The following is a 144,179-nucleotide window of genomic DNA, read 5'->3' as shown; positions in this document are numbered from 1 at the left end:
CTTATAGGGGTCACTTTTTTAGAATCTTGACTGGTCAAAATATCCTCAAAGCTAGCTACTATTGACCCACATTATTTCAAGATGTGTATAAATATGTTAAAACTTATAACACATGTAAATAATATACTAGGAATGGCCTAAAGATGACTTTGTTTTTCTATGTGTCTTTACTTTTAGTTTCTTTTGAAAAATATAGAATTGATTATATTTGAGAGATTCATCCAAACTTCACTAGTAGTATGAAATATATGGGTAGTAGCAACCAAATATATAACTAAGTGGACAAAAGTAAAGATAGTTAAAGCTAAAAATGCCAAGCAAGCTACCAAATTCTTTTACGAGGAGTTTATCACTAGATTTGGATGTCCAAAAATCTTGATTAGTGATAGAAAAAAATATTTTGTAAATGAAGTAATAGAAGACTTGATCTCATGATTTAAAATTGATCATAGGAAGACTACTTCTTATTTCCTTCAAACCAACAAGCTTATAAAATTGATCAATAAAATTTTAATTAATATACTTAAAAAAACAGTGACAACATCTATATGAGATTGACACACAAAACTTCCTACAATCTTGTAGGCTTATAAGACAATGTTTAAGGTGACAATCCAAGCAATTCCATTTTCCTTGGTTTATGGTATAGAAGCCATTTCACTAATTGAATTTGAGATTCCTATTCTTTGTATTATCTTGATAAAAATGATTGTCAATCAAACAATCTTTAATTGATAGGCTTGAACAGTTGGAAAATCTTGATAAGGCCAAAAGACAAAGTATTCAACATACAAAGGTAATTACCTTTGACAAACAATACAAACTTAGAATCCTTAGGCCTAGCATATTAGTGCTTTTATAAGTTGTTAGAAGATTAGATTTTCTAAGCAAATTTGATGTTGTATAGTTGGAACCTTATTTGGTGAAAGAAGTCTTTCCAAACAATTCAATTTGGTTGTAAAGTCTCAATAGAGAAGATTTTATTAGAACTTTGACAAATAGATGTAAAGAATATAGAATGTGATTTTTATCAAACAAAAGGTTAAATGGATCATCTTTAAATTCACTCTTATTCAACTCCATAAGTGGTGAATCATCAAAATTAGGTGGAATTTAGGAGACTAAACTTTAAAATTTAAGATTAGCAATTAATATATTTGTTCATCTTATCTTCTTTTTTAATTTAGATTCTTCAACAAAAATTCCAAATATTCTAAATAAATAAAAATAATACTTGACTAGACTCTCAAGAGCCAAAAGATTTATATATATATATATATATATATATATATAAAATATTAGAAAGTAGTGGTTAAGTCTTGTTTAACCATCCAAGAGTTGTAGAATTGTTGGTGAAGTGAGAAATTGTTAATGAAGTGTCCCAAGTTTGAATCCAATTGGAAAAAACAAGCTATACCAATGAACTAGTGTTAGTGCAGGAAAAAACAACAATAAACATCCAAAGGATATATAAAAAGAAGAAGAAAAGAAAGAAGGAGAAGAGAAGGAGAAGAAAAAAAGAAAAAGAAACAGAACCGGAATAGAGTAAAAGATGGATGGGAGGCGAGAGGCTACTTCCGATAAGGGTTTGGGCTTCTCCGAAGCCGCTCTCTCCTCTCTAGTTTTGTTTTGTTTTTTTTTTGTTTTTTTTTTTTTTTTTTGTCTCGTCACGTCTTCACGAGCTCTGGGGCTCCGGAGAGGCTCGGTGAGCCGGGTTGTTGCTGCAGCAATTGGGTTCAAAGGTGATCGGGTTTTGTTGTTGGGCGGAGCTGCGGTGCAACATCTCATCTAAATGCCTCCGGAGCGGAGTTGATCTGGGCAACTCTAGATTCTCATCTTTTGGTTGTTTTTGTATGTACATGGAAGCTCCTGACTTTGCGATAGTGAGCGGGGATTCTTATTCTTAAATTCTCTGTTTAAGTTTAGTGGAGGCTAAGCCGCAAAGAGTTGCAGCTCACCGTCTTGGTTCTTTGTTTTCTTTGTTGTAGCGAATCAGTGGGCCGAGGAGGGATCATCAACGGTTCACATTCTCTCTTGATTCTTTTTACCTGCGACAAGTTACTCTTCTTTTTGTGACCTCATTGGTAGTGGGCAGTCATAGCGCACAGTCCTAATCCTTACAGCTTCGACGGTGCGATGGAGCGTGGCTTCAAGTGCTGGATCGTTTATTAGTGGGAGTAGTAGAAGATAGTTCATTTCACAGGAGGTGGACAACATTTGAGGATCATATCAATTTGACATTCTGATCGATATGACATCGAGGGATGTTCTAAGCGATATGGTTCATGGCCTCTTGTTTTTTATTATTGTCTTTTATTTCTACAAAGAGAAGTGTAGCTGGCGATAGTCTCTATTAGCAAGCAACCGTGCAGAGTGACGGCAACTAGTCTTTACTCTAGCTCTTCTGTCCAACCAACAGTGTGGGCTATTGTATTCTTGCGGTGCAGCGAGGTGGTCTCCCTCTTCTTAAAGGCGGCAGCATTTTTTTCATTTGTTCTATGGAGCGGGGTCTACTTGGCAAATGATGCTTCTCGTTTGGTGCCCATGACTTCCATCATTGTCATTCCCTCATCAATTTTGCGGTCTGTTTTTCATTCCTATGTCACTGAAAAATGCAACAACAATTGCGAATCTGCAAACAATGTAGTGGATTAATTGAGTGAGCTGCAAACTGAGCTTTTTTCAATGGAGTTGCACAAGGTGAAGTCCATGAGAAAGTGATGAGTTCTCAATCCCTCTTGTTAGTATTTCTGTGGAAGAAAATTACATGTGCAAGCGTACATATGCTGTGCTGATCAAAAGAACCATTGCATGTTGTTCTGTTGCCACTTTATATTAGTCGTAGTTGGACATTTTGGGTAGTAAGTGATAGAGTAGCGTAGATAGTCAAATTCAAGTTACATTTGAGGTTAGAGGTTGCTAGAGCTAGACTAGCTCGCAAGAATAGCACTAAATTGATCCAGTCTTGTTGTTACAATGCCAACTTAACGAAGTAAAAATCAGAGAAGGCATTCAATTCCAACCCCAAGGAATCAAGATTTGCACAAGTGAGCCAACTGCTGCTTGGTAGAGGACTTCTACGTTAAAGAGCATCACAACGATTAATGAGGACTTATTAGAGCTGCCATTACCTCGTCAAGAAATCCCGAACCTTGCTGTCATAGGCGTCGCCTTGCAAGTAGAGCAAAAAGGAGCAAGAAAGCACAAATCGGAATCGGAGGCCAAGAAGAGGGTTATCAAAGGCTCTCGACATTAGATTCCAACTTGTTGAATTAAATCATAAATTCACTCTTGAATTATGTGTATAATTTATAAATCACTTGGATTCAATTAGGTCAAGTGTGGATAAAGTTAGATTAAGAGTGATGAACTTTAGTAGATGAATGTTGATTAAATTTGGATGGAAACTCATTCATAGATGAAAATTTATTATTGGATGAAGTTTTTATTTTTTGATGATAATTAATATTATAAAAAATAAAATAAAATAAAATTTAATATAAAATATAAAATTATATAGAATTAAATTAATTCATAGAACAGATTGTCTTTCAAGTGTGTGTTTGTATGGAATTACTTAAGTGTCTTATATTGGTTTTGTGAATGGATTAAGTGGTTTTGTTGTTGAATTGTTTGAGTTGTAATATTTTTGTTTATAGTTGGTTGAGTGTGAATTTAATTGGCTAGATAATTTAAGTTCTTATAAAGAATTAAGAGGAAATTTCATATAATCAACTCATAGCTTAATTAATAGTGGTGAACTAGAATAAGTCACCTATTTGATGGAGTTATCTTAGCTCATGCTTAGAAGGTAAAATATTTCTTGGACACTTAATCAAATACTAATAAGAGCATATTAGAAACTTAAGATAATTGAATTGTTGTGAATTGGGATAGACTTCCAATCAAAGGAAGGATTATTTTACTTCACATCTTACTTCCATCTATTCATATTAGTTGGATAATTATTAGAATAAATATATATGTCTATGATAATAATTGCCAAAGAAGATGATGTATCAAAAAATAAGTTTATCTAGCTATAATAGGAACCGTGCACTTGAAATCTTACATAATACTTAATAAAGGTTCTATTCTTTCTTCAAATCTCTCCCCTTATTTTACAGTAGAAGTTTGTTTAGGACTAAAAAATTATAAAGTCTTTGCTTTATTAAATTTAGAAGTATCAATTTCTTTTATAAATAAAGCATTTGATAAAAAAGAATAAGAAATATTTTTAGTTAAGAAAAATAAAGCCATGCATGTAGAAATTATAAATGATTGTTTATTATCCTCTAAAGATATTATCCGTGAAATAAATTTTTTAGATGTAATAACTAAAGATCATAATAGTTTAGTAATATTTAATGTAATTAAATCTCCTTTTAATCTAATTAATTTAGAATTATTATGGCTAAAAAAATATAAACTTCAAATAGACTAGATTTCTTATAACCTTGATTTTTTCCATAGTTTAGCTTAAGATTTTACTAATTGAGTAGAAATCCATAAGTCTAATTTATCCAAACCTTTAGTAATATGTCTGAGAGCTTTTATACATATTGTAAAAGAAGAGTTAACTTTTGCTATATATGCTATATATATTTTCAATGAAAAAAAAAAAAGATTTCAAGTGGCATTCCAAGCTTGTCAATACCACAATTATCAAGAAATTTTTTAAAAAAAGAATATAGATATTTTTTGAGAATATTTTCTCTATGACTATTCTATTGATCTTTGAGAAAGAACTCAACTACTATTTGGATCAATCTATATCTTATCACATAACAAGTTGGTTGTATTTAAAAAATACATTAACAAGAATTTGGCTAAGAACTTCACATATCATTCTAAATCTCTAATAGGAGCTTCTATCTTATTTGTGAAGAAAAAATATGGATCTTTACAAATGTATGTGGACTATCAAGGACTCAATAAGATCACCATAAAAAATAAGTATCTTCTATCTTTGATTTAAAGACTTCTTAATCAATTGAATCAAATAAAGATCTATACAAAAATAAATCTATAAAGAACATATAATTTGATACATATTAAAAATAAAATAAAATAAAAAACTATATTTTAAATTACATATGGGCATTTCAAATATAAAGTTGTAACTTTTAGACTCACAAATACACCAATTGCTTTTCAATATCTAATGAATGATACTTTTTATGAATTTCTTGATAACTATATAGTTTGTTATCTAGACAACATTTTAATCTATTCTAAAAACACATAAGAGTATGAATTTTATGTTTGTCATGGTGGAAGAAAAGTAATTTAGATAAAATATGTTTTAAAAGGCATGTGGCTTGTGTAATTCGAAGCAACTCCAAAGAAGTGTGACAATCAAAGATATCTTACTTTTACAAAGAATCTAAAGCATCCTTTATACATTAAGCACATTTACATTCAATGTTATTTCATATGAGTGTAGATTAGAATGAATGTCACTGACAAGAAATATTATACGATAAAAGTAACATTTATTAATTTTCTTATAAAATCATTAATAAAAGATAGAAACAATATATTAACAAAGATATTAGATACAAAGCCTTAAATTAATAAAAAATTAAAAAGATTAAAATAAATAATAATAAAAATAAAATAAGAGGATGTTATCTTAAATAAATTGTTAGTAGTCAAAAGATTGGTTCTTGGGATGTAAAAGGACTAATCTATAAATTAGCCACAAAATAAAGGATCTAGACATAAGATCAAGAAAATAAAGGACTTAGATATAAAATTAAGAAGATAAAGAATCTACTAGAAAATATCCAAATAATAGATAAGAATATAAAATATATACTAAAAAATATTTTGTGATAAGTGAGATGTTATAAGATATTTTATATATATCTAATTATGGATTTAATAGTAAATTAATAGAAGTTATTTATTAAGATATGAACCATCACATATAAGTAAAGAATGTTGGAAGTGAAAGTCGTCATGCTCCAATTTTGTTTTGTTCAATATTGCTAATATAAAGTGTTGTGATTTTTTATTTTACTTCTTCTTTAATAATTAAAAGAATAATAAGAAAAAAAATTAAGGTTTATATAAGGTAATTATTCTTACTAGAATATTTAGTAATAACTTTCATTTATACTATCTAATTAAAGAGCTATGGTGGAATATATTATAGATCATCTAACATGTATTTAACTTATAAAATATGTATTTAATTTATAAAAAAAGTTTTGAATAATAGTACTATATTATAAACTTATATGATAAGTGACTAATATGTACAAAATGTGTCCAACTTATAAAATAAGTGGTCAACATGTACAACACATGGCCAACTTATTAGCCAAGATTTTCAATCTTCCAATTACCTATAATTACTTAAAAAGTCAAATATTTATCTGTGAAGCTTCTAAAAAGTTACTTCATGAGACATTATCAAATTTATATATTTTTAATATTTCTATTTAATTCATCTAATTTAAGTAATTATTATTTTATATTAATTTTTTAAGCAAAAAATTACTATTTTATCTTAATTTTGATGGACGTCATTGATGAAAAGCATTAATCCTCTCTATTGCATTTCTAAGATTCTTAGATGGTTCTTATATGCATTCACTAATATCATATCTATGCTAATTACAAGATATTCCAATCTATTTTGATACCACCTTGAATCTAAGGCTTCTTCTATTTTAAATTCTTAAAAATTATCTATTTTTATAAAAAGAATTGACATTTTTTTTATTTTATATATCTATTATCTTATATGGTTCAAAAAGAGATATATTAAACATAAGATGGAACTTCATAGACTCTAGTAGATGTAATCAATACATAATTGAATTTTTCTATTTATAAATATGATATAGTCATATTCTAAGGTAATTCAATTTGTTACAAAAGTAAATAGTCTTAATATTATAATAAAATAACCATACTTTGTTGCTATTATCAAATTAAGATTATTTCTTATAATAAACATTCATTTTTAACTTTTATTATTTATGAGTTTTACATAATTGTATTTCTATTATTGCATATAGTTTTGATATATAATTTGTTAGATCTTATATTATAGAATTATTAACTTTTAAAAAGTCAAAAATATAAAATTATAAATAGTAAATATAATTATTATAGAAAAATAATTTTTAAATAGAATAACATATTATATTAATATGAAAAAAAAAATCCAATAACAAAAGAATTTTTTAATGACCTTGATGGTAATTGATAGTATATTTCAAATATTACTTCAAAATTTGATTTAAATATTTTTTATATCCATCAATTTAAAGATGGAAGTCCAAAAATAAATTTATATCAACCTTTAATACTTTTAAAAAAAAATTAAGATTTAGATTTAAATTTAATTCTTTTATCTAATATAATATCTTTTAGCAATGTATAATAACTATAAATATTTTTAAAAAAAGTTTAGTAGTTTTTTTTAGCTATGATAGTTTTTATATATGCTATAAAATATATTATCTTAGTAAAAAAATCTACTACTACAAATATAAAATCTTAAAAACTGGTGATTAGAAGTTCTTTAATAAAATCCATAGAAATAAATGATTATAATTTTTTTGGTATAGATAGTAGTTAGAAAAGTCAATAAGGTCTGTGACAAGGAGTTTTTTATCTTAAAAAAATATTACATAATTATACAAAGTCTTAACTACCTTCTATATTTAAAGCCATTAAAAAAAAATTGAGAATAATTCCAAAATCTTATTATATTCAAAATATATTGTAGCTAAAAAATTGAGATGAGCTTGAAGAATATGTAATTAAACTATATCTTCTAAAACATATAATTTTTTCTTAAAACAAAGTAGATTTTTTAAAATTCTAACTTAAAAGTACCATAAATTTTAAGAAAATTATTCATAATATTACTTACAAAAGTGATATATTTAATTGAACTTAATTAAAAAATATTGAATCAATAGTCAATGATAATTTTATTATTTTAATGATAAAATTGCTCTAGCTTCAAAGAATTATTTGTTGTTGTTCAAAAGCTACATTTCTTTTTTTTTTGATATAAGCTAAGAACATTTAAAAAGGATATTTGATAAATTTAATTATATTTTTGGCTAATAAATTATATTTAATATAACTCTTCATAAATAAATGCTCCAACAAGCTTGATGAAAATTTAAAATGCATGTTGACATAAAATACTTAAGATTCTTTTTATTTATATAAATAATCACTGGACTAGAAGCATCTTCTAAATGATAGATTTATTTTTAAAATGAATCTATAATTACAAGTAGTTCTTTATTGTGGATCTTATGATTAATCTTAGCTACCAAAAACTTTCTTGAATAAAAAGCTATAGTGTGAAGCTTATTAATGGTTTAAAATCTATAGACTAAGTTTGAAATCTAAATTTCTAATCTAGCAAAGAAATGTCCCTAGCTTATCTTGAGAGTCAATCTCTTATCATACTCTGAGGATTATCTTCTATTTCCAAAAATAAATCTACCTCCAAGATTCAAAGGTTTTTAGCAGTATCCAATGCTAAAATAGGTTAAAAAGCCTTCTAAGTATTCATTGCTATCTCAAAGTCCTTGGTGTGGTCACTATCCAAGTAGTCTAGTGAAAGACATTGATAATATTGACTCCTAGTATGCACCATAAAAGAGACTACTTGGGTACTTACAACTATCTAAAGACTAAAATGACAACTTGTGCCTACAAATACTACCAAACTTTGTAATTTACCAATCATCACCTTTGGATTACCACAAGTCTAATATATTAATTAATAGAAGGATCTTATTAGCCATCAATTTGACTTTATCTTTACAATATGCCTATCCACATAAACTAATATAAATACAAAATGGAGTAACTACTAAAGACCTTTGAAAATAATATTTATTATTAGAAAAAGGTATCAAAAATAAAATCTAAAAATCTATACTAGATCCTTATCTCCAATAACACAAAAGTAGAAATCAAAAGTGAATTTAAGCAAGCAACACTTGCCTATAGTTGATGGTCACAAATTACAAAACTTGTGATAATAAAAGATAATTGCAATAAAATAAAATAAAATATAGAGAAGTGAGAAAAAATCAGAAATTTACTTAGAAAGTAATTGAGATTTAAATAATACTACTTCAATATTCCAAATGATCTCTACTTCAAAAATCAAGAATGCCAATAGATTCTTTGAGCCTCTTCTACATAAAATTGATTCAAAAATGATCAAATTTGGATTCTATATGTATTTGGAGTGAGCTTCTAAATTTAATACTTAAGAATTTTAGAAAATGTGTCTTTTTTTTCTTTTCTTTTTTTAAAGCCCTATAACCATACAATAGGTCTTTTTTTTCAAAATCTTATCACTGTGGCTTTATCACCATGTGACACAAGTTGTCTTTGTTTATTGCTATTTTGTGTAATAATACAATCATTAGGTAAAATATATATATATATATATATATATATATATATATTCTAACATAAGAGTACCTAATTAAAAAGATATAGTAAAAAAATATAAATAAAAGATAGGAAAGTAATAAAAACTTATAGTATTAATACTATTTTTCATAGAAATAGATTCTACTTATTTTGTATAGCCATAAATAAAATAAAACAAGGTAGATAAGAAAAATAAAGGATGTAGATATATATAAAAAATAATTAGGAATTTATTTCAGAAAAAATTACCTCAAAAAAATAAGAATTAATATTCAAGGATGATTGGTTATCAATTAGGGTTGAAATTAGATTCTAAGTAATAAAATCAAGCTCTTATGTTGTTTTTGAGATTCTTTGGTAAATTGAAGAGTGGAATTTGAGAGTAGACTAGATTAAGCTTCTTTGAGCATTAATTTTAAAGGATTTAAGTTTATAATGACTTTGTAAGAACTTTTTAAAATTAGGATTATTTTGGATGATTTTGATTTTTGTAAAATAAATTAGGATTGATATTTTGACCAATTTTGTAGATTTTTTAATAGATCTATAAATAAAAATATATAGATTTGTGATTATAATATTGTATTAAATTTTTTATATAAATATTATATTATATTAAATGTGTTCTATAAATTTAAGCTTAATTGAATGGTAATATTAAAGATTATTAAAATTCAAGTAGGTTGAGGTCTCAAAAATTAAAATATGAAGGTTAATGAGAGTTTCTAATATCTTCAATAATTTTCTAATTGGATTGAAAAGAAAATTAATTATATATGTAATAGACATGATTTTCAATGTTTGTGTGAATTTTGAAATCAATTCAAAGATTTAAGAAGGAGATACTAGCATTGGGAGCTTAATCTCAAGCTTGGAAAAGTAGGTTGGCTAATACTTAAATGGATTATCTTACATTTCTCTGAATTATTAATTGTGATTGATCTTATTTTTTTATGCTTATTTCAAACTGAGTTTTTGAAAAGTATACAAATTTTGAATTAATATCAAAGGTTTGATTATTAGTTGTTGAGGTTTCAATCTACTGTAGAGTTTGTTAAGAATTTATTTAGAATTTAGGATTTGTTTAGGACTTGATTAGGATTTTTTAGGATTTATTTTAGGATTTTATTAGAATTTGATTTAGAATACAATTAGGATTTAAAATTTTTTTTAAATCGGTTTAAGACTTCATTAAGATTTCATTAGGATTTCATTAGGATTTAATCTAAAATTTGGTTAGAATTTGGTTAGGATTGGTTTAGGATTTCATTAGGATTTCATTAAGATTTGTTTAAAATTTGGTTAGAATTGGTTTAAAATTTCATTAAGATTTTTTGAGAGTTATATTAGGATTTGATTAGGATTAAATTAGGATTTCTATTTTTAATATTTCTTTAAGATTTCTTTGATATTTTTTAAGGATTTTTTATTATGCATATTTTTTTAAGATTAATCTACAATTTTTTTATGTGTCTTTAATAAGTTCTTAAAGACTCTTTTAGAATTTAATTAAGATTAATTAGCATTGAAATGATTTAATTAAAGTTTATTTAGGATTCTATTAGAGTTTTTAAGGTCTTCTTATTGCAAGTTCTATTTTAGTTTCTACAACTAGGTGCTCAATGAATTTTCAAGCAAACTTCACAAAATACATCATTGCAAGTTATAAATTGCCATCACAAGCCACCATTAATTCAAAATTATTTTATTTTATTTTGTTTGTTTTTTCACACAATTTTGTATGTACAACTTCTATACCATGCCAAATGTAATACAACACACAATATATTCCTTCAATTAAGTCCTTGTGTTGCAATACACCAAACTCCTCTGCATGAATTTTGTCATATTAATCACTTGCACCACCCAATACTTAATACACCAAAAAATAATATTACAAAATAACAAACTGGTATTATATCCTAACCTTGCTTTTGTGCCTTGCATTGTGTTGTAATTCTAATTTCACAATCTGCATAGCAACTCACTTGCAATGAGCCTCATGACTTACTCAATCGCAATCTATAATCTTATATTGTAACCCTATGACTCTACAACCATATACAACCCTGTACCTTGTATTTTCAATCTTTTGCGACTAGTGTGCTTTACTTCCTTAATATTGCACTACAATATTATGCTATCTTAATATGGTAATATTCCTGATAATATTCAATATCGTAACAATATTGTGATACAATAGCAAAAGAAAAACAAACAAGAACTTCTAAAAAAAAATTGAAGGAGGGATTTTTTTTTTTTTTTTTTTTTTATCTATTCTATTCTAATTTGCAATAATACAAATTAAAAAGAAAGAAACATTCTTGTCAAGTGAATGATTAAAAATCTACACCAAACTAAATGAAGCTATTTCTTACACCAAAAAAGGAGAATTTAAGAATTCAAGTGTGAAGAATAAAAAAAACTCTAAAGCTTTACTAAAATGACTATATCACCATGGCCAAGCAAATCCTTATAATAAGTTCTCTCTCTCTCAAAATCACTTATAAGACTTGACTTGATAAGAATGTCAAGTCAAGGATTTTTTTCTACCTAAGTATTCAAACCTTAATTGATATGAACAAAGTCAATTAACAAAAAAACTATTAAAAAGACTTATATACCTTTTGATTAATTTCTTATAAAGATAAATATTATACAAAATATAAGGTGGCATGACTTATGAATTATTTTTAATTAATGACATGATCTTAAAAAAATAAAATCAAATAATAGAAAATAAATAATAGACAAAAAATAAATTAAGCTAAAAGAATAATAAAAATAGATACTTAAAAAATAAGTAAAATAATTTTATTAAATTTTTACTTGATTAATGGTATTAAAAAATCAATTTTTTTGAATATTTTATATATCTTTTTAATAGTATCAAAAATAAATTAATTAATATTAATATAATGTGTAAATTAGAATTTGTATTATAAATTAAATAAATAAATGATTAAAACTACATTAAGGATTTTTTTATATAAAATTTTATTTTTTTAATTAAAATAAAAATTATGAACAATCTAAAAATAAAATTAAGTATTAAAATAAAAATAAATAATATTACAAATGGATAAGATAGTAGAAAGAAAACATATAAATAAACTTAAATTAAAAAAGATAAACAAGATATACTTAAAACATAGATAAAAGTCAAGATACATCAAACAAATCAATTAATAAGTTCATTATATAAGATTTATCAGAAAATTATAGCAATAATTTAAAATATATATATATATATATATATATATATATATAGATATATATATACCATGAAGAATTATATTAATCAAAATATGAAAAATAAATTTTAAGAAGTAAATTTTTTAAAATAATAAAAAATCATTAGAAAAAAATTAATTTAATTTTAATAATAGTAATAAGAAAAAATAAAAAATAATAATTAAAAATAATAAAATAAATAAGCATCTATAAAAAATTTAAATAAATTTTTTATAAATAAATTTTAACAAGTAATAAAATAATAATAATAATAATAATAATAATAATAATAATAATAATAAATTAGAATATTTAATGTATTTTTTAGATTTTAATAATTTTCTTTATTATTATTATGAATAAAATTATGTCACTATATAAAATTAAATAATGTTAGAACAATAATATTACTTTGTCTATAGAAAGGTGCATAGTACAAAGAATTATTTACATATTAAAAAAGATATATCTACTTAGTGATTTTCTAAAAATATTTTTAAAAATACTACTTTGTAAAAACTTTATTTTAAAAAAAATATTTTAACTATATATATATATATATATATATATATATATATATATATATATATATATATATATTAATATAATCCTAAAATTATTTATTATTTATTTTTTAAGTTTTATATATATAATTACTTACATTTTAGATGTTAAAATTATTTTTTTCTTTTATGTTTTAGACACATTAAATAATTCTTGAAATATTAAATTTATCTTACTTATTACAATAAAGTATAAAAAAATCCAACTTTTGAATATAACATTAATAAATGCCTAATATATATGTTGTCAAGAAGTTTGTTGTTGGTCAGGGACAGCACAAAGCTTCTTGCAATAGAGATATTTATTGCTTGTATATATCTTAGTTAGTTTCTAATCTCTCCAAATCCCTCACTTGCACCTAATATGACCTATCTCATTTTGAGCTTGGATAACTCAATGTAAAATTATTAAAATGATTTGAAATCTTTTATAATAGATCACATAATTTATTTCTTCTTTATTTTCTAATTTTCTAATTTTTTAATAAATCAAACCATTTATAGCAAGAAAATTTCTTAAGTTAACTTTTAGTCACTATTCATTCCTTACAATCCTACATTTGGTTACTCTTTTGTGCATATTACCTAAATCAAATGTTATAATACCTTAAAATTATGTGATTATGTTATTAACTTTTTAATACAACTACATTCCAATTTTCATAACCATAACTCTTATAGATACGAAGTTTGGATACCTCAAAGTTGTTGTCATTGGCTTGTAAACTTAGTAGTTCTCCTTTGCTTTAGCACGTCATTTCTCCTTGACTTGATTAGAATTTGCCTTCAAACTTTGGACACAAACAGATAAACTTATTTTAAATAGTGTCCTAAAAGCTTGATGTATTAAAAGACTTCAATCCATCACAATAGACTTTAATTCAAGGTCCAAAATCTACTTTCTTTATTAAACAAAACAAAAGATACAAAAACCTCTTTTTGTGCCTTTCTTCATTCCCTTAAGTCACCTTAATACTTCAAAAACATCAACAAGATGTCTCTTAGATAACTCCTAATTCTCTCCAATATAAAAAGCCATCACATGCAACTTATTCTATCCTTATTCTAATCCTCACTATGAAATCTTTTTGGTTATCATTCTAATGGATGGTTCTTTGCAAATACAAATAAGTAAATAAACTAAAACAACACCACACTAAGATCAATCTAATTATACACTTAAAGTAAAAAAATACATATGAATGCCTACCATTTAACCATTAAACAGCCTACATCACAACAATGTTATTTCAATAGAATATTTGGCCAGTAGTAATCCAAGAAAATATTACTCTATTTCATATTGGAATATTGGAATATTTGGCCAATGAGTAATATTTTCTTGGATTTTTCTAATTAACAAGGCTTGTGTGTGTTTATTTGGAACAAAAAAAAAAAATCTCCTAACCATACCAACAACCATGGCATAAGTGGCAATTTTATTTCTTATTCAGCACACATTTTGCATGAGACCAACTCCAGATAAAAAATAATTGATTTCAAAAACTCAAAAAATTAGAGTTATATATAAAATAAATAAATAAATAAATGCAAGTAATTTGAATGTACATATTGTTATATTTTGTGTTTGTTGGTTGTGAATTCATTTTTTTTTGAGGAGGTGCACACATAGATGAGGATGCATGAATATGGTCAAATTTTTACATGTAAAAAAAGTGATCTTCATTTTTTTTTTATTCCTTCAGTAGTTTTTTTTTTTTTTTAATTTTTAATCAAACTTTGATATGATAAAATATATATATATATATATATATATATATATATGTTTTCTTGTTATCTGCATGTTATGTCATCAACAATGAATCCAAATTTTTTTCTTTCAAAAGTCAAGCTACTTCTATCTGCCATGGGACCAACAGAAACCTTTCCATCTATTTGCAGTAGACTTTCAGTCAGACTTCATGTCTATATTTTTGAACATTCTTGCATAATGGTTGTGCAAATGATCAAAACAATTAGGCTGGAAAATATATCTCAATTAAGCCATCGAAAAAAAGAAAAAAAATACTATTTGATGAACAATCACAGATTACATATTAACTTTCTTTGGTTCTATAGGTGGTAAAGATGTAGAGGATGTAATCAACAGAAGATGAACTAGATAAATAAACTAATGCCTTTCTTATTTATTTTTCCTTGTCTTCCATCCTTCTCTCCTTCCGTTTTCATTCTTGATTTTCACTTTCATGAAATTTAGAAAAGTCCAAGAAAATATTACTCATTATTACTTCAAAATAAAAATAGAAAATGTGTAAAATATGAATAATTATGAGTGGCTTAGCTAGTCTTGTGATATATAGACTTTGTATCCTAATACTGTGGACATATCAATTGCTCCTGCTAGAGAACCCCACTGCCAATTTTCTGCTAGACAATATTAAAACACTGACAGATAAAAAATAATAAAAATTAATATAGAAGAAAAGATAGGGTTATTTGGCCAGTAAACAACACCCATCATCATAGAGAAAGTGGAGAGGCTAAGAAGTGGATGTGGATCATTTGGAGAGGTCAAGGATAAGAACAATAGGCAAGTGGATAAATATAAAAATAAACAAATAAAAGTCTCCCACATGGCCAATAACTCATGTAACCCATATCATCATTCCAAATGGAAGTTGGTGACATGATGCAAATCCAAAGACTTTGTAGTTCCGGGTAGTATTTTGGGTATTCAGTATACAATAATTGTGGCAGCCATAATGGCATTCATTGAAAGTACATGATATATATTCATACTTTACACTTTATTCTACATTTTGGATCCAAGAGATATTCAACAGTTAGCTTTTTAACATCACCAAACTCAAAGTCTTGGCTCTCATCATGAATTGAATTGAATTTCATCTTATTCTCTTTAAGTAAATGTATGCATGCATTTTCTCTTTCTTTCCAGAGGGGTGACTCCTTTCTTTTCGGAAGCTCAGAAAGCAGGAAGAACATTTCTTAAAAAAATAATTTAAGTATTGTGACCATATTGCTAATTTTAGGTTAAGATTTTTGTGAAGTAAACACCTGAATTTGAAAAGTTAGTTGTACACAAGAAATTCATGTTAGAAGAAAGTTTAAGACACTTTCTTGTTTCAACTTCAATGAACTTTACAGTTGGGGTCATCATATTTGCATAGCACTTATAGAAATGATTTAGTGTCTTAAAAAGAAGTAAAATATAAATGAATAAAATTAAAAGGGTCATGTTATATTGGAAAACAATAACTTGAAATCACCAAATCAGTAATTTGATGGTACAAAAAAATATGATACAGTAGTACACATGTATGAGAAAATATAGACAAAGGATTGTATTTTAAAAGACCATGGGACAATTGAACAGCTATCCAAGAGTTCAGAACAAATGTAATGTTACAAGTCCAATTAATCCAAATTAAGGTCTCAACTTCACTTTTATTTTTAAACATCATCATTTTTAAAAAATAAATTGTAATAATATTAAAAAAAAAAATTAAAGGAGAACTTTTGCAATCATGTAGTGTATTGGCTGTAATTTGAGTCAACAACCTATTCATGATTTTACAATCGAACTACAAAACTTGACTATTTAAATTAAAAAATATATATTGTACCAACCTCAAAGAAATAAATAATTAAATAGATAAAGAATTAACCAAGTTCACAATCATGAATTTAAATATGTATATATATATACTAGCAAAAACCAATGCAGTTGGGCACATAAAAGCTGTTTACATGTCATAAACTGGAAGTCTTTCTGCAAATTATGTATGATTGCCTGCTGGATAATGACTTCTTTGATTTTGACCAATGAGAAAGTGTTAATCTTATACCTAAACTTCCTTATTATATAGATTTAAATATTACAATCATAAATATATATATATATATATATATATATAATACAATTGTAGATAAATTTTTAATTAAATTACATTAAATTCATGATAATTTTAATTTATTGTATTCTAGAATATAGTTTAAGATTTTTTATTTTTTAAAAAATTATCATAAATCTCCTTTTTATCTAATTATTTTGGATTATAGTGGATATTTTGTACACATTACAAAATTTCTTTAATTCTTTTTTAAATTAAAACTAAAATAACAGCATAAATATACATCAACACATGTTTTGTGCTTTATAAACATATGTTTTAAAAATAAGATCTTATCAATTTTTTAGTTAAACTAAACCTTATTCATTGACATGGATATGTAACATCATTTCAAACCTTCGTTTTTCTATTAACAAATCGAAAAAGAAAAAAAAAAAAAAAAATAGAATAATACTAATTACAAAATCAGTGTGTTTTAATGTATATCTATATATGACCAAAAACTAATGAAAGAAAAAAAATGATAAATCAGTTAATTCTCACTAGTAATGAAACTACATATAAATATCTTATCTAAATAAAGAAACATCATAGGATTTTGGCATATTTATTATAAACAACAAAGTTTTAGTTACCCACATAATATATTATATGCTTTCTCCTACTAAAGGACTTTGGTTAGAACATATGTATTATTTATAAAATTAAATAATATATAATGTTAATGAGTGAAAAAATATTATTTCTATTTCATAATGACTTAAGTATTATAACAGATAGTAATCAAAGGTAGTTAAAACAAAGCTACAATATGTTGAATATATTGAAACAAATAGATAATATAATCTTTTTATTCTTTATATATATAGATGTTTATTTATATAAAATAATTTATTTTAATTTTACTAATAATAATCAATAGATTCTTAATCTTCTATATATATATATATATATATATATTAATAATTATGTTTGACAAGATAACACTAAAATACCAATCCTTAAAATTTTAATAAGTATATTATTGAAAGATTCAATTTTCCTTAAAAACATAAAATCAAACTTTGTCATAAAATAATATCTATAAAAACTTGTAGTTTAATTGACTTTTATTAATAAAAGAATAAAACCAATTGACAAGTTAAAAATAAATATGCTAATATTCTAGATAACATTCCAACCAAGCATATTTTAAAATAAGATAATATTTTAGATGGTAGATATTAAATAAAAAATTAAGAAATTATAATTAAAAAAATAAAATTTCCTATTATACACATGAATCAAATAGCTAAAACACTTTATTTACACAATAAATAAATAAATAATTAAATAAATAATATCTATATTCATAGAACTATAATTAAAGCAACAAATCTATAGATGTTACAAAGATCAGGAAAAAGAAAAAAAAAAAGAAAAAAGAAAGAAAAAAAAATCTAGTCATTTCCGTCTAAAACTTCAAAATTATATGATTAAATTATATAATATTTACAACCATAACAATTATTGAATTGTAAAAATTATGATCTCTTTTTTTTATTACAGTATAAACTTAAAAAATAAAGCATAATTTTTTATTTTATTATTTTCAAAAATTTCTAACACTAAATATTTTTGAGGTCTGTTAAAATATAAAAAAAAATTCTCAGACCATTTAATCCCATCATCTGATATAAATGTTTTCCTATTTTTAAAGATATTTTAAATTAGTTGCTATAAAAAAAAAAAAAAAAAAAAAAAAAAACTTTTTTGCTCATATATGTATGTATATATATATATATATATATATATATATACAAAAAGAAGTATTATTTATTACTATTGAAAAAAATCAGTAAATAAAATTATGTGTAGATTTTTATTTAAAAAATAATTTATTTAGTACAATTATAATTAATTTTTCAAATTTCAAATTTTAAAATTTAATTCCTTAATCATATAATGTTATGATATAAAAATATTTCAATTCGCAATATTATAGTTGTTTTGTTATTGCATGTACAATTTACTACAACATTTATTTGATATATAGAATAAGCCTAATCTTGCAAAGAAAGCATTATTTTTTTCTTTGACAAGGTAGAAATCTCCTTTCAAAAAACAAAGACTGATAATTATATAAAATCAAATAAAAATTAATTAATCATGTATTAATGTATGTAAAATAATTAAACTGATTCTTTTGATTTTATTTTTTAGGTGAACTCCCCTTGTACAATGTGGACATCTCTGCTCCCCCTCTTGCCTACACACCTCTGTAAAAAACAACTAGTTTTGATTTAAAATGAAAATATTTTATTTGACATTGATAAATGGTAAAAATAATACATTATTATTTTTTATTTTTTTTCATAATATTTTGCAAGTTTGAAATAAATAAAGATTTATCTAATATAGAGTTATAGAAAAAATATAGATAATATTATACTAAATTTAGGTATTAAAGTAATAAAGATAAGAAGAATCACGATTTAATATTAAAACTAGTTTCTTTTGACAAAGAGCATGGCACAAGGGGATGTCCACATAGTAAAAGAAAGATGACCACATAATAAAAAGAAGTTGTCTACCTAGCAGTTTTCTAAAATCAATAGGAATCATTTTAAGTTTAAGCATAGTTATAGTCACAACCCACTTTAAAACCATTTATTTTTTCACATTGGAGTATTCTTAATTAATTTTAGGATAAAAAAATAAATTAATTAACTATAAATAAAATAAATAAAAAATATTATTATCTTTAGAATAGATAAACATCAAGTAAAAATAAATAAACACTATTATGTAATAAAAAAATAAAATTTAATTAGAACTTGGATACTTCACTTTAAAACTTATTAGCTAATTAGATGTCTAAAAATCAATCTAAAAATTTATAATTGATAGTATCTATTAAGTCAAAGAATATTATTTATTAGGATTTTTAGGATAATTGATAATAATTGTGGTAATTTGGTAGCAACCAAAATCCTTGTTTCAAAATCAGAAATTAGAAGGTATACTTACACTATTTCTATTCTTGTTGACTATAAGAAAATAAAAGATGTCTTACTCAATAGTAGATGATTAATGCTTATATTTTTAACATAAGTAGCATAAAGTTATCTTATTAATTCAAAATATAATTAGAAAAAACATATTCTTAATTATAATATATTTTTTACTTTCAGACAAAAACAAATAAGCCATTCTAAATATCACATCTCTTATTTTTCTTTTTCTTTTTTTCATCTTTGATCTACAATCAATCTATTGTAAAATACTTTTTAAAACTAGACTATTTCATTTCTAATTAAATTATAAATAATTATTTAAGAAAAAAATCTGTAATATTAGTATTAAAAAATTCTTTTTAACATATTTATAATTTAAAATAAAAAACTTAGTATAATTTATTAAGTATTAGTTTTTTTATACCACTCTAGGCTTTTTCCATTCAAGTCTAATAATTTTCTTTTAATCCAAAAATTATGTAGATACACTATTCTAATTAAGTTTTGTATAACATTAAATATTTTAAATCTATATAAAAATATTTTTAATAATATTATGTATTTAAATGAAGATACTTTGTATAGCCTTTATTTTCTTAGACTACTTATTATTTTGTTTAGTAAAGAAGAAAAACCATTTTATGTATAAAAAATTCAAAAAGATTTCTAAAACTATTGTAGCATAATTTCTATTATTAAAATTATACATATATATAGTATTATTATTTATTTATATTTTAAATTTATAATAAAAATCCTATAATTATAATTTACCAATACAATTAAAAACAAATCTACTTCACGACTTGAACAAATAAATATCTTTTTTAGAATTATAAAAACTCTAAAAATATGTACACTTATTAGATTAAGATGTAATGATTTAAGTTTTATAATTCTAAAAAATATATTTATTATTAGATAAATCTCTATAAAAAAAAGAATTTTTTTCTAAATAATGCAATCTGAATTTTTCATATAATGAATGATTATCTACATAAATTTATATAAATTAATGATTCTAGTATAAGTTTTAATATGTCAAAAAATATAATTCCTTGCAAAGTAGACTTTAAATTTATTTAATTAGAAAAATGATATTAAGTTGGTTTTCATAAATATATATTTTTTTCAATATTGAAAATTCTATTTTATAAAAAAATTATAATTTTACTTTTATTTTATTGATATATATTTCATTAAAAATAATCCTCTGGACATAATTAGTTCTAAATTCTAAAAAATAATTTTATTGATTTTCAATTTATATTTTATTTCACGGTTTATTTTTTATGTTTCCACCCTCTCTTTGATTAATCTTTAGGCCATTCTATCTTAAAAGAAAATCTTTTAGACAAACACAAGGCTTTTAGGTGCATTCTAAATATTCTTGAAAAACATGTGGATTTTTAAAAAAAATAGTTTTATCAACTATATTCATAAGTAATAAATTTATTCATATAATTAGCAAGATATATATTTTATACATAATAAAATATTCTTATTTTAGATTTTTTCCAATAAATTATCATGTTATTTTTATTTGATATATTCTTATGGCATTAAAAAAACAGAAAGTAAAGATATATGATATATATACTTTTAAAAAAAATAGAATGTAATTAAATAAAACAATCGATAGTCTTAATTTTTTTCAAAAGGCTTAAAAAAACTAAAGATGGCCTTAGACTTGCTTCTATAATTTCCAATTTTAAAATACTAGGTAAAAACGTATTTAATATAATAAGGCTTATGCATCTATTATCTAAATTATAGGATGCCACAATAATATTCTTTAAAGATTGAAAGATTCTAAAATAATTACATATCTTTTTACTATATCTAAGATTATCTATATATCTAATTTATATCTAAAAATATTTCTTGATTTTTTTTGAGAAAATTATTATATATTCAATATATTTCTATATATTTCTATTTATTTCATTTACTTCTAATTTATTATTTATTGAAGTAGTAAAATTATTAATTACATTATTTTCCTTTCAAAAGCAAGTTTTATAAAGAACAATCAAGTTATAATGGATAGCCTTATTTATTAGTATATTTACTTTGATAAAACTAATGTGTCCAATTTGCAAGACATATGTCTTATTTGTAGGGTAAGTTTCTAAAATGTGTGCCGCATAGCCAACTTGTTGGCCAAATTGTTAACCTACCAATTACTTATAAACACATTTATAGACTACAAATCTACTAGGAAGCTTCTTAATAATATATAAATAATTTCACCTACTTCTATTTACTTCTATTCATTTCTATTTTCTTACTCTTGTTAAAGCTTTTCTTATGCTCTATCTTGGTTTAGGTCTTCATAGTCCTTTTGTACTTGGAAATAACCATTCTAGTTTTAATTCTATATCAATATTTTAGTTCATTATTTTTTTTTTTTTAATAATATAAGTTTGTATTGTCATTTTAAAAATTTTATTGTGGTTTATGTCCTTGACTCATATTGCTTCACAAATTAATAAAGTCCAAGATATGTTTAATAATATTTATAATAAATTCTAATTTGAACTTTAAATTAAGATGATTGATAGATTCTTTGAGACATTAATAACACTCAGTACTTAAATAAAAATACTACTCACTATTTTGATAATCATGAAGAGTTTTAAAATTATCTTTCAATAACTCATTTGATATACCATTAAGTAAAGTACTTACCTCTTGTATTATCAACAAGCACCAAAACAAATTTTATCAAACTTGTATTAAGTAAAAGATAGAAGATTTTAGTATTGATAGTTATGCCATTGGCTTAAAATCAATATTCTACTAAGCAAGATCTTAGGCCAAAATTTATTGTTGGAATGTCTTAAGTTTTTTTGATTAGTTTTTTTTCTTTCGAATTTTGAATTTTAAGATGGTTTTATTTATATACAAAGATGGCTTCTTTATAATATAAAAATTATTTTATTTACAATTAAAAATATTATTTTGATAAACTTTGATTTAAAAGTAGTCTTCTACCTTGGTAGTTTAGATTATCTAGTTATCAATGAAAAATTCTTAATGCTTAGAAATTATGGTACTAGAAAAATTGGTTGTATAAAAATTGTATGAGTTAGCTTTCTGATAAGTTAAGAATTCAATTAGAGACTATTAAATAAAAAAGCTTTTATAGTTGGATGTGATTTTTAAATTTTTTAAATAAATTTATATTTAAAATATCAAATGTGTTATTATTTTATTTTATTTTATTTTTAATCATATTCTTTTTATCTTTGGAATATTTCATAAAATATAGGTTTTTTTATAAAACAATATTTATAAATTTCAATTTCTATTTGTATAAGTTATATTCTAAAATCTTAATCTAATATTCTTATTTTAAAAAATGTATAATTATATAATAAATACTAAATATAAATATTAATTTTCTTATTTTTAAAAATTCTTTAAGAAACTTAATATGGATTTATGTAAAAATATTAACATCATGACTTATGAATATACTCAATGTCTCATTTGTTATAATGCTTATTTTATTTTATTAAAATATATATAAACATTGAAGCTTCTTGAGGGCTCTTTTTATTCCAATGCTTTTGTCAAGCAAGTTCCTTTTGATCAGTAATCACTTTTCAATAAATACTTAATAACATATGATTAATAAATTTAAATTTAAATCATGATTATAATAATAAAAATAGCACAATATAAAAATATAGTACTTCCTATACTACTGGTCAAATTATAAAATATAATTTTATGATAATATCTCATAAATATTAGATTTTTTATAATTTATTTCAAAAAAAATTCTTTATTCAAGTCAAAAAAATATTTTGGAATTTATGAAAATTTATTTTATTTCTGTTTGACTTAGACAAGATTTACGTTCCAACTACTATAAAACTCCATTTATTTAGTTATTATTTAAGATGATGCAATTTTACTCAATAAACTTAGAAAAATAGGTAAGTTTTTTAGAATAGTTATTTATATTTCTAAAATAAAATACTGATAAAAATGTTTAATTTTAAACTATCATAAGAAAATAAGAAAATGTATGAAAACTAATATATTATATCAACCTAATTATATCAGCATTATTATAGAATAATATTTTTAATTAAATAAAGTCTTCGAAATTTTTTGTCAATAAAAATGTCTATTTAATATAGAATTGCAAAAACTTGAAGATATAGTAAGCTAAGTGTATATGTGTGCATGGATAAATTTAGTTAAGTTCTTTAACTAGTTTATCAAAAATAGTAGAATAAATATACTAACTATCTAACAACAACTTAAATAAGTAATTCTAATATCAACTAGGAAAACTCAAAAATTAAAAATTTAAGTTTATTTAAAGATCTATTTATGAAGATTTATTATATAAAACTTAGAAATTTATTTTATAAAAAATAAAATTCTTTACCACCATACCATATAATTAAAAAAAAATTAAAATAAGATAATGATACATTAAATATATTATCATTTGTTTTCAAAAATAAATTAGAAAATTAATTTTAAATAATTTTTATTTATTATCAAAAATATATGTATTAGTTGTCTAAAGTAATATTAAATAAAAAATCTAAATATATAATATTAAAATTAAAATCTATAATAATTTTTTATAAGAATAAAATTAAAATAAATAGAAGATCAGAAGTAATTTAATCTTGTTAAAGTTTTTTAACTTCACATCTTTAATGTTGGAACAAACTCTAACAAAAGTATATTTCAAATACTTGTATAAAATATTGAAAATATTAAATAATTCAAAAAAGTCATGCATATTAAGAGGTTAGTCTTTTATACGGTCTAAAGATAATTTTGGTGTAATTATAACTTTATATATATATATATATATATATATATATATATAGACATGTAATCTTTGCAATTAATTAACTAAATCTTTGTATCTACCAAAACCAAGAATTACAACATATTCAATAAGAATATATGTGTGTTAAAAAAAAACTAATAAATAATAAATAAATAAATAAAATATACCATGACTATAAATTAAAATATTTTTTTGTAATTCTTGTGTTTATTTTACTTATTAGTATTGAGAAAATTAAATTTTATTTTCTAGTTAATACTATATCTCCAATGGATATTGCTATACCCCACTTGACCTCCTTGTTGACAATTAGCTAATAATATGGCTCTTTTTTTTCCACATTTTTTTCTTTGCTTTAAAAAAAGGTGGTAGTTGAAAAACAGACAGTAAATATTTTATGAAAAAATAGGTCACAATATATATATATATATATGGCTCAAAAACTATTTATTTTATTTCATATATATATATATATATATATATATATTAGCTACTAAAAATATATGAAACTATTTTTTCGATTTATTCTATTCTTCAATTAAGATTGGAATTAAAGATTGGGCTATCAAATGCACCTTTTGTAAGGAAATCTCATCTTTAAAAAGAAAATTTAGTGACCAAAAATAAATAGTTAAAAATATGAAGACAATAAGTTTTTGTAATATGTTTAGAAAAAACAAATTCTAATGTTTGCATAAAATATCACTTAAAAAAATAAAAATGCATATAAAGTGTATTTGGATTACATTAAGAGAATAAAAAATAGGAATTAGATAAGAGATTTGAGAATATGAATAGTTTTTTTAAAATATTATTTTATAAAGAAAATAAAACATAAAAAATCTAAATCTAATTTATAATATTTATTTAATTTGTTACGTTTTAAATTATAACATATCAAGAAATACATATGTATGTGTGTGTGTGTGTGTATATATATATATATATATGTATGTAGAACTTTAAGATTTGAGGTTCAAGATATGAGTTCTAAAATATTAACACCTAAAGAATATATTCCACAAGTTGCATTATTCAATGAAAATTTAGATTCAAATACTATGTTATTTAATAATGACCAATGAAATTTAAAAAATAAATAGAAGAATATAGAAATATGTATTTTTAAAATTTATATATATACTTATTTTCTAAAAATAAAATATTATTAAAATTTTCAAAATAACCATTGATATTAAAAACAATTGTAAATGGATTAAGATTACAATTAGGTACTTAAGAGGTATATATATTTAGTAATAATATATCTAAAAGTGATTTAAAAGTTCTAATAATCTCATTAATCAAGAGTTAAAAATAAAATGTTATCACATAATAATATAGATGTACTTTTTATTATAATAAAAGATATTATTGTTTATAAACACTTTGTAATATACAAGTAAAAACTTCAGTTTTTTATTCTATAGATTTTTTATTAAAAATTTAGAATTAAAATTTTTATCTATCTAAAGGATCAAAGTAATGATAAATGTTAAAATTTTATTTTAAAATCATACATTATAAAGAAAAAAATATTAATAAACCAGCATAAAAAGAAAAGTTGATAATTCTAAATTAACAGTTTTATATGTTGAATTTATTTAAAGAATGTCTTCACCAATTATAAAATAATAAAAAACACATGCTATAATTGAAATAGAGGTGAATTTATAAATTTTATAAATTTAAAAAATAAAAATAAAAAATAAAAAAAACAGAAAACAAAAATCAACCAAATCTAACACAAATTTCACTATTATTTTGAAAAATGGTGAAATGGCATAAAGAGTAATGGTTTTTTAAAAAAATTAAATAGTAATTTTAATATAAACTATTTATTGTATATTTTAAAAGTACAGGAAGTAAAAATTGGTTTAAGAAAATATTCCTTAATTAACTTAAAAACAATATGAATTTATTACTTTTGATTAGATTTATAAAATAATAATATTTTATACTTAATTAGTAAATTTAATTAATAAGACATATGTTTACATCATTTTAATTTTTTCTCAAATAAAAAATGATGAAAATCAGTTTAGTAAAAAATAACCCTTAAAAAATCATTAATCAAAAAATAAGAAAAAAAAATATAAAATATAGATGTCATAAGCTATTTTTCATAATATTTTAGATATGTTGAGCTATTTGATTTGCTGGATCTAAATTTAGTTACCTTCTTAGAAAAGAATTTACTATTTTTACTACTTTATTTTAAATTTTAAAATTATAAATTTATCCTATAATCAAAATTTGCTAATTCTTAAAAAAATCAAATACAATATACAACATTTTTTTATTATTATGCTAATGATTTATAATTTTTAGTCTTAATTAAGAAAATTAAATAAAAAAATAGGCACCAAATTAAGGAGATTTATTAAAATTGGATTGCAATCGTATTAAAAATAAAATTTCTAATTTTATTCATGTAAAAGATTTCACTTATTCTATTTATATAAAACTCTAAATCCTCCTAAATAAATTACAATTACTTAATATTAATTTTAATTTAATAATATTTAAATAATTTCAATTTTTTTTTATCCAATTAAAAACTATTAGAATGTGTTACTAGTTCGGTTGCATCACTAAGTAATCATTAAATATAAGAAATAATATAAGAGTCAATATTAGAAGATGAACAAGAAGAATTTTTTTATTTTTTTAATGATCTTACATTAACATAAAATACTTAAATTCATCAGAAATAGTTAAAATTATAATTAAATCTTTTTTTTAAAAAAAATAATATTAAAATATAGTATGATTTATATAAGTAAAAATAATATAATAAAAAATTTAGCTAGTGCAAAAAATTTATATTTTTTATATAGTACTAAATTATTTTTAATTATATATTTTTAATTATCTAAATAGGTAGGGAAAAAAAAGAAGAAAAAAATTCATAATAAATTAAAGTAGTAAAATATATAAAATATCATATATTATTAAAACTATCTAATTAAATAAAATAAGTAGCTTTAAAACCATTAAAGTAGATGGCACTTTAGCTAAAAATATACAATAATATTAGATATTTTAAATTAATATACAGTTGAAATTTCTTGTAAGGTTAATGTTGATAGGTTAATATGCAAAAAAAAATAGTAAAAAAATTCTATTGTAATATAATTTATAAAAAATATTTATCCATATTTTAATATATAATTTTTTATAATTTTTAATTTTTAAATATATAAATATTTTTTAATTTATAATCAATATAAATTTTTAATAATTAAAAAATTTACAAAATTTATTGATTTAATAGTTTTGTTAGATGATTGAAGTGGCAATATATTTTTGAGTATATTTAGTATTAAAACTAATTATTAATGTATCTAAGTAAAAAAATAGTTAGATTAATTATTATATAAATTTAAACCATATTTTCATTATAAAACTATATCTTATAACTATTATACATCAAATAGATTAATAAGCTTTAAAAATAAAATCATCAAGATTGTAATTGGTCTAAATTTGACCACTATCTGTATATCTATTTACAAAACTAAAACGAGTTTATTTAAGCTAATAGAAGTTTATTACATAGAGAAGTTTTGTAATTATTTTATCACCAGAAAATATTTTAAAAGTATCTTTAATTAATTTTCAAGAACTAAAAAATAAATCAAAAAAACTAAGAATAAAAAATTCATTATAATTAATAATTTTATTATATTCTATTACTATTTTTATATATAATTAATAATAATTATAAATACCATTAAATTTATTTATAAATTTCTATTATGAAGTAATTAAAATTTTAAGTAGGAAACAATATTCAAACTTATCATGGTGTAGACATGGGAGTCTTTTTTAATTGAAACTACTTTCTATTTAATTTTTATAAGGTTTTAATTTTTAATTTAAATTAAATTCAAAAAATATCTATTTTAAATAACACATTGAAATTTTTATTGTATAATTCATTTCTTTGAAACAGGGAGATTTAGATTTTTCTTTGTAAGTTATTTGTGACGTTATTTAATATCTGAATTTTATGAGTTTTCTGTTCACATGTTTTTTACAACTATAAGAAATAATAATGATTTTTTTTTTTTTTTTTACTATTCCCCACTATTTCATGTAAAAAACTCATAAATATATTTAAGAAAAGGCTTTTAATGTAATTTTAAATTTGACTTCAGCCTAAAACAAGAACAAGTTTAAAAAAAATAATTAAATAGTTTTAAAAAACTGTGATTTAGTTCTTAATTTGTAAAAGAAAAAATGAATGGTTTAATTTATCATTAGTCTCAAATTTTCATGCAACATAGAAACATAGATTAGAAGCTATTGTTTCATTGAAAGTAATACACATTTTACATACCAAGTGTTCTGTGTGTATATATATTAGAAAATGATGTGTACATGGTACCAACAATTGATGCTCATTACATACATCTTTTTAAGCTAAAATCAAAATTAACCAAAAACTAGCTTGAAGACAAACTCTACAAAATGTTATGTCCGATACCTCCACTCTTCACACCAAGAATCACCATAATTTCAACTACCTTTTTATTCTCAAAACCAAAATATAAGCTTAATATTTTATTAAAATTTCCGCCCCTCCTCACTGCCTTTTCTTTTCTTCCAAACACTAATGATGGTGCATGGCCCACAGCCAATCATATAAGCATACAGAGTTTGCACCAATTGGTCACAAACTGAGTTCAATCCACATCCGCAACACTCCAATAACTGAAGGCCATGTGAGTGAATGAATGAATGCGAGTGTGTAGATATATGTGTGTATATCTATCTATCTATCTATCTATATATATATATATATATATATTCACATTTATGTATTATTGTAGTAGTGGACCTCCATCCCTGCAATCACAAATCAAAAGTGTTGGGAGTGAAGCTGCCGTGGAAGCAGAAGAGCAACAGAACCGCCATCAAAACCTCACAAGACTGCAGGTTGACAAGACATTTTCTTATGTATTTGTATACAATAGAGACCAACAGACTTTTGGAATTGATATTCGAGAAAAGAGAGATACTGGATCCCAGACAAAGCGTAGTCATTCAAAGTCGTTTCAAAAAGCCCCAAAAGCAGAGAGGGCATACCTGAATCCCTTAAATTGGATTCACCCAGCAAACAATAAGATATGTGCATCTAACGTGGTGCTGAAATGATAACAGGAGCTGCAGGGAGGAGCCAGTTTGAAATCTACTGGGAAATCCAAGTCAGCAGCATTTTCAACAAGCTCATTGGAAAGGTGAGAACATTCCTCATTCCTTTCTCTCTCCCTCTCTCTATTCGCTCAGTGTCTGTCCTAAATGATATCTACAGTGGCGATGGGTGAGTTCATGACATTCTTGGTTTCAGGGAGGTGGAATTTTCATAAATTGCTAATATTGGATTCAGGTTGTTGTCTTTTTTTTCCACTTTTACCCTCTTTTTCCTCTCATCATTGTGCAGCTTAACATAACTAGCCGCCGAAAGCAGACAATCGAAGCCTGTAATGAAGAGAACAATTCTTTTAAGTTTTTTTTTAATGTTTTTGTACTATTCTCTGGTGTTTATATTAACTGCAGTCTCATGTAGAGAGACAACGTCCACAGAAAGCATGATGTAACACTCAGAGATATGAAGCAAGCTGTTCTCAGCAGACGCTCTAAAGATATGGACCATCTTCCACTCTTTCCTCCACTTGTTACTTGCGTGCCTCGTGCCAATGAGAACCCACTCCGTCAAACTCCGAAGTCTACCTTGCTCTAGGATAGAGCTACTTCGAGCAAACCTCTCAAGCAGAAAAAAATCACAACGAACTTGATTTTAAGATACTAGCCACCCCAAGGTTTGACAAATTCGGTCTCAAGACTTATGGGTTGGGATTGCTACGAGATTTTCTAAAATTCAGTCACCTAACTCGATATAAAGTAGTGAGATATTGATAACACATAGTAAGGGCGTGAGGGGCTGGGTCTGGGAAAGGGGGCAGGAAGAGCATGCTCAGGGAATCAGTGACTCAACACACTGGGCTGCTGCGAGTTCCAAGTAGAAAGCTGCGACGTACTCAGAGCCTGGTTGCAGCGATGTGCAGGTAGGCAGCGCGGAGCGTAGGTACTGTTCACTTCCGTATTGATTCTAGAAGGACTATCTAGCAACAGGCGGCACGAAACGAGGAGGAGGGAGAGGACAAAAGCGAAGCTCTTTTGCAACACATTCATGACTGTGTTTCAGTAGCAACAACAACAACAGCACATGCGCGAAGTGCATTCAGACCTCGCTTTCACATCTCGAATTATTTCTGCAGCAGAATTCTCGGCTCCGTAGTTTGGTGCAGTGCTGTCACGTATCACAGTCCTACTGTTGGTACGTTGTTTGTGATAAGATAGTGAAGCGAGAGAAATGTGAGAGAGCCCGAGGGAATAAGAAAGATTTGCAACCTTCGTTGAGAACTGCAATCTCTGTGAGGTACAGTCGAAGTGAAGTGGACGAGGTAATTTAAGAAGGAATCGATCGGGAGAGTACTGAGGATTTAGAGTTGTGGGGAAGTAGGTAGCTACATGCGGACTTCAAGAGCATGTCCTTTCATGTGCAGTAGAGGTTGGGAATTGGTGGCGCAGGGAAACAATGAGCGGAAACGCTGGGAGGAGTGGTGGAGTTGCAGGGAGCGGATTGGGGTAGAGAGTATGGTCAAGAAGAAGGTGAGACTGGTGGTGCGCGCGAATGTGACAGTTGAGAAAAGTGATAAGCAGGTGAGATTGTTGACAGAAGCTGGAGGAGCGGCGGGGACGCTCGGGTGTTTAGAACTGTCCGGGAGACTGGACACCAGGTCCAATGGCAAAGTAACCAGCTTAGGGACGCAAAGAGGTCGCGTGGTGGTCATTGCGGGTCCGACCGCCGTCGGCAAGTCGCGCGTCGCTATTGCATTGGCCAAGCAGCTCCGTGGGGAAATCATCAGTGCTGACTCGATACAGGTCCGACCTGCTTTCATTGTTGCTCTACAGGTCGTCGTCGTCTTCGTCGTTGTCATCGTCGCAGACAGCTGTAGTAGAATATAGTTGCTGGTAAATAGTCTGAAAGGCCGAAGCTAGGGGATTTTTTACTCAGGGAGGGGAGGAGGGGTTTCTCCTGCTCATTTACACGGGAGGTTTCTCATTTCGTACGATGCAGGTGCTCATTTTTGTGAGCAAGCTCGTGGTGATGCAAAAACTACAGATTCATTGCATTGTGGGTATATTTCTCTAGGAGGATTGTCGCTACTTTGGCTGTTTTGCTGATCCGACTGACTCCTGGCGGCCATTTTGGTGTGGCTTCTTCACGTCGAAACCCATAGAGCAGTCTTTATTTTGTTCTGAGCAATCATAGTATATTTGCGCCGTTCTTGCACCTTGAGCCTTAAAGTTGGTCGGCTAATTTTCACGAATATCAATACCGGACTCCGCTGGATACCTCAGATATTTTTGATGCCTCTATTTGTAGTTCTAAGGCTGCGCAGTGACCTCCAGAATCCAAATTGGACTGACATCCATGAGATCACACTAAAAGTGTTCAAGTTAAACAACAACAGCCTGTCCCCTTTCTGTTCCGAATAAAAATGTGTACTCTTGGCAAATTTGATGTCTTGATCTCCCACCTAATCCTGAGGATCTTCATCTCCTAGGGGAAATTGCATGCTGAGTTAGAACAGATAGACTCCTTCCAGCGCGGTTTTCTCCAATGTAAATATTGGTTTTTCACTGGATTACAGGTTTACAAAGGTATGAACGTCGGAAGTGCCAAGACGCCACTGCTGGAGCGTGAGGTTGGTCTCCGCTCGAAATCATATTGCACTCTCTCTATCAATTTCCCTTTACTATTCTGCATCTGACGATTTTTGGATTACTTTTCTGGGCCAAAGATGATCAACTTTAGATCGAGGCAAAGAGCCTGAGACGTTCCCTATGACCGCCTAACTGTCGATAATTGTGGTTTTCGTCGGCGATGTTGTGCAGGGAGTCCCCCACCACCTGCTTGACATGATTTCTCCTATGGAAGGTTTGTGACCGAAGTTTGTCCACTGCACATTCCGCGAGGTTGCAGGTCGCAAATCAATGTTTAAACTACCCTTGACCTATGTAACTCGCAACCATTTCCAGGCTGCAGTAACAAATGTCATAGTCTGCAAACTCGAAGAATTAGTGTAAATGTGATGGCTCATCTGTATCTCTTTGCTCATAGGGACAGAATACTCAGCCAGTCGATTCCTAAAAGACGCTAGAGCTGCCACGAAGATGGTGCTCGATAGTGGACACGTCCCCATTGTAGTGGGCGGCACATGCACTTACCTGCACTGGTAAGCAGATCAGCGCACACCATCACCTCGCACCTCAACCATTTCAGGATTGCTGTTACTGATGTTCAATATTCTTTACTGATCAACCTCGCTAAATGACTCCCATCCTAACCTTGCCAGTTACCAATGAACCAGGTATATGAACGGAGAGGCTAGAGCGCCGAAACCTTCTCCAAAGTCTAATGCAGCCAACAAAGAGAGAATTGAACGCTTGGTCGACCGCCCGGGGGACTGGGAGTTTGCCGTGCACACACTTGCGCAAGCTGGTGATCCCGCCACTGCGTACAGCTTATGTCGAAACGATTGGCCCCGCCTGCGCCGAGCTCTCGAGGGAATCCTGGTAACTATCTTCTCATCACTCTCCGATCATCCACGTTGTTCCCCTGGCTCAGGAAACACAAACTGTTGGCTGGCAGTCTGATCAGTGCATGAAAGTTCAGATCTCTGGGCAGTCTGGAGGGGTCTCTACCAAGCCCCACAATTACACGCTCGACAACATGGACATTCCGGAGTGGGACTACGACTACGATTTCCAGTGCTACTTCTTGTATCAGAATCGTGCGGAACTTTACCGTTGGATCGATCTCCGCTGCGAGCAGATGATTGCAGGTTTGTTCATCCGCTGGAATCGTCACCTCTACTGACTTCGCTACAGCTCGTTACTTCATGTTTTCTGAGAATTAACTCGACCGGTTTATGGTGGATTAGTCAGGTTAGGTTCAGTGTTTGATTGGTTGATCGCAGAACCCCAGGGTTTGTTACAAGAAGCATCGTGGCTCCTCGATCTCGGACTGTTGCCTAACACTAGTTCAGCATCGCGTGGAATCGGCTACCAAGAAGTAAGCGTCACTCATCATTCTGATCCTTGTAATGAATAAATTCTTCAAATAGATTGTGTGCTTTTGAATTTCTCTGCTTTCATGAAGTGAAACCTTTGAAATATTTGCATTTGAGGCAAATTTAGATTCTAATAAGTTAGAGATCAGTGATAAACTGGAATGGGAGTTGATCATAAATTATTGCCGAAAACAATCTTTACAAGTAGTTTAGTGGATGGTTGTGATGAAACAGGCGATGGAGTTTCTGGTGGAATGTCGAGGTACTGGGGGAATTACCACTGAGGAGAAGTTCCTGGCCTTTCTTTCCGGATTTCAGCATGTTTCAAGGTGGGAATAGGCTCAGAGTAGTCATTTCAAGCTTTGATAGAACTGGCTTAACCAAGCTGATCCACTTCTACAAAGTATTCAGACATTCGCTAATACATGTGGTTTATTTTGTTTCTGCAGAAGCCTGGTGAAGAAGCAACTAAGATGGTTCCGAAGCAGTCACGACAGTGCCGTGAAGCAGTTCCACTGGATCGATGCATCCCAGCCAACGGTAAGCTTATGATCGCTTGGCACTACGGTGATTGGTTATTTAATACTCAAGGCCCGTAAAGTTTTGAAGTGGTTGCGCTGGTTTATGATGGACATTGCTTGTGTCCACATTCAGGACCAGATTTTGGAAGCTTTGAGAGCAGAGTATTTGCGAAGGCCTGGCTACCCTTCTGAATTGAAAGGAAGCAATGCTCTGATAGACGCCAGTTACAAGGAGGGCAAAACACTGAAGTACTATGATGCTAAGAACAGGTCAGCCTTTTCTCACCAACATAAGAGCCGGTTTTTGTGACCATTCAGCGCTTTGATAGCCATAAAATACTGGACCTAGGCTAAACTGGTTTGCGATGAGTACTGTGCAGGATTTTTACAAGCTCGTCAACAATCGCGCCTGTGTTGAGATGGGTGAAGAAGACACAAGGAGATCTAAGACCAATTCCACGGAGATTTGTTACAGTTTGATTACTCTCAAATAAATTTCTGGGGACCACTTAACCATATAATCGAGTTATCGTCGTCCCTCATAGTGTTCCATTTTAAGGGAAGCTCTATGTTAAAAAATTAAAATTACTTCTGCAAGCCAAAGTAACATAATGTTTCTCAGTAGACTAGTATGTGTAATGTTACGCATTTTAGATGCAGTTTAGATAAGCTACACTTTTCTTCAGTTCCCGAGATTCTTCGAAGACAATCTGTACATACCACATTCTCATTCAAACCACAAATCTGTGAATAGAACTGCTGTTGCCTCTTTCAAGCGGTTCACCCTAGTGCATTTTCAATTGACACTGGATTTCATGAACTGCAGTCTGTCACTCACCTCCAACTTGACGTTCTACTTGGTTCCTATTTCATGTATACACTCATTCTGCAGATGTCCTGCGAGTGTAGTTTTCAGAGTATGCTCTAGTTTTATGTATACATAGTTCGGAGAAAGCTTAGACATGTACAAAGGGACATATGAATGAGGAATCTACAGTGTTACAAATGTGCTATGGTAGAACGTACCAATGCACTTGGTGTTCACTAATAGTTGATTTTGTGATTTGTTAAAAGTCGATATACATTTACATACAGAAAACACTGTGCTTGTAGGAGCACTTGGATTTAAAAAGACCCAACATTGAACTCAAGAATGACGAAGGGTTCAAATAACTCAGCAAATACCTTGAGTGGCTCCTGACCACCTTGCATATCAGTTTCATTCAGGTCTGAATATTGGTTATAATCCTTTGTATTACCTACGGCTTGATTTGTAGGCATATTCTTCCAGAGACCTGACAGTCAAGAAGGTATTAACAATAATCCTGATTCCAAGCATGTATAACAACACCCAATCTTATCAGTCATAATTTACATATTTTATGAGCAACATGTACTGTAAACAATCAATGTTCATTAGCAACCCCAAACCCCAAGATGTGCACTAATAATCAACTGCAGCCACACTGCAATCAGAGATTAAACTGCATCTTGAGCATTTGAATAATTTCCAGACAAGACTTGATTTGTAGCCATGCTTTTCACAGTACGCAATAGCTAACAAAAGGATTCCTGAGAATACTCAATTCCTACTGTGGGACACAACTAAGGATTTTAAACAATCGTATAGATTTCAGTCATGGATCATTTGGTACCAACTAGAATTTTGATTCCAGTAGTTGCTGGTTCCATGATGTAATCCACTTCTAAATAGTGACTCAAATTGTGTTGAAAAACCATGTAAATTACTGCAGTCTAATTACAGTTCGGTGCAATTCCTCAACGCTGCCCAACATCATTGCAACAGCAAGAATCGCAAGCCTTGCGATCTGCATGCGGCCATGAGTTAGTCCAGCCGAACAACACAACCTGCAGCACAAGTGTGTTTTAACCCGTCTAGATGAATCACATTGCTCTGAACTCTTTAAGCGCGGAATTTACCCTTCAAAGAACACCACTGACGCAACTGAATGGGATTTACTCAAGTTCCGCCGATTTCAGCTAACGAGCCTTTTACAGACGCTTCATGATGGTTGTCGTAACAAAGTAATTAAAAAAAATCTTTACTGTGAAGGGAATGTGTGGATTTGCAACAGACTTACAACTCTAATATAATTTAAATGATTCCAAAATCATAAATTGCGGTGTGCAGTTCTATATCCACTAAGTAAATGAGACAAGACCTGGTTCAAATGGTTGCATTAGATGACTTTAGGCATTATCTCGTCCAAAATCTAAGCCATCTCTAGCCTAAACGTACTCATGCAACATACAATGAGCTAGTGCCAAAGGGACTAGCCAAATGTACATTCTACGAAGATAAAAAAGCGAAAGCATTCCCCAAGGAACACATTTCATAATTCATGTGGAGAGACCACCACTCTAAAGATGCCCACCAGTTCGACTTTCATCTCTTGCGAGCTCTATAAATAACCGCAAATATGTCTGCCGATGTATATAATCCTACTTTCGTCGGTATAACATCACCATATATACTGGATTCTGTACAAGGAAGAGGCTCTGCAAGTCCAAAACTCTCCTGAAGCGGAGAAAACGCCTCCATCCCTAGCCACCAGCTGTGAATTCAGAGGGTGCAATCAAAATCTCAAAAAGGACAACAATATGAACAGTTGTGCCGCAATCGCTTAGACTTCCATTAAAACCTCCATAGGCTACTAATTCTCAGTGCCATTCATCGTCTTCCTCGCAGCTGCTTGCAGGGATTCTCCCCACTGTCTGGCCTGCAGCGTCTTGAGGAGACAGGATCTTCAGACTCCGAACACAACCGCAGAACTCCCTGTCAGGAGGAACAAACCATATAGTAAGATGGCCATTCTACAAATCTAATCGGCCTTCACAAAAAGCAAGCTGATAAGAACTCGCGCTCAAAAAGCTTCAGAACAAACAAAAACTATATGGACTACATAAATATATGAGGAACGTACTCCCAAGGATCGTCCCCAACGAGAAGAACATCATTCTCGTGGTCCGTGTAAACAAGCTGCCAGCCCTTCGTGACATCATCCAGCTGCCCTTGAAGGTTAAACAGATTTGCCAGCACTCGCCTCAGGCCATCGTAGCTTTCGCACTTCCTTAAATCGATAGTGCGACCGACTTTTCCTTGTTGATACACCTGCGAATCAATATCTCCAGTCTCAGAAATTCCTGAAATGCTAAGCGAGAATTCGTACAAACTAAACCAGATTTGAGATATTACAACCTGCCTTCGAGAAGAAGACAAACACGAAAACAGAAATAGACGAGCTTCAAGCCTCCATCGCACCTTGATACCACTCCTCATTGGAGCAGCATGGGCCTGGGAAACTTGGGAACTTTCGGCTGCAACCTTGCTTCCAAAAGGTCCTCCAGACGTGGGCGATGTAGAATCAGTCCTAATAGAATCGACTAATCCTTCTGACACGTCACCTTGACTAGGCGGTAATGGGGCAAGAGTAGGTACTATTTTGTCAGCCAAATTAAACCCAAACAACTTGCACGGCTGCACCAATCCCGGAGTTGTATCAACTTTCTCCAATTGTGCTTTATCTCGCACTTCAAAAGCCGGTACTGCCTGTGGGGGTAACATTTCTGGTGCAGACTCACTGTGAAGCGAGTTGGTCAAAATGCTTCTCTCAAAAACGGCGCGGGATGTGGATGCAGAATAAAGCCAACTTGGATTAATCGAGGGACAAGGAGACTCCCGAACAGGGAAAGAGGCACCCGTCCGATTGCTAGGACAAATCCCACTGAAGTCTGACCAGGGCGCACTTGAATAGTCTTTGCTGGGAGCTTGCTCCGATCTCGCAGATTTAACAGAGAGCTGCAGATCCATACTCTCTGCAGCCAGAGGAGGTGCAAACGACGTGACAGATGACACTCTGGGGCTGATAAGGGGCTGATAAGGGTCACCGGGAATCCCATACGATGATATGTCTGGACGTGGGAACCAACTCTGTTGTACGATCTCTGCCTGTGGTAGACCCTTTGGCGGTGGCTCAGGCTTCACATTCCACGAGGTATTTCCGGAACATGCTACATCTCCATCCTCGTCATCTTCCATACTTGACTCATTGCGGGGGTCAAAACCCTGTAGGATCTTAGCCAATTTGTTCGACTGGTAAGAATCCAACACACTTTGACTGGTTCCTGCACACCACAAGACCAAAAGACTGTGTTTAACGTCTAATAGCATCAAATTACAAGGACATAAGTATAAACGCCACAGCCCGTCTTAGGTTGACACAGGAATATACGCAAAATATAGATGTGTGGTAAGATCAAGCATCCCAAACATGAGGACGCACACACATAAGTCCAGTTACAAAGTAGGTACCCAAGGGGGATTCTTTCACAAGAGTAGGTAGGCGGCGCTTCTGCCGTGGCCCCAGTTGAGGAGGGGGCAAAGTCGAGATCTGCACAAAGGGCTCGATCTCCCATGGTGATACCCTTTCGTGCCTTTCACTAGCTGAAATAACTTCGTCCCATTCAACTTTCATTGACCTCCATAAGGAATTAGGCCATCTAACTGGATCTGCGTCACTTACTTCAGTTATGGTACCTGCGAACCTGAGCGAGTGCAAACAACGTTGCCGCAATCAGTCCATTCAGCGTATTCGATAAAAGAAACAAACTTTAAAACAGTTGAACCAACCAGCAATAAGAGTAGGAAAGCATAAAACCTTCGCTCAGAGGATTCCTCTGATTCAAATTTCATCCTGAATCGAGATCCAACTGCAAGTTTGTTATCCATGGCCTTCAAAAACTTGTTATAAGGTATCACGAACTCCGACGGACTTGTTCTGCACACATTCAATACAACACTTACCCTTCAACAGCTGTTTGAAGAAGAAGAGGAAGAAGCAACTGCAAACAATTCGAGAATAGGCTGAACTCTGTATAACATGAATCAGTGGCTATAACAATATATGAAGAGCAATAACCAAGGATCCAAGAACACGCGCACAATCGTCTTCTACTCCACGTCATCATCACCGAACAACTAGAGTGCATGCTTCATATCATAATTCCTAATAGTCCGCCTTACCTCGGATTATAGATGACGCTGAATCGCATGCCTTCACGAGAGGCATGCGAAGCAGCTGCTAGAACTCCGAGATGCAGATTGGTGCTCGAGAAATTGGTAGAACGTGCTTGGGGTTGCTGCTTCGATGCCCTTCGTACTCCTACTCTGAGCTGACCGTTTTCTCCACTGATAAATTGTACCAGAGTTAGAGCCCAGAATAACAGCACCATTCCAGATGAACGTTACGAGAAATATTATGCACTAGAATCGGCCTGATACATGCAAGACACCATGCAAAACGACACTAACTGATCTATATTTTATCTAGTCCAATGAAGATTCCATACTCATCATCCATCCTCAAAAGGAGCGTTGGTAAAAGTTAGCGCAATGTGAGGCATTAACAAAGAGCATACCGAAGGAATATAACAGTGTCCCCGGCAACCAACTTCTTTGCGGAGACGAAGGCACTCCAGCCTGTTGTGAGCAAGTGCCTGCGAGGATGACCTGCATGAAGAAAAACCACATTGAAAAAACTTCTCCGCCATTTCTCTCAAACTGAGGTACCACTAAATTTGCTTTAAAAGGTTAGCAGTTCATAACAACCAAAAACCCTAATAAATAAGAAGCAAATAGTGTAGTCATCGACATACCTCGATAGATGTGTCGAAACTTCCACTCGTGTCCGTGCAGGTCTTTTGCTACCAACTCTTGACATGGAGGATTTGCAGTGTAGTCCTGATAACCGCAATAAAACAATCACATGTACACATTCAGCACACAAGAAATCCTCTCCAAAAGCAGCGAAATGTCAAGACTAGCATCATGGACTTCTAAATGTAAACCAAAGCTACGCACACAAAGAAATCTAACAAGAAGCAAACGCTCTTTGTAAGCGTGAGATACCAGCCATCCTCGACACGTCCCATCGACCACCACATGATTTTACATCAGCAATTCTTTGGTTGAATATCAGAGATAGCGCACTCACAAGTGAAGGCAGACAGTCTTCAGCCGATCTCCTTGGAACCGAAAATCCTCCATGTGTACTTGTGTCACTAGCTGTTAGAGTCTTGCAGAACATCTTAACGTTGTTCTGCTTCGCTACATGTGTGGCATCTTTCATCTCTTTTGTTAACGAACCCTACAAAGACACACGCGCACCGTTACAAGTTGACAAATATGGGAATAGTGAGGCTACGCAGAGATCACGCATCATAACGACGTGAAAATCGGGTTACTTTTTAGATAAACGAACCTCGTCTTGAGGGAGAAGGTCCATCTGCGCAAAGACCTCATCGGTATGGGGATCCGCCTGTTGATTACAAACGAAAACTACTTTTAGTTTCACATATATTGTTCAGAACATAAGATAAGGATCAGTATCTACAACATTTGAGTAATTTATCTATACCATGCCAATTGCGACGCACAACACCGAACACAACATGTGTCAAAGTCAGTGACATGTCACTTACTTGAAGCTCAAGTTGACCTATCTTGCAAAGCAGATGAGAAGGTAGCTTGAAATGACTAGACGCCTCACGAACATCAGCAGCGCCTGCTGAATCTGGTGTACATGCAATCACCTGACAGTACAGTATTTGGCATCGTTAATACTGGAGTAAAGCATGACCAAAATTAACCAAAATTTGCCACCGTCGAAAGCCTAAAGAAAACGGAAGTCTAACTCACATGCCTGTTCCTGAACAGGCGGCCAAGCCCTGTGGTAGCTAACAGAGGACATAAGGATCATCTCCACGATGAGAGAGGGGACTGCAGATACACACACACCTGCTCAATATGCCCCTGTGGCCAGTACATCACAAGGCTATCCACTGGAGGCACGGACGTGAGAGGCCCAGCACACGCGTGCCATAACTCATAATCTAGCTCGTCCATTTTAGACAGTCCTTGGTTCTTTATTGGGCCTCTCATCATACCACCCCCGTAACCATACATCTTTGCTTGCCGTTGTAGCCACTCCTGAAGCTTCTTACACTTGCTCGTGTCCTACGCACATCCTTCTAGAGTCAGTTTCTCTTATCTTGCTCTTAACCTGCAGAAAGGCCATCGCAAACTCGAGATATATAATCTGAAGTTCGGCACCCGTACTGACGTCTCGTAACCAAACAATTGAGGCGGCTTTGAAAACCAGTTATTTGTGAGCAAGCACAACTACAACAGTCACATAAGTTCAATTTGCCCATAGATCAAGTCAAAACCCTCCGCGTAGAAGAAAACAAATACATCTCGCATGAGTTCGAGCACTCTATCTCAGTCGCAAACTTTACGTGCAGTGGCTTTCGTAGATCGATTAGGTTGTGATGCACTGAATTGAGCTGTTTAAGGAGTAAAAAGAATTTTAAAAATCGCAACGAGTCCCATTTCCTTCAGCAAGTACGCTGATGAGAGTTAGACGATAGAGCAGCTACATCGAGGCGTGAGCGTATTCAGGCGATTTCACCTCAAACAAATCCTGTCGAGTATGAATCCGAAGATAAGCAAGACCTTCGATTGTACAAAACCGAGTAAAGCGGTAAACACCTTGCACCTGTACACTTCTACGTACTTCGAGACGTTATCGAGAGCCCAAACGACACTAACGATGACATCATCACCAGAAAACACGACACTTCGGATCCTAACGCGTCATCACCGTCAGGATAGCACAAAATCCTCTCAGGCACGAAGCTAATCGATTACAGTTCACTATCAGTACACACACACAGCAGAAAATCTGCAAGTATCGCAGCCACAAAGTCAAACAAGCTCGGCGATTGAAAATGCACATGAACTGCTACCGATGCTCGAGCCTAGCCGTTCCAGTGGTCACAGGTATTGCGATGCATTCTCTAGCGCATGTACCTGGCCTAGAACACATGCACCACCACATATGCACCAGTTCCTGGATGCAGCGCACCCTCATTCAAACCCCGGTGAACAACACAAGATACTGAAAGTAGCCTACTACTCGTCTCCGAATGCAACTTCCTCCGACAGACAAATTCCGCACCCTCCAACCTCCACAAACCCTCCCTTCGTTCTCCTCTCCGATGTAAGCACCTCATCTCCTGTGCTCTCCTCACCGATACTTCTTCCACTCCCACATCCCCTACGAAACTCGCCGCCCACCATCCACACACATTCTTCATGCCCCTCGTCACGTCATCACAACCTACTCTCATCTCTAGCTACCAGCAGCACAATATATATGACTTTAGAACTCTCTCTCTCTCTCTCTCTCTCTCTCGGAAACATCCGCTCTAGAAAAAACCGAACCCACCTGCAAGAAGAAAACCCAAACCTTGATGTCTGTCCTTTTCTATTCGCTTTCCTCCTTTCCCTTACAGTCACTCCACGACCGTGAAGAGGAGCAATGCTTTTGCTGATACACAAAAATGATTCCCGTCCCGTCTGTCTCTCTAACTTAAGCGTTACTAGACGCAGTGCTGCTTTGATGGTTGGTTGGTTGGTTGGGCGATTGCGTGCTGGTAGGTGCCTGGATTCAGGAGCACAAGTTGGAACCCGCAAAATCTGAGGCGAGGTTAGAATGGAATTGAGGCAATTAGAGGAGAAGGAGACATGGGAGGAGGAAGAGGAGGAGCAGAAGAGTGAATGACTCCACCTTCTGGGACCCCCCTCTTTGCCTGTCCCCTCCATCCATCCCCCGTCCCGTCCACTTTCGCCCTCCCTGGTCCCTGCATTGCCTGCCTGCCTGCCTGCCATCACCACCCTGCTGCTGCCTGCCGGCTACGTTTCCTTAGAACTCACTTCTCGCTTTTCCAAATAGTTCACCATCGCCTCCATACCCTAGTCCTTTTCCACCTTAAGCTATTTTTACCACGTCTCCCATGAGTCCCCCACTCTTCTTCGCCCCGCAACCTTCGCCACGGCGTTGTTTCCGTCGTTGGGGCTGCCCCCTCCTTTCGGTGGTGCTGCCCTTGCCCGACATTTTGTTTGCCCCGAAACCCTGCCCGAAACGAACAGACCGTGGACGGAAGCATACGTGGGATGAAGAAGCGGGGCATAGTGTCCGTCAAACCCAGGAACTGGGGGTATCTATCTCTCTCTCTCTCTCTCTCTCTGTGTTGAAGTTGTGGGACCTTTTCACCTAAGCCATGTTTATATTTCTGTATTAAACTTTATTCCTGTATTCTTCATGATTTTTTTTATTTTTTATTTTTTTAAGAACAGTTTTGTGGGAATAATTTCTTCGAAAGAAAATGCATGAGTACTAAAAAAAAGTAGATCATTCACCCCATCTACCCACCTTCCAATTATACTCTATAGGAAACCAAGAAATATCTGACTCTGAATTTTTAAATCCCCGTTTTGTCTTTTAAGTGCACTGTTTGAAGTCCCCTCTCTTTCTTCCCCACCACCACATTAACTTCCCTTTGTCCAACTCATACCTCCTTTTCTTCCCCTTAAGCATTCCCAGTCACAGCACTACTTCTTTTTTCTATTTCAACTCCATCACATGCTACAGTGGACCATTTAAAGGGCATAACCAGCTTTGTACAAACCTAGATTCTTGAACTGTGATATTTAATAGTTCAAAAAATAGACATTAAAAACAAACAATGCATGTATGGGGGAAGGGGGCTAAATCATAATCTATTAAGGAAATGGGTACATGGGTCCAGTTGTTTGGGATTACACTGTCTGAATCATGCAATGTAGCTAAATACAGAGAAATAGTACCCTCATGGCTCAGCTCCCCACAGTTGGCTCAAAAAGGAATGGTGCAATTTCTGTGAACCACATGTGAAATTGGTGGGTTCTGATCTTTTTTGCATCTTAAACAAATTTTGTGGAAAATGTGTTCAATTGTTCTTGGGGAAAGTCCAGGGTTCAGGGTCTACAGAATGGGCATATTTTGTATGACATGTAGTTCTGTGCACTATTGAGAATAACCCACACCACCCATTACGTATTTACAAGTAAATACTGCGATTGTCTTTCCAAATTGGGATAATATCTGACATTACTGTTAACTTAGCTGGGACTTGTGTGTAAAATTATTCTTTTTGTGCAATATAATATAGCAAAATAACTTTGCTTGAGATATTAGCTATCCCAAGTATATTTTTTTGGATAGCAATTAAACTTATTATGATTATGATGGAGTAATAATAAAAATTATAAAATAGTTGACGTGATCCTACAAAGATTTGATGCCATTTTCATCATTTTCTAATCTGTATTCAAATCTTATTCAACTCTCATTGTAAGTTTTGTGAACAGAAAGTAATGACAAAAACATGTGTACATGTAGTAATGCTATTAGTAACAACAATAAATCATTCAAAAATGGAAAGAAATAAAAAGAAAAATAAGAAAAATGAAGTCCAAGATTATATAATTTTGTATTCAAATTCAAGTACAAAGATCATAAAAGATATTTATGTTGCTCAATGCACAAATTAGTATCATGTCATGCTAAATTAGGAAAACTTATGTGAAATTATTATATTGATTTGATGACACTTTTATTAGTATTGTTTGTTAAAGTAGTTTTTTTTTAAGAATTTTTTTAATTCCGATTTTCAATTTTCAAATTCACATGACAAGGAGAATTATGTCATTTATTTATGTATGTGTGCATGTATACAATCAGATTATGTTTTATGGAAAAGAAAGAAAATAGAGATGTCGAAATTATTCATTGTGGGATTTGAGAAGATTAATCAGGACATTTTGACTCTCATTTTTCACAAATATTGTTGCACCACAAATTTTACAACCCCCCCCCCCTCCTGGCCCATGAGCTGCATAAGACCTTCAAATGAAAAACATATGTCATGTAGTTGCATTTAAATGTTGATAATACTTTATTAATCATGTGAAAAAAATATTCAAAATGAGGAAAACATGTAAAAATAATTTTTTAAATATAGTTACTGAAAACATAACAATAGATTTCATTAAAACCTATGTTAAGTTCATTTCAATCTACCATTTTCTTTTGTTTGCAAGAAATTGTTCTCTATGCTGGTATCCAAAGGAAAGGTTTGTTTTCTAACACATCATATTAGATCAACAAAACCACCAGTCCATCTATCTATTAATTTACTTACAATGATTATTGAAGTTTTAAATGGAACAAAGATGATTAAATGTGTGCCAAACCAAGCGATGAGTAAGTGTGTGTGTGTGTGAGAGAGAGAGTGTGTGTGTCACTATTTAATTTGAAGTCTTCCAACCTGACTATGCTTCACAAGGTAAAAGTCCATCCATATCTGTTTCCTATATTCTAACAAGGTCTTTCTGCATGCAAAAAATAAAAATAGACAGATGCACAAACAAAATTCCGAATGCAGTGGCTCTAGCAATGGACCGTTACTGATCCAATATTCCTAAGCTTGATTTTGGATTTTGAGCACCGAAATACGTGAGTGAGGTTTTTTTTACAGTTTGAAGAGTCAATGAGAGAGTTGCCAATCATCCCCTTGGCTTTTGCTCCCCTGACGCATCTCACAAGGGATTCGAACCCCCGTGGGCCCCGTGACTTTAGTACTAATAATAAACATGGGGACGTAGGAGACAGGATATAGACGGAAGGCTCTAATGAACCCACGATAGCCACCACGTCAGCCTCCACATCAGCCGAGCCATGGGATCTCTCCCCAGCTCCACCCGGCCCCACCCCACCCCCCATATTTTGGTGGGTCCCAAACGAGCCAGACTCCGAGGGAGCCGGCCCTTTCCCATTTGCCTCCTAATAATCCTTAATCTTGCTCCCTAATCACCCACTCCCCCCCCCCTTTTCTGAGTTCCCCAAGTCTCCTCCGAAGGGACAATTAAAGACATTCTTCAAACCCATATCAAGGTTTTTAATCAGGGTTAATCCATGTGCCCCCAAAAGTTCCATAGTCTTTCTGGTAGTAACAACTGCAAAGGCAATGAATGGCAACTGCCCAGGTTTTGTGGATGTTTCCATCTCTTGATGTGAGGACGAGTGGCAAGTTTGTACAAGAGGTTTGAGCTGGGGAATGAACTTGGGGTGGAAGTGTTTCTGGAAACAGGTATTGTATGTTGCCTTGGAGGCTGGGCATTGTAGGTATTTTTTATATTATATATATATATATATATATATTTATTTTATTTTATTTTTTATCTCATTGGGTTTTAGGATGGGAAGCTTAGCCAACCAGCACATGTCCATGTCACTGATTGGGGCCACAGCATGTTGGTGTGTGAGCCTGCTTTCATTGCTTGATAGTGGCCCATTTATGATGAATGGGAGCAAGTGATTTCAATTTCTCTGGAAGTGAGGAGATTGTGACAGTTGTCCTATTTACTTTTTTTTATCATCTTTCCTCCTCTTTTTTTGGGAGAGGGGGGTCAGTTTGAAACATAACTTACTTTTCATTTGCTTTCTATGACTTTGTCTGAATTCTGGTTGACATTCATTAAACTTATCTTGAACAGAATTTGTGTTTGATAACACATGAAAATTTAATGGTATCCCATTTGGTGAAGTCTTCAAAGGAAGGCTCACAAGCTACTCAAGGTGCAGGTGTGTGTGGCTTCTTCTACATCTTGGGGAATGAGTGGATGAGGAAACAATGTATGTATTTGTTTCTGGATATACTTTGTCAAAGCTCAATACTAAAAAAGTTTCAATGAATTTGTGCAGCAATGAACAACACATGTGAGTACATTGGACTAAGTAACACTTGTGTAACGAATTTGCCACTGATGTTCACATGTTTTCCATTTGCAATATTCACTCTGCAATAGAAAAAGAAATTGATGGTAATCCTCATTCAAACTCAAGGAAAGCAATGTTTTAGATACACAAACTCTCTTTTTTATTTTATTTTTTGCAGGAAAAAAAAACAAACAAACAAACAAACAAACAAACAAAAATGTAATCCCAAAATCACCAAGAGGTGCCAAGTTCTTGGTAGGTCTTTTTGCTAATGGGATCCTGAGCTGCGTGTGCCCGGGCCCTAAAGTTCATCTTCATGAAAAGAGTTGCTAATCACATTGCAAAAAATGGAACATCCATGGGTGCTCGCTGAACAACTCAATCTCCCTTCACCTTGAACCCACAAAATACTTATCAGTTTCTGTGCAGCAGGCTTCCTTGAACATGCATCAGATATCTTCATTAGCAATTCATTCACAGCCGGAAAATCAACAGATTGTGGATTTGAATCACATGAACAACGGTGATTAAAATCAGGTGGGCTGTGACGAGATTAAAAAAATTGTACCCAGAATTCGAAAACCGTCATCCTCCGCTAGATCAGTTGTTGTTGTGGGGACTGCAAAGAGGAAAATTTTGTGAACAGGGGGTTCCTGGGATTTGGATATGGGAGACGCAGTAGCTGACAAGATGCCTGCCTGGACCTCGTGTGAAACTGGATTTATGTACCGCGGGGCCAGATTTTAAGAGCATGATTCCGGGCAGATCCAGAAGAAGCCTTGGGCGGAGGAGGAGATATATCAATATTAGGGCATGCGATCGGAACAATAGGGTTAAGGTCTGGCGAATGGGGACCTGTGTGCACAGTGATTAGATGCGCCCAAAAAAGGGGAAACTAGAACAACATCAATTATTATTATTATTATTATTAAATAAAGATGGGACAGTCAGCCGCCTCAAGATATAAATGGTTGCCGATCGGGCAGGCACTTTCTTGTCCATGACCCGTTGCGGATGTTTATTCACGTCGACTATACTTAACACACTTTTCTTTTTTCTTTTTTCTTTTTCTTTTTATCCTTCTTTCTTTCTTTGCCAGAAAATTTGATGCTTTCATACTAGTAATATGAATACTTCTTAATTCATGTGGCTTCTTTTTATCATTTCCGGCCTGCTCCAGGAAGTATATGGATTGGGTACTTCACACAACTAAAAAAGGAAAATACAAAAACAGCAAACAAATTTAACCTATAAACCTCAGAGGCGTTAATAAAAAGTATGAAAAAATTAAATCTTGCTCAGTAGAACATGCTTTGATGGAAATTTTCAACTTTAATGTTGTACATTTTGTTTTAGTTGTGTTAATAATAGCAGTATTTTCTTATTGTACAAATTCTCTTATGAATAGTTTGAAATAATGTTATTAACACCATTGTATCTTGTAGTTTTCCTTCACACCACATAGATACATCCATATGCTATCGGGATTTTACTACCACAAGTCAAACTGCCAAACTTCAGGAGATACTATTTGGTGCAATTAGCAATCATTCTTTAAGGTCATTGAGGACTCAGAGGGATCAGTATTCAACTTTGCAATGCATTGTTTACAAAAATAATTTTTAAAATGATTGTATTTGCTGCTACCATACCAGGGTCCATTCAATAAGTCCTTTATTCTCTGCATGAGCAATTTGCAATTTCATGAAATACAAGTGGGTCTCCAAAGGCAGAAAATTATAAAAATTCTTGATTTGTTGATTTTGTTTGTATGGAAGTTGTATTATGCACTTTGTGTGTAACCCAAGATTAGCCCTCCACAGACCTGCTCAGTAAGAGTCTCATAAGTTTTTCCCCAATGGGACATAACACCTGAATGGGGCTTATGAAACCAAAAGAATGTGAGAATCACTGTCCTAAAGTGACTAGAACCTGAGAAAATAAACAAAGGGGCTGACTATGCGCACACCCCTCTTCTGCTGGGTGCACACCTTTAATCAGATGACATTTTTTAACTGTTATTGACTACAATTTTGACTTAATAAAGGGGTCAATGGCTCAAGTTCAAAACTTGATGGCTCTTTCCATGTGCTATTATTGGAACAGCATCCATGTGCTTCTATGGGCCATCCTTGTGAGTGAATGATTGTCAAATCTTGGACAGATGTTACTTGTTCTTGTGATAATGTAACAAGTTTCTCTTGCAACACTCACTGCTGATATGGTAGAAGACGCTCATAATGTTCTTCAACTTGCTGTAAATCTTATCCAAGCAAGCCAAGTTCTTCATCAATGGTGACAATTGCCAATTTTTCAGGCCACCAGTGCAAAAAAAAAAAAAAAAAGAAGAAGAAGAAGAAGAAGGTCCATGGTCACCTTCACAATGGGTGATGCAAGAACATCACAAATCATATGTGCACAATGCAGGCCAAGCATGCAATAAAATACACTTTTGCATGGAATTATAGTGCCTAAGAAGTGACAAGCCTTCTCAACCTTCATCTCCACCTTGTTAAGAGCATAGTGTAAAATTTTGCATTACATTACCACCCAAATTGCACTAAAACAATGGATCATTATGTGAGCTTGGTCATATACAACCTAACAGTGGATGATGCCTTCTTGTTGTTGAATTGCAAGCATCAACTTCTTTTGAATGTCTCTTAGGTCATTAGATAATAAGTTAATCTATACTTTTCTTCTAATTGAAAAGTCACTAGATTGCCCAAGTAGTACATGTGTTTTATCATTGCTAAGATAAAGTGCTTCTTATGGGCAATCCACATTCTATCAATGTATTTGCGAATGTTTGCAAGATACTTGACAAGTAACTCATTCTATGATGCATTGAATGTTGCCTCATTAGTAGTGGCAATTGTTTTGTTCCTATTGCACATATATTCTTCCTAGTTTGCCATTGAGTGGATTTTTTTTATAAATTTGCTAACGAAATTTTGTTGATGTACAAGCATAGAGAAGACTTGATATGTTTGGCAGTTAAGTATGGATGACTACTATTAGCGCAAATTCCTTGTCTATTACTACAACTTGTAATTGATGCTCTACAATGAATGTTTCCTTGAATTTGATCAAAGCCTAAGTATAATCATTATCTATCTTGGTTGTTATGAAGTAAAAACAAGTTATAAATATTTGGTTTTTTGAAATCATATTAATGAAGTGCAATAGTGGCTTTTTGAATTGATTTGTTTTGAAAGTCAAATCCATGAGGATCACATACAAATTTTTTCATGCTAATGCCATTGTTAAAGGCAGATCAAAGAAAAGATGTGTGAATTGTCTTTTGACATCATGTTGATAGGCATCCATACATTTTGGATACACAAGTCATCCAACAACATCTTGAAGAGTGTCTATGTCATAAATATACATATTTATTTATATAAGAAGCATTAGGTAGAAAATAAATATAGATAAATTTGTTATTATCTTATGGCAAAGCTTTTTAGAAGCTATATAGATGTGTATTTGATTTTATACATGTTTATAATTCATTGATAGATTAAAAACTTGGCCAACAAATTAGCCATGTATTGCACGTGTGGATAACTTATAGTACAAGTTAACAATGTAGCACGTATGTGAGAGACTTATCTTTCAAGTTAAAACATATGACTTGAAAATTAAATTTGTATTAGAGGTTCTATAGGATGTCACCACATAACTCTTAATTGGATAGTATATATAGAAAAAAGAATGAAGCTATTTTCATTCTTATTATTGCCTTTCTAATATTTAGTCTTGTTTCAAGGCTTTTTAGTCTTCTTGTCTTTGGCAATAGCCATCCTAGTATAATATTATACCATCTTTGAGTGATTCTCCAATTCTTTCAAGTGACATAAGAGTGTATAGATCTTTTAGTCCTTTAAGTTTTATGTCCTTGACACTTTGATAAGAATAATAACTTGTCTATATTTGTATTAGAAATGAGTAGATTATGCCTCTTCTATTATTTTATTTTGAAGGTTGTTGACTATCTACCTTTAAAACTCACTTTTAATTTTTTAATACTAATTTTTTTCTTTAAAGAGAGTAAACTATCATTTTTTTTGTAAAAACTTTCATTTTGTATTAGCAGTTATAGATTACCTTCCTCTAATTTGACTTTTAGATTTATTTGAGTTATATATGGTAGGAAAAATTAGAATTGCTATTCTTGATGGAAATAAGAATAAATTTGTAACTATTGCAAATTTTCATGAACTTATCAATATTATAAAGGTGAAAATCTCAACTATCTCTAACGTCAATATTTGAGGTAGTATTTTGATACCTAAGGAAGATATCAACAACAAAGTTCAAAGTCTATACTAAGAAATTGTTGAATTGAAAGAAAAAAGTAAATTAATTTCATACCTAAATCCAAAAAATCTTGCTATTCTAAGTATAAGACAGGGAAGGATATATATGCCCAAGAAGTTCAATGGAATGAGATCAATATTTCAAAGATTTCTAAAACAAGTAAAATTCTATTTAAGATTGTATCCTTCTTAATATCTTGATGGATTTACTCAAGTTAGATTTATAATTGTCCTTCTCTCTAAGAAAGATATTTCTTGGTTTCCACCTTTGATGGAAAAAGATTTATAACTTTTCTATAATTTGAATTCATTTTTAGAAGTGTTTATGATCACATTTGAAAAAAGTCATTAAAAAAGGATGGTAGAGATGAAACTTATATCTTTACAATAATGATCACAATTAATTATTATATACTATATAATTCCAAAATCTTATTTGTGATGTAGATTAGAATGATAAAGTCCTTATCAATCAATTTTTGATACAAGTTAAAAGATGATATCAAAAGATTTATTGATGACAATATCAAGAACATGCTCATTAAAGAAATTTATTGCTCAAGCCATTGCCTGCAATAATCAACCTTTTATAAGATGTTAAGAATAAATATTTGATTGCAAAGGTATAAATCAAGCCATAGCAATAGTTTCTAAATTTACAGAAGCTTATTCATAAGATCAAAATCTATGCAAATTGATATGATACATTTCAAGCTTCTTATTGAGCAAAAATAAATTTGACATCGTTGATAAAATTTATATTTATATTGTAGTAAAGCTAAGTACATCGCTCAACATTTTTTAAAGAAGCAATACAACCACAAAATAAAGAGCATAGTTACCAAAGAGAATAATGTGTCAGAAAACAAGTTTCTTCAAGTATAATAGAGAGTGTGTGGTTATAACCTTGTGTATCACCTAGTAAAGGTCCTATTTTCTTTTCAGATTCTTCATCTTCTTTTATAATAAAAATTCATTTATGACCAAAAAATCACAAAGTCTTTACCTTACTAGATTTAAGAGCCTTAACTTGTTTTAAAGATGAAGCCTTTGTTAAAAAATAAGAAAATATTTTAATCAAGAAAAATAAATTCATATATATAGAAGTCATGGATAGTTGTTTGTTGTTCCTTAGAAATGTTATCTATGAAATAATTCTTTTAGATGTAGCAACTAAAGATTATAATAGCTTAGTAATATTCAATGTCATTGAATTTCCATTCAATTTAATTATTTTATAATAATTATGGTTAAAAAAGTATAACCCTCAAATAGACTAGACATCTTATAACTTTAATTTTTTTCTATAGTTTAGTCTAGGATCCTATTAGTATGATAAAAACCCATAAGTCCAATAAAACCAAATTCTTATTGGTAGGTATAAGAGCTTTCATGCATGCAATAAAAAAGGGCCAACTTTTGCTATATACACCATACCTATTTTTGATGGAAAAAAGACTTCAAATGCCATTTCAATCTAATATTAAGTTTATCAAAATATTTTTAAGAAGAAAAATACAAATATTCTTCTAAAACATTATTTTTATGATTATTACACTGATCTTCAAGACTAAGTTCAACTACCAATTGAACCAATCTATAGTTTATTACAAAATAAGTTGGCTACATTCAAAGAGTACATTGATAAGAACTTGGCTATAACCTTCATATGCCATTCTAAATCTTCAATAGGAGCTTTTATCTTAATTGTGAAGAAAGAAGATAGATCTTTGCAAATGTATGTGGATTATTGAGGACTCAAAAAAATTACCATTAAGAATAGAAATTCTTTACCTTTGATTTCAAGACTTTTTGATCAACTCAATCAAATAAAGATTTATACAAAAATAGATCCATGAAGAATATACAATTTGATATGCATGAAAAAAGAGATGAATAAAAGACTATATTTTGAATTAGTATGGGCATTTCAAATATAATATCATAACTTTTAGACTCATGAATGTACCAATTGCATTTTAACATCTAATAAATGATATCTTTTGTGAAGTTCTTGATGATTTTATTGTTTTTTTTATCTAGATGATATTTTAATCTACTCTAAGAATATAGAATGGAATGAATTTTCAAACTTCATCAACATATGATGATTGCTCCTCATAGAAATCGTCTTTAGAAGGGAAGAATAATGTTACAGACATACATATTTTTCTAGTCAAGAAGTATTAGCTAAAAGATAAATGTATGTAGATTTAATATTATCTTATGGTAAAACTTCTTAGAAGCTTTATAAATACATATTTGACTTTATATATGTTTATAGTTGATTTATAGGTTAGAAACTTGGCCAAAAAATTAGCCCTATGTTGCATGTATGAATAGTTTGTGGTACAAGTTAATAATATGGTGTGTATATATGAAACTTGCTTTGGAAGTTAAGACATGTGTCTTGCAAATTGGACAATGTTAGAGGTCATATATGACATCATCATGTGACTCTTAATTGGATAGTATATATGAAAGGAAGAGTGAAGCCATTGTCACTCTTATCACCACTTTTTTAATCCTTAGTCTTGTTTAAAGACTTTCTACTTTCTTATCTTTAATAATAGTTTTTTTAGTTTAATATTATACCATCTTTGAGTGATTCTCTAGTCTTTTTGAGTGAAACAAGAGTGTTTAAATCTTTTAGTTTTTTTGAGATTCATATCCTTGATAATCTATCTTTTAAGTTATATGTTTCAAAGATGAACTTTTTTTTATTGTACATGTCTTTCAAAACAAGCCAAGAATTGACATGCCTATGTTTCAAGGTTGTGAGAAACTTATTAGTGAAGAATGCTATGATGTTTCAATGATTGTTGCCATAACCACAAGTCAAACTTTTTTGTAGTCACAAGTCTTGCTCTTCTTTGTACACAATCTCAACACTTTAGATTCCTCCAAAAGAGCAAATATTTACACCTGCTTTTCTAAGCGATGTATATGCACAATTTTTTTGCAGAGGCAACATCATGTTACAAGAATGAAGGAAGATATGAGAAAAAAGTGTATCCAACTAAAGGGTTGAAGGGGGAGGGAGGTGTGGGCATGGTTGGCCCCTCAACAAATTGCTCATACTATGAGTGTTTGAATGGTAGAAGCGATACCACGTTTAATAACTTTTAAAGTTGGCACAGAGAGAATAATGATATAGACTTAAGAGTCCTTTCCAAAGTTCTAATGTGAAAGATGGAAGTCATTCCTCATATTTGTTGTCTTGTATCTTATTTTTGATAAAAAGAGGGAAGAAAAAAGTGACTGCCAAGAGGGGAAAGGTGCAAGGCTTTGGAAGAATATTGAGGGAAATGGGTGCAAAGGCATGGTTCTACTTTCTTCCTCTTTTGGGGTATACTTTTGGAAATGCAACACCACCAAGTTAGAAGCACAAATAAAAAAAGGAAACACAAACCAAAGTCCCCCATTTGACCCATCTTTGCACTACAAAACTCTCACACTTTCTTCATTGGTTTTGCTCACCACCTCATGGGTTTGATTGACATCCCCTCCTATTGCAAACGCATGAAGGAGGTGGCTAAACAAGTGTGTCTGGCCCACACTGCAGACCTAAAGTTGGGCAAAATGGACAACATGGGAGAAGTCGCATGATCCCCCCATCTCCTCCCTGTCTTAATACCAGTTGCCCTTTAGCCCTTGATAAGCTGAATCTCATATCAACCAATACTTGGAAAAGTACCTCCCCAACTCTTTCATCCAGCTGTGCTTTATGACATGTCATTGAATTGAATTGTTTTGTTTTTTGCAGAGGTATAACCTGGTAGAATATTCTGTTTGTGGGGTTCAGTGGGATACTTGGTCATCAAGGGTGAGATCATGGACAAGCCCAGCCCAGCCGTCTTACACCCCCCTAAGTAAGGTAATACTTAAGACTAAGGGCAGAGGGAGCGAGATAAAGGAGCTGCGGCTCCTTTTTTCCTTTAGTGTGATGTGTTGGCAATAGTGGGAGCTGGTGACAGAGTGTCTGTCAGCTGTGGTGTCCAGGGGGATGAGAGAGAACGTCACCAAACCAGCAACAGCAACAACAGCATCAGCAGCAGCAGCAACACATTTGACATTCTTCCTCCTCCTTAATTGTGAGGCAGTAACCTCCTTTGGATGGGAAAAAAGCACAAAAGAATGTAAAGGAAAATGTAGGAAACAGATGGATGATTTGCAAAGGATTGCAGTACAATGGTAATGATTGAAATCCTTTAGTCTTTTCTCACAGTTTGGGTCCAAGTGGGACTGTTTTCCATTTCCCCTCAAATCTAGGATACTAGTCCCTGGGTTTCTATTTTTGTTGTGGAGTTTAATTAGAATTGGGTTGCAGGGAGGTAGGGAGAAAAAACATAAAACGAGCGTAAAGACGAAGAAGAATTACAAGATAGGATGCTGGGTGTGGTGCTATTTATGGATGTAGCCAGGAAATATTTCTTTAATTCTTTTACTTTTTTGGGTGTGCTTTTTGAAGGGCAAAAACACACTAATTTGCAACATTCTCTCTATTGTCACCAATCGTTTTCAAACAAGATTGAAAGAAAGAAGAGAAAATCAGCATACTTTTCAAGTTCAGGCACAAGTTTAATAGCAAAAGAAGAAAGTTAAATAAAATAAGGGGTTGAATAATGGCCAAGCACATGTTGCTTGGCATCTAGGAGCCAACCATGAGTTGTACCATGCAATAGGTCTGCAAAGGAGCACCACATGTTTTTAATGGATGAAAAACTGTTATGGCTTGCACTACTTTTTTTTTCTTTTTTTTCTTTTTTTTTCTGTTGGAATAGTCCCTACAACCACTGCCCATAATTTCTGAAAAATTGACACAATTTTAGGACAAGCATGGCCTCTCACAGACACTGGGTTGGCAATGCATATTGTTTCCTTGGAGTGGCTGCCAAGCTGTAGAAGTGCTTTGGAGAACACATCCTCAAATCATGTGAAATTCTATTTAAAATGCAATTTGAGCTTTGAAAATTTGTCCAAAGATTAAATTAGGCTTTGAATAAACAATGGAACTTACAGCTAAAATATTTGGTAGAGGTATGGCAAGTTTTCGAGGCCTGAGCTCTGCCATTGTACTCGTAGACAACTGAGGCCTGTTTTTGTGCAGTATGTTGATGACCCATCCCTGCTTAATAAACCATATATAATTACTACTAACAACTCTTATTTTAGATAGTCAATTTCTTTGTTGAGTATCGACCTCTTCTTTTTGCACAAACACCCATAAAGACTCACATACTCCAAACCATAAGTATATTTGCAATGAATGTTTCAAAGGTTGGAAAAGGAGTGCTCTGCAAATCCCCCCCCCCCCCAAATCCAAAGGTATCTTGCATGGTTGAGAACTTTATGCTTCTCACATTAGGTATATTTGAACAATTCCTTCAAGGACATTCTTATTCAGTGGTTGGGTTATTGTGCTTTGAAGCACGTGTTGTCCAGACTTCACCAGGCATGAAAAAAGGAGGAAAGGAAAAAAAGAAGACAACTCCAAATACAAATGGTTAGAATATTCAATTGGTGAAGAGAGTGATGGTCATTTCTAGGGTTGGATGGAAATGGTGCCATTCACAAGGTATCCAAGCTTGAGGTTCTGTTGGTCTGGTACTAAGCTTACAACTTTGACTTTAAACCAAAAGTGCAGTTCCTGGAATAAGTAGTTCTTTATTTACTACTGAACATGCAATTTCCCCATGATCCTAAAGTGGAAAAACCCAACTTTTCCAAAACCTAAATGGAAAATAATGAGGTCATGGGCTTTGTGACTTTTTTTACCAAATACCACATGGAGCACTGTTACCTGCTAGAATACCCACATTTAGATATTATTTTATGGAGTGTTCTAAATCATCGGAGTATTTTGTTGTGCAGAAAGGTGATGTGGGAAACAGATCCTTTCTATATCTTCAGTTACAGGAAATGTGGCACTTATGTCAGAGCATGTATCACAAAGTGACTTAAAAAATGGGCTGTACCCTTGGATAAATCCACAATACTTGTGAAATGTGTGTGCATGTCATGTTATTGTCAGCATTGATAAAGGGGAATTTGGATAGTGAATCAAAAACTCCAAATTTGGTTGCCAGAGGTGTGCTGAGTGTGTACTGCTTACTCTGTGCTATATAACCAAGTACTATGTTTGTTAGTCAAAACTGTAAAGAAGTATTTTTTGAAATCAGTCTTTACTTTGTTTCTAGACAGATCTTTAACCAATACAAAACTTGGATCAATGTGATAATAATTTTGGAGTTGAATGATTCTTAGGATTTGAGATTGATGCCACCAATGAGTTACTGTATGTATCATTGTCTACAAACAATCTAATGTTTAGTTGCAGATATTAAGAGACATAGGTAGATTAAACCAATGTAAATTGAAAGTGTACAATGTGTTGATCCTACTAGACTGTTGTGAATATATTGGTTCAATTAGGTTAAAATTATTATTATTTTAATCTTTTTGTTTTGTAATGTATATGCAATCATGCATTTTGAATTTATTTTGTATCTAGTGCTCATATATGTTGTATTTAAATTTCCAGTACTTCAACCATTCCAAGCTTTTAAAACACCACCCATTCTGCAGGGTAGAACACCATCTCCAAATCAATTTTATTCATACCATGCAAGATCTGCCCTGTTAGTACACAAAACAATGTAACTTGGACTGCAAAAGTCCTTGTTAGGATTTGAAGCTCTTCAGGGCACAAAACACTCATCCATCCCTAAACCCAGAGTTTTAAATATATGTAGAAACAACATACAACAATGCCAAATAGATTTGATGCATTTATGGCACATTTAACATGCTGAGTGGCAGGGGGTTTGGGGGCTACCCTTGCTCCCCAATGGAGATCAGGCTCCCTTGATTAATACACATAGACGTAAGTATAATCAGATGGATGAATTAACGAATGAACGAATGAATTAATAATTTGTAGACCTGATCATGAGGCGAAAACTTGTACCAGGTTGCTTGTGGGAGCAAGCTTTTAAGGGAGGGGTTGGTTGTCAGCAGAGGGATTGGGCTGGCGAGGTCCCAAGTATCCTGTCAGGTAGGGCAGGCGGTGAGGGAGCGACAGAGGGAGTAGGGCCAGTCGTAGTTGTAGAGGTAGTGGGAGTAGGGCAGTGGGGCTAGCAGGCAGGCAGGCAGGTAGGGTGAGAAGGTAGGTAGGCAGGTAACTAAGTCAATGAGTCAGTGAGTCAGAGGGGAGTGGAGTGGGGGGATGCTTTGACATTCTAGAAAGAAGAAGAAAGTTGGGGAGGAGGATATCATGCTGCAAATGGGGGAGTGTCCCCCATGAGGCGAGCAAGTCTGGGACAGGGGGACAGCTGCTCCAATACAGGAGCCCCCCGTTCCTTCCCTTCCTTCCTTCCTTACCCCACCCCACTCCCCTTTCTTATGGTGCCAGAGATACTGCGCCAGGGCCAAGAAATTGTGCCAGAGTTTAGGGGGAAGAGCAGGAAAAGGAGGAGGAAGGGAGGGAGGGGGCATCATTGGCAGTAGTACTTACTTACTTACACCATAACAACAGCAGTGCCCCCCTCCCAACATTCCTTCCCATAGTGTCCCTTCCTTTGCTGAAGGATAGAAGGAACGAATAGAGCCTCTCTGACTGACTGCCTACCTGCCTGGCTTACTGACTTCCAATCTTCCACTCCCTTGTTGTTGCGTTTGAGCTTAGCACGGGCATCGCCCGCAGCAGCAGCAGCAATGAGTTTCTACCAGCTTAATAATAGTAATTAATAGAGAATGTCACAAATGATGAACCCCCGTGATTTAAATGCATATATATACACATATATATATATATATATGCATTTAAATCAAAATAAAAAACATTAGGAAATAATTTTGTATTGAAGTCCATTTTGTCATTGTTTAAATGTCTGTGTGTTGAGTTGAACTCTCTGTGCTTATGATAGTTACAAACACATGTGTATAATATATTTTTATATATATATATATAGAGAGGGGGGGGGGGTGTTGCTAAGGTCACCACAATTTGCTACCCACTTGACATGTTTTTAATTTTTAATTTTTAATTTTTTTAATGAAATGGTTTGAAAATATTGAACAAAAGTGGCATGTGGTGGATGGGGGTTGCGGTGGCAATAGCAAAAACTACAGTGGCATTAGCAACACCATATATATATATATATATATATATATATAAAGCCTTAAAATTTTGAAATACGTAGATTTGCAATTTGACATAATCATGAATGGATACATATTAAATTGTTGGAATAGTTTGTAAGAGTATTAGAGTTTATAAAAAACATCTAAAAGATATATATATATATTTTTTCATAATGAGTTAGTATAGAAAAACGAAAAATACACATTCTTTATTCTTCTTTGAATTGAAGTGGTTGCAAGAAGATTTTTCTCATAAAAATCTGTGGATTATTTTTTCCTTAACAAATGTAACACTAACTTAATGCAAAAAGTAGCATTTTCATGGTAATGTTTTAATAGTATATACTTCAATTTGGAATATTTATTGGAAAAAAGAAATTGTCAAGGCTAAAATGGATGGCTTGTATGTGATACTAAATCTTTTTGAGATTTGTGTCAAAATTTACACAAACAAAACTTACATACTTCTTTTACCTTGATCATAAAATAGTTTGAATGTGCTATAAAGCTTAATTATAGAGAATGGATTCCACGTTTTTTTTCAAGATATATTTTAATATTTCATTTAATGGACTGAAAAGACAAGGTCTGACTCACCCATGAGGTCAAAGGAATAGCAAGTTATTCATCATTTCCAAGTTAACCCCACTCTGGAGCCACACAAAAGTCAACTCTACTTCATCTTAACCCTCATTTGGACTTAGAGGATTATTGGCTCTTGACTCCCACTGTAAAGCAACTGAAGTTACCACTCAAGTTGTACATGTAACCAATTTTTAACAAAAAAAACATAGTCCACCACTGGTGCTCATTGAAATTTAGTGTACTACTGCAACTACTACCAATGGACATAAACAGAAACAGTCTAACACCCAACTCTTCAATGGCTCCAAGCACAGCACAAGCAATAATAAAATAAAGAATAAAATAAAAATCCACTGCTAGAAACAAATATCCACATTACATGGCCAAAGAATCCGTTGACAAGTTGCAAAGGAAAAGGATATGTATTAATGCCCCTCTCACTATACGTCTGTCAGAGACAGAGCAAGCACCCTGCAATTGATTATACATCCATCCATCTTTTCTTTAGTACATACACACACACACACATATATATATATATATATATATATACATACAGACACATACACACATTCTCAGTTGCATCTAAAAGTGGACAAGATCAATCATGTGGGCGGAAAAAGGATGGTGGGTGGAGAAGGAAGAGTGTTTCTCTTTCCTTCTCTTTCTCTTTCCTTCTCTTTTCTTTATTCTCCTGGTTCCATGATGTGGATTCCACCACACCCCTTCTCCTCCACTTCCCTGACCCCCCCCCCCCCTTGGACCCAGCAGGCCAGGCCTGGACCACACAAGACTAGGACTGTGCCAAATAAGACAAAGCACTTGGAGACAGAACCATTGTCTTCTGTGTGTATATTGGGGGGGGGACCCTATCTTTCCATTTCCTTTGTGCCTTTCCTTTCTTGGGACGGGAGGATGATGATGCACTACTCACTCTCTCTCACGCTCACTCTTTGCTTAGAATTGAACTGGATTTGAATGCTCTTAGTTCCAGGTCATGATTGTTGTTGTATCTTTGCCCCACACAAATGTCATTCTTCATGAAGGGGTTGTTTTTATTCATCATCTCATTGTGTATTTTCTATTCTATTTTATTTTACACAATATGAATCTTTTATTGTCTTTGAGTTTCTAGAGATTCTGGAGGTAAGAAATTGCAGTACAGCAAATCATTGATACATTGTGACCTTCCCATACCTGCTGCTTGGTGTTCACTACTATTAATATTATTTTGAGATAATATCTTCTCCATCAATTTTTTGTAGTAAGGTGAGCAGCATGCAGCATTTTTTTCTCTTGTTGTGACTAATCATTCCAAACATTTGTCCAAAAAATTCAGTGAAATAGATTCTCATGTTAATTTTTCCATGAGAAATAAGAATCAAAAGGGACTATATTCCCAAAGCTCTATTATTGTGATTACTATTAGTTTCTAAATTATTTCAATATATATATATATATACCCACACACATATTTCTTTCACCTATTTTTATTGTTTTAGTATAAGGCCAGGTCCAGACGCTGTTAACAAACCAGGGGTTGGGTTGACTCTCATTTGTCCAGAAAGTTGTATCAAAAAAAAGTTTTAAACAGACAGCTGATGAATGTGATTACTTCATTTTGTCCATTGTTTTAAACATTATTTTTGTTGTTCAATCTCTTGTAAAGAGGATATCTGGTGTGTGATATAATTTGTTCAATGAAACTGTGCTTTACTCAAAGTTTTCATTGTCTAGTCTACAGAATTTAAGATGGGTGGAAGCAACTATGGCTGTTGAATGGAATTAACACAAAGTTATAACAAAATAGAAAGAACAAAAAATTAAAAAATAATAATAAATAATAATAAAGAAAGAGGGGGGGATGAAGTGAAGTGGTGTATGAATTTGAGAACTGGATGGTGGATTCATCTTGTATTTGACATGTAGAATTTGATATCTTCTCACTAAAAGCACCAAAGTAAATATTTCACCAATTCTCTCTTCCTATTTTTTCAAGATTTAAAATGCACGTAGTTTCATTGGATATGATTCTGCAAAGTATAACAATAGCTACTTTGATCAAAACCTACAGCTACAAGAATTAGAACCAATGCTTTTTTTGAAAACAAACCTGGATGTTGCAAATTGGAGCATATTTTCAATCCCAACTTTTCACTGGAAGAATATGGATCACAAATGGGGAAAGCAACTGCAGACTCTTGGGAAAGTCATCTAGAGAAATGAGGGATGGAATAGAATAGAATAGAATAAATCAGATACAATCACAAAGGCTGATTATTATTATTATTATTATTATAACTTATGAAGATTCAAAAAGACTGTATTGAAACTCTCTGCACAGTGTCTGTTCCCTACAACATCATAGGCATAGTCAAAGCCTTGGTTTGTTTTGTTATGTTTTGTTTGTTTTGTGGAGGCAGAGAGAGTTAGTTGGGTAGGGGTGGGGACCCATATAGTATTTTTATTATTTTTATTATTGATGTTGTTAATTCTTCCCCTTCTTCCTTCGCTTTTTGAGGAGTTTCTATGCAAACCATGCCATAGACCCATAATACTCATTCCCCTTCATTTGATTGTTGACTTTGGCATGAAATTTTGTTGGGATGTAAAAGCATGCATCTAGTTTTCTTTTCTTTTTTCTTTTTCTTTTTCAAATCCATCATTTGAAATGATAGCATGTGTTAAGTTTGTAAGGAAACAAATGAACAAAACTTCTGTCAAAGTTTCTTGAGTATATGTTTTTGTGATCCAAGGTGCCTACAAAATGTTGTTGACTATGGGCAGATCAGCAAATATTATTGCATACATGTGTGTGTGTGTGTGTGTGTGTATGTTCATAAGCATGATTTGATAGTAAAAGTATATAATATGACAAAATTCTGTCAATTGAACAACAAATACAGTACACTCAAAATTATTTATTGTGGCGAAAGTAGTTAAAAAAAACTTTCAAGGGGTTGTGATGGAAATAGCAAAAATTGTGGTGGCATTAATACATATATAGACAATCACACAATTAACCACAAAGACAACTTATATTCAACGGATCCTTGGCTAAAATATGTATGATGTAGTTTATATGAATGATAAAAAGGTATTAATAAATTGTTTACTTTCTTTACTCTACTAGGTAAACAAACAATCTTATACTTAATTCTTTTTCATTGATGTTCCTATGTGAGTTGGATTATCTTAAAATAAAAATGAGAAAGACTAGAGAAAGCGTGTTTAAAAGAACAATAGGGCCTTATGCAATGGAACTTACTTGAATAATACAAATGTGTGCATACATTCTGAAGTGACAAAAAAATACACATTAATAATTCCAGATCATTGACCTTTCCTATCATGCCATCACTACTCAAAGTTTTATTATAAATCATGCTCTGTTCAAAACTATTTTCGAAAGAGCACAGTGTGAATTTATGTGGAAATGTCTAATTTGATGGCCTCAGACCAAACACGTTTGAAATACCAAATATTCATAAATTCATAACACAAAATAAATTCATAATAGACACTCACACTAGTCTTTTCCATTCATAGCATTTATCCAAATTTCATGCAAATATTTTAGGACACCACTAGTTGCATCAACCCATACAACACTACCATCATTATAAAAACTGTTCACCACAAATCTCAACATCACTGAAACAGAACAAAATACTAGTACCCCCATTGAACTAAAAATAAAAATAAAAATAAAAAACCAGTACACTGTTCATGTTAGATTTATTTTTTTTATTTTTTTATTTTTGGAAATTTTTGGCCCCTGAAGTCTTATATTTATATTCGCGCATTCGAGAATGGTGTGAACAAAATGACTGTCGAAGATACACGATTCACAACATTACCAAGTTAACAATAATAGTAAGAATAATAATCATACGGCCACAACTCACAGCGACGAATATGGGCAGACGAAGGAAGGAAGACAGCCAAAGGTGGAGATGGCTAGTTATGGTATTTACATCCAACGGCCAGGATGAGAAGCCGCATTCGGGAGCAGGGAGCCAATGGGAGGCGTGGTCCACGTAGGACTTTAGTTTTTAGTTTTTAATTTTAACTAGGGAGGGTGGGGGGATGGATAAGCTGGGATTCGAATGTCGAAAAGTGGGGCTTCTTAAATAACTAAGCTGGCTCAAGGCCCACGTGTAAGTCCCCAGCTTCTGTTGCATTATTGGGAGTTTTACACGCCTTTCGCACACGTGTGAATGCGAACCACAATTTCACGGGCAGCACCTCAAAAAAACGAAGAAGAAAGTATGTATTTCAAAACGGACACCGGGAGGTTTTGGGACACAGGCTTACGCAACGCCATGCAAGGGAGGGCACCAGGAATCCAGGTGCGGGCAACCATTCGGGTGGTGCTTTATTTATTAATCTGACGCAACAGGGATCCGATACTTCGTCGCCTCGCTAACGCTTCTACTTGGCCATCAGCGTCTCTTTTTCGTGACTGCAGCCGCAGTCGTGCTCTCATAAAAAAATAAAAAAAATAAAAAATAAAAAATAAAAAAATATATATAGCACGAATCCATTTTTCTCTTCGCCCTCCACGAGAATTAGGGTTTGCGGTCGGATCTGGTTTGTCAGATCTGGTACGGCTATTTTAGTCATTGCGGATGAATATATGAACATGTATATATATATATATATAGCTCCTAGTCTTGCATCCCAGAAGAATGAAGCATCCTCATTTATATAGCTCTTGAGGATGCTTCATTCTTTTGGGTGGAAGATTGTGGTCGAGCGAGTAGATTACGCAGTGCTAGTTGTGTTTGTGTGGGTTTTGCTCCCTTTTGAAGCACGAGACCGATACACAAGCTTTGGAAAGCAATGTGTTGGTTATGTATATTGGATCTAAACATCGTTGTGAATCCCAACTGGGTGGCAAGTCTGTCTCCATGAAACAACAGCCCAGTGGGGTTCAATACAAAGAGGATGTTTTTAAACATTGGATGGAAAACATCAAACCCAGTGGGTGTTAGTTAATTAATTATAATGAGTGTTTTGAGTGAGTGCCCACGGTTTGTTTGACTTCCTCTATGTCCACAACTTGAGAGGGCTAATTTAGACCTGTGATTGAGGCTCAGGGTTGTTGGATTTGAATGGCACAACAACAGCAGCAACAACAACAACAATAACAACCATCAGTTGGATCAAATCCTAATTTTGTTTGTGTGGGGAGGGAAAAATTCGACCTAAATTGCAGAATCAAAAGGCATCAAAATGCAGGGATTGTGGAAATGGGGGAGGACGGTGACGGTGACTGACTTTGAATGGGTTTCGTTTTGTTTCGTTTCGTTGGATGAGGATCCTGGTCTGAAGGTGCGAGACAAAGCTTGCTTGCTTCCCAAAGAGGTAGCCAACACTGTGTAACATTGTATTAGTGTTCACACACATACGTGATCAATTTAGCATAACATAGTTGAGATATATTCATTTCCCACCATACATATGCAAATGGACAAAGTAAGAAACAAAATACAAACATGGCATAAAAGAGGTCCATAGTATAGTATAGTTTTTTATTTTTATTTTTATTTTGCTTATCAATTTGTGTAAGCCAAAAAATGTACTCTTACTCATGTTACATTTTTCTGTTACTCCCAATTAAAAAATAAAATAAAAATAAATACAAATTTGCAGTACATGCCTGTGGATAATCCAAAGTCTTTATGTTTGATTTCCAATGGCATAAAAAAAATCATATGTGTTCAAGATATTCAGCAAAAGACATCAGACTTTGTTATGCTTCTTTTATATAATATGATTAATGCAATCTTAGGAACTCAATATTCTGAGTGCATTTGTATTTATTTTGTATGACACTTACCTGAAGTTGCATTTCACATATCTTCAAATTTATTTATCACAGTACTGAATTTGTGTTACTTAAAGAAAAATATAAAATTATAAACACTGATGAGTTTTTCAAACATTCATGACAAAGTAGATACTGTTGTACAATGTATATTCTTATTTATTTATTTGTTTTTTTTGTGTGGATGCAATGTACATCATATGCTCAAGCATTGAAAAAGAATAATTTATTTATTTGATAATTTATCATCATCACAATGAAAAAAGAATCTTTCACTAATTTAAAAGCGAAATTGGTACATACATTGTAATTTTTATTTATTTATTTTATTTATTTTCAAATGTATCTATTGTGCTATTTATTTATCTCACAAACCTGACAACCTAAAACTTAAGAAACATCTATAATTTGAAAACCATCAACTTGAAAAATGCTACAAATTTCACATCCGAATTGGATTGATTTGGTGATACTTCTGCTGTACACAAACACAATAACAATAACAATGGGGTCTATGAAACATTTTCTGTCTTTGAACTTCATCCCAACAGATCCATAAATCATATTTGATGTACAAAACACAAAAAAAGTCATCAAATTTGGATGTAGTGTTTTTTATTTTGATCTTTGAATAGTATGTCAGAAAATTACTGATTAAAATAACTAATGTTTTTTTTTTTTCATTTCTAATAAAAAATATGAAAGTTGTCATAATTTGCATTAAAACCCTAAACAATTTTCTCCACAAGATCAATGAGGTATCAGATCGATTTACAAATTAAACATTGAATTTGTTCTGGTGGAGGATTAAATAGCACCATCAACATCATATCAAATTGATGATACAATGGACATCTTTTTAAAAGAAGAAGCTAATCCAACTGCTTCCATACATAATACAAAACGACACGGATGGTTGAAAAATGCATCAATAAATATTATGTCAGAAAACAATCCATCTAGTAGAATACCATCAAATCCCTCATCAAACCATGTTGATGTTAATAATGCCACTAGCTTTTTCCCAAATAATTTCAATTTAGATCCTTGTTTGAGCAGTGACAAAGATTATATTTGTCAAAAGTTTTTTTGCAACAATGTAAGCCAGACTCCTTCAATGATAAACTGTAACAATTGCACAGATTGCTTTGAATTGGTATCAACAAACATGAAACAACTTTCAAACTCTAAACATTTGGAAGAAACAGCTGCAAACAACGCTTCCAACCCTAGAATATTGCAACTAGATTTGAATATAAGAAAATTTCATAAAAACATGAATCAGAATTACAAAGAAATTGTGGTTGACTTTGATGTTGTGAGCAAACAAAGAGAAGGAACTTGCAGTAATTTAGAACCCAATTCTCAATTTGAAATGACCCAACTTCAAAATTTCACCACTACCACCAAATACAATACATGTGATGAAAATGAGAATTCCTTTAGGGATTATTCTAAGTGTTCAATACAATCTTTGGCCAATGGAATTGATAATAAGATTCAAGAAAACTTGGATCATTACCAAGCTCAAGATGTAGGTTTTAACAAACCTCAAGATTTTTGTCTTGATGAACCTCAAGATTGTTTTTCGGAAGGTTCTTTTCATACAATAACGCCGACAAGTAGATTCTACACTAACATGCCATTTGAAAATAAAGATGGCATGGTATCAACCTCAAGGGATTTGGGATTATCCTTTGAAAATAATAATGGGTGTGAAGTTGACCATTTAATGCAAAATGTTGAAAATGTTGGTGTTCCAATTCAACAAAATCAAGTTGGTTTGTATTATGATGATGATAATAATAACAAATTTTTCAAAGGTCAACATGATGAAATGGATGAAAATATTTCTAACTGGGAAAAAGCAAATATGGAAAGTAGTTGTAACCTGGGGTTTTGTGAAAATCACTTAGAAAGTGTACACAACATGCAACAAGAAATGCACAGCAACATGGCTTCTTTACAACAAGTTGAAGAAGAGCATTTGTGCAACAACTTAGAATATATTGTTCCCAATCATACTCCTTTAATCTTAAATGGTGATGCCTACTTAGACTCTTTGGAAGTTCAAGTCCAAAGGTTTGAACATGAGCATCCACTTGAACACAATTCAACAAAAATTATGAGTTCTAGCAATTTTTTTGAATACCCTTACAACAAGAATGAAAAGCATGGTATTAAAAAATTGGGTGACTTTAATGAAAATAAAAAGATTCTCCTCAGAGAAAAGCTGATAGAAACAGGGGTATGTGTAAAAAAGACAGATTCAGCAACATTTGATGATTTGAAAAACGAAAAGCATGAAATTCAAAATGCCCAAAATTTTTGTGTCTTGAATGAAAATCATATTCTAAGTCCTACAAAAATATTAATAGAAAAAAATTCAAGTGTTAATGAAGCTTCTCAAACATCTGATGATTTGGGGAAATCATTATGTGCCAATGCTAGAAGATCAAAGATAAAAGTTGACAGTGATGTCAATAGGGTATTGAAAAAAAAACTAGCAAATACAACAAGGTCTACAATCACATCTGATGAAAATATGAAACCAATCTTAGAACTAGACAATACTAAAACATCAATGAGAGCATGCTCTTCCTTAGAGAGAAATAAAACATTAAATGTAACTCCCTTTGATGTTGAAAACAATAGAAAAATAGTTATTAGGGAAGAAGAGAAGAAAGTTCAACTTGAACTTAAGAAGAAACTTGTAAATGAACTTGAGAATGAACTTGAAAACGGGCTCAAGGAAGGGTTCAATTGTCACATGGAAAGCATGGAAAAAAAATTATTTGAACTATTTACCAAAGCACAAAATGAAACAAAACGTTTAGTAGTCCGAGTGAAAGCAGAAAGATGGAGAGGTGATATACCGCATGTTTCACCTCAAAATGCCAAAGCATTAAAGAAAAGAGTTGAGGACTATGAAAGAGTATGCAAAGCAAAAAACTCAAAACATTTTGGGGGTTTGAGTATGACTGTGTATGGAAATCCTCGGCAACCAACAGCTTGCTCAACATGCAAATTTTGTAATTTGAAATATGCAGAAAATTTAGAAACTGCAAAATGCAACAACTTCAAATCTACAGTTGCTTCAGACGAAGAGATTACTAGGTTGATTGAAAAGAACAGATTGGAATCAGACAAACTTGCTCAGAGGATTTGTTACACATTACATGTTGGTTCAGCATAATGTGTTGAAATATGTATCAATATTTATGCTGCACTTGAAATTGATTGAGATAATAATACATGGGAATCATTTGTGTTTTTCTGCATTTCATGTAAATTTGATTGTGTTGGGATAATTGTATAGTGTAATACAATTATTTTTGTAGGTCTAGTTTGTTAGTTATTGCTTAGGATAATTGTATAGTGTAATACAATCATTTTTGTAGGTCTAGTTTGTTAGTTATTGCTTAGGATAATTGTATTACACTATGATTTTTTAAAATATAGATATAAAATAGAATTGTGATGATACGTTTTATTCTTGTATCATTTCTTTTACATAATCATAAATATAAAAAAAACTATTTCATTATGAAACCATAATTAGATTTTGAAATCCAACCTCACATGTTTTGGATTATCATTTATCAATAAGATGAATAGGTAAAGGAAATAGATAGCATTAAATTTACATGGATTGCACTGTAGTTCACATTTCCAAAATTCGAATTGAATTCTGCTTTTGTTGCACACTAAACCAACACTACCAATAGCAACAAAACAAAGCTTAGTCAAGATAGTGATACACAATGGGTGTTATGAGAAGTATTGGTAAGGCAACCAACCATAGATACCTAGATTTCCAGTAGTACTCCAAGTTCTAGCTGTGATAATACCCCCTTTTGTTGATGTGTGAAAAACCATTCGATACTTGTCAGGCAATCAGATCACCGGCCAAACTGCGTTTCAGGGCAAGCCGAAAGTACACCAATATCAAGGCTACACAGAATTTGGGTCGACACTAAACTCAACAAACGATCAGTTCATCGTAATCTGCTTGCCATCTTCTGCTCCACGCGCTACACATACAGCGAAATGAGCAAGCTCACGTTAGCTTTGAATCCCTCGTCACAAAAAAATTCTTATAATGGTTTAAACAAAGCTAGGGAGTGCATTAAACGTATGATATGAATCTCAAACTGGAAAAAAGTCCAAACTGTTTGATTTTTATCACTGCAAGATTCTGATATCGACAGTAATGTTTCTTATGTTGGGTGCAAAATTTAGCAGAGATCAACTTGGGGTGAATGAGGAGCTAACCTCTAATAAAGCGATGTAGTAAAAGTCTTCCATATGCTGCATCAGAGCACTCCCATCACGAATGGCGCGCAGCATTGCAATCTCTGTTTGCAGGAGTCTCTCAAGCATCTTCCTCTCTCCTTTCATCTGCATGATCAAGTTGTCAATAATGACCGACAAAGCTGCGGAACCGATACTTGAAAGGAAAACTAGCAACTTGCAATCCTGCGCCTGAAAGATCAAGTTCCAGTACACAGCAAATTTATTGCCAAGGATTGTGTTAACTCACTACGTTCTCAAATACAAAGTCGGGAGTAACTTCGCCAATGACATCTCCATGGTACCCGTCTTCTAGGAGGTCACGTTCAAGCTGAGCACATGAACGTTAAGAGTAAGTCACCTCTGAAAACCTGCAGGTTTGCTACAAAATACCACTCGTAGTTTCAAGAACATTCGTGCTTACATGGATAACGGGTGAATCACATCGCACCATTTTGCAATACAAAACTTTTTATTCATGCAGTAGACAAATTCGAAAATGAAAGAGAGAGATTGGCATGATGAAAGAAGTGTACGACTTTCAAATGGCATGGCAAGGCAAGGTTGAAGTGGGTGAAATAAGACTTACAATCGCATCAGTCAGGGCTCCGGCTGAGAGATAGATAGGTTGGGCGACGTGGCAGTAGCCCATGAGTCTGGGTACAGTCGGTATAATGTCACGATGATTTACTATTCGCCAACTATCCTTCACTACCTGACGTCCCACAAGTTTTGTTGCTCAGTAGTTGTCAAACCATGAGACAGCAATAGATGCTCACAAAACGGAACTTCGAACTGAAATATGAAAGCAAATACAGAAGACCCCAAATTTGCTTTGCATGAGGGCCGAAATTCGGTTTAGTTACCTTGTTGTATACATCTGCAAATCGCTTGTTCCCAACCCGTGGCGACCCAAAATTGTACATTGTGATCTGTACATGCCCTTTTCTGAAATATTTCCGTTGTTAGAACAAGAACTAAAAATAATCCGTGAGAAGCTAGTTAGCTACAGGATTCCAGCTTTTAAAGGAATCGAGAGGAATCGAGAAATACGAGTTTTCAGAGCTGTAAAAGAACAATAAATAGATCGCAATGATGCACACGTGGAAACTGAGATGAGAAACATCAAGAAGGTTGAAGAGTATTTTTAAAAAAGCTACAGCAGGCTTTTAGAACTACTGGAAATTTTAGAGAGCGCCGGTGAAAAAGTGACGATCAGCTCTTACTTGGCTAGCTTTGACGAAGAGAGCTCAAGAGCAAACAGAGTGGCCAATGCACCACCGAGACTATGACCTGTTGAATAGACTTGCCAGGGTTGACCGGGATTGGTATCGATATCCCTGTCAAAAAAGTTGCGAAGTAAAGCATCGTGGGTAAGGAGCATCATTTCTGATTTATAAAAAGTCAGACGGTTCAATGAAATTCTAGACCACACATAAGACAAGCTCTTAATCTGCGTTAATATGCGAGACTTCTACTGTCCGCAGAAATCAGATCAGAAAATTTTATGCAACAACCTGACACCTAGTGAGGCTTGCAACAGAGTCATTAATCGCCGTCTCACAGAATCATAGGCATTCAAGAAACCGCCATGAACCTGTACGAAAATGTAGAAACAATTAGATTGGGAATTCATCGACATCAATCAAGAAACTTGGTTTAGGTACTCATTCGAAAAAAGGGAACCAAGTCTTTCATGAACGTACCATGACTTCCTCCTTAAAGTCGCCACCTATGCGCTCTGGATTGAACCTGGTAAGAGAAAAAAAGCCAGAAATACCAAACACTTGAGGGCACAGCAACCTGGAACAAGCATATATTCCTAGAAATTGTACAAACTAATCACAATGTGAAAACATAGAAGCTAATTCTCTGTTCACAAGTTCTTCCATGTTCAAACTCGGAGAAGATTCACAAGTCGGAGAAACTGGATTAAGTGGAAAGGTGTGCAACATGGTATTTTTCATACGCTACAGGGATGACGTTTATATCAGTAGATAAGTCCTTCCATTTGGTCTGCACCAATGCCAATTATCATGCAAGTCGGTATCAGTTCAAGGATATTTGCAAACCCGCTATCTAGTTCTAGAAATGCAAAGAAGTACTGGAGGACTTGATATTGTTAACACATGTAAGATCATCGAATAATTGATGCAAAGAGAGAAACAGAATCAATTTGCAGCTGAGGTTAGTTGTAAACCCATAGAATTCCATATGAATCCAACGATATCACGCAGGATGCCTTGGATGTACCTGCTCTGTTCCACGGAATGCAACAACCAATCTTCGGCGTTTTACATCACGCCAAATGGCCACCTGGTCAACAAATGACTATTCAGCACAACGATACATCAACATTGAATGAATAGCGAGGAGCAGAGAGATATACATAAACTTCCACAATGTCCACGTTTACAAATATCAACGACCACAACGAAGGCATCGATATGTCTACGTTATCTCAGGACAGAGCATCATGAATAGCAAGACTCGAAGAAGAAAAGATCAATATTAGGTTAAAGAGGTGTGAACAATACACATAACTAGCATCTTGCTTTCTTGTGTATAAACATGGTCTTACAAATCTTCTCATACTCACCTCAGTATCTGTCCTTCGATTCTCTAGAAAGCACATCTTCTCAAACTCTGATTTGACAAAACTTTGGCCACCTAAAGACGTAGCCAACATTGCCCATGCTTCCACTGCACTTTCAGCAGTCTGAAACATTTCGCGCTTAGCCTTGGTCTCCACATCATCTTCGCATTCCCCTTCAAGTGCTTTAGCTTCGTCATTACTGACAGCACCTTGTGTTTGAACTGGTGCCTGACCAGATGCTACAAGAGTACCATTCTTGTCCTCCTGATTCTGACCTCCAGGAAACGACTGGGCCACCATAGCCCACAATCCTAGAAAGTTCTCCGTGCTCTGAAGCAGAGTTTTCGAGGCTTTCTCCAACTGCTCAAACATTGGTTGCATTTCCTGTAGGAAATGCGCACGAAGAATATCAGAGGCTAGAATCAACCTATATTACAACTTCAGCAAAATTTGTTCACAGCAGCAGTGGCAGCTGCAAGCAAATATAGACGACTTACCTGCGAGTCATTTTGAGTTGGTGACTCCGCAAGTTGTTCATTAGGAATAGCCAACCCACTATCTACATAATTTGCTTCTGCCTTGCTCTGAAACTCGGAACCAAGCTTGCGGATGGTCTCCCCTTCAGCCTGCAAGGTATTCTTATCTAAGGGAGCAAGACTTCCAACATCCACTCCAATTGAGGCTAATGTTTTTCCTACAGCCTGCACAACGGCTCTTACATAATCACCGTCATCATCATGTTCATGGTCCAAGTTTTCCTTGTTGACCTCCTGCTCAGGTTTTCCAAAACCGAACCAGTCGAATGGTTGGGAAGTTTGTGCAGTGTTTGGGTCAGTTATCTTCAACGAAGAGTCCACTGTACTCTCATTACCTTGAATGTTATTATTCTTCGCCTCTGAAGCGAGTGTCTTCTGTAATTGAATTTCAGGAGTAACATCTTTCTCGTTTTCGAGTAAGAATGGTAGCGACCCTAGGGTGGACCTCACAAAATCACTCGCCTTGATACCATCCCCTCCAAATATTTTTTTGTACGCGTCTTCCACATCTCTGATGTGAAGAAGGTCAGTCAAACTAGGCAGACTCCACCAGCTCCTCTCTGCATCCATTTCAGCGAAGCTCTTGTATTGAACCTGAAATTATGGCGGCATATATAAATAATGAAACCTTTTTGCAAAAATGAATTATGGTTATAGTTATGTGCTGGTCCAAATAGGATTCTACCGAGTAAAGAAACATAAATCCAAGAGAAGGAAACAACAAATAAAGAACCCTACACTTCACCTTGAGTTGCAAAATGACCAGGATCCCAGTACTTTCTACTAGGTTTCTTTTAATGAGATCTCTCAACAATTAGTAAATCAAATACAAATCTAGCCCTTCGTAATGGATCAACCTCTTCATGTGTATACTACCAAAATCTACGATAGATTCCAATCACTTCAGGAAATTACCTCGAGCTGAATAGCACCACCTCCACCCATACCCCCTAGATTAAGTTCCACTTCGTGCTTCTTACCTGCACCACTCATGATAATAATCCACCAGTGGATTGATGTTTGAATTTCGAATTATTTAAAAAATGCTACTTCTAGGCTCACAAAAAGCCTTCAAAAGCGAAAATTGAGTGCTTGAACTCCTAACGACCTACCATCCGACAAATCCTTAAGACTCAATCCGGTGTTTCCCATTCTACGATGAGCGGTGATTACATTGGCATCCCACGCTGCAACCTGCGAACAAAGAACACACGTTTGGAACAACGACACCAGACTGTTCGCATCGGGGTTTGGCATGTAACGACAGTTCAACGACGTACAGAAGACAGCATAGCTATTTCACAATGTGTAAGATATAAAACTGAAATTAGAAATTTTGAGTGTCCTTGTTACTTATGCTATCTTTGTATCAGTCCCTTCCTGAACTTTCTTCGAAAGAAAACAAACCAGCACATACAAACCTGCAAAATCTGCGAAGTCGGATCCTGGACGTTGAGCTTTAATTCCTCATTCCAAATAGGATCTTTCGTGCTGGTAGGCAAATAAAATTAGTCAGCTAGTACATGAAAGTAGTGGATTCAATGACAATATATGCATAACTGTCACTCATGCTGAACGATACATAGCTAGCAAGCTCCATAGTTTTCTTTTTCCAACAGACATATAAAGATCTGACAAACCATTTTCCACTTTCCAACTGTTCTGAACCCTCAAGAAGTTTTTGATCAAGACAGATATAAGTCGGGTAAATCGGTGCGATTCAGGTTAATACTATCTCAACTTCAAAGAAGCAAGCAGGCCGAAAACAATGGGAAAGCTGGTCTTAAGCTTCTTACGCCCAGATGACTTTACTTTGTGCTTCACAGCCTCCAATTTGTAATACAACATAAGGATCACTGGTTCCCTGTTTTCAACACACAATTCGCTGCAGGCTTAGCTTGATGAGATATGCTAACAAAGCCACTTCAAACGCACGCAGAAGAAAAGAGCCCAGTCTCTGCTCTAGTACTTACCCAAAAATCAAGCCCGGGAAAATGCATACCCTTCTTCAAATTTACGAATACTTGCCCGTCGTAAACCTCACGTAGGAAATGCCTGCGAGCAAATTACAAGTAATTGCTACTGGTTTAGTTTGTTTAGACATCAGGACTACGCTAAGCTAAGACTCTGTTGGTGGACTGCCAAACGTTACAATACTACATGCAGTACCAATTCCATCAATCTGAACCTTAAAATTTCTTAGTAGAGTTAAATCCACAACCCTAAATAGATTTAAACAGATGAATCGAGTATTAATAAGGAAGGCGTGGTAGAGTTCTGTTTCGTACTGAGCTAAGAAGGTTGTCTCGCAGTCACCTGCATCCTTTTCTTGCACACCCACATTCTCCTGCAAGATATACTACGGTTAATCACGTCTAGTACGAAGCGCATCATTTTGGATGTCAAGGTCCAGCAAATAAACTGTGACCACTACTAAGATTGCAACAATGGCCCATTCGATTGTCTAATCGCCCTATTCTACAAAAGCTTGGAAGAAAATGATGTAATTGAAGCTAGTGCAGCCAATCGGGCACTAGATATAATTAAAAAAAAAACAAGATAAGGGTGAGGCGGATCAACGCACCGCAGGGGTATTATAAGCCTCGAATGCGAACCCGGCGAGGACGACAGCGAGGTCAAGATTGAAGGGAGGACGGTCTTCATTCTCGAGATTGGTTGCATTACCTTCGTTTCGGCTTCTGTTGTCTTGTTCGAAATGGGCAATCGCAAACGCACTTCGCTCCGGTGCCTTAAATCTCCAAATATCCCCTTGGCTACAACCAAATCTTTCCCATCCGCAGTCTGAGCAGGATAAGGGAATACGAACAATAGAGCGTCTATGACAACATCTTCTACTCCCTTGGCTCTTACACACTCCTTGCACACGTCTAATTGCAGGGTACCTCAAAATCCTACCAGATATTCTGCACCCAACAGGAGTGAAGCGTCGAGCAAGGCCTAAATCAAAAGATGGAAGACGCCCACACTGGAGTTGATCACACCCTGACGCACGCTTAGAAAGAAAACGCGGCCTAAATGGCTGCAACAGCATATCCATGGCGCAGTAATGAGGAAATCATGAAACTACCACGACGACGCTGCATCTAGAATTCCATGAAGACGCATTCGGAAGAGGTAACACACAATTTCCAGAACCCGATTGGTGGGGACGACTCCGCATCCAACACATCCTAACGAATTTAACGCTATACTCGTGAGCACCTACTTTTCAAAAGCGGCGTGAGATCCCCTGGAGTTCACGCCCTCGCCACACTGTCTTCCAGAATCATCCAGTAAAAGGTGGCCGTGAAGGCCTTCCTAACGTTATCAAACACGCCATTATCCACGTTGGAACATTCCCGCAACATTTGAGCGTACACGACGTTGTCGATGAAGAATACAATCAATTCTAATTGGTTGTTCAACTTTGAGATGCCCAAATTGACGAAATCGTTTCTCATGGCGAGACAAGCAACAAGTGTGTGCTCTCATAGTCGATGTGAAGTAAATTATACTGAAGTGATAGTTTCCTAGAACTTTGAAACGTGGCATTTCAAAACAAAGTACTAATGCTGCATAAGTGGTCCTAACATCAGATGGAGCTTAAAGGAGCACAAAGGAGCAGTTGAGAAGCAATGTTGCTTAGGGATTGTTCAAGTGATGGTACAAATCAATGGCCGCACGCGGCACTGTTCCTACTGGCCAGTCACTGTCGGAAAGCCGACGTTGCATCTCAAAGAACCAGAGCTTTTCTTAAAGACGGCTATTCTCTCAGTGGGATGGGCACTAACATGGAGACAAGCGCACCAATACTTAACTGGTGGTCGCTAAATTCGACACCCCTCTTTCAGGGCTTTTACGAACAAGATGAAATGAACAGGATAACTACACTAGCAAAAGAAAAAAAATTGAATGATTCTACGTAAAGACCACACCTCGGAGATTCTTCTTCAGAGCATGTCACGAAAGGAGTGGGATGGTGGTGGTGATAATGAGGTGATACTGTCAGTGATGTTCAACTATCCTGGTTCTGGGAAGAAGAGTCAACTGAAGCTTCCACCGGGATTAGTTCCTGGTCTTCGGCAGCACACTCTGGCATCTCTTGAAGATTGCCTAGAACCTGCAGCATGCTCGGCCGGGAGGTTGGCACATGAGAAGTGCACATAATGGCAGCTTTCATGATGTACAAAATTTGGTTGAGTTGCGTCTCGTCAGCAGATTGGAATAGGTTCATGTCAACCGCATACTGCTCTCTGCCTTGGCCTCGCAAATCCCTAACCCAAGCGGGTAGAGTCACCCCTACTCCTATTTCTTCACTCGTGGGCCTCTTGCCGGTGATAATCTCCAAGATCAACACTCCGTAGTTGTAAACATCTCCTGCCATGGTGAATTCGTTCGAGAATCCATATTCTGATACAATCACAAACAAAATGCTCAGAAGTGACACCTGGTCTGGAGAGATACAAAACAAATCTTCACCTCCAACTGTGAGTAACCCAATACAAAATGAAATGCATTGTGCGAGAGAGTGAACATGAGAAGAGATTTACCAGGGGGAGCATATCCAGAGGATCCGACCCAAGCGGCCGCAGTGAAACCTTTACTGTTCCGCTTGATAAGTCTAGCCATTCCGAAGTCCACCAGCTTAGGCTCCATATCAGAGTCGAGAAGCACATTGGCTGCTTTCAAGTCACAGTGCACTACAGCACTCCCACAGGTCTCGTGGTGCAGACATACCAGGCCTGTTGTGATGCCCATTACTATCCGGAGCCTCTCATTCCACCTATACGCGTGATTGCCACAACCCGGTCAAGTTGAGCTCATCGAGATTATATGCAAACACATGAAAAATTCAAATATTGTAGCAGCGATCATAATGCAGACATAGGCACAGGAACGATGAGGCAGACGTGAAATGCAGCAACTCACTTGAGTTGACAGGTGTGCTGGCCCGGAGGATGCAGATGCAAGTCAAGGCTTCCATTGGGCATGAATTCCATCAGCAAGCTCAGGTTGCTAGACTTCATGGAGTATCCCATGAGCCTGACCAAGTTCCGGTGCCGAATCTTGCTGAAATTCAACATCTCTGTGTCAATCTTATGCCGATCCTTTTTCCTGAACTTTCCAATATTCCAGTCTTGGACCGCAAACACGGTCCCATCGGGCAGTACTGCTTTCTCGATATTGCTGAAACCCGCAGCCCGCCGGATGTTCCCACTCAAACTTCGACTGAACACCCCGCTCACGCTCCCACTTGAGTCTGTGAATGCTCTCGCTGCTTCAATCTCTTCAGCTGTCAGCTTCAAGGCTTTGAAGTACTTTGAAAAAAGAACTACAGTATCTGATTGCACTGGACGCCGGCGATGGATGATATATCGAATCAGGAGCGCGGCGAAGATGATGAGGACAATCCCCTCAGCAGCAGCGCCGATGATAGTTATCAACCCGGGACCTTTCTTGTGATGATGAATGCTACCCTGTGGAATAACCTCTTCACCAGGACATGGCCGACCCACCAGTCTGCCACACAAATCAGGATTACCGAGAAACGATTCGTAAGAGAAGTTTCTGAATATTCCAATGTCTGGTATATGCCCCTTGAGGTTATTCATAGAGACGTTAAACAAAATGAGCGAGCTCATATTTGCAATCTTTTCAGGTATTGGTCCCGTCAGTTTGTTGTGTGACAGGTCAAGCCTGGTCAACTTAGGAAGAGAACCAAGGCTACCAGGAATCAGCCCCTCGATGTCATTGTGGGAACAGTTCAACGAATGATTGAGGTTTTGAAGCAAGCTGAGCGTCTCTGGCAAAGTTCCGCTGAGCTGATTATCAGAAAGGTCCAGACTCTGCAGCTTGGAGCAGTTTCCGATGCTCTGCGGAATACTTCCAGTGAAGGAATTTCCTGAAAGATTGATCCCCACAACTTCTCGTAAGTTTCCAAGTTCGAAAGGAATCCTACCAGAAAGTCGATTGTGCGACAAGTCCAGGTAGCTTTGGAGGCGTACCAAGTTCCCAACCATGGAATCAACAGATCCCGTCAAATTATTCGACGAAAGGTTCAAAAACGTGAGGGTAGTACAATTCAACAAAGTGATCGGAAGATCGCCATTGAGTCTGTTTCCCCCCAAGTGTAAGTAATGCAAGACAGGAGACCACCCCAACCATATTGGGATTGTCCCTGTAAAAGAGTTGTCTCCCAAGTTCAGAGCAGCCAAATTTGTGAAGTTTTTAAGCAACTCTGGAAAGACATCAACGATGCTACACCCTTGAACGTCGAGGTCCTCCATCTTCGTGCATGAAGAAAGAATCTGAGGAAACGGTCCTCGGAAAGAATTTCCCCTGAGACGCAAAACCCTCAGGTACTTCAGCGTGCCAATTTCTTCTGGGATGGACCCAAATATCCTATTCCCACTGAGATCTAGCACCTCCAAGTATGAAAGATCCCCTACCTCCTTCCAGTTTGTCAAGTTTCCTTCCAGCATTTTGTCCGGAAGACTCACCGAGATAACGCGCCCAGTATTCTCACCCGTCTGGCCACATGAGACCCCAACCCAGTTGCAAGGATTTGGGTTGTAAGAGTTATTCCACAGTTTGAAAACTCCAGTCGGATCTGCATTTAAACGCCCCTTGAAGTATAACAACGCCTGAAGGTCTAGATTTACAGGTGCAGGAGCAGGTACAGGAACTGGAGCTGGAGCAGTCAAGGGCGATGGCGTGGGTTCGAAAAAACCAGGCAAGGGGGATGGCACATTGAAAGGAGCAAGCTGTGTTGGTGTCGGTGAGGGAGGCAGACTTCGTTGGGGAGAGGCAATCCTTGGAGACGAAGAAAATGGGGATGGTGCTGGAGATAAACGTCGAGAAGGAGTCGGAGGCGATAAACTAGGCGAAGGCGCTATTGTGGGTGCTAGGGGAGTTTGTGAAGGGGGTAAATCTGGTTGTAAAGGAGGAGACACGCGAGGTGGCCGAGCAGGAGGAAGCTTTAGAGGTGGCTGTGCGATGGGAGGAGCTTGTGTTGGTGCTGCTGCAATCAATGCTGATGGTGAAGCGTTTAGAGGGTGTTGTACCAGAAATCGTCTTGAAACCCAGCCTGCTGCGTGACTGGATTTCCCACGCGTATCTGAAACCAGGCATGTGAATGAGATCGACTCACATACTTCACAAGCTCATTAAGGCTGACAATTATCCTCACGTCAAAAGAGGCATTTCTGAGACAGAGCTTCGAAAGAAACCGCTAAGTTAATGATTAACCGCGACGTCGTCACTTCTTGTTGGTTTACAAATCTTAGTTGCAGGTGAGGATCTAAGAATACTACACAAAGCTTGAAAACAAACAAATAGATGAACAGAACTCACTTGGATCCTCCGATTTCCATAGTCGTACCAACAAATGACTGATTTGATCGGAGTCTACAATCGATGGATCTATCGAATCCACCAACACTTCCTGCCCACTTGAATTCGTCTCGCTATGAAAAAATTCTCCGACATTCGAATCGAAACTACCATGGTTATTATGGAAAGATACTCCTGGCTGGTCGCTGAGAGACAAGGGCAAAGTTAGAAGAATGAGAGAATAAGCTTGAGACAAAAGTGCAACATGTTGCCAGATTGCAAGGATTTAACAATTGGCCAAGTTTTTGTGACGTAGCCCGCAACGAAATGCCCCTGCAAAACGTCCTACTTGGTATAGAGGCAAACTCCTGCCTATCATGTTCTTTTACATCAGCGGCAGGAACCTAACGGTGCTCAGGATGTCACGGCCGTCGTTCGATACAAACCTTGCTTGGAAATCCATGTGACACGGAAGCAAAGAAACTTTTTACTCCGCCAGGAATGATTACTATCTACTTCTAAGAGAGAAGGAATGCCTCTCAGACAAGAAAAAAGACATAGACACAGAACGAATGTGCATTCTCACGTTGCGAGAAATCTAGGTACTCTTACGGACCACCCTCGAACATGCAAAAATATTTGACAGCGAGAGGACGAAGTTGGGCACTAGATCTGGGCAATACCTCAATAAATGCAAGCCACAAATAATTAGCATCAACCCGGCGAGATGCCCCCAAATCCATGAACCTGCCATTTACGTCCGCTCTTCTCGAATGCCAACACCAGAAGAAGTTGTTTTATTTTGCCTGATTCTATATTCTCGCATGCAGAATGTGACTACCCTGAGTGAACATATCCTTCCTGAGTGATCTTTCGTTTTCTTCTTCCCCTCATATTGACAGCTCTAGTCTCTCAGCTGCGCATTCGCCTCACTGAAGCTCCGCGTCGGTAGATTCATCGCATTTCGCCTATGAATACGGATACCATGATTGGTGTCAACCTCGTGAAACCAGCGTTGTTGCTCCTGCCCTACTTCATGCGCCTCTAAACCAGTGGAAAAAAATTCCTCACTCGAAATGCAGACAATCTCGAGAAAGCTGCTATCCGGAACAACATTGCAGTCTTCGTTTCCATGCATTCGGAGTTTACATTGCCCAGTCATTCGGTTGCCGTTTGCTATGACCACTCCAAAGACGGGCTTCCTGAAACCCACAGTGGGCGAGTAGAGGCATCATCAACAAAAGCTCTAAGCGATGGGCTTTCCTTTCGTCAATCAAACCCGGCGAAATCACAGGCCTTAAAAATCTCCTCGGTCTGCATACAACGGTGGAATAGCTCCCATACTGCACCGTTTCCGATCAACGTTGGATCCTATCAGAATGACATCTAACAGCCGGATCTTTCACCCGAAACCTCTTGCATCTTGGAGGAAACACAGCACCAAAACACAATCCCAGTTGCAGAATACCAACTCACCGTACACTTTCGCTCAACCCTACACAATCCCTTGTCTGAAAGCGAACAATTAACCGTCCATCACCAGTATACTCTCCCGAAATGGAAGGCTAGTCACCTGGAAAAGAAACAAACGAAAATCAAGGTCCACGACTAATGTAATAAAGCTGGCTAAAATGTGCCTCCAGAAAGTCCCTCTGAATCGTTGTAATGAGGTGGGCAGGGGGAGAAGTAACAGACTGGACTGGTACCAGGATAGATATAATAGAAAAGAAAAGAAAAACTGGCCCCAAGCTTGCAATTTGGCAATTGGAGGTTTCAGAGGAAGAAGGAATCAGAAGGAAGAACTAGAACATGGACCGCACTAAAGTCGGCGCTCCGAGCACCATATCATAACTGGGCGTCTCCGCTTCTCCTCCTCCGCTTACGAGAAGCTGGCTTGTAGGCTTTCATCACACAAGGACCCGCTCCATTTTTAGAACAATCCTCCAGAAGATTCGCTTCGGCTTCGAATTCCCGCACTCCCACAGCCACTTAATAATTTCCCTCCTCAACCACCTCCAATACTTCGCACACCGATATGCCGATTCGAATGCCTACACAGAGAAACTACAAATGCTGGTACACAATGTAGGTCCACTCACTCACGAGCTCTGATCACTCCATCTGAACTCCTGCAACGATTCATGTCATAATGCTTAGCACGCAGAGTGAATGACTCTCCCGTGATTCACATCTGCCAAAATATACAATTCTAAATACCACGCCTGTTGTGGCTGACCAGTTCCAGCTTCAGATTCCGTATTGAGCAACAAAAGCTTCAATATTTACAGAGCAAAATCAGCATCAGCATTGGATAAACTTATCCTCCCCCCAAGCCTGATAACCCATGGCGCCAAATGCAAATATTCGATCCAAAACAAACACCCAAGTGGAGGAGCAGAATACGTGCGGGCATTTGAAAGCCAGTACCAGGGGGGAGATGACTGACTGCCCCGCAGATGCTGTTGTTGTTGTTGTTCCAGGTTTAGTTGAGTTGGGTAACCGAGACGGAGAGAAGAATGGCATAATCTTCGAATCATGCATTTCTCAAGATCTGGGGGTGCACACCCAGGCAAAAAAAGCATTTAAAACCAAGGGGCTTCCAGCATGAGCCTGCGCCCCCAACGTCGTACTCTCTTTCTCCACTTGTAAAACTGTTGCCTTGGTTTGATGTAGAAGTTCGATTGCTGCAGGAGAAAGTGATGGTGGTTTCCATGGGGCCAAGAGCCCGTGACGGAGAGTTGTTCGGTGGGATGTGTTTTTGTTCTTTTTTTTTTTTTTTTTTTTTTTTTTTACACTGAAGCTCCCCCCTCCCCTTGCAGGTGGTTGAGAAAATGATGGATTAGCGGCTGCAATGACGATAAGGAGAGGAAAGAGGGGCTACAGTCAATTCTAGCGGTTACAAGGAAAATGGCCTCTCTGTGAGGGTTTTGAGAGGACCCAGTCTTCCAAGAAGCCTTTCACAGGAATTGAGTGAGTGCCTGATTACATGTAGATAGATGAATGCAGGATAAATTTTTAACATGTAACAATTATGTTTGAATTTTTTAAATATAAAATTTTAAATTTTTAAAAAATCTCAATCAAATCCTTTGTAAGTTCTAAAATTTATTTATAATAATTTAATTCTGAAAATAATATATTTTAAAAATAAAAATATAATTAAAAAAACCAATTAAAATAAAATAATTTTTAAAAAAAATTGTATTGAATCATTGAATCATTGGCATGATAAAAAAAATAAAAAAAATAAAAATCTTTAAAATAGGTGGTGCCATTACTAATACTATGTATGCAAAAAAAGGTACACCATCTTTTCAAAAATACTTGCTAAATCTTTGATAGAATCATATAAATATATATATATATATATATATATTTATTTATTTATAGTATTATTATTCTTAGTTGTAAAATTCATATAAGCTAATGTTATCAATTCTAGCATTATCAAAAAAAAAAAAAAAAAAAAAACTTTTGTTTAATTTGTGTGGAATATCTTTTATTGACATGATTATTAACCTAAAATAATATTTATTGGCATTGTCATATTTGAATACTTAATTTTTACCATTAATCATACTTATCTCAATATTTTTATTTTTTTTATTTTTGGAGAATCTTGTAAAAATATTTATTTTTGCTATCTTAAAAGTTAAATCTTAAAATATAAAATTATAAAAATAAATAAAATATAATAAAAATAAATTATTTTAAATATATTTCTATATATATTAGTTATTATAAAATATTAGTTTAATACTTATAATTATAAAATTATTTTGATTTAAAATATCAAGATTATAAATTAATTTTAAGAATTATATATATATATATATATATATATATATATATTTCCACTTACATTTTTATTAGTCTTATCCATTACTTGACTACAATATGGTGCTACATTTGTGTCATCAATAGATTTTTTTTTTATTTATTTCTATCTATTACTTGACTATCACCATAATCTCAATTTTATATTCTTTATTAACTTAATGTTGTAAATATTATTGAGACTTATAATTATCTAGATAAGAGGAATTAAGTAGAAATAAGTATAAATAGATCAATTATATAATACCTTATAGAAAAGCTTTTTAGAAGCTTTAAATATATATATATATATATATATATATATATATATACACACACACATATATATATATATATATATATATATACACACACATATATATATATATATATATATGTGAATTTGACTTTACATGTATTTGTAGGTAATTAATAATTTGAAAGCTTGGCCAACAAGTTAGCCATATAGCACATATATAAGAAACTTATTTTGCAAGTTAGACACATGTCTTATAAGTTGGATACATGTTAGAAGTCCTTTAGAACATTGTTACATAACTTCTAGTTAGATAGTATATATAGAGGCAAAAATGAGGCCTTCCTCAATTATGTCAATACATTTCTTGTCTCTAGTCTAGTTTCAAGAATATCTAATTATTTAGTCTTTGAAAATAATCAATTCAAATTCTTGAATATATATATATATATTTCTTTTTATCATTTCACTTTGATATACATCTTCCTTATTTATTTAAATTCTTTGTGTTCTTGTCTTTAAAAGATTAAAAATCATGTACATATAAGATCCAAGTTTTGTCTTTTCTTAATTAAAATTCAACTATGCATTTTCTTTAAAAAGATATAAGCATACTAGAAGTTATAGATTACCCACTTCTAAATTGATAGTGCTTTTAGAACTTTCTTTACTCTTAAGTCTTCTCTTCTACTTATGTCAAATCATATTAGATATATATATTTTTTTTTATTGTGTTATTATAACATGACTTGTTAAAATTAAGAATACAATAGTAGAAATGCAACAACAAATAAGAAAGTTAATGCTAACAATGCATCAACTCAATTTACCACCATAAAGAATAAGAAGATTGGCTAGAAGTGAAGATATAAAGATGATTTAAGTTGCTTCAATATCTACATCAAATCATATTACTTTTCATATAATGAAACATTAATCAAACAACTAAGAATCAAAAGTTGCCATTCTTAAGATGTTTCTTGATATAAGATTAAAATTTTAAAGTTTCATCTATCAATCATAACTAATAATTGAACTTCATCTTCAAAGTTATTTAATTCTAAGATCACAAGTTTTATTTTTTGAAATATTACTTTCAATTTAGATTTATCATAAATTGTAGCTTTTCTTGAATAATGTGATCCAATATTAAATAATTTAGAAGCTTTTTTAGAAAAAAATTAATTCATGTATAAAAAAATATTATGAAATTTGTATTATAACTAATAAGATTTGTATTTTGTTTCAAGATGATTGTTTAATAACATTCTATGTTTTATAATTTCAACAATTAGCAATTGATATTAAGTTAGATAATATTACATTTATTAGCCAATTTTTCTTAAGATTATAATATGATGTAAAGAAATTCATACTAAACTTATTTAATCTTCAAACATTAAATCAAGCAATTAACTTTGCTATAAAGTGTAAAAATTGGATTTTTGAATTTTGATTTGAGAATTGTACAAATTGGTCTTAATATTTTTATATTTCAATGGCAACACAAATGTCTTTTTAAAAAAACATTAATAAGTTGAATATATGCAAATTAACACAATATATTTTAAATTTCTTAATAAGCAAAAAAAGACTAACTATTATTAAGAAGGATTATACTAATATTATGGGGAATCTACACATATTTCTCAATATTATCTAAAGAAGTGATGCAACCAAAAAATAAAGATTATAGTTGTTAAAAAAGATAATATATTGGAAAATAAGTTTATCTAAATATAATAAGAATTACACATCTAAAATCTTATAAAAAACCTAATAAAGGTTTTATTTTTTTATTATAATTTTTTTATTTTATAATTAATGTCTATTTGAAACCTAAATATTATAAAGCTTCTAGCTTATTAGATTTAGAAACCTCATTATTTTTTTGGATGGAGATTTTATGCAAAGATAAAAAAATATCTTAATAAATAAAATTAAATCTATGCATATAGAAATCATAGATGGTCATTTATTATCTTTAAGAGATATTATCTATGAAACTATTATTACAGATGTAACAAAAAATTTAAATAATTGCTCAAAAATATTTAATATTATTAGTTTTTCTTCTAACATAGTTATTTTAAATTTATTATGATTAAAAATATATAATTCTTAAATAGATTAAATTTTTTATAGTCTAATTTTTTTGCAAAATATAACTAAGACTTTTTCTTACTAAATCATAAGTCATAAATCTAATACAACCAAATCTTTATTTGTGAATAAAAGAACCTTTATGTATATTGGAAAAAAATTGCTACATTTTATTTATTTGTCCTATAATCAAAAGACTTAAAGCAACATTTAAATCTAATATAAAGATTATTAAGACGTTTTTGAAAAGAGAAATGTAGATAATCTTCTAATGCATTGTCTTTATGATTGTTCAATTGATCTTCTAAAAAGAACTCAACCACCATTTGGATCAATCTATAGCTTATTAAAAAATGAGTTGATTGAACTTAAAGAATATATTAATGAAAATCTTGCCAAAAACTTCATATATAATTTAAAATCTCCAACAAAAATACTTATTGTGTTTGTAAAGAAAAACGATAGATAAACTACAAATAACAGTAATTATTGAATGCTCAACAAGATTACTATTAATAATAAATATCTTCTATATTTGATATTAAGACTTCTTGATTAATTGAATCACCCAAAATCTATACAAAAATGGATCTACAAAGAACATACAAATTAGTACACATTTTAAAAAATAAATGAAAGAATGCATTTAAAATCAAATATAGGTGTTTTGATTATAATGTCATGCTTTTAAAACTCACAAATATGTAAGTTATTTAAAAAAAATATTATAATTGATGCTCTATTGAAAAGCTTAAATAATTTTATTTTTTATTATCTAATTAATATTCTAATTTATTCTAAAAATATAAAAGTATAAATTTTGTATTTTTATGTATTTAAAAAATTTAAAGATATATGATTATATGCCAAGATAAAAAATATGTATTTCAAATAACTCAAGTTGATTTCTTAGATTACATTATTTTAAACAATGGTTTTATGATAGATCCTAAGAAAGTTCAAACTATCATAGATTAAAAGATCCATAGAATAATAAGAGACATCAAATGTTTTTTGAGATTTTTGAATTATTATTGAATTTTTATCAGAATTTTTTTTCAAATTGTAGCTCTACTTATATATTTGACTTCTAAATACAATAATACGGAAGCAAAAGAAGATTTCAAGCTTTAAAGATATATTTTTTACTTTTGCACTAATTTCATATTATATCAACTTTTTTAAAGGATTTTTTATTAAAATAAATGCATTGGACTTTGCTTTGGATGAAGTATTTTTACAAATACAAGCAAATAATAAACTTCATCTAATAGCTTTTTATTCAAGAAATTTTGAAGAGTCAATAACAACTGTAAGATATATAATAAATAATTTTTGATAATTGTGATTTTATTTTAAGAATAGTAAAATTATCTAAAAAGTACTTCTAGTCAAATAATTATTTATGCAAAATCTAAGAATTTCAAGTATTTTATTTTAATATTTAATTTGAATTGTTGCCTAGTCTATTGAAATATGTCTTTAATAAAATTTCTATTCAGTATTACTTATTGGTAATGAAAACAATAAGATTTTTTAGATATTATTTTTAGATATTCTAGTCTTATATCAAAAGAAGAAAAAAATGCAACTATTGATCAATAAATAATTATATTTATGAAAATAAATGAGTTTCATCTTCAAGAAACAAAATGAATGTTGATTATTGATTCAACTTTTTTTAATCAAGTCCTATCAAGTATGTCCTTAAATCTTTTTGTTTATGATATTAAGAATAAATCTTATAAATATTATCATACTTCTAAGTTTGAATTCAAAAACAACTTATTATATTTTGAAAGATGTTTATATATTATAGAAAGTAAAGCATGATTACCTAATCTTTAAGTTCATCACAACTTTACAACTACATGATATATTATATAAAATAATATTTTATAGTTAATGTTGAAAGAAATTAGTTGGTGCCAAATATAAAATACAATTCAAGATTTTGTAAAAAACTCAATTTTTTTTAAAGTTTATTTTTCACAAAAAAAAATTATATTTGCGATGAATATATTTTTATAAAAATAAAATTTAGATTTATTTGTCCATTATCAATACTAGAATATTCATGATTTTTTATTTCTATAGATTTTATCACAAATCTTCAAATTTCAAGTTTTTATGACTTTATATTTCTAATAGTAGATGTTTTTTTTAAATGGAAAATTTTGTATAATATATAAAATCTATTATATATAAAGAAATAATATAATTTTTCTTTGATAATATTTTATTTATATTATAGATTATTAAAAGATATTATATTAAATAGAAGAATTCAATTTTTATCTAAATTTTAGATAATTTTTTTAAAGTATTAAAGGTGGATATAAAGTTATCTTTGATTTTTCATCTTCAAATTGATGGACAAACAAAACACGCATATCAAATATTAAAGTAGTATCTAAGATATACCATCAACTATTATTAAGATTATTGAACAATTTATTTACCATTGGTAGAATTTTTTTTAATAATATAGTCTATTTTTCTATTAAAAAATTACCTTTCTATATTAATTATAATTATCATCTAAAATTTGATACTTTTGACTTCTCATAAGTTGATAATCCTACAATAAAAGATTTTACAATTTATTCATTAGAGCAACACTAGACAATGAAGGTATATTTGATAGAAAATCTAAAACAACAAAAAATAAATAAAAATGTCTATTACTAAAAACAACATCAATTATATGTTGGCAATAAGGCATAGTTATTTTATTATAATATCAAAATTATTTATCATTTTGGCAAGTTGGATTACTATAGATTTAGACCATTATTATTTTTTTAAATTCAATCTAATTACATATTAATTACACCTATTGGAATCTATAAAGATCCATTCTATATTCCTTGTGTTTTTAATTTAGACATATAAGACAATAAAAATACCAAAAAAAAAGACAAAATATCACTTCCTATTAAAGAAACAAATAAAAATTAAAATTTTGAGGTAAAAGAAGTCTTAGAATTAAGTAAGTTCCAAAATAAGTTAAAATAAGTTTTATATTGGTGCAAATATGGTATTAATAAATATACATAGGAGCCATCTCTGAATTTTAAAAACTTAGCATAAAAGATTAATACATTTCAAAAACAATATTTACAAAAAATCAAGATAAAGATTAAAGATAATTTTTGCTATAAAATAATGCAGTTTCAATGAAGATTGCACTTTATCTTCTATGTTTGTGGTTTCTTTGTATTTTTAGCATTAAAAAATTAAAAACCAATAATCAACTAGTTTAATTTAAGAGCTATTATTTCTTAAATTATTAGACAAGGCATTGAAATTGTTACAATCTTGAAGATAATATAATAGAGATAAAGATTTTTAAGAATAACATATTATTTCTAAAAAAAAGATGATCAAATACATTGTCTTTGATATTGTGAGCTTAGAAAAGAGTCTAAATGTTTGATAATATTATTAAAAGTATGAACCATTCTTAATATTGTTTTAAATATTTTAACTAAATGAACTTATAAAGGCCTTAACAATGATCAAATAAAATAGTGATCATTTCATCTTAGTATGGAACATTGTAATGGCTGAGAGGACAAATCAACTACCTTCAAAGAAAACAAAGATTAAAATATGTAGCAAATATAAATTACTTAAATCTTTGATTTCTTCAATATGTTATTACTACTCCTTCTAGAACTTGTTTTAAAAAAAATAATAATAATGCTATAGATATAATTGATATTTATAATCGATTAAATAAGAGGAATTAAAAAGAAACAAATAAAATTAGGTAAAATAAATAATATCTTGTAAAAAACCATCAAAAATGCTAATTTGAGTTAATACATGTTTGTAGGTGATTTGAAGGTTGAAAAATTGGCCGACAAGTTGCCCAAGTATTCCACATATCGGCTACTTATAATACAACTTAGCTATAAGATGAATATATAATAAACTTATCTTCTAAATTAGACATGTATTCTGCAAGTTTGGCACTTGTTGGAGGTCTTTTAGAATGTTTCCAAGTAGCACCTACTGATATAGTATACATAGAGGAAAGAATGAGGTCTTTCTTCTTCTTGCCAATTTCTTTCTTGTTATTAGTCTAATTTTAAGTGTCTCTAGTTTCATATCTTTGATAAGTCATTCTAATTTTTTATTAAATATACATACTTTGTTCGTTTAAATCATTTGCTCAAATAAGTTGTTCATTTAAATCACCTCGAGATGGTGATTAAAACGAATAAGCTTGTTCAAAAGCTATCAAATTGTTGCTTGTAGTAAACACACACACACACACATGTATATATATATATATATATATATATACTGTTCCTAGATATTCTTTCACATTGGCAGTTGAAACAAGCTTTCATTTTAGTCAATGGACTCATGAATCCACCTTGGCAGGAGGCATGACATGTCAGATATCCACATTGCTGAGGTGGAGGTGAGGAAAAGTTAGACAAGGCACAAATAATTAAATCCAAATGAAAGAATTAGTTGTCCTTCAAGACTTCTTCGTATATTAACTATTGGTCAATCAACTATATACAATCAACTATTGGTCTTGTTACCAGATATAAACAGAATCAAATTATAATTGATATTATCTAATTTTACAAATCATAACATTTGAATAAAATATTAAAATTTATTAATCAATTTGAATTGATACAAGAGATAGGTACTGAATTATACAACATTTCATATGTTATTGTGTCAATATTTAAGATTTATGTTGAATTATTCACATTAAGTATTCTAAACTGAATACAATACAAAAATATATAAACTTGAGCCATCAATATATCTATATATACATACATATATTTTCCAAACTGCAAAAGTGTTATTAGAATGCATCAAACAGACTAAATAAATTGTTGGTCCTTTCAATAGGCTTCAATACATCTCTAAGAAGCCAATGTTCGTAGACACATTCTACTGCAAGCAATTTGCTCCTCAGTCTGTTTAATAGACTAAAACAAAATAATAAATTCACATCTATAAAAAGAATATTATGAAAATATTCTTTATAAAAATATTAATTAATAAAATATTAATGAATTGAATCTTAAATCAATAATCTTAATAAGTAAAAATTTGGATTATAATAATAAAATATATTTAGCCAAATTAATTTTTGATCTATAAAAATTATATTTTTTGTATTTAATATTTAATAATATTAATTTTATTTTATTTTTGAATTATAATTACTTATTTATTAACAACTCATAGATAATAAATAAATAATAATAATTATAAATTATAATAGCTATACATAATATTGAAATAATAAATTTTATCATATTAAAATATATCATTTGTTAAAATTGTGTAACAATTTTAAATTAAACAAAAAACATTCATATAAAAAATTATTCTATAATATATAAAAAGTACATAATCTTTGTATAACTTGTCAACAAATTGTAAATACATAGTTCAAAATAAGTTTTTTAAAAAGAATAAAAACTAGATCTTAAACCTAAAATATAAAAATATATACATATAACTAAAAATATTATTATTGGCTAATTATAGTTTTGTATACATAAATAATTTTAAATAATTTATTAATATAATTATAAAGAATCAAATACTACAAAAAAAATTCAAATATAAATACATATTAAGCTAAATACATAACTTAGGTTCTAATAACTGCTAAAAAAAACTATTGATATTTTAGAAGAAAAAAAATTGAAAACTTATTAACTTTGACAAAAAATTTAAACCATATAAGCTTATTTATAAAAATAATATTTAAGAAAATATCTATATTGAAAGCATTGGTGTCTACAAAATATTAAGTATCAAGGTCTAAATTAAACAAACTAATAATTGAACCTTTAAAAAAACATATATATATATATATATATATATATATTGTATAATATTTAGCCAGTCATATATATATATATATATATATATATATATATTTATTTATTGTATAATATTTAGCCTGTCATACATGAATATAAATCACAATCTTTCTACACTTGCTGCAAATATATTTAATTTGGTCTTCATTTTAGACCTAGCCATTATGCTTATTGAATTATCTTATTATTTATTTATAGATGAAGGAAATGGCTACCAAGTGATTGAGATTATACACCTAATTTTAATTAAATTGCTTTTCCCACTTAATAGATTACTTACATTTAGATAACTAATCTTTAAAAACTAACAAATAACTCTCAAATCAAAAATCTTCTATCATACTTTAAAACAACTTGAAATTTTAATATTATCATATATATATGTATATATATTATTTATAGCCTATTATATTGTTATAAATAACTACGTAGTATACAAAGATAATAAATGTTTTGATCAAAAGACAATGAAAGTAATACATAAATATCTACACAATATTTACATCTTTAATAGTTATGTGATCTATTGTAGTGTCATCATTGTAGTAAGTTAGACACTTGATCTAAAAATAAGTACTTTGACATAATTATTGAATGATTAAATGCTCAAAAAAATAAAATAAAATTTTCAAATCTAACAAAATCAAGAAAAATATTGTCAATAAATAAATAAAAAATAATAATAATCATCAAAATGAGAAGTACTGAAAACTTGGATTTTTCACCTACTTGAGCATTTTTTACATTTCAAAAATTAAAACATAAAACATAAGCAAGAATGTTGACTTAAAATTTTATTACAAAATATAATAATTCCTAATTTATATGTGGTTAGTACAAAAATTTATACTAGGTGACTAAAATCGTGAATACAAACAATAGTAAAATAAATGAAACAAAGATCAATTTTATCATGACAATATAAAATAAATAAATAAATAAATAATTGTCAATTTTATGTCATATATAAAAAGAGAATTGGGTTTTATTTTAAAATTAAGAACAAAGATGGTACTAAAATCTAGTTGACAAAATACTTAAATTTTGGCAATAAATATAAAAAGAGTATCTAACATCATTTTAGAGTTGGATAAAAGAACTTAAAGACTTAAAGCCACTAAAATTTATCACTATGCAAAAACAAAGATACTAACACTTGCAACATTGCTAGAGATGATTTGATTTGAAAACAAATTCCTATATATCAGCAAAATGTGTGTCTAAACTATATAGCAAACAATTAATCAAATAAGAACTATATTTATACACTCTTCATTTTACAAACTAAAAGTAATAGTTTACCACAATCTTTAATATATCCTTTAAGAGAATAAACAAGGTAGAAATTATCAAATCACTTATATATTAGTATTTTTCCAAGACAAATTACTCAATTAGATAGATCCAAGAAAAAAATATTTTAGTCAAATTAAAATTCTAAAAATCAGGCACTTTGTGCCAAGACTTTAAAACAAATGTAATTTGTGAATAGACAAATAAACGAAATTTGAGAAGTAGAGAAAGTGCACAATTAAGTACAAAATAAAGTACAACGTAAATATCCAACTTAGAGCATAAAACCATCAATATGACATTATTAAACATGTAGACATACATCTACATAAAGAACCAACACTAGAAAAACTTTCATAAGAATTGTATAGACTTCAAAACAACACAGTGCCCTTTTATATATATTGAGACTTTCAAATTTGTCACCGTAAATTGTCGCTGGTAATAGAAAACATCTTCACATTTTCATGGTTCAAGTAAAGTTTACCCCTACAATACAAAAAAAATTGAGTAAGTGTGACCAACGGAGAGTAGAGAAGTACAGCCAGAAAGCAAAGCAAAGGGGGTGGGGATGGAAATGGAGGATTAGTTGGGGCATGGAACCCTCCCTCCCTCCCTCGCGGTGGAGCATGGCCTTCGGGTCACGAAGAAGACGGCACACACGAAGAAGACGAAAAAGAAGAAGAAGACGAGGACGAAGCTGCCGTCACAAGACAATCATGGAGAAGCATCCCCCGCTCGCTAGGTATCCACCATACACACATTTCCGTTGTAGAGTAGCATTTTCAAAATTTGAACCTGGGAAGACCAGCGAGCCAGCCAGCCAGCCGTCGAGAAATCTCAGAGGGCGCGACGAGGGAGGGAATCATGGACTACAAACAACCCGCAGCGGCAGAAGTAAGAGGAGTAACCAACCAACCGGGGAGCAGTCGCAGTAGTAAAAGTTGTAGTAGTAGTAGTTGTATTAGTGGTGGTCGTAGGGTGCCTACTCCATGCCCCAAAGCTGCGGGCGAATGAGAGTGCGTGAGTGAGCGAGGGACCGAGGGAGCAAGCGAGCAAGCTCCCCGTCCGGTTTGAAAAAACAAAAAAAGGAAGAAAGTGGGGGAAGTAAGTTCTGATACAGGAAGGACTCCCTCCCCTCGCCCCTTCGTCGCCTATGCGGTACGTTGAATGCTGCGTCGCATCAATCCCCCCCCCCTCCCTCTTCCTCGCCGGATTCGTAGATTCCGTCCCCTCCCATCTACTCTCCTCGTACATGACCCGGTCCAGCATGTTCGCTCAGGTAGATAAGAAGGGACGGACCCGGACCTGCGGACCTGGTCGCACAGCTGGCAGGCGCGCGACATTGTCCAGACCCACCCCGCGCTGTCCCCCTCCACCCGAGCTCGGGCCTTGCCCCCGTGCGGCCCTCGTCCCCCCCCCCCCCCCCCCCCCCCCTCTCCTCCTCCCGGCTCTGTTCCCTTCCCTTCCCTTCCCGGGCAGGCAGCGGAGAACTAACTGGTGGACGGGGGTTGGAGAGCACGGGCGCGGGCGCGGGTGGAAGGAAGGGGCCAGGCGCTGGCTGGCGAGACAGGGAGGGAGGGGAAAGGACCGAGTGGCTCACAGTGGGCGTGGTGAAGAGGTTGCGAGAGAATAGAAGGAGGGTGTGGTGGTTCGTTGTTGCAGCAGACGGGTTTCTTAGAGCGGCCTCGACACGCTCTATGCGTCCCCCTTTTTGTTTTGGTGCCTTGTAGTTTGCGTCCTGTGGCCTCCAGAGCGTTGGGTGTCTGCATTCGGTGGAGCCTGGTTTGCGCAGATAGATCTCGAGGAGCTGTTTCTAGTTTCGGGGGCGCCGCTGTTTGGTGTGCGGGTGGGGCAAGGTATCGTCAGAGGAGATGAGAGAGATTATCAGCATCCACATAGGCCAGGCCGGTATTCAGGTCGGGAATGCGTGCTGGGAGCTGTACTGTCTGGAGCATGGGATTCAGCCCGATGGTCGCATGCCAAGGTACGTGGATTGGGTGGTGCAGGGGATGGGGATGGGCTTGTGATGCTTAGCAGTTCCGGCGGGACCGTAGCCCGGTGCCCAGGGGTTGGTAGCGGGGAGGGGCATGTTTGTGTTGGTGGTTGCATTCGTTTTCTCTGTAGTTGCGGTGTGGAGGGTAGGCTTTACGGGAAGGAGGCAGGATGATAGCTGTGGGGGGTGGTGGTGGCCCCGTTGACGTGGCTATGGCGGCTTGGAAAAGCCGTCGGAGGCGTTGCGAGAAGGGGCCGCCGACAGCGCGAGTCGGTGTCGTGTGAGGGGGCATGAGGACGGCTGACATGGGTGGTGGCGCTGACACGCGAAATTTTGATGGGTTTGCAGCGACACGACGGTAGGAGGTGGCGACGATGCGTTCAACACATTTTTTAGCGAGACGGGGGCGGGGAAGCACGTCCCGCGCGCCGTGTTCGTGGATCTGGAGCCTACGGTGATCGACGAGGTCCGGACCGGAACGTACCGGCAGCTGTTTCACCCGGAGCAGCTGATTTCGGGGAAGGAGGACGCTGCAAACAACTTCGCTCGCGGCCATTATACTGGTGCGAAGCCGTTGGTCATTGCCGTGGTCATTCCGCTGTAGTGTAGGTGGTTTGTTGCGTGAGTGAGTGTTGATGTGGATGAATGAGGGGCGGCATGCCGAATCGGTTGGAGTACTGGTGGGGCGTCGCCGGGGGTGACGGGGTTGGAGTGCGGGGAAGTGGGTACAAGGGTGTGAGCATGGGGTGGTGGCCTGGTCCGGCGCGATTGTGAGGACATGCTCAGGACGCCCTGAATTGGGGTGTAATGGTGGGGTGGCAGGCAGAGCGGGGGGCAATGAGGAGGGATCGGCTGACGCGGTGTGATGTGTTTTGCAGTGGGGAAGGAGATTGTGGATCTGTGCCTGGACAGGGTGAGGAAGCTGGCAGATAACTGCACGGGGCTGCAGGGATTCTTGGTGTTCAATGCTGTAGGAGGCGGGACGGGATCCGGGCTGGGTTCTCTGTTGTTGGAGAGGTTGTCGGTGGACTACGGGAAGAAGTCGAAGCTGGGATTCACTATCTACCCGTCTCCCCAGGTATGCAATGCAGATGGCGATGGCAGAGAGTCAAGTTAGGGAGGTTGCGATGCGTGTGGGGAGTGTGGGGATAAGAAGGGGATGTGTGGCGGCGAGTTGACGGAGTGGGATTGTTGTGGTGGACAGGTGTCGACTGCAGTGGTGGAGCCATACAACAGCGTGCTGTCGACTCACAGTTTGTTGGAGCACACAGACGTGGCTGTGCTGTTGGACAATGAGGCAATTTACGACATTTGCCGAAGGTCGTTGGACATCGAGCGGCCGACGTACACAAATTTGAACAGGCTGATATCTCAGATCATATCGAGTCTGACGACGAGTCTGCGGTTCGACGGCGCGCTGAATGTAGATATCACGGAGTTCCAGACGAACTTGGTGCCGTACCCGCGGATCCACTTCATGCTGTCGAGTTACGCTCCGGTGATTTCCGCGGAGAAGGCGTACCACGAGCAGTTGTCGGTGCCGGAGATCACGAACGCGGTGTTCGAGCCATCGAGCATGATGGCGAAGTGCGATCCTCGTCACGGAAAGTACATGGCGTGTTGCCTGATGTACAGAGGGGATGTGGTGCCGAAGGACGTGAACGCCGCGGTGGCGACCATCAAGACGAAGCGCACGGTGCAGTTTGTGGACTGGTAAGCGGAGGGGGGTGAGGTTGGGATTGCGTGTTGTGGGTGAGGGGCGGGAATGCGTAGTAGGGGCGAGGGAGTGTAGGCGCGAGGGGAGTGGGCATGTGCATGTGCGTGCATGTTGGTGGGGGCGCGATGTGAACAGTGGAGTGGTAATGCGTGCAGGTGTCCGACGGGTTTCAAGTGCGGAATCAACTACCAGCCACCAACGGTGGTGCCCGGCGGCGACCTTGCGAAGGTGCAGCGGGCGGTGTGCATGATCAGCAACAACACGGCTGTGGCGGAGGTGTTTTCTCGAATCGACCACAAGTTCGATCTGATGTACGCGAAGCGCGCTTTCGTGCACTGGTACGTGGGCGAGGGTATGGAGGAAGGCGAGTTTTCGGAGGCTCGCGAGGACTTGGCGGCTTTGGAGAAGGACTACGAGGAGGTAGGAGCGGAGTCGACGGACGGGGGTCCGGAGGACGACGACTACTGAGGTGGGCGTAGGAGGGACCAGTTTGGCGATGGCGATGGGCAAGGCTCCCTGACTCGGGGATGAATGCAGCGATTGGAGCTCCGGATGCCTGGGTCGCGTGCGTGGCGTGACGACCAGGGCTGAATGTTGTATACTTTGTTGAAATCTAGGATTTAAAACCTTGCAGCTTTTATTTCTCATGTGAAGCATAAGTACTGGTAGAGGAGTAGCGCATGTCTTTGGTGCGAAGCCTTGTAACGTTGGCGAAACGTCGCTATCAGTATATTTCACCGATTTTTTCAGTGTGGATTTGGGCGGAGTGGGTTAGGCGAATATGGATTTGAGGACGTGTATAAGTTGTGGTTTTTACATGTGGACTGGGCATACGTGGAGTCTGTGTCTACGTGGCTGCTCTACTCCTTGCGGAGTTTGTTTGCACGGGTGTCTGTGCCGGGAAGTGGTTGATGCTGAGGCTTTTTCTATCGTGGCTGTTGACTGTCAGTCTGTGCAACGGGTAGGGTTGGGGTGATGCTGTGAAGTGTTGTTGGAAGAAAAAAAAAAAAAAAAAAAAAAAAACATTGTAATAGTGTAGTTGAAAGTGTAGGGTAGTGGCATTTGGGAGGATTCTGTTGAGTATGTGAGATTGTGTGAACGTTTAGTAGACATTATCAAGACTATTGATTTCTCTAAATTGAAGAATGTGGTTATTTTGAGCGATGTAATCTAAATTAGTGAATGCAGTTGGTGTGATAGCGTAATGTAGAGTGTTTTAAATCCTAGTTGGCAAACCAGCTATATTTCTTGTTGTGGCGACGACTGTAACACAAACTGACACACGAACAATTCATGGATTTTTTAGGTTCCCGTCAAGTATCAGGTTTACAGAGTTGGATCGCAACTTGATATTCTTTTTGGCGTGGAAATAGCATTCAGTTCTTTTGTTTGCTTAGTGAGGGAGAGTGTAGCCCCCCACCCATGAACCAAATGTAAGGTTACCAACCTCTCATAGAACATTCAAGGGCCCTACAATGAATGGCCACAATGGCTGTGTAGGTATTAAAAACACATCAATGTATGCCATTCAAAGTCGATGAATGGTGTGAGAACATTGTCCTCCACCAGCATTGCAGCTGAAAAAGAATTCCTTTATGATTCTCTTATGGTTCTGAAGTTCTTTCATACTGTAATTCTAATTACTTGGTGGAAGTTGATTTAGACATCATGAAACATTAAATGGAATATTTTGGAAAGTTTCAGGTTATTGTTTAGAATTATCGGGGGAAAAAAATACTGTAGACTTGCTGTTTGAACAATGATTTATCCAAACGCTAATGTAGGTAGGCTATACTACATATAATCTGGGTTTCTTATTATTATGTATTCTGTAGTTAGTTACAGCAATGCTCTAGGCTTTGAATATGTAATGTATATATTTATATGTATGCATGTATTTAGGATAATATTAAAAATTTGAGATGTTAAAAAGTATGATAGAAGATTTGTGATTTGAGTTTGAATCAATCAGAATTGTCCTCAAAAATTTGCATTTGTTTAACTCAAATGGCAGTAACTGATGTTTGTTGTAATTCACTTGTTTATGAGAGACCTATTTATTAGTTTTAAAAGATTAGTTGTGTTAATGTAAGTAATGTATTTGGTGGTGGAAGAAATCTAATATTAATTAGGTGTATAATTTTAATCACTTGTTAGCCATTTCTTTATTTTTAAATAAACAAAAAGAATATATATATATATATATATATGTATTTTTTTTATTGCTTTATTGTAATATGGATGCTTCTATGCATTATATCAAGCCAATCTAATTTACACTTCACGTATTTTTTTACACTTTTATGTTTATGTTCTTGATATAATTTTTGTTCTACTTCTGTATCGCATGATTGAGTGTGTATTGATTACAGTTTGATTAGTATGAGCAGTTCATGATTTGATTATTTTAGTTGCATTATTGTTTCTATTGTTGTTTATTTTTATATTAAATGTTGAAATTAATGATGTTTATATATCTATAATATTTTTATGTTTTTTTGTAATACATTATTTTTATTAAATGTGGCTTAACAGAAAGAAGTATATGTTTTGTATGATATCTTATTATTGCACAGATAAACATTGATTTGTGTGTGTATGTTTATATATATTTATATAGGTATAATTTTATTTGAAAAATTATATTTGTACATTTTTCATTTTACTGTCTGTAGTGAAAGCTCACACTTTTATGTATCCATATATCAACACTTTCCCCAATATTTTTTATTTTGAATTCAAGATGTGCACAGCAATAATGAGATTGACATATATATATATATATATATATATATATAGATTGATAGATAGTTAGTTAATTAATACCAAAATGATGGTACTGCCACTACAACTTGTCATCTACAACATATTACTAGAATTTTTTCTCCTGCCACCATAACTTGCTATCCACTACATTCCATTCACACCCTTTGTCAATTCTAAGTAAGAAAAAAATGTAATATATATATATATATATATATATATTTATATTAAATTTTTTTGGATTTCTTCACTTAGAATTTATCTGATTTTTTTAATTTTTTTTAGTATATATATATTGCTTCTTATTAAAATTAAGTTTATTCTTTATATAACCAGCAATAATAAAATTATAATGAATTTATTCTACAAGTTCTTGATTGAAATAAAATAAACTATAGTTACATGTAGAGTGGATTGTGAGGATTGATGACAATATCAAAAACTATGGTTGCATTAATAAAACTCCACGTTTATATATGCACGCTTGTTTTCAGAACTTGTTAAGAGCTGGAGGAAATTGTGATGTCATTCAATGGACGACGCTCATTTTGGCACGGTATTAGGACCAGCTCTGCAGGGGGACGGAAGATCGCCCTTATCTTCCCTATCTCCACCCGTATGGATATCCCGGATGGCTCTGTGTTGTTCTTCGTTGTCTTCTCCAATGTTGTGGCGGTGGACGCTGCGCATTATCTTCAGCTCACACTCTCCGGTACCTCCTCTCGACCTTGTCAATTTTGCTCTCTGGTCTTTTTGCGGTGAAACTCATTTATTGGAGTTGATATTGTCCTCGGGAAAGTTGGATTGAATGAAACGTATGGTGCGTCAGGGGCGGGGGTGCAAACGACTCATCACAGGGTTTTTGGGGGGCAATGGGGGAGCTCTTTGTTTGCAGTTAGTTGTACGAAAAGAAGGTTTCGAGGTTCTACGTCATCGCGCTGAAATTGTTGATTGGATGTTTGTATGCAACTCTGGTGTTCAGTTTGTAACGGAAGTAAGGGGTTTGTGATGTAAGTTGAAGATTGTTGGATATTATCATGAGGATTTTTAATAATGCAGATGTAATGCTCCGATGCCTTCGACGGTCATGTCCGGTCTGAATGGGAGAGGCATTGTCTTTGGCGCAAGCCTTCTCTAGGTTGCGGAGTAGTGGAGAACTGTCTTTAATGACTGAGAATTACGACTGGTGAATGGCCAGCAGAGTCCATAGTGATAGCATGAGTGAATGTCTTGGAATTAATGAAGCGTAACTGTCCCTTATCGGTCTTGTTTCACTTACAAAGTGTCAGCTTATGCATATGTCGCGTTTTAATTGTTTTTTGGGGCCTTTTGGTATGTCTTGTTACAATGGCTGAACAATGGCGGGTTTGATGCAGTACAGTGAATGAGGGTGTGGCGTAAAATATCTGCGCAATTTGAATAAGGGTTTTATCTTTAGAAGGAACATGGCCATCTCTCTGCCGTCTGCCCCTCAGACTGTCGCCAGCTTTCAATTAGAAGCGGCAGGTAGCAAGCTTGCGCCAGAGACAGTGCCAACTACTCTGTCATGGAGTAGGCGGGTTTCGACATTCGTGAAGACACACCGTCGGAATCCAAATCATCGAAACCTAAGAAGAATGCAATGTTCAGCACAGGTGTACAAGGTGGAGATTGAGCACGAAGGGCAGAAACACGTGCTGGATGTACCCGAAGACGATAGTATCCTTTCGATTGCTCTTAAGGCTGGTCTCACAGTTCCATATGATTGTAATCTCGGAGTGTGCATGACATGTCCTGCCAAACTTGTAAATGGAACCGTCGACCAAGATCAAGGCATGTTGAGTGAAGATGTTATTGAAAAAGGCTACACACTGATGTGCGTGGCCTACCCTAGATCAGACTGCACCATTCGCGTCATCCCGGAAGAGGAGCTCTTATCTTTACAGCTTGCCACTGCAGATGATTGAGATATACAACGTTGGATGATTTCATTGGATTTGGTAGCCGACCACGCGCGCTAAGGACGCACGCAAGTTTTATACCATTGGCAGGGAGACAAGAGAAACCTAGGGTTTATTGTTTTTCCTTCACACCCTTGTAGAAGTTGCAACGAGGTTGGAAGCTGAAAGTTGAGGGGCTTGCGAGAATGTTAGGATCGGATCATGCAGAGTAGACGTCGCGTAATCCATTTGTGATATTGGAATTTTGTGATACATATGACGCTGAGATTGAATTGATTTCCCAACTCTTTGATGGAGAGCTACTTCTGACTCCCATGAAAGTGAATAGTTATCATATGAATTACGAGTATCATGGTGTTAACTGTCTCTTTCTGCTCCAGTACTGGACAAAAGTGGATACCAATTTGTCTCCGGTCTCTTCTTATGTAAATAGCAGTTGCTGAATGGTTATGAAGGATGTATACAGGGCGGGGCAACTGTAGGATGCTATCCAACAAGTCCTTGCATAGTACGTTTTCCGCAGCTCCTGGAGTCTCATGAACACACAAGATTGCGAAGAGAATCGTTTTGTCGACGTGTTGGTAATTAGCAAGTTAGTTTGGGACCACAAATTACTCGAAAAGCTACAGTTTCACACATTGGAGTCTGAAAGACAGTAGCCTAGAATTGTCTTCAGGATCTTGCCTTCATAGCCACTTCCCTTGCATCGTCTGGATGTGGTGCACCCTTGCATTGTAGGCATTAATTGGGTATGTCTACATCTGGGCGTTTTTTTCACACCTGGTGCCAGGCGATCTCGTGCTAAACAATGATTTGTGTTTGTTCTATCGTCCGCTGTATTTGCCACTCAACTGTATACCTTATATCCTCAAATGCATACCTTATATCCTCAATGCTATAAGTATGGGGCATAATTTAAGTAGCCAAATGGTTTCATGATATTATATAAAATGTTTTGTGGTGCCTAAAGCTAGTATTGAAAAATATGCAACAATTTATAAGGAACAACCAAAAGTCAAGCATTCACAATAGACACAAAGCCATAAAGTGTCAAAAAAGTAATTTTCTTTTAATCCATTCAATAACCTAGGAAGAAAGGAGTCCATCTTAAACAATTTGTTTTGATTCTAATAGAACTTTTTTGGATCATATCTTAAGAAGAAAGATTAAATAAAGGTGCCAAATTTTGTCATTCTTTTCTAAATTCAAAAAAAGACCTAATAATAACCTGTGGTATTAAATATATCTATTCTAAATTATACCAATCTTGTGTAATAAAAGAATCTTTGATTTAAAGAAGCTTGAACATATGATGCTGAATTCTTCATGTAGATAGAACTAATAGTAAATACAATATAGAGGTTGATAAAACATTTGTGTCTCAAGTCTTAAGCTATACATTTCTCAGCTTTGAAAAAAACAAAACAAAAACCAAAAAATATAGACATTAAAAAAAACTTATAATTAAATGGTTAGAAATTTACTACATATTGTGATCCTACTTACAACCAATTTTAAAACATTCTATTTGCTACATTCCAAATCAAATAAATGTAAAAAATACGTGAAGTGTAAATTAGATTGGCTTGATATAATGCATAGAAGCATCCATATTACAATAAAGCAATAAAAAAAATACATATATATATATATATATATATTCTTTTTGTTTATTTAAAAATAAAGAAATGGCTAACAAGTGATTAAAATTATACACCTAATTAATATTAGATTTCTTCCACCACCAAATACATTACTTACATTAACACAACTAATCTTTTAAAACTAATAAATAGGTCTCTCATAAACAAGTGAATTACAACAAACATCAGTTACTGCCATTTGAGTTAAACAAATGCAAATTTTTGAGGACAATTCTGATTGATTCAAACTCAAATCACAAATCTTCTATCATACTTTTTAACATCTCAAATTTTTAATATTATCCTAAATACATGCATACATATAAATATATACATTACATATTCAAAGCCTAGAGCATTGCTGTAACTAACTACAGAATACATAATAATAAGAAACCCAGATTATATGTAGTATAGCCTACCTACATTAGCGTTTGGATAAATCATTGTTCAAACAGCAAGTCTACAGTATTTTTTTCCCCCGATAATTCTAAACAATAACCTGAAACTTTCCAAAATATTCCATTTAATGTTTCATGATGTCTAAATCAACTTCCACCAAGTAATTAGAATTACAGTATGAAAGAACTTCAGAACCATAAGAGAATCATAAAGGAATTCTTTTTCAGCTGCAATGCTGGTGGAGGACAATGTTCTCACACCATTCATCGACTTTGAATGGCATACATTGATGTGTTTTTAATACCTACACAGCCATTGTGGCCATTCATTGTAGGGCCCTTGAATGTTCTATGAGAGGTTGGTAACCTTACATTTGGTTCATGGGTGGGGGGCTACACTCTCCCTCACTAAGCAAACAAAAGAACTGAATGCTATTTCCACGCCAAAAAGAATATCAAGTTGCGATCCAACTCTGTAAACCTGATACTTGACGGGAACCTAAAAAATCCATGAATTGTTCGTGTGTCAGTTTGTGTTACAGTCGTCGCCACAACAAGAAATATAGCTGGTTTGCCAACTAGGATTTAAAACACTCTACATTACGCTATCACACCAACTGCATTCACTAATTTAGATTACATCGCTCAAAATAACCACATTCTTCAATTTAGAGAAATCAATAGTCTTGATAATGTCTACTAAACGTTCACACAATCTCACATACTCAACAGAATCCTCCCAAATGCCACTACCCTACACTTTCAACTACACTATTACAATGTTTTTTTTTTTTTTTTTTTTTTTTTCTTCCAACAACACTTCACAGCATCACCCCAACCCTACCCGTTGCACAGACTGACAGTCAACAGCCACGATAGAAAAAGCCTCAGCATCAACCACTTCCCGGCACAGACACCCGTGCAAACAAACTCCGCAAGGAGTAGAGCAGCCACGTAGACACAGACTCCACGTATGCCCAGTCCACATGTAAAAACCACAACTTATACACGTCCTCAAATCCATATTCGCCTAACCCACTCCGCCCAAATCCACACTGAAAAAATCGGTGAAATATACTGATAGCGACGTTTCGCCAACGTTACAAGGCTTCGCACCAAAGACATGCGCTACTCCTCTACCAGTACTTATGCTTCACATGAGAAATAAAAGCTGCAAGGTTTTAAATCCTAGATTTCAACAAAGTATACAACATTCAGCCCTGGTCGTCACGCCACGCACGCGACCCAGGCATCCGGAGCTCCAATCGCTGCATTCATCCCCGAGTCAGGGAGCCTTGCCCATCGCCATCGCCAAACTGGTCCCTCCTACGCCCACCTCAGTAGTCGTCGTCCTCCGGACCCCCGTCCGTCGACTCCGCTCCTACCTCCTCGTAGTCCTTCTCCAAAGCCGCCAAGTCCTCGCGAGCCTCCGAAAACTCGCCTTCCTCCATACCCTCGCCCACGTACCAGTGCACGAAAGCGCGCTTCGCGTACATCAGATCGAACTTGTGGTCGATTCGAGAAAACACCTCCGCCACAGCCGTGTTGTTGCTGATCATGCACACCGCCCGCTGCACCTTCGCAAGGTCGCCGCCGGGCACCACCGTTGGTGGCTGGTAGTTGATTCCGCACTTGAAACCCGTCGGACACCTGCACGCATTACCACTCCACTGTTCACATCGCGCCCCCACCAACATGCACGCACATGCACATGCCCACTCCCCTCGCGCCTACACTCCCTCGCCCCTACTACGCATTCCCGCCCCTCACCCACAACACGCAATCCCAACCTCACCCCCCTCCGCTTACCAGTCCACAAACTGCACCGTGCGCTTCGTCTTGATGGTCGCCACCGCGGCGTTCACGTCCTTCGGCACCACATCCCCTCTGTACATCAGGCAACACGCCATGTACTTTCCGTGACGAGGATCGCACTTCGCCATCATGCTCGATGGCTCGAACACCGCGTTCGTGATCTCCGGCACCGACAACTGCTCGTGGTACGCCTTCTCCGCGGAAATCACCGGAGCGTAACTCGACAGCATGAAGTGGATCCGCGGGTACGGCACCAAGTTCGTCTGGAACTCCGTGATATCTACATTCAGCGCGCCGTCGAACCGCAGACTCGTCGTCAGACTCGATATGATCTGAGATATCAGCCTGTTCAAATTTGTGTACGTCGGCCGCTCGATGTCCAACGACCTTCGGCAAATGTCGTAAATTGCCTCATTGTCCAACAGCACAGCCACGTCTGTGTGCTCCAACAAACTGTGAGTCGACAGCACGCTGTTGTATGGCTCCACCACTGCAGTCGACACCTGTCCACCACAACAATCCCACTCCGTCAACTCGCCGCCACACATCCCCTTCTTATCCCCACACTCCCCACACGCATCGCAACCTCCCTAACTTGACTCTCTGCCATCGCCATCTGCATTGCATACCTGGGGAGACGGGTAGATAGTGAATCCCAGCTTCGACTTCTTCCCGTAGTCCACCGACAACCTCTCCAACAACAGAGAACCCAGCCCGGATCCCGTCCCGCCTCCTACAGCATTGAACACCAAGAATCCCTGCAGCCCCGTGCAGTTATCTGCCAGCTTCCTCACCCTGTCCAGGCACAGATCCACAATCTCCTTCCCCACTGCAAAACACATCACACCGCGTCAGCCGATCCCTCCTCATTGCCCCCCGCTCTGCCTGCCACCCCACCATTACACCCCAATTCAGGGCGTCCTGAGCATGTCCTCACAATCGCGCCGGACCAGGCCACCACCCCATGCTCACACCCTTGTACCCACTTCCCCGCACTCCAACCCCGTCACCCCCGGCGACGCCCCACCAGTACTCCAACCGATTCGGCATGCCGCCCCTCATTCATCCACATCAACACTCACTCACGCAACAAACCACCTACACTACAGCGGAATGACCACGGCAATGACCAACGGCTTCGCACCAGTATAATGGCCGCGAGCGAAGTTGTTTGCAGCGTCCTCCTTCCCCGAAATCAGCTGCTCCGGGTGAAACAGCTGCCGGTACGTTCCGGTCCGGACCTCGTCGATCACCGTAGGCTCCAGATCCACGAACACGGCGCGCGGGACGTGCTTCCCCGCCCCCGTCTCGCTAAAAAATGTGTTGAACGCATCGTCGCCACCTCCTACCGTCGTGTCGCTGCAAACCCATCAAAATTTCGCGTGTCAGCGCCACCACCCATGTCAGCCGTCCTCATGCCCCCTCACACGACACCGACTCGCGCTGTCGGCGGCCCCTTCTCGCAACGCCTCCGACGGCTTTTCCAAGCCGCCATAGCCACGTCAACGGGGCCACCACCACCCCCCACAGCTATCATCCTGCCTCCTTCCCGTAAAGCCTACCCTCCACACCGCAACTACAGAGAAAACGAATGCAACCACCAACACAAACATGCCCCTCCCCGCTACCAACCCCTGGGCACCGGGCTACGGTCCCGCCGGAACTGCTAAGCATCACAAGCCCATCCCCATCCCCTGCACCACCCAATCCACGTACCTTGGCATGCGACCATCGGGCTGAATCCCATGCTCCAGACAGTACAGCTCCCAGCACGCATTCCCGACCTGAATACCGGCCTGGCCTATGTGGATGCTGATAATCTCTCTCATCTCCTCTGACGATACCTTGCCCCACCCGCACACCAAACAGCGGCGCCCCCGAAACTAGAAACAGCTCCTCGAGATCTATCTGCGCAAACCAGGCTCCACCGAATGCAGACACCCAACGCTCTGGAGGCCACAGGACGCAAACTACAAGGCACCAAAACAAAAAGGGGGACGCATAGAGCGTGTCGAGGCCGCTCTAAGAAACCCGTCTGCTGCAACAACGAACCACCACACCCTCCTTCTATTCTCTCGCAACCTCTTCACCACGCCCACTGTGAGCCACTCGGTCCTTTCCCCTCCCTCCCTGTCTCGCCAGCCAGCGCCTGGCCCCTTCCTTCCACCCGCGCCCGCGCCCGTGCTCTCCAACCCCCGTCCACCAGTTAGTTCTCCGCTGCCTGCCCGGGAAGGGAAGGGAAGGGAACAGAGCCGGGAGGAGGAGAGGGGGGGGGGGGGGGGGGGGGGACGAGGGCCGCACGGGGGCAAGGCCCGAGCTCGGGTGGAGGGGGACAGCGCGGGGTGGGTCTGGACAATGTCGCGCGCCTGCCAGCTGTGCGACCAGGTCCGCAGGTCCGGGTCCGTCCCTTCTTATCTACCTGAGCGAACATGCTGGACCGGGTCATGTACGAGGAGAGTAGATGGGAGGGGACGGAATCTACGAATCCGGCGAGGAAGAGGGAGGGGGGGGGGATTGATGCGACGCAGCATTCAACGTACCGCATAGGCGACGAAGGGGCGAGGGGAGGGAGTCCTTCCTGTATCAGAACTTACTTCCCCCACTTTCTTCCTTTTTTTGTTTTTTCAAACCGGACGGGGAGCTTGCTCGCTTGCTCCCTCGGTCCCTCGCTCACTCACGCACTCTCATTCGCCCGCAGCTTTGGGGCATGGAGTAGGCACCCTACGACCACCACTAATACAACTACTACTACTACAACTTTTACTACTGCGACTGCTCCCCGGTTGGTTGGTTACTCCTCTTACTTCTGCCGCTGCGGGTTGTTTGTAGTCCATGATTCCCTCCCTCGTCGCGCCCTCTGAGATTTCTCGACGGCTGGCTGGCTGGCTCGCTGGTCTTCCCAGGTTCAAATTTTGAAAATGCTACTCTACAACGGAAATGTGTGTATGGTGGATACCTAGCGAGCGGGGGATGCTTCTCCATGATTGTCTTGTGACGGCAGCTTCGTCCTCGTCTTCTTCTTCTTTTTCGTCTTCTTCGTGTGTGCCGTCTTCTTCGTGACCCGAAGGCCATGCTCCACCGCGAGGGAGGGAGGGAGGGTTCCATGCCCCAACTAATCCTCCATTTCCATCCCCACCCCCTTTGCTTTGCTTTCTGGCTGTACTTCTCTACTCTCCGTTGGTCACACTTACTCAATTTTTTTTGTATTGTAGGGGTAAACTTTACTTGAACCATGAAAATGTGAAGATGTTTTCTATTACCAGCGACAATTTACGGTGACAAATTTGAAAGTCTCAATATATATAAAAGGGCACTGTGTTGTTTTGAAGTCTATACAATTCTTATGAAAGTTTTTCTAGTGTTGGTTCTTTATGTAGATGTATGTCTACATGTTTAATAATGTCATATTGATGGTTTTATGCTCTAAGTTGGATATTTACGTTGTACTTTATTTTGTACTTAATTGTGCACTTTCTCTACTTCTCAAATTTCGTTTATTTGTCTATTCACAAATTACATTTGTTTTAAAGTCTTGGCACAAAGTGCCTGATTTTTAGAATTTTAATTTGACTAAAATATTTTTTTCTTGGATCTATCTAATTGAGTAATTTGTCTTGGAAAAATACTAATATATAAGTGATTTGATAATTTCTACCTTGTTTATTCTCTTAAAGGATATATTAAAGATTGTGGTAAACTATTACTTTTAGTTTGTAAAATGAAGAGTGTATAAATATAGTTCTTATTTGATTAATTGTTTGCTATATAGTTTAGACACACATTTTGCTGATATATAGGAATTTGTTTTCAAATCAAATCATCTCTAGCAATGTTGCAAGTGTTAGTATCTTTGTTTTTGCATAGTGATAAATTTTAGTGGCTTTAAGTCTTTAAGTTCTTTTATCCAACTCTAAAATGATGTTAGATACTCTTTTTATATTTATTGCCAAAATTTAAGTATTTTGTCAACTAGATTTTAGTACCATCTTTGTTCTTAATTTTAAAATAAAACCCAATTCTCTTTTTATATATGACATAAAATTGACAATTATTTATTTATTTATTTATTTTATATTGTCATGATAAAATTGATCTTTGTTTCATTTATTTTACTATTGTTTGTATTCACGATTTTAGTCACCTAGTATAAATTTTTGTACTAACCACATATAAATTAGGAATTATTATATTTTGTAATAAAATTTTAAGTCAACATTCTTGCTTATGTTTTATGTTTTAATTTTTGAAATGTAAAAAATGCTCAAGTAGGTGAAAAATCCAAGTTTTCAGTACTTCTCATTTTGATGATTATTATTATTTTTTATTTATTTATTGACAATATTTTTCTTGATTTTGTTAGATTTGAAAATTTTATTTTATTTTTTTGAGCATTTAATCATTCAATAATTATGTCAAAGTACTTATTTTTAGATCAAGTGTCTAACTTACTACAATGATGACACTACAATAGATCACATAACTATTAAAGATGTAAATATTGTGTAGATATTTATGTATTACTTTCATTGTCTTTTGATCAAAACATTTATTATCTTTGTATACTACGTAGTTATTTATAACAATATAATAGGCTATAAATAATATATATACATATATATATGATAATATTAAAATTTCAAGTTGTTTTAAAGTATGATAGAAGATTTTTGATTTGAGAGTTATTTGTTAGTTTTTAAAGATTAGTTATCTAAATGTAAGTAATCTATTAAGTGGGAAAAGCAATTTAATTAAAATTAGGTGTATAATCTCAATCACTTGGTAGCCATTTCCTTCATCTATAAATAAATAATAAGATAATTCAATAAGCATAATGGCTAGGTCTAAAATGAAGACCAAATTAAATATATTTGCAGCAAGTGTAGAAAGATTGTGATTTATATTCATGTATGACAGGCTAAATATTATACAATAAATAAATATATATATATATATATATATATATATATATGACTGGCTAAATATTATACAATATATATATATATATATATATATATATGTTTTTTTAAAGGTTCAATTATTAGTTTGTTTAATTTAGACCTTGATACTTAATATTTTGTAGACACCAATGCTTTCAATATAGATATTTTCTTAAATATTATTTTTATAAATAAGCTTATATGGTTTAAATTTTTTGTCAAAGTTAATAAGTTTTCAATTTTTTTTCTTCTAAAATATCAATAGTTTTTTTTAGCAGTTATTAGAACCTAAGTTATGTATTTAGCTTAATATGTATTTATATTTGAATTTTTTTTGTAGTATTTGATTCTTTATAATTATATTAATAAATTATTTAAAATTATTTATGTATACAAAACTATAATTAGCCAATAATAATATTTTTAGTTATATGTATATATTTTTATATTTTAGGTTTAAGATCTAGTTTTTATTCTTTTTAAAAAACTTATTTTGAACTATGTATTTACAATTTGTTGACAAGTTATACAAAGATTATGTACTTTTTATATATTATAGAATAATTTTTTATATGAATGTTTTTTGTTTAATTTAAAATTGTTACACAATTTTAACAAATGATATATTTTAATATGATAAAATTTATTATTTCAATATTATGTATAGCTATTATAATTTATAATTATTATTATTTATTTATTATCTATGAGTTGTTAATAAATAAGTAATTATAATTCAAAAATAAAATAAAATTAATATTATTAAATATTAAATACAAAAAATATAATTTTTATAGATCAAAAATTAATTTGGCTAAATATATTTTATTATTATAATCCAAATTTTTACTTATTAAGATTATTGATTTAAGATTCAATTCATTAATATTTTATTAATTAATATTTTTATAAAGAATATTTTCATAATATTCTTTTTATAGATGTGAATTTATTATTTTGTTTTAGTCTATTAAACAGACTGAGGAGCAAATTGCTTGCAGTAGAATGTGTCTACGAACATTGGCTTCTTAGAGATGTATTGAAGCCTATTGAAAGGACCAACAATTTATTTAGTCTGTTTGATGCATTCTAATAACACTTTTGCAGTTTGGAAAATATATGTATGTATATATAGATATATTGATGGCTCAAGTTTATATATTTTTGTATTGTATTCAGTTTAGAATACTTAATGTGAATAATTCAACATAAATCTTAAATATTGACACAATAACATATGAAATGTTGTATAATTCAGTACCTATCTCTTGTATCAATTCAAATTGATTAATAAATTTTAATATTTTATTCAAATGTTATGATTTGTAAAATTAGATAATATCAATTATAATTTGATTCTGTTTATATCTGGTAACAAGACCAATAGTTGATTGTATATAGTTGATTGACCAATAGTTAATATACGAAGAAGTCTTGAAGGACAACTAATTCTTTCATTTGGATTTAATTATTTGTGCCTTGTCTAACTTTTCCTCACCTCCACCTCAGCAATGTGGATATCTGACATGTCATGCCTCCTGCCAAGGTGGATTCATGAGTCCATTGACTAAAATGAAAGCTTGTTTCAACTGCCAATGTGAAAGAATATCTAGGAACAGTATATATATATATATATATATATACATGTGTGTGTGTGTGTGTTTACTACAAGCAACAATTTGATAGCTTTTGAACAAGCTTATTCGTTTTAATCACCATCTCGAGGTGATTTAAATGAACAACTTATTTAACTAGATATTTTGGAATGAAAATCGAAATTATTTTACATTGCACAAATGCTTATGATACTTTTTAGTTTAGTTTTTTTTTTTTTTTTAAGAGTGAAATGACGAAAGCCTTTGTACTATATATATTTAATTCCAGAATTAGGAATAGAAAAACATCTAATTTTACATGCTGTAAAATGTGAATTGTATTGGGAGTTTAGAAACATGTGTGAGGGGGTTTTTGGAATGAAGACTGGATATTGGGAAATCTCAAGTCCTAAGCCAGAGAATGGTGAAAAAATGAAATAGTATAATCTTTATTAATAACAATTGATTTGCAAGTCTTCCTTATAATGTGAATTCTGGTTTCATTGCAAATTCAAGTAATAAGTTAAATGTATCTTAATATTTGCAGGAGGATTCATGTAAAAGTCATTAACCAAATGGAAACAAATTTTTTAAAAAATAGAATAGAATAAATTAAAACACAAACAAATTTTCTTTTGGCATTGAGAGGAATTGAACAATGTTTGGATTTGTTTTCACCATTGGATTCATTTTTTAAAATTTAGTAATGGTTATCTATAATTAGGAATTTCTTCTATGCTCTTTGTTGTTTTTAATTATCAATCATAGTAGAAAGTTCGCACACCCCTCAATGTGCAATGTCCACTATGTCGTCACATGTCCATGATGTTACTATGTGCACTATGTCCATCATATGTCCATATCTACAAATAATTCACATTATATCCATAGCAAGTACCAATTTTAGTATTTCTATGTCAAATGTTGCAATCTTCATCATTGCTCAAAATCAACTTTAACACTCAATTCGAGAACTCAAGACTTGAAAGGCAATATCTTATGCTCTACTTGTCTGTTTTTTGAAAATATGTTCCAATTGGCAATTAACAATTGCCAATGTTTGCCAATAAAGAATTCTTAAAAAAATGAAATACAAACAATGCATGCTGGATGTATTAAGCCAATACTAAAGCCAAAACTACTCATGCCAATGGTACAATGATCAAAAAAGAGCCCTGCTCTGAGTGGAGGCTTGGAACTTTTGTGGATGAGGGGGGAGGGTCCAGAATCCATACAACAAAAGCACTTCCGTGATCTTTCATTGGATGGGACCCATTGTTGCCACCTGGACATTCACACTCTGCCACATGTGTATCTTTGCACGGGGTGACGGGGGACATGATTGGCCACTTTGTGGAGGCTGGGCAAGGAAAGGCCACATGGCATCTTTTACTTTTACTTTTTCTCCTTAAAATAAATAAATAAATAAATAAATAAAAATATCATGGGGACTTGGTCTTTGTATCACCATCTCACCCAACTCACAATGGCATCACATTATTTGCTTCACCTCGGGTCTACAAACAAGACCCACTTTGGACAAAATTATTTATATCCAGCTCTTTGATCCCAATCCATCATTAAATAAGTCATTCCTTACTTATATGCACATAATTGATTGAGAGAAAAAAAGAAAAAAGAAAAAAGAAAAAAAGACAACATGTACACATGTTCATGTTGCAAAGTTTTTTGGAATGTATATTTATTTATTTTGAAATGAGAAAATTATATGAATGAATGTGAAATTAAAATTAATTATATCAAACATAACACAATATGTTTGATTTGGTCCTTATAAAGTATTTTACTAAAAGGTGAATTAATATTTAACTTATGATGTAGTTTATACACTTTCAAAATACTTTCATGACCAGAGCAATAGGTTTTCAGGTCAGTTTGATATCTTGCATTGTTGTCCATTTATAATAATAATGGTTTTCTACAGAATCACATATACTAGCTTTGCTTCTAAAACAAGGATGTTCAACTTAAAACTCTTGAAATACTTATAGGGTTTTTAGTATAGTAGACATCGTTAAAAAGTTATGTCAAAGAATAATAAAAAATATGTATGATTTGGTGAACTACAAACATATTAATTTTTCAATGAAACATTTTTAGCTGTAACTTTGCAATCATCTTTCGTTTTCTATATTTAAGATCCATAAATATAATCTATACTTAATTTATACGTCTCTTTCTTTTCTTTTTGTACATAAATATTTTAGTTTTTAAAAAACTCTAAAAAAGTAATATATATATATATATATATATATATATTTTAAATATCATGTTTAATCAAAACCTTCATCTTATTTGTATCATTTAAAAATCACCAAATTATGTATTTTATTTTTTTCTAAGTTATTGTTTCTTATTTTAATTAATATAAATATTTTAAGTTATATTGTAACCTTAAAATATAAAATACATGGTGAATAAAAATAAAAATAAAAACTAAAATATTGCATGTTTATTTTTACTCAAATACACAACCATGATGAATTTTTTTTAATGTGCAATGTTCTTTATGACAAAGCACTTCAGTAGTAAGAAAGTGGTTGAAATTTTCTCAAAAGAAATGTAGCAAAAATTTCACTCCTCTTATTGATTTAGTTGGTTACCATAATAATGTATGTATATATATATATATATATATATAGATATATTTATAGATATAAAAGAAAGATAAAATATTTTTAATTTAATTTATTTTTTTTTAAAAAATAATAACAATCTACCAAATTATAGGCTTTTTTTCAATTGTATTATAATTAATCACATTAAAATTAATTATAAAAATTTAAAAAGACCTCATTTTATTATAATCTATAGAGTAATAAAATTATATATATATATATATATATATATATATATATAGCTAACGCCACCACAATTGTTGCTATTACCACTACAAATTTTGATCTTATAACAATGGCCACAATTATAGCCTAACTTAAGGAAATTGCAAAAGACATCAAAATATTTTATCACAATTGCATAATATGCAACTAAGCTTGTCTTTTATGCATAGGCAATTAAAGCATTGTTGTGTTGTAATATGGCTATTAGGCAAAAGAAGTCATAAAGATCAAGAATAAATAAGTGTTATATTAAAAATATAGTAGAAAATTATCTTATAAACTATTGATAAAATATAAGAGATAGTAGAAAATTTAGTATTCGTATTGTATTTTTGTTAAAAGAACTTCTTTCTACTTTATAGAGCCATAAGTGAAACAAGACTAGGTGAAATTAACATAAAACTATTATTAAAATCTTTAAGTGAAATTAAAAATTAGTTTTTAGCAATAATTACTAAAAAAAGATTAAGTTGATATTCAAGGAGGATCATTTATAAACAAGGTTCAAGAATAGACTTTAAGCCAGAGAACTATGTACTTATGAAAAATAGAAGATTTATTTGTCAATTCAAAAGTATGATTAATGAACATACTTAAGAAATATTGTAAAAACATTAGCTTTGGATAATTTGGATTTGTACAAACTTTGTGGTAGCTATACAAAGTTAAGATTTGATCTAGATGACTCTATTTTTTATAAATAAATTATAGATATATTTTAAAAAAAATTATGATTTTTATAGCAAATCAATAGATAAATTTTTGTGGCTTTATAAAAATACTTGTAATGAATGTATTATAGTAATTTGTTATCTATAGATTAAATATAAAGTTGTTAGAGTTTTGATAGATTAAAATATTAATAATTAGTAATTTAATGATCAATAAGGATTACTTAGATTTGCAGCAATTTTTTAATTGGATTGAGATAAAATTTGATTGAATAATAGCTGACATAAATGGCAACTTTTGCATAAAATTTAACAGCAAAGTGATAGTGCAAGAATTAGATACTTGTATTAAGAATTCAATATCAAGATTATAGAAGAATGCAACTCAACATCCTAATATATTATGTATCTTTTTTCTCAATTTATAAGAATAATTTTCTTTAATTTTCTTGAGCTTCTTTTCAACTAAGAGTTTCATAGGTGTGCAAAGTTTAAAATAAAGATAAAAAATACTAAAAAAATAATGTGGATTATAATTTGTTATAAAATCTACTTAGTATTAATTCAAACGTCATCAAGATTTCATTGAGGTTTGAATGGAATTCTTTTATGATATGATTACAATTTGGTTGAGATTTCTTTAAGATTTTTTTAAGATTTTTTTAGTATTAGTTATTAGTTTTAAAATATTGATTATAATTTGTTTAGAATTTTATTATAATTTTTTCATGATTTGAGATGATTTATTTTAGTTAAATTTATGTTTATTTAAGATATTTTAAGGATTTGATAGATTTATTCTAAGTTTTTATATAATAAATTAGAATTTCTGAGATTTTTTTTCAAAGTTTATTTAAATTTTAATTAGGATTTAATAAGATGTATCTAGAATTTTTTTAGGATTAATAAAATATACTTAAATTTTTTTAAACTTATTTTAAAAATTATTTAGATTGATTATCATTGTATAGGATATAATTTGAGATTAATAAAAGTAAAAATTTATTAACTTAAGAATTCTATGAAAATTAAAATTTCCAAAATAGTTATAGACATATGTATATATATATATATATATATATATATATATATATATATATATATATATATATATATATATATATTTCAATAATTACCTATTTAATTAGGTAGAAGTAAGTAAGTATAGATTAATTTCATAATATCTTCTAGAGAAGCTTCTTAAAAAGCTTGATAGATGTGATTTTGACTTTAAACATGTTTGTAGTTGATTGATAGATTAGAAACTTGATAAAAAAACTAACCACATGTAATACCTATTGATAACTTGTAGAATAAGCTGATTATGTAGTACATGTATAGAAAACTTGCCTTACAAGTTATGACATGTAAGTAACAAAGTCAACACATTTTGAAGGTCCTATAAAACATTGAATATATTACCATCTTTGAGTTATTTCTTAGACTTTTTGAATGATATAAGAATGTATTGAATTTCTCTTTTTTTAAAATTTAAGTCTTTGACAGATTGATAAGAGATCCAACTTATAATTTTTATCTTGTTTTAGAAGTGAGTGGATTACCATACTTTTATTTTTGTATTATGAAGGTTGCGTATTATCCACCTTTAAAAAAATAATTTATTTTTTAATATTGATTTTTTTTTTAAGAGAGTGGATTATCCGTCTTTGTAGAAATTTTCATTTGATATTAGTGACAAGGACATGAATCTTGAAGAAAGACAATCCTCAATACACTCTTATATCATTGAAGAGAAATAGAAAGTCACTCAAAAGGTGATGTTATATCAAACTATAATGGTTATTGCCAAAAACAAAAAGATTAGAAAGTCCTGGAACAAGACTAAGGACTATAAAGGTATTGATAAGAGTAAAGAAGGCTTCATTCTTACCTTCTTATATACTTATAACTAGAAGCTACATGGTAATGTCCTTTGGACCTTTAAAACGTGTTGACTTTGGTAGCCACATGTCTTAACTCACAAGGCAAGTAATCTATGCATGTGCCACATAGTTAGCTTGTTCTATAAGCTATTATACATAGTTAACTTATTCGACAAGCTACTAACTTGTGATTAGCTTATTCACCAAGTTTCTAACCTATAAATATATCTAAAATCAAAACCACGTCTATAAAGCTTCTAAGAAGCTTTTCCAGAAGACTTTATAAAATTAATCTATATTCACCTACTTCTACCTAATCATATAAGTAACTATTGAGATAAATGTATATGTTTGTGACAAAATCCCCTCTTTTAAGGATAATTTCTACGAGGAGCAGTCACCATCTTTCATAGAACTTTACAATTCATCATCTTCGTTTAGATGTCGTCAATGAAAGGCCTCAACTTTTTTTGTTGCATTTACAAGATTCTTTGCTAACTCCCATGTATGTTTGTTAATATCATATTCACACCAATGAATAAGATATTCTAACCTATTTTGACGTCACCTTGAATCTAAGACTTCTTCTACCTCGAACTCTTGATTATTATGTACTTCTATAGGAGGAGGTGGCAGTTGTCTTCTTTCCAAGATATTCATTGTCTAATATGGCTTAAGAAAGGATATGTGAAATATAGGGTGGATCTTCATAGACTCCGATAGATGTAACCAATGAGCAAGATGATTGATTTGTTCATAAATAGGAAAAGATCTCAGCCTACGATAGTTCAACTTATCACAAGGACAAGTAGTCTTGATATTACGATGAAGTAACCATATCTTATCATCTATGTTGAATTGTGGTTGTTCTTTGTGATAGGCATCCGCATTGCTCTTTTGTCGTTCTTAAGCTTCCTTTAATTATGTCTTCATTGTTGCATATAGCTCTGACAAATGATTTGCTAAATCTTCCATCGGAAGATTATCAACTTTTGAAAAGTCTGTCAAGGATAAGAACATGATAAAAACAAATAAATAAGTAAGACTTCTCTCACAAAAAGATGACAAAATAGAAATAACTTGATATATATATATATATATATATATATATATATATTAAAAAAGAAACTGGAATGGCTATTGCCAAAAGCCAAGAAAACTAGAGACCCTTGAAACTAGACTGGAAGTAAGAAAGGAGTTGACAAGAGTGGAGAAGGCTTCACTCTTGTCTCTATATATTATCTAACTAAGGGCTACATGGCAACATTCCATAGGACCTCCAATATGTGTTGACTTTGAAGGACACATGCCTTGACTTACAAGGTAAGTTTTTCTACATGTGGGCCACATAGTTAGCTTGGTCTTGAAGCTAACAACATCTGTGGCACATGGCCAACTTGTTGACCACGTTTATAATCCAAAAACTCAATTAAAGACACTTATAAAGTCAAAGCAATGTCTATGAAGCTTCTAAAAAGCTTTCATAGCAAATACTATAGAATTAACTTACTTTTACCTAATTTTATTTACTTCTATCTATTTATATATGTAAATACTGGCTTACATGTATATGTTCGTGATATTACACTCCTTTTAGGAACGAGTTCCATGAGGAGCGATCATCATATATTGAAGAAATCTATGATGCGACGAATTGTATTTGTCACATACTCTGATCTTTGTTCTCTTCAAAGATGATTGATAGGGCCTTTCAACCATCAGTAGTGTCCCATACCAGGGGGGGAAGACCACCCAATTATTTGATCGTTGTTGAGGCCTTCATAACTTTCTTCAAATAAAATATTTGAAACACCATCAGGAGTTGTTCCTATCTCTAGTAAAATCACCAAACATCAGGAGTCCTTTCTAAGGTCGTGATATCAAACGCGTTTTATCTTGCCATCTATTTGAGGAAGAACATGTCGTTCTTGAAGATCTTCATCTTGATTGTGTCATCTGGAAGGTTGTGACAATCATAATGTCTTATCCGGTAGGTCAACAAACATAGGCTCTTGAGTCAAATCCATTGATTGATGGTTCTCCATCTCCTTAGCGTCACAACTACAAAAAAACTACAAAAAAGGATTGAAAGTAGAATGTTATCTTACTTAGATCTTGTTTCTTTTGTAAAGAAGATTTTTATCTTGATTTTGATGGATGTCGTCGATGAAAAGCCTCCATCGCCTTTGCTACATTTACAAGATTTTCTACTGGCTCCCATATATGTTCACTAATATCATATCCGCGCCAATGGATAATATATGATAATTTATTTCGACGTCGCCTTGAATCTAAGACTTCTTTCATTTCAAACTCTTCATTATTGTCCACTTTTACGAGAGGATGTGGACCTTGTTTTCTTCTTGGTATGTCCATCATCTTATATGGTTTAAGAAGAGATACGTGGAATACTCTATGGATTTTCATTGACTCCAGTAGGTATAAATGATATACAATTGGATTGATTTGTGCAGAAATAGGAAATGGTCTAAGCTTTTGATAGTCCAACTTGTCACAAAGACGAGTAGTCTTGATATTGTGACAAAGTAACCATACCTTATTACCCATGTGAAATGGTGGTTGTTCCTTTCGATAGACATCCGCATTGACCTTTTATTGTTCTTGAGCTTCTTTTAACTGTGTTTTTTTTTGCTGCATGTAGCTCTAATAAATGAATTGCCAAATCTTTCGCAGCAGAATTATCAACTTTTGAAAAGTCAAAAGTATCAAGTCATAGATGATAACTATAATTGGCAAAGAAAGGTGTTTGTTTTGTAGAAGAATGTAGTGTGTTATTGTAAGCAAACTCTACCAATGGCAAAAGAGTTTCCAATCATCTTATTGGTAGTTAATGGTATATCTTAAATACTACTCCAAAACTTGATTAATATATTTCGTTTGTCTATGAGTTGAGGATGGAATACTGAAGATATTTTTATATCCACTTTTAGAATCTTGAATAGAGTCCGCCAAAATCTTGATACAAATTGAGTTCCCCTATCTAATATAATATCCTTGGATAATCCATGCTAGGCATAGATATTGTCAAGAAAGAGCTTAGTTGTTTCTTTACATGTGACAGATTTTGTATATCATATAAAATGTGCCATCTTGGTAAAGAAATTTACTATCACGAATATAGAGCCATAAGAACCTGAGATTAGAAGATCCGCAATGAAATCCATAGAAACAAAAGACCATGGTTGTTTTCGAATGGATAATGGCTAAAAAAGTCCGTAAGTTTGATGACAAGGAGTTTTTGATCTCGAACAAACATCACAAGATTGTACAAAATCTTTGACTGCTTTTCACATTTGGGACCACCAAAAGTTCTTGGATATTAGTTCTAAAGTTTTATTGTACTCAAAATGTCATGCTGTTGGGAAATCATGACGAGCTTGAAGAACACATAATCGAGCTTCACCTTCAAGAATATATAGGCGTCCCTCAAAATATATTAGATTCTTCTTGAATGCAAACTTAGAAGTATCATGAGACTTTGAAGTATTTTCTTTAATATTACAAATAAGAAGATGAAAAGACATATTTGATTGAACTTGCTTAATAAAAGTTGAATCAACAATTAGTGTTGATTTTATTGCTCAAAGATAAAGATGCTCTAGCTTCTAGAGAATTATCCGTTGTTGATCAAAAGCAACATTTCGTTCCTTTGATGCAAAGTAAGATCATGTAGAGAGTGCATCTAACAAACCTTGTTATTTTTCTAGTCGATAAGTGATCTTGAATTCGATTCTTGACAAAAACATATTCCAACGGGCTTGGCAACAATTCAAAACACATGCTCATATAAATTATTCAAGGTTCTTGTGATCCATATACACTGTGACTGGGTAGAAGCACCTTTTAGATAATGGCACCATTCTTGAAATGAATCCACGATTGCAAGAAGTTCTTTGTGGTGGATCTCATAGTTGATCTTGACAACTGAAAATTTTTTAGAATGAAAAGTCAATGGATGAAGTTTATCATCTATTTCCAATTATTATAATACGACATCCAAAGCTAAATTTGATGCATCTATTTCTATAAAAAATGGCTTAGAAAAATCGACACGATACAAGATTGGTGCACAAACAAAGGCTGTCTTCAAAGCTTCAAATGCTACTTTTGCTTCTTAATTCTATTGAAATTTGTCTTTACAAGTCAAACATGTAAGTAGAGCTACAACTTGAGAAAAGTCTTTGATTGTCACGGACACAGAAATACAGACTCGAGATCTAACAAGAAGTTCAAGAAGAACTGGCAAGAACTAGATTAATCAGATGAATACAAGAACAACACCAAAGAGGTGAGCCAAAGCTCCAAGAGATGTGTTGTCGAGACTAAAGAACTCTTCAGCCTTGATTCCAATATATACTCATATTTAAGAAGCTTCTCAAGCAACTTCTATCAATTAAGAAGCTTTTAGAAGGTTCCAGAGACTTGCTTCTGGAAGGTTCTAGAAACTTATCTCTAGAAGGTTCTAAGGACTATATCCCTAACATCGTCTATCAACTAAAAAGCTTCTAGAAGGTTCCAGAGACTTGCTTCTAGAACCTTCTAGAACCTTGTCTCTAGAAGGTTCTAAGGACTATATCCCTAACATCACCCCCTCGTTTAGCTTCGAGGTCTCTGAGAAGCAATGTTGTTGTTAATCAGTACCAACGCAAGAAAATGAAGATCTGTCGCATAACGTCTGCTATGAACTCCAATTGTTGTTCATGAGGTAAGTGGTTCATCGGCCCTTGAAGCAAACGATAGTGGCCCACTCCTTCAACTTCTGACCAAGCATGAACTTCCGTATCCTCATTCTGAAATTGTCCTGCAAACACGCCTTCTGGTTGACTATCGTATGCAGGCTCGGACTCAAATACAATCACCAGTGATTGGTTACTCGGTATCCTCCATCCTCATCATGGTGTAGGCGGTTCTTCATCTTGGGATCGCCTTCGTGACCTAGTTGATTGAGATAATCTAACTGGCATAGTATCTATCTCTTGGCTATCCATATCAAAAGACCAAACTATGGCTACTGAAAAAAATTCTATTTTATCTTGGAAAAAATAACTACATCAACTACGAATTTTGGTGGTGCTCTCCCCCTTTCTTATATTCTTGGGTGAGTAAGCTTCAGAAGGAAGCTATCGTTGAACCGGCTTAGGTTTATGAGGATGTTGTTGATGAAACTCCTGTACCTTTTGTGGCGCATTGGCGAGATTTTTAGCTAGCTCCCATGTTCGCTCATTAATGTCGTAGCCGTACCAATGAACAAGATACTCCAACTTGCCCCACCTTCGCCGTGAATCCAATACTTTTTCAATTTCGTATTCCTCGTGGTTCTCGATCTCTATACTAGGTGGCGGACATTGCACTCTTCCAGAAAAAGACGACTCTTGATAAGGCTCTAACAGAGAAACATGAAAGACTCGATGTACCTTCATAGAAGCTGGTAATTCCAGACGGTACGCCACTAGATTGATTTGCTTCTGGATGATAAATGGTCCCAATCTTCGATAGTCCAACTTATCACATGGTCTCTTGGTCTTGATAATCCGTCGAAGAAGCCATGCTTTATCTCCAATTTTGAAAGTAGGTACTTGATTCCAAAATCTATCTGCAGTCGTCTTGTAGGAATCTTGAGCAGATTGTAGTTGAAGCTTTAATGTATTTTGAAGCTCTAATAGTTGTTTCGCAAATCCTTCAGCTGTTCGATAGTTATTTGTTGACGGACTTAATAAATCAAGCTTCGGATGATACCCATAGTTGGAAAAGAATGGTGTATATTGAGTTGACGCATGGAAGGTGTTGTTATATGCAAACTCGGCTAGCGGTAGATATGTGGTCCAATTGTCTTGCTGATAGTTGATACTGCATCGTAAGTATTGTTCCAAGATTTGGTTCACCCGTTCCGTTTGGCCTTCAGTTTGAGGATGAAAAGCCGAAGAAAGCTTGATATCCACCTTCAGTATCTCAAAAAGAGATCTCCAAAACTTTGATACAAACTGGGTTCCTCGATTTGATATGATATCATCTGGTAGTCCATGATATCGATATACATTATCGAGAAAGAGCCTTGCTGTGACTTCACTGGATGATGTCTTCTTGCAAAGGACAAAATGCGCCATCTTTGTAAGTCGATCTACCACGACAAAGATGTTGTCAAATGAGTTTGATGATGGCAGGTCCATGATGAAGTCCATGGAAATTGAAGACCATGATCGACGTGGAATCGACAATGGCTGTAGGAGTCCATAAGGGCGATGTCGAGGATTCTTGGATCTTGAATAGATGTCGCAGGAGAGGACAAAATCTTTCACATCTTTTCACATTTGGGGCCACCAAAAATCTCGAGAAATAAGCTCCAAGGTCTTGTTGAATCCAAAATATTCCGCAATTGAAAAATCGTGGCGAGATTGTAGAACTCGGAGACGTGCTGGTCCTTTTGGGATATATAACCGCTCCTCAAAGTATAAAAGATCTCCCTCCACTTTGAACTTGTCGTCATTGGCATGTTGCTTAATATCAATGGCTACTGAATCTTCAATGGTCACAGCACGTACCTGATTCAGGAAGTCAACATCAATTGGCACAATAGTAGCGCAAAGCTGAAATTGCTCTGGCTTCAAGAATGTCATACATTGTTGATCAAACGCTGCTTCTCTAGCCTTTGGTACAAGATACGATCTCCTCGATAAGGCATCAGATAGTCTTTACTACTTTCTAGGTCGATAAGTGATAACAAAATCGAACCTAGATAGCAACATATTCCACCGAGCTTGACGTCGATTTAGAACTCGAGCCGACATGAAATACTCCAAATTCTTGTGATCTGTGTATACGATCACTGGGTGTGCAGCTCCTTCAAGAAAGTGATGCTATTCTTGGAAAGAATCCACTATAGCAAGAAGTTCCTTATCGTAGATCTCATAATTGATTTCAACAGCAGAGAACTTTCGAGAATAGAATGCAACCGGATGGAGCTTCTTGTCTTCTTCCATTTGTGAAAGTACAGCTCCTAAAGCAAAATCCAAAGCATCAGTTTCTAAATAGAAGGCCTTTGTAAAGTCCGGATGTACCAAGATTGGAGCTGTAGTAAATACAGTCTTCAGATCTTGAAACGCCTTCTCCGCTAGAGGTTCCCATTCCAGCTTATCCTTGCATGTCAATCGAGTGAAAGGAGTAGCAACTTGAGAGTAATTCTTGATGAAGATCCGATAGAAGTTGGCAAAACTAAGAAAGCATTATACGTCTCTAATCGTCTTCGGAACCTCCCAAGATACGATTGCTTCCACCTTCTTGGGGTCCATCTTCAAGCCTTTCGTAGTCGCAACGAACCCCAAAAATTCCATCTCTATTTAGTGAAATAAACACTTCTCTAACTTGGCATATAGTCCTCACTCACGTAGTTTCTCCAAGACCAAACGAACGTGCTTTTCATGCTCTTCCTCGTTTTTGGAGAATATCAAAATATCATCCAAATAGATGACAACAAAATCGTCAAGGTGCTCTCAAAAAATGTCATTTATCATATGTTGAAAGACCGTTGGAGCATTGGTAAGACCAAAGGGCATGACATTATACTCAAAATGGCCATAGCTTGTATGGAATGCTATCTTCCACTCATCTCCTTCCTTGATTCGTACGAGGTTGTAAGCTCCCTTTAGATCAATTTTTGTAAAGATTCTTACACGTCCAAGTAATTTTAAGAGACCAAAAATCAAGGGTAATGGATAACGATTCTTCTTTGTTACCTTGTTGAGGCCTCGATAGTCCACGCACATCCGCAACGAGCCATCTTTCTTCTTCACAAATAAGATGGATGCTCCAACTGATGATTTTGAATGACAGATGAAGTTCTTGGTTAGATTCTCGTCGATGTACTTCCGCAACTCCACCAACTCCATCTGCGATAGATTGTAGATTGGTCCAAAAGACGGTTGTGTTCCTTCTTGCAAGTCTATGGCGCAATCATATGGTCAGTGTTCCGGTAGCATGTCGGCATTCTTCTTTTGAAATACGTCTTTAAAATCCTTATATTACTTAGGTATACTTGTTGTCGAGATCTTCTCTCCGATAGTTGGAGCCGCATAAATGACAAACGGTGTGCCTTCCTTAGATGATCTTATAAATGCTCTTGCTCTAACGAATAAGGATTTCTCTATTCGGGGTTTTCTACTAGGCTTGCTCTTGGGTGGTTTTGTGGGAAAGGTCATCTTTCGCAACCTCCAATCTATGGATGGATTATGCTTTTCTAACCAAGAAAGACCAAGAATAACAAGATTTAATGGGGTTCTAATAATATTGAAAATAATATGACTATTATGGCCCTTAAATATCACTTCTATAGGTTTTGATTCATGGGTGACACTACCAGACAATAAAAGTCGCCCATCTATGACCTCAACGTGAACAAGTTTGGATTTTTGTACTAAAGAGATCTTATGACACTTCGCAAATTCTTCGTCTAAGAAACAAGCAGATGCTCTTGAATCTAATAATGCTAAGGTTCTTAGTTTGTGAGGGCCAATAAGTAAAGGGATAGTAAAGCAAAGGACAGGTTGAGCGGAAAGAAAGGAACCTGGTTGTTGTTGCAATATTTCACTGTCCAGTTGCACGGTTCCTATTGTGGCTGGGCATCCTCGTTTTTCCGAACAAACGTGCCCCTAGACCTGACAATACGTCGATTTCGCTTCTTGAGGCAGTTTCCAACTTTGTGGCCTTCTTCACCGCAATACAAGCATAGGCCTTCTTCCATACGCCGCTTTTATTCTTCTAGGATAAGAAATTTGACACGTACCGCATCAATTTGCATGTCTTCTACTTCTGAATGTAAATTCATGTTGCTTATTGACATAGTTGGGGCGTGGTGAATCATATGTTGTCTTGAACGTTGGTCTTGGGGGCGTTGGAATAGGCGATTATCGCACTTCTCAGCTTGGCTAATAGCTTCGTTGAGCGTTTGTGGATTAGGAAGAGTTAATAGCAAATCCTTCACATCATCCCTTAAACCCCAATAGAATTGTCTCATCAACGCTTCTTCGTCCCAATTGATGTCGCATGCTAATTACCTGAAGTCCGATGCATAGACTGATGTAGAGTGCATCCCTTGTCGTAGTGACCGGATCTGTGTTGTAGCCCATCGAACCTTGTCGTGTTCACCAAATGCTTCCACAAACGCCTCCAAAAAGGTTTCAAAGTTGTTTAGTATGGACGATCATTTCTCAAATAAAGGAGCAAACCATAATAGAGTTTGCCCTGTAAGTAAGGTTCCAACAAGCCCAATACGTGACTCCTCCATTGGATAGTGTTCGGGCTGTAAAATTGTTATCAACCTGATTTGATTGACGAATCTTCAAAACTTGGAACACATACCATCGAACTTGTCCGGAAGGCTAACTCGGGGCTCCTTATATTCTAGAACCAGTGGTGCTTGTCAAACTTGAGGCAAACTTACTTCTCCAAGTGCAAATGTTTGAGGCTGGTGCAACCTAGATTGTGCCATCCGAGATGCTCCATCATTATGAAGCCTTGCCATGACTCCTTCAATCTCTGTAGTTCTTTGCGATAACGTAGCGAGGGCATTCATGATAGCATCCAACTTGGACTCTGAACTTTCCGTCATACTAATGTCTTGGCCTCCGGCCATTCTAAGAGAAAGACAGAAATGACTCTACAAGAAGACAATATTGGTTTAGAGGAGAGTACTCCGCAACCTCTAAAATCTATCTTGGCATAGAGTCCCACATCTCTTAGTTTTTGTAATACATAACAAATATGAAGTTCATGTTCTTCTATGTTCTTAGAATAGATTAAGATGTCGTTTAGGTAATAGATAACAAAATCATCTAAAAACTCCCAAAAGACATCATTCGTTAGATGTTAGAATGCTGCTGGTGCATTTGTAAGTCGAAAAGGTATGACATTGTATTCGAAATGTCCATATCTTATTCGAAACGTAATCTTCCATTCATCTCCTTTTTTGATGAGTACCAGATTGTAAGCTCCTCGTAGATCTATTTTTGTATAGATCTTAGCTTGATTCAATTGATCAAGGACTCTAGATATCAAAGGTAGTGGGTACTTATTTTTTATAGTGATTTTGTTGAGTCATCGATAATCAATACACATCTGCAATGATCCATCTTTTTTCTTCACAAATAAAATTGGAGCTCCTGTTGGAGATTTGGAATGGCGTATGAAGTTTTTGGCCAAATTCTCTTCAATATAGTGCTTGAGTTCAGACAACTCATTTTGAGATAAATTGTAGATTGGTCCAAATGGCAGTTGTATTCCTTCTTGAAGTTCAATTGAGCAATCATATGAACGATGTTCCGAAAGAGTATCCACATTTTTCTTCTCAAATACATCTTGAAAATCTAGATATTGGCTTGGAATGCCACTTAAAGTCTTTCCATCAATACAAATAAGTGTGGCACAAATGACATAAGGTGATCTTTCTTTTGCAACATGCAAGAAAGCTTTTACACCTACAAATACAGGTTTAATTTTACTAGACTTATGACTTTCTACTTGATTAACTACGCTCTTAGTTATACTTTTAGAAAAGTCAAGACTATGAGAAGTCCAATCTATTTTAGGATTATATTTTTTTAGCCATGATAAACCTAAAATGACTGGATTAGAAGGAGATCTAATGATATTAAATATTACAAAGTTACTATGACCATTAGTTGCTACTTCTATAGGAACATCTCCTAAAAATAACAAAAGACCATCTATGACTTCTACATGAATAGGTTTAGTTTTCTTCACTAAAAGTATGTTATAACTTTTAGTAAATTCTTCATCTAAGAAACATGCTGAGGCTCTTGAATCTAGTAAGGCAGAGGCTTTGTGATGTTTAGGTCCTAGAATAACATTTATCTTAAAACATAGAGAGGGTTCTGAGAAGAGGATAGGACCTTCAATAGGCATTGTATAACGTTCCAGCCGCATGGTCCCTATTGTAGCTGGACAAATTTGTTTTTCGACAAGCTATCTTCTTTGATTGCCATATGCCTCATTTTATGGTTGCATCACTTCTTTCGATAATATTTAATAATATCCTTAGATTCTCCATAATATAAGCACAATTCTTCTTGATAACAACAAGTCTTTTTTTGCTCAGTAAGAGGTTTGAAACGTACTGCATCAATTTGCATATCCTCTACTTCCGAATGTATGTGTTGAAGAGGTATTGATGTTGCCATTGAGTTATAATAACGTTGAGGTCTACTTATACAATTTTCAGATCGAAATTCAAAAAGATGATTGTCACACTTCACAACAAAGTCAATTGCTTGACTCAATGTTTGAGGATCAAATAAGTTGAGCGTTAATTTTTTTACCTCATATTGTAATCCATAGAGAAATTGGCTAATAAGTGCAGCATCATCCCACTTGATATCAGTTACAAGTTGTCAAAATTGTGAAGCATATAACATTATTGATTGATTGCCTTGTCACAAAGTACAGATCTTATTGGTTGCAACACAAATTACATCATGTTTTCCATACATAGATCAAAATTCCACCAAAAAAACCTTTAGATTATTCAATATTGGATCTCGTCGTTTAAGAGAAGATGAAAATCATGATAATACTAAACTTAAAAGAAGCATATCAATGAATCTAACTTGCGATCATAGAGTTGGATATCTTTGGGATTGAAATTCAATCACAAGTTGTACTTGATTCATGAATCCTCTAAACTTTGATTTGGTGCCATCAAACTTCTCGAGTAGGATAATTCTTAGTTCTTTAACACTAGAAGGGCATTCCACCATAGGAAAAGGGACATGATTAGGTGCAGATGTTGAAGCAACTCTAATCATTTCTATATCTTTACTTCTTGCCAATCTTGTTGCTCCTTGTGATAGTAAATTAAATTGATACATCGCAAGCATTAACTTTCTCAATTGCTCTTACATTTGTGCCATTGCACTCTTCATTTCAATAAGTTCTGCTATAATAACACTTAGAAAAGAAAAGATGTCTAATATCACTCAAGAAAAATAAAAGATAGGACTTGAGAACAAAGAAAATACTAAAGATAATATCAGTTTACAAGAAGGTAATCCGCAACTTCTAATATGCTTAAGAGAAAGGGATAATCCACTCTTAATCAAGATTAGACAAAGCTTTGATATTGTAAATGTATTCTTGTCAATCTGTCAAGGACAAGAACATGATAAAATAAATAAAGAAGTGAGACTTCTCTCACAAAAAGATGACAAAATAGAAATAACTTGATATATATATTAAAAAAGAAACTGGAATGGCTACTGCCAAAAGCCAAGAAAACTAGAGATCCTTGAAATTAGACTGGAAGTAAGAAAAGAGTTGACAAGAGTGAAGAAGGCTTCACTCTTGTCTCTATATATTATCTAACTAATGGCTACGTGGTGACATTCTATAGGACCTCTAATATGTGTTGACTTTGAAGGACACATGCCTTGACTTACAAGGCAAGTTTTTCTACATGTGGGCCACATAGTTAGCTTGATTTTGAAGCTAACAACATGTGTGGCACATGGCCAACTTGTTGACCACGTTTCTAATCCAAAAACTCAATTAAAGACACCTATAAAGTCAAAGCAGTGTCTATGAAGCTTCTAAGAAGCTTTCATAGTAAATACTATAGAATTAATTTACTTTTACCTAATTTTATTTACTTCTATCTATTTATATATATAATCACTGGCTTACATGTGTATATCCATGACAAAGTCAAAAGTATTAAGTCATGAATGATAACCATAATTGGCAAAGAAAAATATTTTTTGAATAGAAGAACGTATCAAATTATTGTATGCAAACTCTGCCAATGGCAAAAGAGTTGTTCAATCATCTTGATGATAGTTGATGGTACACCTCAAATACTGCTCCAAAACTTAATTCACCTGTTCTGTTTGCCTATCAATTTCAAGATGAAAAGCCAAATTTTGCTTTATATCCACCTTTAGAATCTTGAATAGGATTCACCAAAAACTTGATATAAATTGAGTTTCTCTATCTGATATAATATCCTTTGGTAATCCATGATACCAATAAATATTGTCAATAAAAAGCTTGGCTATTTCTTTATCTAAAATAGATTTTATATATGATATAAAATATACCATTTTAATGAAGGAATCTACGATTACGAGTATAGAATCATATGAATATGAGATTAGAAGATCCATGATAAAATCCATAGAAATAAAAGACCATGGTTGTTCTAAAATTGGTGATGGTTGAAGAAGTCCGTAAGGATAATACAGAGGATTTTTTGATCTTGAATAAATGTCATATGACTAGACAAAGTATTTTATTGCCTTCCACATTTGTAGCCACTAAAAATCTCTAGATATAAGCTCTAAAGTCTTACTGTATCTAAAATGTCATGCTATTGGAAAATCATGATGTACTTAAAGAACACATAAACATGCTTCTCTTTTTGGAACATATAGGTATCTTTTGAAATAGAGAAGGTTGTTCTTGAGCTCAAACTTTGAAATATCATGAGATTTAAAAGAAATATTCTTGATATCATAAACAAGACAATCAAAGGACATACTTAGTTGGATTTGTTTAATAAAGGTTGAATCAAAAATCAATGTTGATTTTATTGCTTGAAGATGAAAATGCTCAGGCTTCGAGAGAATTATTCTTTGTTGATCAAAAGATTCATCTCTTTCTTTTGGTACAAGTTAAAATTATCTAGAAAAGGTGTTTGATAGACCTTATTATTTTTTGGATCGATAAGTAATCTTAAAATTGAATCTAGATAAAGACATGCTCCAACGGGATTGATGACAATTTAAAACACATATTGTTATGAAATACTCAAGGTTCTTATGATTTATATACATGGTAACTGAACTTGAAGCGACTTTTACATAATGATGCCATTCTTAAAATGAATCTAGAATTACAAAGAGTTCTTTATCATGGATCTCATAATTAATTTTGGTTGCTAAAAAATTCTTGGAATGAAAAGCTATTAAGTAGAGTTAATCATTTGTTCCTATTTGTGACAATACGACACCCATAGCAAAGTCTGACACATCTGTTTCCATAAAAAATTAATTAGAAAAATTGACATGATATAAGATTAGTACAAAAATAAATACTTTCTTTAAAGCATCAAATGATGCTTTTACTTCTTTATTCTACTCAAAATTATCTTTACAAGTCAAACATGTAAGTAGAGCTACAATTTGAGAAAAGTTCTTAATAATGATTCAGTAATAATTAGCAAAGTTCAAAAATTATTATATATCTCGTATTGTTTTTAGAATCTTCTAATCTATGATAGTTTGAACCTTCTTGGAATCCATCAATAGACCTTTGTTGGAGATGATGTATCCTAAAAAGTCAATTTGAGTAGTATGGAATACATGCTTTTTCAACTTGACATATAATCATATATCTCTAAGTTTTTGTAACATGTGACAAATATAAAGTTCAAGTTCTCCTATTTATTTAGAGTAGATTAGAATGTTGTCTAAATAATAAATAATAAAATCATCTAAAAACTCACAAAAAACATCATTCATAAAATATTCAAAAGCAATCAGTGCATTCGTGAGTTTGAAAGGCATGATATTATCTTCAAAATGTCTGTACCTAGTTTGAAAAGCAGTCTTCTATTCATTTCCTATTTTGATATGAACTAAATTGTATGCTCATCGTAGATCTATTTTGGTATAGATCTTTTTTTGATTGAATTGATCAAAAGTCCTAAAATCAAAAACAAAAGATACTTATTTTTGATAGTAAACTTATTGACTCCTTAATAATCCACATACATGTGTAGAGATCTGCCTTTCTTCTTCAAAAATAAGATAGGAGCTCCAATTGGAGATTTAGAATGGCATAAAAAGTTCTTTGTGAAGTTTTCATCAATATATTCCTTCAATGCAGCCAATTCATTTTGTAATAAGCTATAGATTGGTCCGAATGGTAGTTAAGGTCTTTCTTGCAGATTAATTAAATAATTATAAGATCAATGCTCTAGAAGAATATCTACATTTTTCTTTTCAAAAAAGTCTTTGGATTCTTGATATTCATTAAGAATACCACTTGATATTTTTTCACCAGTAGAAATGGGCTTTGCATATATAGAAAAAGATGATTCTTCTTTTGCAGCATGCATCAAAGCTCTCATATCTACCAGTAAAGGTTTGGATATACTAGACTTATGTACTTCTACTTCACTAAGATGATATTGAATTATACTACCAAAATAGCTAAGATTATGAGAAATCAAATCTATTTGAGGATTATATTTTTTTAGCCATAATAATCCTAAAATAATCAAATTATAGGAGATCTTATTATATTAAATACCACTATACTATTATGATCTTTAATTGTTACATCCAAATGAACAATCTTATAAATAATATTTTTAGAAGACAATAAACAACCATCTATAACTTCTATATGTTCGGGTTTAGTTTTCTTGACTAAGGATATATCTTATTTTTTGACAAAGTTTTCATCTATAAAACAAGCTAAGGCTCTTGAATCTAAGAAGACTAATACTTTATCATTTTTTGGTCCTAAACAAACTTCTATATTAAAACAAGGTGATGGATCTAAGGAAAGAATATGACCTTTACTAGGTATTGCACATAATTCTAGCTGCATGATTCCTATTGTAGCTGGAGAAACTCGTTTTTCAACACATTATCTTCTTTTGTAATTGTGCTCTTCATTTTATAATTGTGTTGTTTCTTTGAATAATGTTGAGAAGTCTGCTTAGCTTCTCCACAATATAAATACAAACTCTCTTGGCAACATCGAGTCTATTTGTACTCTGTGAGAGATTTAAAACGTATTGTATCAATTTGCATTGGTTTCAACCTTGATGAATATGTTTCAAAAAACTTGGGAGTCGCCACTATTACTTGACTTATTCCTCTCCAATCAAGTCTTTGTTCTTGATGCCTTTCAAATAATTAATTCTCACATGCAATGGCTTGAGCAATAAATTGATCCAAAGATTTTGCTTTCGACATTGTTAATAATAAATCTTTGATGTTATCCTTCAACCCATATCAAAATTGATTAATAAGTACTTTTTCATTCCAATCCATGTCGCAACTAAGATTTTGGAATCTAGCAACATATGTAGTGGCTGATCGTGATCCTTGTCATATAGATAAGAGTTTGATCTCTGTTACCTATTCTTGATCACTTTCTCTAAATGTAGCCATACACACTTCTAAGAATAAATTTAAATCATAAAGAAGTCGGGAATCCTTTTTTATCAAAGATGCAAACAAAGAAAGAGTATTTCCAAATAGAAGTGCACCTACGAAGCCGACTTGAGCAAATCCATCAGTATATTCAAAAGGATGTAATCTTAAGTAAAGCCTAATTTGTTGTAAAAACCCTCAAAATTTTGATCTTGTTCCATCAAACTTCTTGAGTATATTGATTCTTACCTCTCTTTAGCTTATAGAACAAGACCCCCTGAATTTAGTTGTAAAGTTGATCAACTTGTTTCCCTCAATTGCACAATTTCTTGATATAGACTTTAGACTTTTTTCATGGATATAGAAGTAGTGCTCCCATGATTGACGTTGGTGATGCATAAAATTTCTATCCTAAGAGTATTCACAAGCTTATGAAGATCAGCAATAATTGCAACTCTATTCTCACTTCTACTAGAAGTAGAATCAATAATCTTTCTTTTTATAGATAATTCAAACAAATCCAAAAAGTTAAATTAGTGGAGGGTAATCTACAACTTCTAATAAATTTTTTTATAAAGAGGGATAATCCACTACCTTCTAAGAAAAAGATCAATGTTAAAAAATAAGATTTTTTGTTTAAAGGTGCATAGTTTACAACCTTCAAAACATAACAATAGAGGTAGGATTATCTACTCACTTCTAAAACAAGATAGAAACAATATGTTAGCATTCTTGTCAAACTGTCAAGGACATGAATCTTGAAGAAAGATAATCCTCAATACATTTTTGTATCATTGAAGAGAAATAAAAAGTCACTCAAAAGGTGATGTAATATCAAACTATAATAGTTATTGCCAAAAACAAGAAGATTAGAAAGTCTAGGAAGAAGACTAAGAACTAGAAAGGCATTGACAAGAGTGAAGAAGGCTTCATTCTTACTTTCTTATATACTTATAACTAGGAGCTACGTGGTAATGTCCTTCGGACCTTCAAAATGCCTTTACTTTATTAGCCACATGTCTTAACTTATAAAGCAAGTTATCTATATATGTGCTACATAGTTAGCTTGTTCCACAAGCTATTATATGAAGTTAACTTGTTCTATAAGCTACTAATACATGGTTATCTTGTTGGCCAAGTTTTTAATCTACAAACACATCTAAAGTAAAAACCGCATCTATAAAGTTTCTAAGAAGCTTCTGTAAAAGACTTTATGAAATTAATCTATATTTACCTACTTCTACCTAATCATATAAGTAACTATTGAAGTAAATGTATATGTTTGTGACAATTAGAGGTTACAAATTATCTTTTTTTTATTTTAATTTTTTAAATTTGTTTGAATTATCTATAGAAAAAAATATTATAGCTTTTATACTTAATGGAAGTGAAAATAGATTTACAACTATTATAGATTTTGACAATCTTTTTAATATTCTAAGAATGAAAATCTCAAGTATTTCTAATATGAATCATGGAAGTATTATTCCTACACATATAGAAGAAGTTTAGAGTCTATGCCTAAAAATTGTGTAGTTGAAGGAAACAAGTAGATCAATCTCAGAACCAAATTCAGAATGTTTAGTTTTTAGAAGTATAAGAGATGTAAAGATTAATATGCATCAAAAGTTTAACAGAATAAGATCAAAATTTTGATGATGTTTGTAATAAGTTAAGCTTTATTTAAGGTTGTATCCTTTCTAATATCTTCATAGCTTTATTTAAGTTTGTATCCTTTCTAATATCTTCATAGATTTACTTAAGTTCAATTCATAGACACACTTCTATTAGACAATGCTTTCTTTTGGTTTGTTCCTTTGATTAAAAAAAATAAAAAAAAAGATTCACAACTACTTTATGATTTGAATTTATTGTACAAAGTATTTATGGCTATAATTAGAAAAATTGATCAAAAAATGATAGTAGAAACCAAGCTTATATTACTATGATAAGAATCATGTTCAGCTATTACATATGTTATTGAACTCCAAAATTTTACTTACAATGTTGATTGGAATAACAAAGCCCATATCAACTTTTTTTGATATGGATTAAAAGATAATGTCAAAGATTTATTGTTGAAAATGCTAAGAGTAGATTTATTGAAGCAATTTATTGCTTAAGCCATTACATGCAACAATCAATTCTTTAAAAGGTATCAAAAATAAAATATTTAATTAAAGAAGTGCAAGTGAAGCTATAGTAACTTCTTCTAAGTTTTTAGAAACTTACTTATTCAAGACAAAGCCTATGAAAATTGATACAATATGTTTTAAATTTTTTATTGAACTAGAAAAAAAATATTGTTATCAAAAAGTTTTGATTTTATATTATGGAAAATCCAAGTACATTTCTCAATATTCTCCAAAGAAGTAATGCAATCATAAAATGAGGAATGTGGTTGCCAAAGAAAAAAATATATCAAAAAATGAGTTTTTTTTAATTACAATAGAAATTATGTAGTTGGAATCTTGTAGAACACCTACTAAAGGTCCTATTTTTTTTTCAAATCTTTCACCTTGTTTTTCAATATAAGTTTATTTAGGATTTAAAAATCACAAGATCTTAGCCTTGTTAGATTTAAGAGTCTCACCCTATTTTTATAGATGAAGACTTTGTCAAAAAATAAGAGATATTATTAATCAAGAAAACTAAAATTTTACATATAGAAGTTATAGATGGTTGTTTAATATCTTCTACAGATGTTATATATGGGACTATTCTTTTAGATGTAGCAATTAAAGATCATTATTTAACATAGTAATATTTAATGTGATAAGATTTTTATCCAATTTAATTATTTTAAAACTATCATGGTTAAAAAAATATAATCATCAAATAAATTAGATTTCTTGTATCTTTAATTTTGATTTGATTCAAAATTTTATTAATCAAATAAAAATACATAATTTTAATAAATCCAAATCCTTATTGACATGTACAAAAGCTTTTATTACTGCTGCAAAAGAAATGTCATCTTTTATTCTATGTACTATGCCTATTTTTGATAGTAGAAAGATGTCAAGTGATATTCCTAGCTAGTATCAAGATTTCTAAAATATTTTTGAAAAGAAGAATGTAAAAAAATTGAAGCATCTTTTAAAGCTTTAAAGACAACATTTATTTTTATACCAATTTTGTATTGTATTGATTTTTTTAAGGCATTCTACATGAAAATAGATGCTTTAAACTTTATTATAGGTATTTTTTTGTCACAAATAGAAGCAGATGACAAGCTCTACCTAGTAGCTTTTCATTCCACAAACTTTTTAGTAGCCGAGATTAACTATGAGATCCATGATAAAAAGCTTCTTGTAATTGTGGATTCATTTTAAAAATAGCATCATTATCTAGAAAGCACGTCAAGTCTAATCACCATATATATAAATTATAAGAATCTTAAATATTTAATATTGGTACATATTTTAAATCATATCAAGTCCATTGGAGTATGTTTTTATTAAGATTGGATTTGAAGATTACTTATTGATCTAAAAAATAATAAGATTTGTTAAATATATTTTTTAGACATTTTTATCAAGAATAAATCTTCTAAGTCTCATGATACTTTTATATTTGAATTCAAAAATAATTTATTCTATTTTTAGGAGTAATTATACATTCTAAAAGATAAAGCATAATTACATGTTTTTTAAGCTTATAATGACTTTTCAACAACTAGATATTTTGAATACACTAAGACTTTAGAGGTAATATCTTAAGATTTTTGGTGGCTTTAAATATAGAAGACAGTCAAAGACATTGTATAATTATGTAATATTTGTTTAAAATCCAAAATTCCTCGTCATTGAACTTATAGACTTCTTTAGCCATAACTTATTCTAGGACAACCATGGTCTTTTATTTCTATGGATTTTATCATGAATCTTTTAGTCTTAGGTTTATATGATTCTATATTTGTGATAATAGATCATTTTACTAAGGTAGCATATTTTATATTATGAACAAAATCTATCAAAAGTAAAGAAATAAATCAGCTTTTTCTTGACAATATCTATCAATATCATGGATTGTTTAAAGATATTTTTTTGGATTGAAGGACTTAATTTTTATCAAGAATTTTTAGAATTATTTTTAGAATTTTAAAGGTGGATATAAAGCTCTCTTCAACTTTTCATCTTCAAATTGATGGACAAATAAGACGAGTGAATTAAGTTTTAGAGTAAAATTTGAAGTATATTGTCAATTATCATCAAGATGACTAGATAAATTTTTTGTGATTGGTAGAGTTTACACACAATAATTTGGTACATTCTTTTAATCAATAAATATCTTTTTTTGTTAATTATGGTTATCATTCATGACTTGATACTTTTGATTTTTTAAAAGTTGATAATTGTGCAATAAAAGATTTAACAAATCATTTGTCAAAGCTATGTGCAACAATAAAGGTGCAATTAAAAGAAGTTTAAGAATAATAAAAAAAATAATATAGATACCTATTGCAAAAAACAACTATAATTCAACATAGGCAATAAGGTATGGTTATTTTGTTGTAATATCAAAACTACTTATTCTTCTAATATGTTGGACTATTGTAAACTTAAAGCTTTTTTTATCTGAGAATAAGTCAATCATGTTACTTATTGATTACATTTATCAAATTCTATAAAGATCCATTATGTATTCTACATGTATCTTCTTAATCCATATAAAATAATGAATATCTTGAAAAGAAGATAAATGCCACCTCTTCCTATAGAAGTGAATATTAATCAAAAATTTGAGATAGAAGAAATCTTAGATTTAAAGTGGCATCAAAATAGGTCAAAATATCTTATTCATAGGCATGGATATGATATTAGTAAATGCACATGGGAGCCAGTAAAGAATCTTGCAAATATTGCAAAGAGAGTTGAAGCTTTTCTATAAGATATTGTGAAATTAATTTACATTTATCTATTTCTACTTAATTATATAAATAATTATTGAAAATATCTATCAAAATTAACATGAAGAATAACAAGATGATCACCACTCTTCATAGAACTTGTCTCTAGAAGAAGGAATAATGTCATGTATATATGTATTTATTTCAATAATTATTTATATAATTAAGTAGAAATAGATAAATGTAAATTAATTTCACAATATCTTATAGAAAAGCTTCTTAGAAGCTTCATAAACTTAGTTTTGACTTTACATGTGTTTGTAGTTGATTGGTAAGTTAGAACCTTGATCAATAAGTTAACCATGTGTCACATATATTGATAGCTTGTAGAACAAGTTAATTATGTGGCGCACATGTAGAAAACTTACCTTACAAGTTAAAACATGTGTCTAGCAAAGTCAACACATGTTAGAGATCTTATAGAACATCACTATGTAGCTCTTAATTAGATAGTACATATGGAGTCAAGAGTAAAGCACTCTTCACTCTTGTCAATGCCTTTCTAGTCCTTAGTCTTATTTCAAGACTATTTAGTCTTCTTATCTTTGACAATAATCATTCTAGTTTAGTACTATATCATTTTTGAGTGACTTTTTAGTTCTTTTGAATAAAAAAAGAATATATAACAGATTTCTTTTTTTAAGATTCATGTCCTTGATATCATGTATTTGAAAAAATAAGTGTTTTTAAATACCTCATACCATTTATTTTTTATTATATGAAGAACTTAAAAATAAATTTTAGTATGTATAAAATAAATATAAAACTTAATATTTTATATCCTTTCATATTATACTTAATCATTAATTATATCTAATTATTTTAATAAAAAATATAAAAATATAAATTTTATATTTATATTATTAACATGTATATCAATGTAAGTGGTGGTGGCTACAAATTATTTAAATGTAGTAGATATTATAAAATCATAGCTTGTATATTAAATCAATATGCTAATAGAACTTGTTTTACAATCTAAATGTAACATCTTAGTATAAAGATTACAAAAGCTTTGTAAAACAAAAGAGTGGTATTTATCAATAATATAGTTATCTATCTTAAGTTTTGTTGTGGGACATAGTTGCACTACAATTATTGACTTAGGTTCTAAGTCAAGTAAGAAGTTTTGCAAGATGTTACAAGCATACATATTTACATTAAAAATTATCTAGATTAGAAGAATTAGGTAGAAGTAGAAGTAATTAAATTTTGATAATATCTTATAGAAAATCTTCTTAAAAGCTTCATGGACTTGGATTTGATTTTCTAAATGTTAATAGATGATTGGTAGGTTAAAAACTTACTCAACAAGTTGATAGCATATTGCATATATTAGTCACTTATCATATAAGTTGATTATATGGCACAGTTATAGAAATGTCATCTTGCAAATCAGACATGTGACTTGTAAGTTGGAAACATGTTGGAAAAGTGAAGGTTTTTTTATTCTTATTAATGTATTTCTTATTCTTGGTCTTGTTTCAAGAGTCTCTAGTCTTTGTGCCTTTAGTAATAGTCATTATAGTTTTAATATTATACTATTTTAGAGTGATTTTTGGCTCTTTTCTAGTGACACAAGAATACATTGATTCTTTGGTTGTTTGTAATTTATGTCCTTGACGCAAGAGGGTTCTTAAGGTCTTTGAATTCCTATTTAAGTCTTATTGTGTTAAATACTTCAAAATCCAAAAAAGACTCATGTTATTCAAATTGAAACTTTGGAAGAAATTTTAGGATGTTTTCTTACTTCTTTAGTTGTAGATTAACACAATTTATAGTAATTATACATGGTTTAATTTGTATATTTGTTATAGACTTTTTATAGTATTTTTTGAATTTTATCACAAATTATTAATAAAAGAGGCCTAATTAGCCTTGGATTTGTTAGAAGTCTATGTATACTTGGTATTATTATTGTTATTATTATTATTTTCTTTAGTGGTATATATCTATAATTCTTCTACCTACTTAGTAATTGTAATAGGTATTAAGTTACAACTTATTTGAAATTTTTATTTATGATTTGTAGTGTGTTTTCTACTACTACCATTTATACCTTGAAGATGCATACTTATTACTTTTAGTATGTTAGTACAAGCTTAGTTTATTTAAATTCTACTTTGCACTATATATATATATATATATATATATATATTAAAATTTAAAATAACATGTAGAAGTTACTTATATAATTATGAATATTTATGTAACAAGTAAAAATAATATGAATTGATTTTAATTTATAATATAGTTTTGTATGTTAAATAATCTTTAAATAAAAAGACCAGGTTAAAAGATAGTTGTTAAAAGATAGAAAAAAATAGCCGTATTTTTAAAATATATATTTTTTTAATTCTTATAAGATGTTTACTTAAAAAAATTATAAAACTAATTGTCTATCAATGCATTTAAATAATATTGCAAATATTTTTCTTATATAATTTATTTGTTGATTGCAACTACAATATAAAAACTATCATTTTCATAATATATGAAAAAAATCATCAATGTGCAAATATGTTTCTCTAATAGCATTAAGTGTACAAGTAAATTAATTGTAAAGTATGTTATATTCTATGTAATATTGGTTTTTAAGGTCTATGCTATCAAAAACACGAGGATAAATTTAGATGAATTATTTCTTTAAAAAACAAATATAATAGAAGTAGTTATTATTTGCATGTTTTTCATTAGATTTTTTTGATATGTACACGTTTTATACTCATAAAATTATAGTTATTTTATGTTAATGTAGAAACAATTGTTTAGCTAACATTTTTTTGGATTAAAATACACTTAATGTAAAATAAAATAAAATAACAACTTTTATAATAATACAAATAAAGTTGAATTTAAGAGATTAAAAATATATGTGGCTATACATAGAAAATGGTTGTATTATATCTTACCTTACTTCATGGATTAAGTAATAAAGATAGAATGTAAATCATTTACCAAAAGAATATACGAATTTATGTCATTTTGCTCAATTTGTATGAATTTGACCATAAATTCGTGGAAAGTTTCAATGGATTGTTAAAAATGTGTTAAATGTGCTAATCTAATGTCTTGCACAATAATTTGGGTTGTATCATACCTTGCCTTACTTCATGGATGAACCTCAAATAGGAAGAAACTATTCTAATGATATACTTTCTTTTCCAAATGAATAAGAATTACTACCCACAATCTTCTCTAAGCTACTAACATGATAGACATATTGGACCACATCCACAATTGAGTGGAGAAAAAACACATATGAGAGTTTAGGAACAATTCATTCCATCTGCCCTTTTTTTGCATCCACCAATGCATGAGAGAAACCATCTTCCCCCTCCTTTGCTAACAAAGAGAATTCATTAAAACATGGTATCTTAGAGTTTCCAATTTTTTGTTCCACCCACCTTTGCTAACACTCTCCAGTGAAAATTCCCACACTCGAACACATCTTTACAGACTGTCCTCTAGCTTTCTACAAACACAATCATCTAAACCATCCTCCTCTTCCTTTGACACTCGTGATCAAAGTAGTTTCACGGAGTTTCTTAAATTTGTTATGAACAGATGTTTGATTCATTCTAACTGCCTAACAATACCAAACTTCTTCTACCAATTATTTAAGGAATTTCAAAACCTGGCCCCATGCCTCCGGTTTCATATTTGTCTCACAAGTGAAAGAAATTGAGATTGTGGCAGGGTGAGAAAATATGTGGAGGATTGGAAGGGAAGAAGTGACACATGATGCCTTTCTGTTGCTCATGTTTCCTCTGTCCCATGCTGGCGCACTAACTTCAATGAATATTCATTTGTGCAGGAAGGGGACAATGTGGAATGGTTCTTTTCATATCAAGACGTCATGCCAATCATCTCTGGAATGCCTCTGAATTCTTCTACCTCCATAACATCTCCCCTACACACACACGAAAATTGTTGTAAATCTTGCTCAAGCCAAGTGCAGGGAAACAGAACAAAATAATACACTTCTGGAAGGCATTTATTTTAAAAGTCTTGAGAGAATCCGAATGTTTTAGCATCATACCACTCGTTTAAGAGCAACTGAGTCTGTTAACACTCATGGAAAAAGGGAAGTCTCTGCATTTTATAAAACAATTTCGATGCTCATGCACAATACACGAGCGAATGAGCTAAATCGATCACTAAATCGATCAATAGCGAGGAAGCAAGTTCGTCTCAAGTCTAGCCTGTTGTACTGAAGTACCTGTGCCCTTAACCGACGCGTTGACAAAGCTGTCTGGGATGAGATAACTATCATGCTTGTGAAAATTAAACCCTATTTTAGCAAAGAATCGGCTCATATTTTTATAACAACATCCTCTATACTATATTGAGTGCGAAGTGACAAATCTCGAAGGAGTTGGGCATTCTTGGCCTTTCAACCCCCTAAGCTTTCTAAGCTACAACATAAAGCGGCCAAAAACAGAGTTAAAGCAACCGAATATCCTGTACAATTGTTGCAACGAGGATTTCACCATGTTATATAAGATAGTCTTCGAGTATGAGTAGTGAGGGTGATCTCTGACAAGAAAACAAAGTTCCACGAACACGAGGTCTTTCTACATCGTCTGGATGTGGTAATCTTCTGAAAGGTACACGTCGCATAGTA

At 33.2% G+C, this 144,179-nt stretch overlaps 9 protein-coding genes and 2 long non-coding RNA genes across 25 annotated transcripts in view; 5 read left to right on the top strand and 6 right to left on the bottom strand.

The window, feature by feature from the left end:
• Positions 1-1,629: 1,629 nt before the first annotated feature.
• On the top strand, positions 1,630-2,490 carry LOC149987640 (uncharacterized). The gene is made up of 2 exons (XR_016507085.1): positions 1,630-1,851; positions 1,989-2,490. It is a non-coding gene; the product is annotated as an uncharacterized LOC149987640 (long non-coding RNA).
• Positions 2,491-30,584: 28,094 nt separating this feature from the next.
• On the top strand, positions 30,585-35,372 carry LOC112293335 (tRNA dimethylallyltransferase 9). 4 transcript variants are annotated; one of them, XM_024542626.3, is made up of 11 exons: positions 30,585-31,840; positions 32,614-32,667; positions 32,858-32,900; positions 33,090-33,198; positions 33,334-33,538; positions 33,639-33,807; positions 33,943-34,037; positions 34,270-34,364; positions 34,485-34,575; positions 34,690-34,826; positions 34,937-35,372. In XM_024542626.3, exons 1-11 carry the CDS (start codon positions 31,427-31,429, stop codon positions 35,034-35,036), a joined length of 1,512 nt encoding a protein of 503 aa, XP_024398394.1. In that variant the 5' UTR covers positions 30,585-31,426; the 3' UTR covers positions 35,037-35,372. The 4 variants fall into 4 exon arrangements, with proteins under 4 accessions (XP_024398394.1, XP_024398392.1, XP_024398393.1 ...); XM_024542624.3 differs by having other exon boundaries at positions 34,249-34,364; XM_024542625.3 differs by having other exon boundaries at positions 33,084-33,198.
• A 1,217-nt stretch (positions 35,373-36,589) lies between these two features.
• LOC112293334 (auxin response factor 7) lies at positions 36,590-43,082 on the bottom strand. 5 transcript variants are annotated; one of them, XM_024542618.3, is made up of 13 exons: positions 42,866-43,082; positions 41,374-41,638; positions 41,058-41,168; positions 40,838-40,894; positions 40,571-40,723; positions 40,233-40,317; positions 39,996-40,086; positions 39,601-39,765; positions 39,236-39,355; positions 38,890-39,122; positions 37,840-38,702; positions 37,502-37,689; positions 36,590-37,353 (listed from the first exon to the last, which is right to left on the bottom strand). In XM_024542618.3, the coding sequence occupies exons 2-13, from the start codon at positions 41,539-41,541 to the stop codon at positions 37,239-37,241; spliced, it is 2,349 nt and encodes a 782-aa protein (XP_024398386.1). In that variant the 5' UTR covers positions 41,542-41,638; positions 42,866-43,082; the 3' UTR covers positions 36,590-37,238. The 5 variants fall into 5 exon arrangements, with proteins under 5 accessions (XP_024398386.1, XP_024398385.1, XP_024398384.1 ...); XM_024542617.3 differs by having other exon boundaries at positions 41,374-41,592; XM_024542616.3 differs by lacking the exon at positions 42,866-43,082 and adding an exon at positions 42,646-42,838 and having other exon boundaries at positions 41,374-41,592.
• On the top strand, positions 42,250-43,142 carry LOC141046311 (uncharacterized). The gene is made up of 2 exons (XM_073539412.2): positions 42,250-42,637; positions 43,078-43,142. The coding sequence occupies exons 1-2, from the start codon at positions 42,386-42,388 to the stop codon at positions 43,129-43,131; spliced, it is 306 nt and encodes a 101-aa protein (XP_073395513.1). The 5' UTR covers positions 42,250-42,385; the 3' UTR covers positions 43,132-43,142.
• Positions 43,143-69,737: 26,595 nt separating this feature from the next.
• On the bottom strand, positions 69,738-77,322 carry LOC112293274 (uncharacterized). 3 transcript variants are annotated; one of them, XR_016507084.1, is made up of 19 exons: positions 76,134-77,177; positions 75,838-75,896; positions 75,523-75,604; positions 75,346-75,413; positions 74,971-75,040; positions 74,662-74,743; positions 74,465-74,529; positions 73,511-74,143; positions 73,017-73,397; positions 72,671-72,733; positions 72,387-72,433; positions 72,124-72,169; positions 71,935-72,014; positions 71,644-71,757; positions 71,284-71,365; positions 71,007-71,132; positions 70,668-70,799; positions 70,400-70,525; positions 69,738-70,158 (listed from the first exon to the last, which is right to left on the bottom strand). XR_016507084.1 is itself a non-coding variant. In XM_024542511.3 (19 exons), exons 1-19 carry the CDS (start codon positions 76,605-76,607, stop codon positions 70,123-70,125), a joined length of 2,715 nt encoding a protein of 904 aa, XP_024398279.1. In that variant the 5' UTR covers positions 76,608-77,322; the 3' UTR covers positions 69,738-70,122. The 3 variants fall into 3 exon arrangements, 1 of the variants encoding a protein (XP_024398279.1); XR_016507083.1 differs by having other exon boundaries at positions 70,668-70,788; XM_024542511.3 differs by having other exon boundaries at positions 70,668-70,748; positions 76,134-77,322.
• Positions 77,175-81,778, bottom strand: LOC112293273 (uncharacterized). Its single transcript, XM_024542503.3, has 5 exons — positions 81,565-81,778; positions 80,903-81,087; positions 78,479-80,666; positions 78,100-78,332; positions 77,175-77,959 (listed from the first exon to the last, which is right to left on the bottom strand). Exons 1-5 carry the CDS (start codon positions 81,633-81,635, stop codon positions 77,565-77,567), a joined length of 3,072 nt encoding a protein of 1,023 aa, XP_024398271.1. The 5' UTR covers positions 81,636-81,778; the 3' UTR covers positions 77,175-77,564.
• Positions 81,779-81,914: 136 nt separating this feature from the next.
• LOC141046341 (uncharacterized) lies at positions 81,915-82,495 on the bottom strand. The gene is made up of 2 exons (XR_012219231.2): positions 82,358-82,495; positions 81,915-82,083 (listed from the first exon to the last, which is right to left on the bottom strand). It is a non-coding gene; the product is annotated as an uncharacterized LOC141046341 (long non-coding RNA).
• Positions 82,496-95,902: 13,407 nt separating this feature from the next.
• On the top strand, positions 95,903-98,687 carry LOC112293619 (tubulin alpha-6 chain). The gene is made up of 5 exons (XM_090256931.1): positions 95,903-96,212; positions 96,570-96,784; positions 97,100-97,299; positions 97,426-97,934; positions 98,094-98,687. The coding sequence occupies exons 1-5, from the start codon at positions 96,100-96,102 to the stop codon at positions 98,404-98,406; spliced, it is 1,350 nt and encodes a 449-aa protein (XP_090113057.1). The 5' UTR covers positions 95,903-96,099; the 3' UTR covers positions 98,407-98,687.
• Positions 98,688-101,364: 2,677 nt separating this feature from the next.
• LOC112293045 (ferredoxin C 1, chloroplastic) lies at positions 101,365-102,990 on the top strand. Of its 6 annotated transcripts, none has more exons than XM_073539461.2 (3): positions 101,365-101,413; positions 101,531-101,623; positions 102,083-102,990. In XM_073539461.2, exon 3 carries the CDS (start codon positions 102,147-102,149, stop codon positions 102,645-102,647), a length of 501 nt encoding a protein of 166 aa, XP_073395562.1. In that variant the 5' UTR covers positions 101,365-101,413; positions 101,531-101,623; positions 102,083-102,146; the 3' UTR covers positions 102,648-102,990. The 6 variants fall into 6 exon arrangements, with proteins under 6 accessions (XP_073395562.1, XP_073395567.2, XP_024397845.1 ...); XM_073539466.2 differs by having other exon boundaries at positions 102,078-102,990; XM_024542077.3 differs by lacking the exon at positions 101,531-101,623.
• A 2,751-nt stretch (positions 102,991-105,741) lies between these two features.
• On the bottom strand, positions 105,742-108,526 carry LOC112293488 (tubulin alpha-6 chain). Its single transcript, XM_024542958.3, has 5 exons — positions 108,217-108,526; positions 107,645-107,859; positions 107,130-107,329; positions 106,495-107,003; positions 105,742-106,335 (listed from the first exon to the last, which is right to left on the bottom strand). Exons 1-5 carry the CDS (start codon positions 108,327-108,329, stop codon positions 106,023-106,025), a joined length of 1,350 nt encoding a protein of 449 aa, XP_024398726.1. The 5' UTR covers positions 108,330-108,526; the 3' UTR covers positions 105,742-106,022.
• A 35,106-nt stretch (positions 108,527-143,632) lies between these two features.
• LOC112293651 (inactive poly [ADP-ribose] polymerase RCD1) overlaps positions 143,633-144,179 on the bottom strand; it is a 3,598-nt gene continuing 3,051 nt past the window's right edge. Inside the window, exon 4 of the mRNA XM_024543331.3 lies at positions 143,633-144,179. This exon is cut by the window's right edge and continues 345 nt beyond it. The gene's annotated coding sequence lies outside the window, so the exon portion shown is untranslated.

This window comes from Physcomitrium patens, chromosome 16, assembly GCF_059467195.1.
Source record: "Physcomitrium patens ecotype Gransden chromosome 16, ASM5946719v1, whole genome shotgun sequence".
NCBI lineage: Eukaryota > Viridiplantae > Streptophyta > Bryopsida > Funariales > Funariaceae > Physcomitrium > Physcomitrium patens.
Note: the sequence above shows the minus strand (reverse complement) of the source record. Positions and strands in the feature narration are given on the sequence as shown.

Bases quoted from the DNA above. Each gene is read 5' to 3' on its own strand.
- LOC112293334 (XM_024542616.3), bottom strand. From the start codon at position 42,717: ATGGTGGGCGGCGAGTTTCGTAGGGGATGTGGGAGTGGAAGAAGTATC. The intron at 39,356-39,600 runs GTAAGGCGGACT...GAATGTGTGCAG, and splicing joins AGCGTCATCTATAATCCGAG to AACAAGTCCGTCGGAGTTCG. The intron at 37,690-37,839 runs GTGCGATGGAGG...ATTGATTCGCAG, and splicing joins CAATGAGGAGTGGTATCAAG to GTGTATCAACAAGGAAAAGT.
- LOC112293335 (XM_024542621.3), top strand. From the start codon at position 31,427: ATGCGGACTTCAAGAGCATGTCCTTTCATGTGCAGTAGAGGTTGGGAA. The intron at 33,199-33,333 runs GTAAGCAGATCA...CCAATGAACCAG, and splicing joins ACATGCACTTACCTGCACTG to GTATATGAACGGAGAGGCTA. The intron at 34,038-34,248 runs GTAAGCGTCACT...CAAGTAGTTTAG, and splicing joins GTGGAATCGGCTACCAAGAA to TGGATGGTTGTGATGAAACA.
- LOC112293619 (XM_090256931.1), top strand. From the start codon at position 96,100: ATGAGAGAGATTATCAGCATCCACATAGGCCAGGCCGGTATTCAGGTC. The intron at 97,300-97,425 runs GTATGCAATGCA...TGTGGTGGACAG, and splicing joins CTATCTACCCGTCTCCCCAG to GTGTCGACTGCAGTGGTGGA. The intron at 97,935-98,093 runs GTAAGCGGAGGG...TAATGCGTGCAG, and splicing joins ACGGTGCAGTTTGTGGACTG to GTGTCCGACGGGTTTCAAGT.
- LOC112293273 (XM_024542503.3), bottom strand. From the start codon at position 81,635: ATGGCAGGTTCATGGATTTGGGGGCATCTCGCCGGGTTGATGCTAATT. The intron at 80,667-80,902 runs GTGAGTTCTGTT...GCCTGGTTTCAG, and splicing joins ATGGAAATCGGAGGATCCAA to ATACGCGTGGGAAATCCAGT. The intron at 78,333-78,478 runs GTGAGTTGCTGC...TCACGCGTATAG, and splicing joins CAGCACACCTGTCAACTCAA to GTGGAATGAGAGGCTCCGGA.
- LOC112293045 (XM_024542077.3), top strand. From the start codon at position 102,147: ATGGCCATCTCTCTGCCGTCTGCCCCTCAGACTGTCGCCAGCTTTCAA.
- LOC141046311 (XM_073539412.2), top strand. From the start codon at position 42,386: ATGCTCGAGCCTAGCCGTTCCAGTGGTCACAGGTATTGCGATGCATTC. The intron at 42,638-43,077 runs GTAAGCACCTCA...GCGTGCTGGTAG, and splicing joins CCTTCGTTCTCCTCTCCGAT to GTGCCTGGATTCAGGAGCAC.
- LOC112293488 (XM_024542958.3), bottom strand. From the start codon at position 108,329: ATGAGAGAGATTATCAGCATCCACATAGGCCAGGCCGGTATTCAGGTC. The intron at 107,004-107,129 runs GTATGCAATGCA...TGTGGTGGACAG, and splicing joins CTATCTACCCGTCTCCCCAG to GTGTCGACTGCAGTGGTGGA. The intron at 106,336-106,494 runs GTAAGCGGAGGG...TAATGCGTGCAG, and splicing joins ACGGTGCAGTTTGTGGACTG to GTGTCCGACGGGTTTCAAGT.
- LOC112293274 (XM_024542511.3), bottom strand. From the start codon at position 76,607: ATGGATATGCTGTTGCAGCCATTTAGGCCGCGTTTTCTTTCTAAGCGT. The intron at 72,170-72,386 runs GTATGAAAAATA...TTCTCTTACCAG, and splicing joins ATAAACGTCATCCCTGTAGC to GTTCAATCCAGAGCGCATAG. The intron at 72,015-72,123 runs GTACGTTCATGA...ATTTTCGTACAG, and splicing joins ACTTTAAGGAGGAAGTCATG to GTTCATGGCGGTTTCTTGAA.